The 144179-nt window shown below is 40.9% G+C and overlaps 1 protein-coding gene across 4 annotated transcripts; it reads left to right on the forward strand.

The window, feature by feature from the left end:
* Positions 1-6509: 6509 nt before the first annotated feature.
* CPXM2 (carboxypeptidase X, M14 family member 2) lies at positions 6510-112874 on the forward strand. Of its 4 annotated transcripts, none has more exons than XM_075131033.1 (15): positions 6908-7044; positions 16264-16365; positions 29814-29874; positions 38576-38685; positions 47111-47250; positions 70841-70925; positions 71585-71735; positions 80990-81078; positions 88555-88678; positions 90483-90679; positions 92404-92583; positions 94160-94457; positions 99304-99443; positions 100726-100825; positions 109756-112874. In XM_075131033.1, the coding sequence occupies exons 2-15, from the start codon at positions 16270-16272 to the stop codon at positions 110007-110009; spliced, it is 2025 nt and encodes a 674-aa protein (XP_074987134.1). In that variant the 5' UTR covers positions 6908-7044; positions 16264-16269; the 3' UTR covers positions 110010-112874. The 4 variants fall into 4 exon arrangements, with proteins under 4 accessions (XP_048714680.1, XP_074987134.1, XP_074987135.1 ...); XM_075131034.1 differs by lacking the exon at positions 6908-7044 and adding an exon at positions 9211-9328; XM_048858723.2 differs by lacking the exon at positions 29814-29874 and having other exon boundaries at positions 6510-7044.
* Positions 112875-144179: the final 31305 nt, after the last annotated feature.

Genomic DNA, 144179 nt, shown 5'->3' on the forward strand with positions numbered 1-144179 from the left:
GTGGCACCTTAGAGACTAACCAATTTATTTGAGCATGAGTTTTCGTGAGCTACAGCATCCGATGAAGTGAGCTGTAGCTCACGAAAGCTCATGCTCAAATAAATTGGTTAGTCTCTAAGGTGCCACAAGTACTCCTTTTCTTTTTGCAAAATAAGGCTGCTTTTTTTTTTCGATTACAAGATTATTTTTTTTAGTGAATTTAAAAAAAATACAAATAATTAGAAAGAAAAGTTATAAAGGTCACCCGGAGGTTTAAAATATAATTGATACCAAAAATAGGAGCATACAGTGTCTGATATAAACAAAAATTAAGGTCCAGAATCAGGAAAGCACTGAACATGTGCTTAGCTTTAAGCATAAGTATGTGCTTATGTACCTTCCTGAATAGGGAGATACTTTCCTGAATCAGGACCAAAGAAAACTGTTTGTCAGAACACTAGCTATGAAGAAGCAAAGCTATTCATTCTGTCTCTCTCAGCAACATATAGGATCCAGTTCTCCACAGAAGATGTAAATCAGGAGTAGTTCCACTGAGGACATCTGAGTTACACTGATGTAAAACTGGTGTTAGTGAAATCAGAAGCAGGCCCATAATCTCTAAACGTATACTTGTTACAAATATATCCCGGCACCTTTTCAACTGATTTTTGCATTTGACTTCAGTGGGTCCAGGATTTAAATACAGTCTAGCGTGATCTACATATCATTAAGAGGAATAATTCCATTCCAATAGTAAAGATAATGCTAGTTGTAGTTGGTTTAAGGAAATATTAATTTCTTATTAATTGCAATTATTTTAAATTGTCCTGGCATTTTATAAGTAAAACAGGTAGAAACTGTCTTAGGCTACATTCCATTCTTAATTACACTATTGTGAGTTCACTGATGTCACTAGAAACAGACTGGTTTTATGGAGCAAAATTTGGCTCAAGTTCTGCAAATTGTGTGGTCCTAGGACTCTGTTTTGAAACAAAACCTGCCTGTTAAACAAGTTGCAACCACCCTATACTGTTAGAGGGATACATTCTGCCCAGAGATGTGCATGCACAGCTCCATCTGACTGCAATGAGAACCATATGTGTATATTCAGAAGCAGAATTTGGTCTAAAGGGAGCTGACAACATGTCTGTATGCACACAGTTAGGGGGTGACAGCAATTTCTAAAAGGAATGGAATTACTAGGACTGCGCCTTTTGATTATTCTCTCCCCAGATGGGATATATGGAATAACAGGAAATATTTGAACTATGAGAAAAAGTAAATAAAAATACACAAGAGATATAGATGTTTGGGTAAATGAGCCTCTCCATGCAGATAAGATCCAGTGATTAATGTTAGTGGGAGATAGGCGTGTGCACATGAAAAGGAAAACAGTTGTTTGATACTATGAGGAAATGTGGATGGTGCCTGTACCATTTGGGAGTCTGCAATATCCCATTAATAGCTGAAACAGTGGGGCATAAGAAAAAAACTGAGGAATTTGGGGGAAAAAACACTGTCTGGGTCTGTCTTTTTCAAAGCCAGGTAAGCACAATTACCGGTGTACTATTAAGTTTGCCTAATTTGCATAGGCAAGTACTGTGATAGCCTGCTCAAATCAGATGTTTGCACTTACTAATGGACAGTTAAGTACATGAATATATATATATATATATATATATATATGTATATATACACCACTGTGAAGGTGTCAGGGTTCCCTCCCCACTCTGGAGTACAGATGTGGGAACCCGCATGAAAGCTCCCCTAAGCTTATTTCTACTAGCTTAGGTTAAAAATTTCCCCAAGGCACAAATCCTTTCCTTGTCCTTGGATGTATTGCTGCTATCACCAAGTGATTTAGACAAAGATTCAGGAAAAGGACCACTTGAAATTCCTATTTTCCCAAAATATCCCTCCAGGCCCTTTCACCCCCTGTCCTGTGGGAGCTTGAGAATAATATACCAGCCAATTGCCTTTAATAAATGTACAGACCAGACTCTTTATTTTTAGGACACTGAAAATCAATCAGGTTCTTAAAAGAAGAACTTTATTATAAAGAAAAAAGTAAAAGAAGCACCTCTGTAAAATCAGGATGGTAGGTAATTTTACAGGATGATAAAAAGATTTAAAACACAGAGGATTCCCCTCTAGCTCAACTTCAAAGTTACAAAAATGGGAATAAACCTCCCTCTTAGCACAGGGAAAATTCACAAGCTAAACCAAAAGATAATCTAATGCCTTTCCTTGCCTTTACTTACAATTTTTGTAATCTTAGATGCTCATTTCAGGTAGGTTTTTAGGAGATGTTTTTTCCTGCCTGGTCCATCTCTCGTCCAGAGAGAGAACAAATAAAGAGAGCACACACAAAACCTCCCCCCACAGATTTGAAAGTATCTTCTTTCCTTATTGGTCCTTTTGGTCAGGTGCCAACCAGGTTATTTGAGTTTCTTAACCCTTACAGGTAAAGGAGGGATTCTATGCTACTCTTAGCTGTATGTTTATGACAGAAGGGCACTGTGGTAAACCATAAGGTAGGTAGATATAGATGTGTATATGCAAATTGAGTATTTGTATACACAAACATGGTATTTGCAGGTACAAATTAGGTGCATACAATTGAACACATGCAATTACATGCACTCAGCTTTGAAATTCAGGTCCTCTTTCAAATTTACACATTGTAATACATATTTGGTGAATTAATAAATCAGTAAACTTATGTTGTAGTAAAATAGTTTTTAAATAAGAAAAGGGTGCTCCATGATGTGAGGGAGAAGCTAATGTACTGAAATGTACACCTTTCAAGCTGTTAAATGCTACTAATGTAAAATTCCAAAAATTCTATTATCCAGGTCTTTAATAGACCCTTGACTCCAAATATTGAGAAAATACTCCCATCTTGTTATGTCTGGAAGTGTAAATCCACTCCAGTTTTTACATACAGTAAAAGTATCTTTTTTTTTTTTTTTTTTTGGTCAATTGCAGTGATTAAATAATTGCAGTTCAAACTTATTTAGTTAGTGAAATAATGAGGTCCTTATTGCTGACACGGAAAAAACAATTAAATTTTTCCCTATTGTACAACAACTGAAAGTGTCCCTATTTCTGTTCTGTATTAGATTTATGGACACCTCTGAAACTTCTACAAGAAAGGTTAGGAAATTCATGGTGGTAAAATTATGCACATTTTCTGTGACTAAAGATCTGCACCAACTGATGTGTAGGCCCAAGGGAGTAGAGTAGTAGATACGCTAGAAATGGAAAACAAGGTAAGAACATCTGTGAAATCAGTCAGGAGTAAGAGGGATATCCAGATGTTGATCATCCTTTGGATACAAAAGGTGTTATTAAGAAGGATAATCAGGAATTACTATGTAAATAACCATTTTCAAACCCTCCAAGTACAGGGGTGTTAGCTCCCACAACCTGCCTTCTTATCATCATGGCTTTAGGGACAAACAGATTGGTTAAAAAAATACATCCTGTGACGAGCTGGTTAAATATTTTTGCCTCAAAACTTTTATGTGATGGACAATGCCTTTTCAGTGAAATGAAGCAATTTCAATTGCTTCCAATTTATATTTCACTTAAACACATGAAAACTCAAACCTGAAAAACTTTTGGGTTTTGGCAACTAAAAGCCACATTTTTTGGATGAAAACAATTGGTTTTCAGACTTTTTTTCCTCTGAAAACATACAAATTTTCAAATAGGATTATTATTTTCAAAATGAATGAAAACTATTTTTGTTTCATTTCTGTTGACTTTTTTTTTTTTTGTAAATAATTTCCTACCAGCTCTAACTCTGTGTGCAGCAGAAGTGAGGATCACAGCTGTTGTCAAGAAATTGCTGAGGGAGGAGAATAAGAAAACTACGGTGATGATTAAGTTTAAAGTAGTGGATAAAAAGTGTAAGGATCCACTTAAGTCTCAGTGGATAGATCTGGAAAGCAAACTTACAAACGTTTATGGGTGCTGAGATGTGAAGTTTTGCTTTAATCCACAACAACATTGTGCAGAAGACCTACAATTGAATTATGTTTGATATGAATAACCTTTCTCTCTCATATATAGTAGTAGAGAGTGCGTGTATGGAGAGTTTAAAGGTGAAAGGACCTGATGAAGGACTTGAAATCTGTGGAGGATATTTTGATATTTTTGCTTGATCTTCAGTTGCTTCTGTCCTGGAGCAATTCTTGTGTCCTACTCCTAAGTGAGGCTTAGAGAACCCCAAGCTTAATATGATTCCTTTTCCTCAGTGTGTACCAAGATTTGAGTGACCTGTCAAGGGTTACACACTTCCTGCATTGCATGGTACCCAGCTTCATGGGGGCCCCCTGAGAGCTGTGGTTTATGGGAGAACTGGGGACAAGGCCGGGCCAGGATGGGAAGGAGCAGAAGTGGGGCAGTGGAACTATAGATTTACTTTCCTTACTTAAGATTATCTCCAACAACTCTCCTTCTGCAAATCTTTCACTTTCTTGCCTTTGTGTTGCTATGTAAAACACCAGTGTAGAGAAAGTGCACAAAATTAAGAAAATGGGAAGGAAAGTACAGATCGCCATCAACACCTGTTTTTTATCCACCCCATGCAACCAAATAAAATGCCTTAGGACAAAAAGGAGATCATGCAGACACATTTTCCTTTGTCCACTGCTTCATATAAAACAATGTTAATTGTACTTTATAATCAAACCACAGAAACAGTAATTTTTCTTTGATCTAGGTGCATAGCACATAGTCTCTCTCTCAAGGAGGAGACATACATTTATACAGTGACTGGAAGGCAAATGCTTGTGGTCAATTTTACTTTTTGTCAAATAAATGGAGTTCAGGATCAACTGTGTATATGAGGACTGAAGTCACTGCAACTTGCAAGTGTAAGCCAGGGCCTGAATGAGCTCTCCCCTGCCATCAAGCGATGATCTGAGGGAAGAGACTTCAGGAGCAGTGTGTATATTTGCATAGAGTGGTGGTGTAGCTGTGTCAGACCCAGGATATTAGAGACAAGGTGGGTGAGGTAATACCTTTTACTGGAAGTTGGTGAGAGAGACAAGCTTTCAAGCTACACAGAACTCTTCCTCGGGACCTGTAGTGGGAAGAGCTGCTTTGCCAAAGTGTTCAATTTTGGCTGCTTTGGGTTAAAATTCACTATAGTATTGAATGCAGGGGTGATTAAATGTTGCTATCCTTATTGTGGACGTGAAGAGCAGCAGAACTGTACTGAGCATGTTCTGATTGAAGGCTCACTGTAAAATTAACCTCATTTGCTAAATGGGGGGGAGCGGTGCCAAATCCAAGGGAAAGTGAGGGGGATGGGAAGGTCTCTGTTTAATAAGTCCTAGACACCATTTGACCCTCCCCTCTCCAATGTTTAAATACAGAACTGATCAAACTCAGTTGAGAGTCCTTGGTTCTGTTCACTGATTCCTAGAGCTCAAACCACGGATGAGCCTTAGACCTGGCGTCAGGTGTGGGGACAGCGCTGCAGTGAAAGACAACGCAGAGGCTGCATTAGCAGCGAGGTTGCCTGCTACCCAGTGAAATCACTCAGAGCTGAGATCATTAAGAACTGGACTAAGTGGTGGAACCTCAGATCATGGCATTACAGAGGCGGCAGCAAGCAGTGACAGATATAACGGCGGGAGCAGCGGCAACCAGCAGCAGACATAGCAGAGAGTGGCTAACAGAGGCAGAGGAACAGCGAGCGGCAGCAGAATGGCGGTGGCGAGCGGTGGAAGACTAGCAAGTAGAGGCAGGGATTCCTGAGAGCAGCAGAGACATTGCTCTATGTTCCTCCCTTCCCCCTTTCAGGGTGGGAGGTGATCTGACGTGAATGCACCCTTGAGTTCCAGGACGTGGCTGACCTCGGACAACAGAGAGTGGGGTGCAGTGGAGGGAAAGGGGAGTGGCATGTTAAAGGGGCAATCGTCCATCAGACTTTCACACTGCAAGGTGGGAAACCGAGGCAAAAGCCACTGCCCCATATACTGTGGAGAGGGTGTTTGTTTATGGTTTACGTTCTTTTGAATAATTTGTTTCAGTATTTTCCCAAATTAATTCTGTGTTCCTTCTTCCTTTTAATAAAACTTTTCTTTTGTTATATGCAGACTCGGGGTGTGCGAGTGGGGAAGTATTGTTTCTTAGATGTGCCCAGGGATAGTGTTTAATTTTCCCAGATTACTGGGTAGGGGCTCGAACCAGGTCTGTTTCTCATTGTTAAGAGGAACCCCTAGATATTGAATCTGGCCCCCATTGCTGCCAACACCACCTTGCAGAAGCATTACACAAGCCAAGCCTTTGAGCTGAAAACTGTGTCTTGTAACCCTTGTTTTTGAAGGGAAAGAAAGAGAGGGAAACAGAAAGCAAGAAAGAAAGCAAGACAGAGGGTTCTGGAGAGTCACACCTGCCAAGTGCTGGCAAAGCAGAGCTCTCTCTCTCTCTCTCTCTCTCTCTCTCTCTTCCCCCTGTGTGTCTGTATATGTGTCTGGCTGGTGAGTCCTATGATCACATGCACCTCGGGCTCCTGCCTCCCTCCCTCCTCAGTCCTCTCTCTCTCACTGCACTACTTGCAACTTTTGCAAACAAGTCTAAGCAGAAGCACTTATCTCAGACTGGACTCTTTATCCCTCCACAAGTCCTGGAATTCACCAGTGACCAAGGCTTGCTGTTTTTCCTATCTGCTGAATAAGGATCTGGGACACATAGTGGAGCTTTTGTGCTGCTTTAAAAAAATGATTCCCCTTAGCAAGAAAGGCTCCTGTTCGTCTCAGCTCTGTCTTGCTCTCTGTGCCTTTGGGTTAGCACTGCTTGGGGATTTATCCCAGGCTTTGCCTGTGGAGGATCAGGATTATTACCTGCAGGAGATTATAAACAGGGATCATTATTATTCCTATCCAGGTCCCGATGAGGAATTTTCCCCTTTCACAGAGCAACCTGGACAGGAAGAAACAGCCCCCGTTGCAGAGGCAGAGGAGTCCCCAAGGTTCAGACCGGGCAAGAAAGAGTTAAAACAGAAGAAAGGCAACAAAAAAGAAAAATCCATTCTCGAGATTCCACCAGGTAACTTTCCACCTCTTCCTCCAAACTTTAAGAGCTCTGTTGAGTCTCAAACTGACTCTGACTTTTAACATAAATTAATACTCTAATACTGATAGTAATAATAATAAATGTGCTGGGGATGATGACATATACTAATTTCTAACACCAAGCTTTTCAGCTCTTTGGAAATCTCACATGCACTTTTACCCTTTCCCTCTCACCTGTCACATTAAGAGCTTTCAAAAACCCTGCATTTCATTAATCAAATGAGACTCCAGCTGGTGCATAAACTTCCCTTCTTATCATATTTCACATTTGGCTGCTTGCTGAAACTACATTTTTGCAATCAAATGAAGAGAGACTCACTCCATGGTAAGATCTGTTTTGTCTGTCTTATGATGATTTCTTATTGTACCCCTGGTCATTTTAACTCTAAATGTTCTTCACCTTTGAACAGGTGAATCACTGTCAGATTTCACTTTAAAGCCCTCCCATGGAAGAAATGTAAACAGGGATATTCCTTCAGAGAGATCAGTTACTAGGGGGATTAATTTTAATTATTAGGAGGTACTAATACATAATTTAATAAATAAATTAAAAGACAGCCATATCGTCCATCACTTCAGTTATTACATGTAATGTCTTTGGCTGAGAGAAGACAAGCTATTGGAAACCTACACATTACTGTCGTTCCCAAAACTCTGGTCAGTAAGCACAGTAGAGTGGTTTCTATTTTGACACAGTTACACTAAGGTGGCTCGGCAGTTTATTCTACAAGCATTCTCCGATTGCATTTGTCTTGTTTAATTTCTTTGGAGGAAATTTGAAATCGAAATTATTTCACGAAGTAAGCAACAGTCTTATAAAATTAAGGGCCAAAGCCCTCACTCAGGCAAAACTCCCATTGGCTTCAGTAGGAATTTTGTATCCTTAAGTACTATGGGATATGGCACAAAATTTCCAAATTAAAGACACCCACATCACAGCAAATTGGAGAAATAAGGTTTTCACAGTGGCATTAACTCTTCCCAATTGCATATAGGTGATATTAAATTAAGGGTTGCAGTTTGATTTTTACCAGTTTTACACGTAGTTACTTTCTGATCAAGAAAAAATTGAAAACAGCTTTTTATAAGTTATGCCCCAAATTTACCATTTCTGCAGTGTTGAAAATTGTTAGAGGGCCAGCAGATCTTAGCTGCAGGTACAGCCCAGGGCAGAGGACTCTAGTGGCATAGAGTCTGCCTGGGTGAGGGTAGCAGTGGTACAAGAAACTTATAACCTGGTGCTCCACTGGGGATCAGCAGCTAGACAGAAAGTTCAAAAGCAGATGGCACTGGCAGGGTATCTCTGGGATGTGCTGATTCAGCTTATCTGGTAGTGCATGCACTGTCTTTCCTCCCATTTTCTGTGGGGGGCGGGAGGCAGGAGAGTTCCCCCTGAGGTGCAGTGTCCCCTGTTTGTGTACAGGGTTCAGTTCACAGCTCTTTGGACTCCAGCAGGTATGTAAGAAGCCCCACATATGTACAGCCACATTATCCCCTTTGACCAAATGGGTGTCTAGAAACTTTGCATGCTTGCACTTGTAGAATTTACTGAAAAGTCTTCCCTTGGTGAAGTTTGGTGAGGAGGTGATAGGCAGCTCATAACACTAAATCAGTTGATTCTCCAAGAGCTAGCGCTCAGGTGATCTAGCAAGTCCTGAGCCATCTCCATGGAGGCTCTGTAGCTCCATACTGCCTCCAAGCTCCCTGCTGGCTTTCCCCCAACTTTCCTAGCAGCACAGCTGCAAACATACTCCAGAAAGCCCAGCATCACTCAGGAGCTCTGTGGCAAAGGCAGGGTTAGAATTTGATTCTCTTCTCTTCCTGCAATCTCCTTCCTCATTCACACACTTTCCAACTTCTGCAACAAATGAGGACGGAGTCCTACAGATAGCAACCCCCTTTACACCACACTGATTCATTCCCAGGACAGGTCCCTCCTGTGGGGTTAATAAGGTAGGGGTCCTGTGGAAAACAAATAGTATGTGATCATGCAATTAAAGACTCTCATAATGCATATTCACAAGGGGACTGAATTAATGGCTGTAACAGGGTGGCTTGTCCCTTTAAGGGCCAGAGGCCTGGGCCCCTCCAATCCCAGTTACTAAGGAGTCACATTTGAATGAAGATCAGCTGATAAAGAGTACAAGGAAGGGGGGCAGAGGGTCTGAGGAAGCTGAAGAAACTGCAGAGAAAGGAAGGAATGGCAGGGTCTGCCGGAGACAGGAGGCCTGGCAGTAGCCTTAGGAGCAGAGACTAAGGTCAGAAGGGTAACTGCTTAATGTTTTCATTTTTGTTTGTTTTAGAAAATAAATAAAGCCCTGCAGAAGGGCCTGCAAGAGTGATCTGTTGTGAGTTTAGTTGTGGAGCCCTGGAGAGGGGTGAGATTGATGAAAAGGGGTCTGCAGAGCGACCTCATGCCATAAGGGTGCATTTCCTAACTTTTGAGCACTTGGTGTCCCAACTTTAATGTTCTTTTAATATAGTTTTTCTTTGTAATTTCCTAGGTTTTTTAAAAAAGCAAACTGTAAAAACAGAAATTCCATGCTATGGCATTGCATTGACACCCACATGATTCATCAGGTGGGCTGGAGCCTTTAGATCTACCATACAGACTTCTGCCACTTGAACTAAGGGAGTAACTGGCAGCAGTATTAGGTGGTCATCTTCTATGTGGACCAGTACTAGAGGGGGATATGAGATACATTCCACACACATTTGTTGAGGAATGGTGAGAATTGGAAATGTTGGTGCCCTTGTCCCCTCCATGCTGTCCTTGTGCCATTCTTGTTCCTCCCTCCAGTTTCTCATCCTAGTGTCCACCCCCTCATCCCTGGCTCCTCCCAATACCCATCCCCTCACCTAGCCAATCTTAGTCTCCTCATTCCAGTTTCTCTCTCCTTGACCAGCCAGTCTCAGCTCCGTGACCAAGTCTCAGTCTCTCTGCCCCCACAAGCTCCCAGTCTCGGTATCCCCATGCTGGTCCCAGTTGTTCCCAATCTCCTCTCCTCCCAGGCCTCCTCTTCCAGTCTCCATCTCTCATTCTTACCTCCCTGGTTCCCAGTCTTCCACCTCCAGATTCCTTGTGCCAACCCTACCTGCTTCCTCCCATATCCACCTCCTGTTTCTTCTGCATTTCAGTCAGATGGCTTCCTCCTCCTCGCTACCTGGGCACTGAGAGCATGAGGGACAATTTCCTTGTCCTTGGTTTTGATGATTGGTGCCACGCAGCCTGAAGTAATTACAGGGAAAGTCCTGCTCAGCCCTTTCAGCCCTGGACTGGACCATGTTCAGTGCAGAGAAATTGAGCTGCCAACCTCTAAGAAGTCTCTGCTGTGCATGTGTGAATTGAAATTTTTCAAAGACTTCTAGCATAGCCATATTTGAGCATTTTTTTCAGGGTGACAGCAAAGGGCACATCCCCGACACCCGCGTGGCTCTCTGACAAATTTCAAGTCCCTGCTCCAAAGCGTGGAGGCTCTAGAACAGCTTAAATAAATTTGTCATAAGATTTTTTTATTTTTTTTTACGTGGGGAAAAAACACATTTTCCTCTTACTCATGCTCTGGAATGTCTGAAACATTTCAACTGAAACTACCCAAAATAATTCAGCCTAAGGCAGACACCCAACATGTTGAAGCTCAACCTGAACGCCTAAGGACTGGCAAAGTTATAAGCAACTGAAGAAAGGGATCTTATACTGGGAAGTATTGTAGAACCTTAACGATAGATGGCACTAGCTGCTCTGTCTGTAATCTACACAAAATAACTATCCAAGGCACTATAGCATGATCCAGCAATTATGTAGGTTAAATCTAAAACACCATCCAGTGCAGTGCTACATGGATTAGTACCATTAAAATAAATTAAAGCTGTTGGTTTTCAGCACCTCTGAAAACCAAGTCACTTACATAAGTGCCAAAATACAAATGTAGGTGCCTAGAATTGCACACCCAATTTTGAAAAATTGGCCTTATAAAGGTACAGATCATGCTGAGCTCATGATTGATTGGTGCTTAACTAATAATTATGAACCTAACTGTAAATAGGTGTGGAGGTGTGTGTAAGTATGTATATATTTATATATATGAACAAACACTTTTACATTGAATAGAGATTAAATCAATGGACATACAGTAAACAAAATGCTCCTTTTTTGTGAAGCTTAGTGGAAGCAGGGGCATGTTGGATTAATTATATGGTGTAGCAAACAATAGACTGGATCTTGGCTGGAATAAAGAAAGGCAGAGGAATGGGAACGTGTGATCTGCCCTGTGGCTGGGCAGCTGGTAGTGATCAGTGCTAACTTTGAATTAAAGTTGGACTAAAATCATAACTGTGTAAAGGCTACAGCAAATTGCATATGACATGTACTTGATTAATTTAAGCTAATTACTGTTGATGGCTTGAATGCAGCGGGTTTACATTGTGAAGTATTAATATAAGTACAAATTCATTTCCATTCAAGGCAACGGGCAAGTCTCCCATTGACTTTAGGTGGGCAAACCCAGGATTATGCTGTGGATTTATTTTTTATTAAAGCAGTATTTGCGAGCACTTGAGTTACATAACAATACATCAATCTCATCCTGCCCTTTGCCTCCCTTATGACTCTTATAAATTCAGCTGTACCATGTAATCCTTGGAAAGTAAAAGGTTGGATTGACAGATCCCATCACAAGTGGATTTGTATTTTCTAATCCATTCTTGCTTATTTATGACCTGATCCAAAGCCCACTGAAATCAGCTAGTCTCATCGGCTTCAGTGGATTCTATTCTATATCTGTTCTTACACCACATTCATGGCTGTAATATCTGAGCATCTTCCAGTAATGCATTAAGCAACATGACTACATAACTCTCATTTGTTCTTCTCTCGTCCTCTCCCCAGGGGTACAAATGTGTAGTGGAGTGTCTTGTTTTGGTAGTTTTTTAAATAAATATTCACATTGCTATGTGTGTGTTAGGGGAGGCAAGTCAAAAAAGCATGGCTTGCACTTGAATAGAAAGGTGATGCGGTTTGTGATGGTCTTTAGTTCCTGAGGGAATTTATTCCAAAGTCTCGGATCAGCCCCAAAGAGAGTGTTGACTCCTGCACAAACAAGCTTTACCTTTATTTACCTTCCTTTGTGCCAGAGGGGTGTAGTTGTTGATCACAGTCTTCAACTCAGAGTTTCATTTGGTTTTTTAGATATGTTCAAAGCACTCTATGGCCTGGGACAAGTATAAGGACTGAGACCTTGAACTTGATTTGAAATTCTATGGGAAATCAGTGTAGAGAGTAGAGAACAAGTCTGAAGTTCTTGCGGGTAGCCTGTGTTGCTGAGGAGATGCTCTGCAGAGTTCTGTATCAATTGGAGTTTCCTAGGTGCTGAAGGCTTCATGCCCAGGAATACTGCAGTGCTGTAGTCCAGCCAAGAAGTGAAGGCATGAATAACTGAGGTCAGGCCATCATCTGCCAGGACGGGGCAGTCTCCTAGCCAACACGAGACGATAGAAAGCATTACTCACAGATGTTGCTTTGTGAGAACTTAGCATCAGTGAGGAATCCAAGAGTATTCCTTGATCATGAACTGAATTGACCAAATGTGGATGAGTACCTTCAACCAAAGAAGAATGTGCTGTAGCTGCAAACTCCTCCAAATGCTTCCCTCTGCCCACCAGCATCACCACTGTCTTGCTTGTATTCAGATTCAGCCAGCTGTTGGGTGTGTTCCTTTGGAAAGGATTCAACACGTTTTAGCACATTACCTTGGATAACAGCTCTATATCCAAACTGATCTGAGGTGAGAAAAGGGCCTTTTAAAAAAAAATCAAGATTTCATTAATAGACTGGAGAGAGATAAGCATGAGATTGAATCTGCTTCTGGAATGCTGGTAGATGGATTATGATTTGCTCCAGTTTATTCATTATGTCAATGTACTACTTTTTCAAAGGAAATAAGAGAGGATTTGCATGCATGATGGATTGAATTTGAACAGTTTGGCAGCAATATCTAGTAGCCCAGATTAAAAATTCAACCTGATCTTTTTAGTTGTGATTGGTCAGATAAATCACATGCTATTGTTTCTGTTCTCTGATTGGATGAGTGTAATTCTAAGGTTTGGGAGGAGGACTTCAAGAAGCCATGTGAGCTTTGATTCTCTCAGCGAGAGGTAGCAATTTATGGTGAGGGAGCAAGATATAAGCAGCATTAGGTGATTTGTATAAAAAGCGAAGAACATAGGCGCTGACTCCATGGGTCTGCTAGGGTTGGAACACCCACATAAAAAAATTAGTGGGTGCTTAGCACCACTGGCAGCCAGCGCCCCCCTCCCAGTGCTTCCCGGCAGCCCCGCCAATCAACTCTTCCCGCTCCCTCCCCGTGCATCCTGCCCGCTGAGATCAGCTGTTCTGTGGCATGCAGCAGGTGCTGGGGGGGAGGGAAAGGAGCAGGGATGGGGCACGCTTGGAGGAGGGGATGGAACTGGGTGGGAAGAGGACGGGTGGGAGTGGAGCAGGGGCGGGAAGAGGTGGGGTGGGCATGAAGGCTTGGGGGAAGGGGGTGGGTGGGGGCAGGGCACCCCTGTGGCCCGGAGGAAGCTGGCACCTGTAGTGAAGAAGTCCTTTTTCTTTGTGGGATACACAGACAGGGGTGCCACAAGGAGGGCAGGGGCAGAGCGGGATGAAGCCCCCGCTTGCTGCCAACACATTCGGTAAAATTTTGTCCTCCAGCTGGGAATTCAGCTGCTGCTGCAGCCTCCGAGGCAGTGCAGTGCCAAGCTGGTAGGTGGTCTCCCCATGCCCCTGGAGAACAGTGGGGGAGGAGCTCAGGCTGCTACTGGTGCCAGCTGACTAGGGTGGTCCTGCCACTAGGTCTCTGTGCATTCTGCCTGGGGGGGGGGGGGCAGAGGGGATGCTGAGGACTCGGAGCTGGTTCTGGGGATGCTGGTTCTGCGGATTGGAGGGCGGTGGGGGGGAATGGCATTATCACTGCCAGACCCTTTTTTACTGTGCAGCCTGCCCAGGCCCCACTCAAGAGCCCAAGCTCTGCTGCTGTCGCCTAACAACATCTGAGGAGGCACGGCTTGGCGCCAGGCTGGCTCAGTCCCAGGCATCTGGCCAGATTGAAAGGCCCAGACTGGCCACCACAGGATGCTAGCGCAGCGTGGGGGCATGAATCAGAAAAACAACAACCCCAGCCAACAATTCAACTTTGTGCCTCAGGATCAGATCTGGTAAGGCCCATTCCCCCTGCCCCACCCTTGACCCACCCAATTCTAGCCCTTTATCTCTCCCCCAGGGGCATCTACCCCAATCTTCTCCATTTGCCAGGATCTCCTCCCCCCAAACCCTCCGATCCCACTCTGCCCCTCCCCCAAATACCCCCCCCCCCCCCCCGCCGAACTCCAGTTCCTGGTCCCCCACAGACTCTATGCCAGCCCCTGATTCTAGTCATCCCCAACCACCTTCACCCCAGTCACACACACACATATCTCATGGCTCCAATCCTGCAAACACAGCTGCGGGACCCACCCCTCTCTTTCTGTCTACTTAAATACATTCCACCACTTGCCGCTCACTTCCTGAAGGCTGATTGGACTGTTTGCTCCTTCTTGCTTGTGAAATGGACATAGCCAACTTCCTGGATACTGAGAAAATAACCAAAAATTGGATCGCAATGAAATCGTGGAAAATTTCCCTTGATTAACAATTTATCAGTCCAGACATTTAAAGTAAAAATGACTATATAATTTGTTGCTTCTTCATAGCCTGCAGAATTGCTGTTTTAGTTAGTTCACAAAGCTGATATCATTCAGTAAAATCTCAGGAAACGTTAGGTAAGTTTTTGAGACTTCACCCTCCCATCCACCTGGAACCCCAAGTGGTGCCTGACACATCGTCCTTGTGATAATTAGGCTACTGAAAGATTTGTCGTCTAGTGCAGAGTTTAAATTTGATTTTTCTCTCATCATATTCACACAGAGGAGCTGCTTGTGCATGTGCTGTCCTGTACTCAAAGGATGCATCAGATAGTTATCTGGCTCATTTTAATGTCCCATGCAAAGGCCCTGGTGAGCAGTGTCTCCCTGTTGTGTGAAGCTGCATCTATTGCCATATAATCTATATAATTCCTTGTATGAATATGTGAATGTGAGAGCTTAACATTCCACTTTCTGGACCTTCATGGAAAGTAGACATAAAAGGAGTCCATGCATGGCTGACATGAGTTCATTTTAAAATTCAGGTGGAGAGCTCTGTGGAGCATTTGGCCAGCTCAGATACACGTGGACAGAAAGAGAATTAATCACTGTAGTGGCACAAAGCCAGATGAGAAATAGAGCACTAAATTTGCCCCTTTACTCTCTCCATAGAACCACTCTTGGACAATCTGGAGTATTGCACTAATATCAAAAGCCTAACAGAGTGGGTGTATATTTAAAAACAATTAAGAGGGGATATGCCATAAAGAGTTGTACAGTGTTTTCAGGCTTCTTTTCTGTTGGGATGGGATTGTTGAATGTTCTCTGCAGATGGTCATAGTCAGCCTGTCTCCTGATTTACAAATTACCTCTATGCAAACCGAACCAAACATACTATTCATTCTCCTGGCAGGAATAAACTGCATGGAGATGAGAAGGGTTGTGCATGGAGGACACTGCAACAAATCAGAATATAGGTGCAGAACAGTGCTGCTTTTGTGCTCACCAGCTTTGGGAGCATTCTTGCCTTGGGTTAGAATATTGGTGGTGGTCTGTGAAGATGTTGGATCACTGCAGATTAAATATACTCACCCCTTTTAAGGTCTGATCCAACTCCATTAAAGTCCAGGGGAGTCTTTCTGTTCACTTCAGTAGGTGTTGGATGGGGCCCTTATATGTTTGATCAAATGATGAGGAGGATTGAGCAATAAACTGTCACTGGAGCATGTGTAGACATTAAAAAATGAATTCCATTTGTGCAAGAAAGAAATGCATATCTGGTTCCTTCATACTGCAGCAAAGAAAAGGACACTTCTGATTCCTTGCACCCATATTTCTATAGTTCTCATACCTGGGAAAAGAATAACAGGATATTCTAAACATCTGCTGCATTGGAAGGATTGGAATGCCATCCTACAGAAGCAAACTGTTTTATTCACTGTGTAGTTAGCCATTGTTAAATACACTTGACAGTGGACAAAAAGTAAAACTTGTTTTTCTTTTCATCCTACAGCTAAAAATGGCAACAAGAAAGGTGAGAAAAACAAGAAAGGGAATGAGAAGATGCCAGATGGTGGCTATGAAAGTCGAAGGGGCTATGAAGTCTTCAGAGAAAGTACGTGTAAAGTTTCTAAAGTACCTTTTGGAATTCTTGGTTTAGCTGCTACTTTCTCCAGTCACATTTAAATTAAATTACAAATTATATTGAAGATATTGCTGTGAAATGTCTAGATGCTGCGCTGGTTATGAAATGGCATGCTGAAATAAACTACGTTAGCACAGCATGTGCGAAAAGATGGAGACAAGGAACCACACCGTGTTAGTGTGGGATGAAGTGAGCTACAATGTAAGGTAAGGAGCCTAATTCTCATTTCCATTAAGGCCTCTTTTAACACCACTCCGGCAGTAAAAGGGCCCTTACAGTAGGTATTCCTCTTTGGAGTGATGTTTAATGGCACCTTAGTGTAAATGAGAATGAAGCCCAAGATATTTTTATAATTTATAAAAGAACAAGGTATATTTTCATTTAAAACTAAGAGTTTGATGCTTTAAGAATGGTGCTAGATTAAGAACTGTCTCTCCAGAACAGGAACAGTGAAATATTTCCCATTCTGCCATACCAATATGCCTTAAATCTGATCTGGAGGTCTCACCTCAACGTATGTAAGACTGGAACAGCCAAATGCTAATTGTGAGTGTGGTTTCTGTATTATGGATGTTTGTCCACTGTGACCTGAACTGATATTCCAGTTGATTTCATGAAAGCTACCAAACTCCAGCAGGCTGTCATGATTTGCAGTTATTACAGACCTCAGGTGGAATTGAATCAATGATCTAGCAGAAAAAGGCTTTATAATATCTTGAGAAATCCAGCCTTCCTTATATTTATGGGAATTTACAGCATGGGCATACTATGAACTTCTATTACTAGCATGGAGATTCAGATCAGCACTGGGAGTAACATGTATCTGATCTCTGCTCCCTCCTCCCAGAGTCCTAAGGTGGTGTTAAAAAGTTGCGGGGTTTTTTTTTCTTTCAGTTTTTAAAATATTTTCACATGTAGGTGTATGAACCTAAATTTCTCTCTCACTATGTCTATTCAGTCGCTTCTCATTCATGGAGATGGAAAATATTGCATTCCTAGTGAATAGTTGCTGATTAAATTAGGTTTCCAATATTTTGTTTGGCCCTGAAGAAAGGTCCTGGAGGGAGTCTCCAGGTCCTTTGCTCTTCAACCTCATTTCTTTTACCTCCTTGTATATGCTTCAGGAAACAAAACAATCTTCCTCCTTGAGTCCATTCCCCTTGATTTCTATGGAAGTTACGCTTGAGGGAGTGTTGGGCTAGGCCAAGTATCTCCTGCCTTTAACGCACTGATTTTTACTGTAAACCATCTGAGTGCATGACTCACTACAGTGTGCTGGGAAATGACACTCTTTGGAATGTGAACACTTGAAAACCAACTAGTTCATGCTTTTCCAGCAATTATATTTATGTTCACCTCTTCAGAGAGAGCCTATATTATGCTGACAGTTTTACAGCCTTGCTTTACTGTCAGTGTCTTCCTAAAACATCCGTCAATTAAGGGAAAAAGTTCAAAATATACTAAAAAATGTAGATGTGCCTTAACCACAAATGTCAGATCCGGATTGTGAACCTCTCTCCCCACACCCACTTTTGAATGGTGGATTGAGATTATCCCATAAAAGTGAGGGACGGCGTCTACAAAGCTCAAACCTGGATCCAGGATCAGATTCGAAACCTCCAAAAGATTTGACTCAGGCCTATCATTCTTTGTAAACTGTATTGTAAGCCTACCCTTATGGAAATCAAAATGGATTTACTGGGACACTGCAATTAACAACTCCAGCACGCAAATGGAGCTTGAATTCTCAGCCTTTTCTTTCTTTTCATAATTGATAGATGATGTAAAATGTTACCAGGGACAAATAGAATGATAGTTGACATCCACTCAGCAAGCTGACATGAGCACTGTGTTCTGAAGTACAGACTCAGCTTTGCTCGCCCTTGAAATTAAAAAAAAAAAAAAAAAAAAGCAAAACCCTTTTCTTGTGTTCTTTACATTTTTTTTATGCTCCAAGCCAAAGTTTCATTTAGAAGCTCTCTGTGCCAAAAATATAACATTACTTAAGCAAACTGTTCTGAATGTTGGAATATCCAGAAGAGACTCAGACAATTCATAGGTCAGTCATCCCAGCATAGTGAAGCTCAATCTTAAATTGCATTCCAGACAATCCCAGCGGTGCTCTACTGGTGCAGCAGCCTTTAATCTGCCGGAGCCAGTCACAGGAGGTTCACCCAAGTCTAGGGAATCATCTGGAGACATAAAGCCAAAGTAGCAGCTCTTATCCCACCCACGTTCCCTGGTGCTGGTTCCCTGGGGACGGTTTTGTTCAATATCTTCATAAATGATCTGGAGGATGGTGTGGATTGCACTCTCAGCAAATTTGCGGATGATACTAAACTGGGAGGAGTGGTAGATACGCTGGAGGGGAGGGATAGGATACAGAAGGACCTAGACAAATTGGAGGATTGGGCCAAAAGAAATCTGAGGAGGTTCAATAGGGATAAGTGCAGGGTCCTGCACTTAGGATGGAAGAATCCAATGCACCGCTACAGACTAGGGACCGAATGGCTAGGCAGCAGTTCTGCGGAAAAGGACCTAGGGGTGACAGTGGATGAGAAGCTGGATATGAGTCAGCAGTGTGCCCTTGTTGCCAAGAAGGCCAATGGCATTTTGGGATGTATAAGTAGGGGCATAGCGAGCAGATCGAGGGACGTGATCGTCCCCCTCTATTCGACATCGGTGAGGCCTCATCTGGAGTACTGTGTCCAGTTTTGGGCCCCACACTACAAGAAGGATGTGGATAAATTGGAGAGAGTCCAGCGAAGGGCAACAAAAATGATTAGGGGTCTAGAACACATGACTTATGAGGAGAGGCTGAGGGAGCTGGGATTGTTTAGCCTGCAGAAGAGAAGAATGAGGGGGGATTTGATAGCTGCTTTCAACTACCTGAAAGGGGGTTCCAAAGAGGATGGCTCTAGACTGTTCTCAATGGTAGCAGATGACAGAACGAGGAGTAATGGTCTCAAGTTGCAGTGGGGGAGGTTTAGATTGGATATTAGGAAAAACTTTTTCACTAAGAGGGTGGTGAAACACTGGAATGCATTACCTAGGGAGGTGGTAGAATCTCCTTCCTTAGAGGTTTTTAAGGTCAGGCTTGACAAAGCCCTGGCTGGGATGATTTAACTGGGAATTGGTCCTGCTTCAAGCAGGGGGTTGGACTAGATGACCTTCTGGGGTCCCTTCCAACCCTGATATTCTATGATTCTATGAAAACTTGCAGGCCAGGGTGAAGGGAGGCTACGGCAACTTTATACCACCATTGTGCTTTCCTGATCCCGGGAACTTTCCCTGAGTTCTTTGCTGCCCATTCACACAGGGAGAGCAGCACCAAATGGTCAGCTTTTCTGGCACTGCAATGTCATTCCTAGAAGTGGTGGCAATGAGAGAAATGGGCATTAAAATTTACCAAAGGAGACAGCAGCATCCCAGTATTGCAAGGGCAAAAATATCTTCCCTACCATATAGTACATGAGCTATGTTAATGGGAAGTTCATAATCACAAATATCAAAGCCTTGGTTTGTTTTAAGAGAGAGCTGGACAAATTTATGAATGCAATTAGATGATGGGGTTATTTGTGATGGTAGGGGCCAGGACTCAACAGACCTGGGGCTTCACTTATGTGCCAAAAAGCTCAGGATTTCAGCTGAACACCTGCAGTGGTCAGGAAGGAATTTCCCCCCAATGTATTCTGGGATTTTTTTGTCTCCTTCCTCTGAACACCAGGGGTGGTCACAGCTGGAGATGGACATTGGACGGGGTCGGGGTGCAGGGCTCTGAGGTGGCACTGAACATTCTCTTGGTTGCGTGGCCCCCATACTTAGTGTCTAACTGATCGCCATATGTGGGGTTGGGAAGGAATTTTCCCCTAGGTCAGAATGGCAGTGACTTTGACGGGTGGGGAAGGTTGCCTTCCTCTGCAGAGTGTGGATGCAGGTCACTTGCCAGGATTTTCTGTCTATATTGCACTTAATTATTTCCCTGCCAATGTGGGGGACCTTGGGCACAGGGCCACCTTGGTCCCTTCTAATCTCTGCCTATGGCTCATAACAGTCTAGTTTCCTGTGGACTGTAATACGTCGGGCTAATTTTGGTTGTTGGGTTTAGTGTGTGTGTGCTGGGTGGTGTTGGTGGCCTGTGATATACAGGAGGTCATACCAGAGGATCTGGTGGTCCCTTCTGGCCTTAAAGTCTGACTCTTTGTGCCCCTCCTTTCTCTTTTCTGCTTCTCTGAAAGTTACTAAAAATGGTGGTAACTCTTCATGTAAGCAAAACCAACAACGGAATATCAAGAATATTTGAGGGTAAGTTGACATATTCGTAAAATATGGGAATATTGTAGCACTGAAAGCTTCCAACATTCCCTGTTACTTATAAATTGCCGCAGCTATGTCAAGTTTGTTTCTGGTGTACTTATTCCCTAAAATGTGTTGTCTGTGGGATGTAACTAGTCAGGCAAGTCATAGGGCATATTTTTTGCTTCCTGACTGGAGGACTGAAACTTGAAAACAAAAAAAGGAGTCTACTGAATTGTGACTAATGCACTTTCCGTAGGAATTTTCTGCAAGATAATCTTTTGTACTGGAATTCATTCAACGTTCAGGACCTGAGACCCTTTCCACAAGTAAATTGGCACTTATGCGTCGGTGTTTGTGAACAACAAATAAAACCCCACAAAGTACAGCAGAGTAGTCTCAGTAAGCTTACTTACAGAAATACTCACAAATCCGCTCTAGGCATTTAGCAGTATTTTAGGATTATGCAGTTAAAAGGAAAAATGATGCTTAAATGTCCTTTGTGTCCACTTTCCAAGTCAGCCTAAGTAATGACCCTTTATATTGTCTGTGCACAGTTCTGCGAATGGATCTGAATTCTTTGGAATTGCCAAAAAAGCTGTAGCAGTCTTCCATGTAACTTTCTGAATGCTAGTCAAAAAGCAGTCATTTACTGGGGAAGAAGGAAGCTATGAGGCTCTTTCAAAGAGAACAACACAAACTTTTTCAAAGCACAGCAAAAATGTTAGCAGCAGAGTCCTCACTAAACTGAAGGGCAGTTTTGCGGTTATAACACCACCCAGCCCCTTAAAAATGCAGAGATAAAATAGCACAATATCCATCCTCCATGTGCTCATTGCTCACTTTTATTCCCTGATTCAGAGTCAGGTTTCTTCCCCCTCCACATCTGAGTTAGAGAGTATTTGTTCATGTTAGACAAGCCCTTGTAGTGTAGTACAGAATGGGCCAGATTAGGCCTTCAGGCAGCAATAAAAGAGCTAGAAGGACAGAACTAGGCATTTGGGGTGTAGAGAGTAGAAAGTGACAAGTGTTAGTCAGAGGGCCAGAGGCTGACAGCTCCAGTTTCTACCTGCATGGAGGGAGGAGGCTCTTGTCCTTGGAATGATGACACAGGCACAAGCTCAGTAACAGCATAATATGTGTTTATTGCTGGGAGAGGGGACAGAGGCAGCTCCCTTCCTCTGGCCAGTACTGCAGAACCCCCAAAACACCTTTGCTTTCCCATGGCCAGAAAGCCCCCCTTCATCTCCTGGGTCAGCGGTTCGTTTCCTCCTGGAGGAGTCACACCCTTTAGAGGCTGTGTGGGATAAAATGTGGAGCTCCATTAAGACCATGTAAATGGGCACTGCTGCCACTCTGCTGTGGCCTGCCTTAGTTTCCCCCTGGATGAGGTAGCAATAAAGTCCCAAGTAACAGCTTGGTCAAGAAGAAGCCAAACACTCCACTTCACAGCAGTATCTCTCTCTTTAATAAAGCCTTTTGAGAGGAGCACTTATACAACAGCCTAAATGCTTTTACCCCAGAGTAAAGATAAACCAACTCCCTTAACAAAAATCTGTCACAGGTAGGCTGGGCATCTGACTCTCCTTAGAGGACCAGCCCTGTGATAGGCTAAAGTCATTAGCAAGAAGATTTTGACCCTAATTAGGAGGCTGGAATAGAGATGGGAGAACCTCCCTGTTCAGACATTTGGATTGGATAAGTGCCTAAGCGTTGAAATGTTCATCTGAACCTTGTGTGAACTATTGGAACTTTTTAGGTCTGCAAAACTGAGCTGGGAGCTTCATAAGAACAGGCTTCCTTGCAGGATTTCCAGTGCTTTGTTCTGATAGAGGGTTGCCACATCTGAGATGCAGAAAAGCTGACCCCTGACCAGTCCCACACCACAGATGTGAAGGTGCCCCCCTACCAGGGCTGGCTCCAGCTTTTTTGCCACCCCAAGCTGCGAAGGAGGGGAATAAAAACAAAACAAGCCTGGTTGAGCTGCCGCCGAAGTGCCGCCCCTTTCTATTGGCTGCCCCAGGCACCTGCTTCCTTCGCTGGTGCTTGGAGCCAGCCCTGCCCCCTACCATCTTCTCCCACAACTACCTTCCTCACCCAGCTTTTTACCCCTCTTTGATAGTGAGCCTCAGGTCTGTCCCGGTCCCCAGTGCCAAGAGAAACCACGGCAGTTTCAGCAGGTTGAGGGCCCGACACACAAAGCAGGACCGCACTCCTAGCCATGTTATTTGCACAGTAGTTGTAAGATCCCTGCATGGCAACGTGTGCATGCAGCGTATAGGGAATGTTGGTTCCAGGTAGGAAAAAAGCCCAGCACACTAAATCTTTTCACCCACAGCGAGCAAGGCAGTACAAAAACTGGCCAGGCCAATTAAGAACCAACCAAGTGGCAACCCTATGATCAGCTTGGAACTGCTGAGAGCACTGCCTTTCTTGCAGTATTTTGGCATTTCTGTAACCAGAAAGCTCAGAGGCTTGTGAAAATGATGACTAATAATTTAAAATACATTAAGTGAACTTTTAAAACCATGAAACCTAGGTGTTAGGTTGAATTGGGAACAAAAATTCTTATTTAACCTGAATGGGCTCCCCCTTTTCTAGATTGAAGCCAGATAGCCAGGGGGAGGGGAAGTGGGTAATGGATGAAATAATTAAGCATGGGAGGGAGTTGAAATCGAAGTGCTATCTGTACAGTGAGCAGCTGTTTGAAACCCAAAGTACTTCAGAAAGATTGTCAAGGGCTGCCATGAGAAGCAAAACTAGTGAGATGTGGGAACAAGAAGGCCTGGATATAGTGTGCTGATAAGTTTACTTAGCTCTTAAAAAAAGCATGTCCTTTCCAGGGGTGGATTACGGCATAAATGAATGGTGTGAATGATCTGGGCTCCATACTCAGATGGCTTCATCAATGGTGTATTTTCCAGTGGAATTCCTATGCTGTTCATGGTTTTGATTTCTCCAGCAGTAATCCCCAGTCCCTGCCAGCAGACTAGTTTCCAAAAGAACCCCCTCCCACTTTCCTCCTCTCCAGAAATACTCTTCCAGAAATACTGCTGAGCCAAACTGGGGCCTTCATTTCTTGGTTTGGGCCATGTTTCATTTTAATTGATCTATGGCTTAGGTTTCCTCAAACTCTTAACATTCTAATTATTTCTTGCACTGTTACTTTTCCTCTTACTTCTAACTTCTTCAATTTTCTTTACATTTTTCTGGAATTAGATAAATTACAAGTCTGGAATTAGATAAATTGCAGTCATACGAATCTTCTCTGAATGCACTGTGTGGGTAATAGCTCTCCACATGAAGAGTGTGTGTTTTTATTCAGGCCTCTCATTATCCAATATGAAATAGTAATAGCAGATTTATTTTTAAAATCTGTACTTATTACAGTGTCAGACAAATCTAACCTTTATATTATTGAAACTTAGGGAAGAAGTTTTTATTTTTAAAAGCTATTTTAAGACGAGTTGGACTGATTTTAGGTATTTCCTGTAACCAGCTCTGTATATAGGTCAAGTATTTAAGCTAACCTGTCTTCTAGAGAGTTAGAAGTCATTGTCAGAGGACTGTCAGGCTCGGTGCAGGAGAGGAATAGAGGGGAACTAAGGCTTATGCATAATCATGGGCAGAACTTCATGTAAATAAACCATCTAACCGTGAATTTAAAGTTGGTCTCTCTTCCTCCTGCTGGCCAGAAGAAGTTACTGCTGATTCAGGAAGAGAGAAACTGGAAGGGCTGGTATATGCACCCTTCTTACTCGTTGTGACAAGGTGGAGGGCTGTATTCCCTGGCTGACTGTTTTATTTGTATTCTCTCAGCCCTGGGTCAGTTCTGTATTAGAGTTTGTCCCCCTGACCCCAGGTTCTTTCTGCTTCCTATGAGTGGGGAAAACTTTGATAGGCTTTATGGTTAGCAGCATGTTCTCAAGCAAGAATTTGTAAGTGGCAAGGAGTGGGAGGGATGGCTCAAAAGTGAAGTGTTAAAAGTTGCACTTGCAGTGTTGACTTGGCCATGTTGCACATACGAAATATTTTCTGTTCCTGTTTTCCTTTGTAAATGCAAACTTTAATATATGCCATAAAAATATCAGAGAGACAATGTGGTTGAGTGAAGCTGGAGATACCTGAACTCATCATTCTGGATATAAAAGAGATTTATAACCTTGCATGAACTTAAGACAGATCATTTCCTGTGTCTGCTCCATGCTTAATAGTTTAACGTTTTCTTTCTGCTGCAATGTGTTGTTTTAAACTGCTATCATTCTCTATCCGTCAACTGGTTCACCGTGTGGCCTGGTAATTCAGTACCTCCCCATGCTCCTCTGCCAATGTGCCTCAATCTTGACTGGAGGAGATACTGTTAGAGGTGATCGGACAGTTCAGGTTCCATATTCAGTCAGCCTTTGGATTCTGATTATCTTATGGGGCAATCAGTGCACCTTGTGATGCTTGTTTTTGTATTGTACTAAGCACTGAACTGAGACTATAGATTCATTTCATATTATCAGCCAGAGGCATCAGATGTGCACTAGCGAATTTCAGGTGCTACTAATCAATGTTAAATTAAAACAATGACCTATAGGCAAAAGACTCTGTATGCCATTACCGGTCAACAGAACCATCTAGTTTCCATTCAGGGTCAGATTTTTGTTTCTCACGTTTGTTCTGCCATATCCTAATTGGCAGAGACATTCTGGACATGTGACAAAAATGCCTCACATGAACCTATTTTGCTCTCTTCAAAGGTTTTCAAACCTCAGACTGCTGCTTCTAAGGATGGCAGTGCATCTGCTTCAGTATCCTCTCCAGCATATGTTTCATATGAAGAAGTTCAAATTGGCCATAGCCCAGACCCTAGATTGATTGAAATATGGGTGGTATGCAGATCTCTTTAAATAACATTGATCAGAAAATGGAGTCACTTTTTTGGTTCTGGCTCAGCTTTGCAGTCAAGTGTGACACATGTAGAAAATACTTCCTCACCAACAAGGGTGCCTGTATTGATGGTTATGAAGGTTAATGATTCTTTGTCACTAAATAGGATCCTATTTAAAATCAAAATCCTGGGCTGTATCCTTAAGCAGTGTAAATCACTGAAATCAATAGAGCTATGATAATTTACACCACTTACAGATCTGATCCATGTATATGTGGCCATGAGAGTTACTGTAGTCTCACGTATGCAGTGCCAATCAACTCTGCAGCCTGCGATGGAGGAGGGTAGGGTTTCTTCCCTGTGATTCCCCCATGGGGATACTCAGTGCTTAGCCTGGTGTTCAGGCTGTGCTCTTGATGGAAGAATCTAAGCAAAAACCCATAAAGCTGGCCACAGCTCTTTATAGATGTTAGGTATGTCACATTTAGTCAAGTGGGGAAGAAGCATTCTTTCAGTCAAAAATATGGGACTGTCAAATGAAATTCTCCTTACTGTGTCAGGCACAGGTGAAGACTAATGGGAGCAGTTTAAGAAAGGAAACTAAGGCTGTTTTTGGCAGCAGTCACACAGAGAAAGTTTGAATGAAGGGGAAATGATTCCATATTTCTAGTGATTGGGATGTTGGCTACCTAATTAAGAAACAGTTTACAGTTTTTGTGCTACGTCAATTTTCTGTGGCAGCACAGACTTTGTACTTAAGCCTTCATAATGATATCAGGATGGGCAGATTTGTTTGTTCTTTTATTTTTCACATAGTCTGATAAAGTATTGTTCTTTCAGTCAGGACCGCAATTTCTCAATAGAAGTATGTAATAAACCTTACTTGGTTGTTGATTGAATGATGGAAATTGTGTGCTATCTTGCACTGGAGCATGGCTACACTGGAAAGTTGTCCCACTTTAACTATACCAGTATAGTTAAAGCAATACAACCCTCCTAGTGTGGATGCAGTTGTATCCATATAAAGTTGCACTATATTGATATAACTATTCCCCTGTGAGAAGGGGAAGAAGTATACTGGTATAAAGTCACCCTTTTATGGGTAGAAGTGCATCCACACACCGATGCTTTTACTGGTATAACTATTTGGTAAAGTTATATCAGTAAAATATGTAAGCATAGATCAGGCTATAATCATTCAGTGGTTGTTGTTTGGGTTAGCTGTCGAAAGACTGAAAGTCTTCATTTAACTGTATCCTTGACAATATACTCCCTGGTCCTTTTCCATTTTCATCCTTTGTCTTTGGGCCCAGAGTAATATCTAATGTAGCAGTAATCTTCTTAGTTCATGTTCTTCTACTTAATTGCATGGGCAAGGTTGAGATGTCTTTTGTGTTGTAACTACTGTTTGTGGCCCCTCTGTGGAATCTTTTTGGCCCCGCAGTGTATTTCAAGGTTTTGATATTTTTAAGATACTTTAGACACAAGCATATTCAAGAAGTATGCTTTTTCCACTGGTAGTTTTTGTCAAACACCCAGCCCTTGTGAGAGTGGTTTGCCTCTGTTTTTTATTTGAAATGCTTGGCTAAGTATGTTTGTTTGAATTTGCAAGAGAAGACTTATTCTTGTTTTTGACTACTGTGTTTAGTTTGGCTGCTTTACTTGGAATCATGCATTCTGTTCATCCTTGTGCCTTAAACTAATAACGGATGAAAATGTTTTGAATTAATGGCTCACAAGTCAGCCTCACTTGCACTTAATTTTGAACTCATTATAATCATTATTACTTTAATGGTTTTAATCTCTAGCCGTTAAAGGGAAGAGATCTATTTCAGAGAGATACCAAATACACTGCAGTGTTCTTTTGTAGAAAATGGGGTGGGTTCCTCAGTCAATCTGGCTTGGGTATAAACGGGGATTATTTTTCTTTCCTCAATGGCACAGCACAACAGCAGTATCTCTGGGAGACATTTTGTCTCTGACAGGCACAGTTTGTTTCCAGGAGCCCTTTGGAAGCACAGCTACTACAATGTTTTTGTGGAAGGTTGCAGTGCGCATTCCCTCCCACAGAGGGCAAGCTCTAATGATAAGTGCAGATGGAGTTCAAGTCATGGACACTGTCCATGCCATGAGAAGACTAGCACCACTCTGGAGGTGTAGTTCTTGAGCATTCTGCATGCAACAGCTGCAATTAGGTCCATCCGTGCAGGCAAAAGTGAGGGAGGCTCCTTGTGCTCATTACCCTTGCGCCTTACCCAGGCACAATCCGACCCAAAGGCATTTTTGTGATTGTTGACTGGTGACAGTCTGCCGTATGGCACTTCCATACTGTCTATGCCATAAATGACATAACTTCTTAGGCAAGATGTCTGTCAGCAGCAGCGGGCTCAGAAATTCCAGTTTATAATGTAGGCAAGCCAAGGTGGATGAGGTAATATCTTTTATTGGACCAACATTGCTTCTTGCTTCCTGGGCAAATGCAAGAAACAAAGATATTACCTCACCCACCTTGGCTTTCTAATATCTTGGGACCAGCACAGTTACAACACCACTGCCTGCAACAGTTTATAAAGCTGTATGCTATCTGAAGATTATCTGAAGCTCCTGAGTCAGAAAACATAGAAAGGAAATCTTCTAAAACCAGGTTTTCTGGGAAAATCTGCTTTCAGCTCTGCAAGAAACACCGAAAGATCCCAGTGCTAAATGTTATTTTGGCATTTCCAGAACTGACTGCAACCTGCAAGTGCTAAGGTGCATAAACATGACAAATAGTCTATAAATAAGTGGACTTTTCTGAATCTAAAAAAATGTTCGGTTTCATTTCAGGTTTGCAATATGGAAGTGGGGTAGTACTTACTTTATTCTATACTTATCATTCGTTTTACTTCAACTAGGGAAGAAGAACCTTTTCAATAAATCATGTGCCCAATTCTGCCATCTGGCGCACAGCATTTAGCTTACAGAAAGGGTGCAAGTTACAGTCAGTCTTTTCAAAAAGAACATACATTGCCACAAAATAAATTCTGCATTGTTCTTCTGTCATAGCAAAAGATGGGGACATAATGCAATATGCACAGCTTGCTCAGATTTCATGACCTCTGTAGAAAAAGCAAGTGTAGTCAGAGTCCCGGATATGCTAGTGCAATACTGAATTTATAGGTCCAGATGAAAGATAGAGTAGGGGAATAAATATACTCTAAAAACACTAGTCCATCCTAGGAAAGCATCAATTGTACCCTAGCCTCCCATCAAAGCCATGCAACTTTCTAATGAAACACAGCAACCACTGTATGGGGTTTAAGAGATTGGGAATTTTCCACTTAAGAAAGAGGTAATGTTTATCCCAGTGCTATAACATCCACTTCCCCTTATGGTACTACTGTAGAAACCTAAAAAATACCCTGCAGGTATGTTGTAACCACAGGAAGCAGCTCTGGTGAGAGAGATTCCTTTTATGTTAAGCATAGAGGACCTGGTCCAAAGTTCAAAGAAGTCAACTAGAGTCTTTCCATGGGCTTTGGATCAGGCCTAGAGGTGGCATAAGACTGTGCTGTTTACAAAGTTAGGAGAACTATTCATGGTAAATAACTTATTCAATTAATGTGTTTCTTACCTAAAAAATGATCCGTGAATGGACTTTAATAAATCTCAATTATTGAACATTTTATAGGAACACATTTCAGACTATGGGCTGTTGGTGAATTGGTCACTTTAATTGCTAGCTGCTCATGATTCATAGTGTGCCATTGATCATTGTTTCATGTACCATGTGCTAGGTAATAACACAACAGGATTAATTGTTTCTAAAACTAAAATGGCACTGTATTACGACAACAATTTATAGAGATGCTGCAAGTGCAGCTAGCATTCAAGCTATGTGCAGACAGACTTCCTGGTGCCTCCTCCAAATTTTTGCCTCCTGTAACGTGTGCTCCATGCAGGTTGCTATAGTCACAGAGCAGCAGTTCAGGTAGACAGATTGTCATCTACAATGCAGGTAGCCCACTCAGGGGCTCCTTTCTCCTCAAACACCCTTACTTCTCTTTGAGGGGCACATAACATAGGTCATGATTTGGCCCTTAGAATCAATGTGCATAAAATTTTGCTGTCTGTTTTGCTTTATATAACTAATGTGCTGTTGCTGATCATGTCTATCAGACATGTCTATCAGATTTGGAATGGTGCCTGGATCAGAGATGGGCACTCTTAAGAGTATTTCCATTCAAATGTTTCTGCTATGTTGCAGGGACAGAAGGGACTTCAAAAGATGTGCTGGCACAAGGAGACATATATGATACATGGTAAAGGTATATCACACTGTCTTCTTTCACTATCTTCTTACTCCCCTCCCCCTGCTCTATCCTTACAATCTCTGTGCATTTGGTATTCAATCTGTCCATTCTCTGCTCTATGTTTTAACTCTTTCTTCACTGAATTGTTTCATTATGCTTCCTCTGTTTTGTTTTTTTCCCCTGACAGTCTCTCCTAAGCAAAAGCATGAATCGAATAATGACTCATATTAGGGTCAAACTCTGAACCCTTCAATATTTGATTGGGATCAAAATTAGGCAATACTACTCCCCTACCTAAATTCTCACTGATGGACATGTTAATGGAAACACAGCATAAGCCTATATTAAATCAAATATAGAAACAGGAACAGAGAACTTGTCCTTCTCATAAATGACTCTCTTTCGGATTGGGTCTGGTATAGATCAGATGTACCTGAACCAAAACCTTGCATCCAGGCTCCCCTGAATGTTGATAAAATTTGGATCTAGATCTTGGCCTAAGGTTGCAGTTGCGGCTCATCTCTTATCTATCATGGACACAGTGCCCAAACTCTGTAACATCAACTCCAGCATCAAACAGAGCTCCCCAAGTCTTGTATGCTCGGACAGATTTACTGATGTTTTAAATTGAATGATTACTCAGTTTTTTGGTGGGGGAATTGAACACTGCTTCTGATTGGTATCAGGAATTGGGCCCAGCAAGCAGAGCCAATCTGTGGGCAAACTCATTAGAGCAAGTGGCTACACCACCTGATTGAAGAGTCTGCAGACCAGCTCTGAAGTCCAGCCCAGCAGCTGTTCAGTGGCTGCTCAAAGTGTTTGCCCACAGCTGTGATGGTGCCTCTGCCTGCTTGGCCCCAGCCCTGCGTCACTCCAGGTAACCCATCCTGACTCTGTTCTCTGATTCCTGACTTTGGCTTTAGCATCTGGCCTTTGACTCCAGCTCTGACCCTTGGCTCTGATGCCTGACTTAAGCTCTGACACTTGGCCCTGATTCCTGACTCTGGCTCTGATCCTGGATTTCGATTCCTGACTACTGACTGCGGCTCCAGCACCTAGGTCTGACTTCTGCTCTAGCCACTAGACATGACTGCCCACATTGGGGTCATAAGAAGATAAGAGCGGCCATACTGGATCAGACCAAAGGTCCATCTAGCCCAGTATCCTGTCTTCAGACAATGCCAATGCCACGGGCCCCAGAGGGAATGAACAGAACAGGTAATCATCAAGTGATCCATCCCCTGTCGCCCATTCCCAGGTTCTGGCAAACGGAAGCTAGGGAAACCATTCCTGCCCATCCTGGCTAATAGCCAGGGATGGACCTTCTTCTCCATGAGCTTATCTAGTTCTTTTTTGAACTGATAAAGGGAATCTTGTTGAGAAAGTGAGCAGGCCCTAGCCACACCTATTTTTTGTAGGAGAGTTGGTGATTGGACCTGAAAGCAGAAGAGAATTATAGCGGGCATAAGAAACTGAGGAAGACGAGGAGAACCACGCATAGCTAAATCCATGAACTTGGATCCTCCAGTAAAGCAAGGGTAGCATACCAAGTAAATGAAGTGAGTCATAAACTTCTGTGAACATTTCACACTTATGTGAGCACATCCTCAAGACAGCAGAATTTAGCTATAACATGTCCCCCCCCCCCCACAAATGGTCCAAGACTATAAATATAACTGATTATTTAGACTAGATGGAGAATGTTGTTCCATTCCATCCAGCCCCAACAAAGGATGTCCATGGCAATATTTAATGACACAAAGCAATCAAAACATATTTTCAACTAAAATGCTCAGATAAAATCCTTTCAGGTGCACTGCATGTTTAGAATACTTTGCATGCCTGTGACATAATAGATTTTAAATGATGAGCTAAATTTCATATGAAGAGGCATAGAATATGGACAGAATTAGTTAGAGCTTTCCATACAAAATGTTCCATTACTGGAAGGTGAAAAGAAAAGGAGTACTTGTGGCACCTTAGAGACTAACCAATTTATTTGAGCATGAGCTTTCGTGAGCTACAGCTCAACTTCATCGGAATGCAGCCGATGAAGTGAGCTGTAGCTCACGAAAGCTCATGCTCAAATAAATTGATTAGTCTCTAAGGTGCCACAAGTACTCCTTTTCTTTTTGCGAATACAGACTAACATGGCTGCTACTCTGAATACTGGAAGGTGAGTTATTCAGCCACACATTTCATTGGGAAAACTCAAAAGATTAAAATTTATATTAACTTTGGCCAAAGCCCATAGTCCTTAGGTTGATTCCAGTAGGTTTATTTCGTCTGTATAAGTACAGCATAAGGATTGTGGGATTTGCCTCAAAATAATGCAAGTAAAATATTAAAGATTAAGGTCCTGATCCAGCAAAGCACTTATTAACCAGGTGTTAAACTTTCAGCATGTAAGTAGCCCTTTGCCTTCAAGTTAACGTAAAGTTAACCATGTGCTTTGCTTGATTAGGGCCTGAATCCTGCCTATGCTCCACATAGTGTTCAGGACAGGAAAAGGGGAATCTGAGATTCAAACTACAGAAACAGCAGTATGCTCAATGAGGTTGGCCAAAGGGAAGAGCAAGACTGTACTGTGCTAACAGATATGCCTATCATGTTTGCAGCTAGCAGGGGTGCAGGAAATGGGGAAGTGTGTGCCCAAATCTGGTAAGCATGTCTCCTGCCATCTATAGCAGGCACAAATCGGCAACGATTACAGTGGCACATTGCTGCTGGCAAAAGGAACAGCAGAGCTTCAAAATGGCCCCACATGCAATGGCAGGGTGTCTGTTACTGGATGCACCCTAAAGCCATCACCACTGTTCATACAGGGCAGGGCTTTGGCGATGAGGCCAAGATTTGACCCACATGTGTCTTGACATACAGTATTAAAAAAGTTAGCATTATAGGGCCTGATTTTCGGAGGGGCTGAATACCCACAACTGCTTCTGGAGTTGGGAGCTTTGACTGTTCAGCATCTCTGAAAATCAAGCCCATAGTGTTGATATTCACAGAAATTCCACTACTTTAACTACAATCAGTTCTAGCCAAACTGTAGTGAACTACTTGAGCTCAGCTTACTGAGGGCCTGATTCAACTCCTACTGAAATCAGTGGGAGTCTTTTCCGAGCCCCAACATCAAGCCCCAAATGTCTAGCTAGAGATGTCTCTGGAAAAATATACAGAGCCAAAGCCATTATTGGTATATGGATGATTCTATATCAAATAAATATCGGCAGTGTCTTGACCTCCTTTAGTCTTCCCCTGGACTGTGTGTCTATAACATAAACTCTAAATTAAATAAACATGTTGAAGTGTTGTGGGATTTTTATCTATTTAAAAATGACAACGCTCCTGGAGCTAAAACACATTTAGAATCATAAAAAATAAATAAGCAGTCAAAGTAAATTCTGCTTCCAAATGGCGAGGAGCCCGTCAGACTGCACAGGGAAAATATTTCTCCATTTACAGATGTGAATATCACTGTGTGGCTAAGAGTTAGACAAGCACAGATTTTTCTTGTGGGAATTCAATACGATCATAGATACATCTCTTTAAAATGATAAATATAAATAAATAAATAACAAGGAAACTTTTTCCCTAATAGAAGAACAGAATATACAACTAGAATTGATGGGAAATCTTTTAAAAATAAAATAGCCAATTTGGTGGCTTTGCCCCCAAAAGAGCAACAAAAGAGAACAGATTTCCAAACTGTGTCTATTAAATATAACAAAATATATGGCAATCTGTGCTTTTACCTGAAAAATTGACTCGGAAAAAAATAAAGAAATTAACAGTTGAGCTAGGCTAACTGACTTTTATTATTTCCATGTCCTCACAATAAATATTTGTCTATTGCTGAAATTGATCTGTAGTTCCAAGGATGTATATTTCCTAAATTTGATGAAGAATTGTGGACATTTGAGAACCAGGTTTAGCATAATTAGTTATAATTTCTTCAATGACTGGGAATGTAGGCTCATCCTGCCTACCAAATTATGAACCCATTATGTTTCTGAGCATTTGTTTCCAGATGTGATCCCATAGAAATCAGTGGGACTGCTTAAGTGAGCAACTGCTCACTTAATTGTGAGCCTTTGAGCGAGGCCTTGGTTCTCCACCAGTGTTGCCTACCTTTCAGCTCAGTGCACTCTAAACTGCAACAGAACTTGGGCTGATCAATACTTTGGTCTTGCAAGTACAGATTGCAGGACATAGTGTGTATTTGAAACCATCTTCAAAATCTCTGCCATACAGAAAAGTTGTGGCTAATGTCTTGGCTAATGATGCTGCTGCATCAGAAACGCTGGCTGGTCTTAGCTGAGATATACAACATCCACCAAAATAGTACTAGGCATTATCTGAAGGAGTGGACATTGTATCATGGCTTCTAAGAGGTACTGTACCTCTAAATAATATGTTTTCCAGCGGACAAGTTATCATCTCTAGTTAGAATAAACCAGGCTATATATTGATGGGTTTTACCTAGAACTTTTAAACATTTTCTGAAATTCTGAGGATCCTTCCACACCATTTAGGCCATGAGTCAGCAGGGTACTTAAGTGCATGCCTAATTTTAAGCAAGTGAGCAGTCCCATTGACTTCAGTGAGACAGTTCAAATACTTACAGGTAGGCACTTGCATAAGAAACTTGCTGAACTGACACCTCAGTCCCTAAACTATGTTTCTAATCCAAACCATTTTGAATTTGTTTTTGTTTTGTTTTGAAGAATTTGAAATCCCTGAATCAGAGTCATCTCCTCACCCATATGATTTTGGTTCTGGGTCGGATCTCAATGCAGGAAGGATCTGTTTTTCTGCCTGAAATAGCAAATATTTGACAAGATTTCTACCATTTGAGACAGAAATCTCACAAGAACAGCTCTTAAAATACAAATACTGTGAAAATCTAAATGCAGACTTTTATACTAACCAGGACCCAAAATTAATTAATCTGGATGCAAATACTCCTTCTAAATCTAGCACCTAATACCAATTGAAAATAATTCATAAAATTTTAGCATAAGACCTGTTTTTAGCCAGGCTACCAAAGCTTATGTTTATCATTATTTGCAATTTGTTCACTTCCTATTGTGAAAGTAAATTATGTTCTGCTCTCTTCCTCCATTGTCAAAGATCAGGGAATCAATTATCTCTGTAAAGCTTTATCAGTATCGTTGGATATTGCCAGATTTAGTTGGGGACTCATGTAGATAATGTGCAGGTTAAAAATGTCACTGAAAACCAAAGTTGAAATTTCTTGTTTTGCTATTTTGAAGCTTCCTTCTTCCGATTAAAGAAATGCCCAGATAATCAGATAATTTTCTGTTGAACCTGGCACGATACGAAGCTCTCTGAACAGTTACACAGTTTCTGCAGCTTACACAGGATTTTCTCCAAATTAACATGAACAGGACTAAAATGAATATTAAGATGATATTAAAACGTGCAGTGTTGAGAGGCACTGTAAGTTTGATCTCTTTGCTTGATATTATTTGTTGAAAAGAAATTAGATTGCCTCTGTTTACCTACAGTAGACTGATTAAAAAGAACAAGTCAATGGCAAGTAAGCACATAAGGTCAATAATGCAGTACTGGCAAGGAGCCAAATGTCAAACTCTGAACTATTTGTTAATTTTATACATGTTCTCAAAATGAATTAATAAATTAAAAACTCAAGGAAACAAAGCAGAAACCTAACCTAAAAGGAGACTCCTATAAAGGACTTTTAATATCTGTACCTGTAGTAGACTGGCAAATTTAGATGGGTTGCTGTGTCTTATATTCAGAACCTTGAAGATTATTAGACCAGGTCCTATTGGAAACTTTCCCGTTTCCACACCCCCACCCAACTAATAGATTGAAACCCTTTGTTTGGTAAAATCTGTAAGTGGTACAAACTTTTCTTACCATTTGTGTTGTCGATGGAATTGACATGTAAGTGAAACAACTGACTCTCTTAAAAAGTTAGAAATCCTTTATTATAGGCCCTCAACTTTAAAGCAAAATCAAAGATTGTCTTTTGTGAAAAACATCACGAATCCCATACACATTTGCTGCTCTGAACAACAGACTTGATGACACCAAGATCATCACTAATATTAGCAAGTTAATAGTTGGTAGCAGATAAACGTAAAGCCAGAGCCAAAAAACTTATTTGAAGAATGATGTTGTTCCATTCCCAGTTTGGCATAGCTGCCAGAGAAAGAGGTACTGTGAGTGGAGGAAATGAGATGTTTTTATTTAAGGTCAAAATTTTCAATCCAGAGCTGGGACAACATATTTTATTTTTCTTAAAGAGAGATTTTTTCAGGTGACTTCGAGTTTTGTTGACTGTGTGCATTAGCCTTTACCTATGGAGACTATAGTTGAAATTCTATCTTAAGTTTTGAATGAAAGTAACTGCTTTTCTCAGAATTCTTTGTAAGAGATTTTCCATGGCTCTTAGTGTGAAAGGCACTTTAAATGGGGCATATTATTAATTTATTAATATATATACCTTTTTATATTATGGTAGCATCTAGAAACCCTAATCATCACAAATGGGGACCCCTGTTGCTAGGTACTGTACAAACATAGAGGCAGATACTGTCTGTGCCCTGAAGATCTTAAAACTATAAATGCTACACTTTAGTATCACTGGTTTTATGAAGTTTCAAGCATTGCAAAGATAAAAGCCACATGCATTCACTTCTATCATCAACCTTAGTGTCTAATCCTGCTAGCACTTACATGCCTGCCTAACTTTAGGTACTTTTGTTCCCTGGGACTACATATGTGAATGTACTCAGGTGCAGAAGAGTTTGCAGGATTATGCCTTTAGATTGATTTCTAAATCTGTCCAGAGGGTTGAATTTGTAGGAGTGAGACAGGGAGTTCTTATTACCGGTTCTTCTCAGCCGTGTAACTTACTCCCAATAGAGGTCTTTCAGAACCCGAGGCTTATCTTGTTTAGGGAACAATATAAGATGAAACACTCATATATAACGAAATATAATTAAAACAAACAAAATTCCCTCTAAGCTACTCCTTCCTCTGGTTTTCCCAGTGCATCCTGTCTCTTCTCTGTTTCTGTTAATTAGATTGAAAGCTCTTCTGAGCAGGGTCTGTCTGCATTTTGTCTCATGTGCAGCACTGAGCCTATTGTTAGTGTTAAAAAAATACATTAATATTAAATGTTTATCATTCTAATGGTCCCACTCCTGTCTCCATTGTAGTCAGGAGTTTTGCCATTGACTTCAGCAAGACCAGAAACCAGCCCTATTGCTGATGAAGTGTCCAAACCTTTTTTCTAAGGGTGAGCAAATCAATACTTGCACAGTTTGTTCTGCAGCATAATCCCAGTTCCATTTTTCTAGGAGGAGTTTACATCATGGATGAGCTAAGGGAGAGAACAAGAAATCCTATGTCCTTTCTGTCAGTTTTTGTATAATGATTGGAGATGGGCCTGGATCAGATCCTCAAATCCAGACATCTGTGGATTTCAGAAGAGTGATTTCAATCTAGACCTGAACCTACACAAGAACAGCCATACTGGGTTAGACCAAAGGTCCATCTAGCCCAGTATCCTGTCTTCTGACTGTGGCCAATGACAGGTGCCCCAGAGAGAATGAACAGGCCAGGTAATCGTCAAGTGATCCAATTTCTGTCGCCCATTCCCAACTTTTGGCAAACAGAGGCTAGGGACACCATCCCTCCCCATCCTGATGTATCTACCCTCCATGAATTTTTCTATTTTTTTTTTGAACCCTGCATTGGTAATTCCTTGGTAGCTATGGCATATGTAAGGCTGTGTTCACAGCTCTAAATCAAAGCAGAAAGGGAGGATGGTCTAGTCATGGTTAGAATACTAGCATTGGGAGACCTGGATTCAGACTCCTATGTGAACTGTTTCTCTCTATGCATCCATTTCCCTTCCATGAAAAGTTGATAAGAGAACTTTCCTACCTCCAAAGGCTGATATAAGGATAAATACATTAGAGATTGTGAGGCGCGCAGATACTGTGGTAATGGAGGTCATACAAGTACCTTCGACTAGAACTTTTCTGATTTAAAAAAGTACAGTAGGATCTTTCTGATGTCTTATCTTCCAAAGTAAGATCTCAAGGCTGGATTTTGCTGCAGTACTGTACAGTACTGGCATCTGCTATTTTTGTTCAAAACTGTGCACCATTTGAAGCTTATAGAGGTGGCCTCTTGTTTCAAATTTGCCCTGTTTGTGCTTACTCATTGCTCCAGCAGAGCTCTGCAGTGTGGTCTCCCAGACCTCTCTGAGAGATGCTATTGTACAATGTGTGTGCATGTTTGAAGTCTCCAGAATGTGCTTTAATTGAAAACATAACTTGACACAGTAGTAAATGCCAAAAGAAAAAAATAAAAGGCCACTCTGCTGGCATTTTGTACCGACAAGCACTTGACAGGAAATACTGTGCATATCTGTGGCAAAGGAAAGGTATGGCAAAGAAAAAGAACTATTAAGGAAAACTTAAAGGTCCAGACCCTCAACTGATGAAAATCAACATCACTCCATTGATTTCAGTGGAGCAGCCAGAATCTCATTGGTTTCATTGTGCTATCCCGATTTACACCAGCTGAGGATCTGACCTATTTCGGTCTCTCTCACACACACATGTGCGCACACACATATACAAAAGGAGCTTTGGATAATATATATTTGTTTGTTTTCCTCATTTTTTAATAAAATTTTGTCGTTTTACAGGTTGCCCACCGCTTGGTTTAGAGACATTAAAAATTACTGATTTCCAGCTCCATGCTTCTACAGTAAAGCGATATGGCCTTGGGGCCCACAGAGGAAGGCTTAATATTCAGGTAAAATCAATTTTCTTTGTAAGTGGTAGAATGGCTTAGGGTTGTAGTGTTCTGCAGACAGTGCTAATGGATGGTTATAGGTTTTGACTACCTTGTCAGCTCACATTATTCAAATGAAGGGAAATATTGAATTACACTGGTGGATAGGGTTGGTGAAGAGTTCTGAAGTTGTGGGGTTTGTTCTGTGCTTTAAAAAGCTCTAAATTTTATGCTGCTTAGAATTCAAATCCTAATGAAATTCCATAAAGTAAAGATGATGAGGTGGAGCGGAGCAGGGAAAAGAATCTTCCCTAATGCGTTAACAGAGCACAAAGAAGAGACGGTAAGGATATATGAGAAGCAAAAACATTTTGTTTCATTATTTGCCTGTAAATAATGATCGTGGTGAATAGAAAAAAACATTTTAAAGCAGTGGTTCCTAAACTGGGGTTCACGAAATATTACAGGGGATTCTTTGGAAAAAATTCCCTAATTGCAGACAGAGCTGTCCCTAGGGACCCTGGGCAGCATGGGGCCAGCAGCCTGGAGCCCCTGGACTTCCAAGAGCTAAGCAGATCAAAGCAAGCATATCTATCACACTGAGGAGATTTAAACTTCAAGACACCTTAAAAGAAATGGGAAGGGAGGTGGATATTTTTTGCTGTTTTTAAAATTAAATAGGCAGCTAGTATTGTTTTTTAAATTGTTATGAAGAACAAGTTTCAGCTTTGTTGTAACGTGCATTGTTTGTCTGGACTGCTGAAGACCTGAATGTTTGTGTAGGAGGAACTCTTTGAGTTGGCTTCTTAAATATCTTCATGCTGTTTCACATCTGACACTCCTTGATGAAACATAGGAGCCTTGTCTTATAACAGGCTTATTCAAAGTGATACAAGCTTCGAAAGTGAGATCTTGGAAGAGTGTTGCCGTTTTCATAATGTAATAAAAATACTGTAATGATAAATAATAATTAATAATAAATAGTGTGTAAATAAGCATGTCATAAAAACAAATTTTATATTTCCAAGATCACTGCTTTTATAATTTATACTCAGGTAAAGGAGAAAATCCCTGGAAATATTCATTTTTAGGAGGGGGTTCACAAGACTTGACATTTTACTGAAAGGGGTTCACAGGTTGTTAAAGTTTGGGAACCACTGTTTTAAAGCAAAGTAATTTGTCACCAGGCAGCTTTTCCCAGGCAATGATACTTCTACCAAAAAATATAGCAATTTGGAAGCCACTTATATATGTTCTTGTGTCTCTTGTGTTGGCCACCTTCTCTTTATATGGTGTTATCGCTTTTATTCCAGCCTGTTTGATGTTTGTTTGATGCTTGTTGCTATATACTGCCTTACATTTTATATTGTAACCTGCTTGCACTGTCTTCCATATGTAATTGGGATCTCTGGCTACCCCGGTGCCACCATGAGCTATTTAGTTCCTTTAAATTAGAGAGTGAATTAATTGTGAAATGTCTGATTTTGGGGCATTGGCAGAGGATTGAGGGCAGTCACACAAACATCTTGACACTGAGACCAAAGGCAAGTATATTGTAGGCCTAATTCACCCCTGAGTTACTCTACTTGTATGCTGGTGTAAATCCATTGAAGTCAAAGGAATTAAACCGGCATAAAACTGGAGTTATGTGGTGTGAATCAGTTTCCATATATTTATTAACTGATTAAGCAAATCAAGGAACATATTTAAAGGAAATCTACTTACTCTAGCTGAGACGTTAGTGATAGAACAGAGCCATGGATCAGATGGCTTTGAGGAGAGTGGAATTTACCAACATTAATTTAGAAGTGACCTTTTCTTGCTGTGAAATTCTTTCCAAACTTGAGAATTCAGCTTGACACTTTCCTTTAGCCCAATAGAGTGGAATCCAGTTAATGAAGTAATTTGATTCAGGCTGCAGTTACTTCCAAGATGGTTCCTTCAGTCTCTTCCCTCCAATGCACTCACCAAAACCAGAATCAGTGTATTGTTCAAAGGGCAAACAGGATGGTGATGGATTTGTTTAAAGCTTGAAAGTTTACTTTAAGTATAAAAATAGGAGAGGGGTCCACTCTCAGGTTTATGACTAGATCAAAACCCTGTAACTGGAATGTGAACAGAAAAGGAGCTCCAGCCAACTATTCCTTTCAGAACATCCAAGTGACACTCAGGCTGAACAGTTTCCATAACGACATTTGGTTGTTTGTTCGGGCTTCTTGTCTCCAGTCTGCTAGGTTACAGGGTTTTGCTGGGCCACAGAACTCCTTTCTTTCTTGGGTCTTTCTCTCATTTTGATCAGTGTCCAACTCTTCCTCCTGCAAATGAGCTGCTGCCACTTGCTGTTTCCCAGCAGTTCTCCAGACACCACTGGCTGTGACTGTAATATCTGTACCAATTTTTAGATAGTGGCTCCATTTTTCTCCACAGTGAAGCTCAGGCTTCCACCTCTGAAGCATTTCAGCCTTTAGGTCAGGGGTGGCCAACCTGAGACTGAGAAGGAGCCAGATTTTACCAATGTACATTGCCAAAGAGCCACAGTAATACATCAGCAGCCCTCCATGAGCTCCCCACCCGCACCCAGCGCCTTCTGCTCACTGGTAGCCTCACCGATCAGTGCCTCCTGCTCCCTCCCCACACTTCCTGATTAGCTGTTTTGTGGCATGCAGGAGGCTTGGAGGGAGAGTGGGAGGAGCAAGAGCATAGCAGGCTCGGGGAGGGGCAGTAAGGGGTGGAGTGGGGGCAGGGCCTGTGGCAGAGCCAGGGGGTGACCAGTGAGCGCCCCCCGGCACATTGGAAAGTTGGCACCTGTAGCTCCAGCCCCGGAGTCACTGCCTATGCAAGAAGCCACATATTAACTTCTGAAGAGCCTTATGGGGCTCCGGAGCCACGGGTTGGCCACCCCTGCTTTAGGTGGTCGCCTGAGGGCTGCAGTGAACTCTCCAACAAAGAGTCCTTTAACCCCAAAGGCCAGTCTTCTTTATTTCAAAAATATTTTTTCAGTTGTGTTCTTCATTCTCTAGTTTCAGATCTTTGTTTAGAAAATTGATCTATTTTCCTACCGCACAAACAAATGCTTCAGCCTGTCATAACTCTATTTGATGCAATGTCTTATTCCACATATCTATTTCCATGTATTGTGTAAATTGCCATTTCCATGTAATGTGTAAATTCTGGCAAACATATTCTCTTCTGAACTTTCAAGTTTGTTTTGATTATTTTCTGGTGTAAATACTTTCATGATCCTATCACTCTGGGAGGCTTGTATATAAATAGCACAAGAGTACCTAATCTATGACAATGTTGAAACTTAGGAATTTATCTCTTTTCCTTTTCCTGTTTGAGTGCCACCTATTTCTCTTCTACAACTTTCTCTCTAATAGACAGCTCCAGTAATCTTCAAATTGTACACTTTCTACGACCAGATAACCAGTCAGTAATCCCTTAAACCAGCTCAAACATTTGGAGCACTTACTGTGATTGACAGTGCATGTAAAAGTGCATTCTGCAGTTTTTTTTTCTTTTTCAGATACTCCTAGTTTGCAGCCTGGCCTAAAACACCTAAGGTTCCAATATATTCAAGTTGATGATATCACTCTTCCCAGATTTCCTCTCAGTCACTTAATTTTTCATGTTCAACTTCAGTTCAGGATTACGATCTCTAAATTTTGGTGATATTGGGGAAATATATAAATGAGACTTTTATTTATAACCAAATTTGGGAAAAATGCTGTCTTTGACGTTTCAGTTTGACATTTAGATTAATTTACAAGTACTTTATGATTGAGAGTGGAGGTTAAAGTCAATTACACGTGAAGACCGGCTTTAAAGTTTGAGGCAGGAGTGCAACTATGTGCATTTGGTTGTTTGTACGGTATGCAGTTGTGTTATTTATTTAACACACTTCTTCTTAAATGTGATCAGAGAGTGAAACTCAACCTTGGGCAGAGGATCAGCATATTATCTATGCACTTCAGCCCCTTAAACCACTTAAACTCTGGCTAGAAGGTTTAAATGCGTTGAAGGTGGTGCATAGAACTTTGAATTTCACCCAGTATGCACCCAGTAGATTCCACTCTCTTTTAAGTATCAGAAGATGAGTTTGTGTGTAGTCTTGTTTCTTGTGTCACTGTTACAGGATAGAGCAAACACTGAAATCCACAATCATTTTTGACTATTACAACAAATACTTAAGTTACTTCATACTAAAGAAATGCTAGTGACATTTTGCAGTTATATTTAAGCAAATAGTAGTTATATTTTTGATGGTGTACTGCAATATTCACCATGATATTTCTTAATTTATTAGTTTTTATACTGCCACTCCTTTATGTTGGCAGTAACTACTCTAAAAGGAACATGAGCTGGTTGAAAGTACAACTCCTGAGCAATTTCAGATCTACAGGCTCCCTGTGGTGAAACAATTATTGCCTGAGAGGATCTTACTGTTGTCCTTATCCCATTAGGAATTATGTACAAGTTAAACATGGATAGATTGCTACAGGTGTAAATAGTTGCTTGCACTGCAGCTGACTTACTGGGTGTTGATTTCACAGAAGACTGAAATTTCTGCCACTATATTTTTAGTACATTTAGGGCTTAATATCTTCACCCCTGATACAAAAGTGGGCTCTTTGAATTGTGATAATATGGGACAATATTTATATTCTCTTGTATTTGGGAAGAGAACCATAATGATTATGAGTTGAGATCAGATGTGCTTTGGTGTCATATTAAAAAGATGGATGAACTTTCTATGAAACTTCAGCCTTACTTCTAAATTTACACTCATGTACCTTATGAACAATCATTTGCACCCACAATTTTGCTTGAATTTCAGCATCTAACAGCTGAATTTACAGGCACTTGATATGCAAGCAATGATATGCTGAATTCCTAGTTAGCTGTGCTCACAAATTATTTTTTATGAATCATTGCAGATGCAATTTTAGAGGACATTTCAAAAATATTAGCCCATAACATTCAATATATGGTATAAAATAATACTTAGCACTTATATAAAATGTTTGGATCGATAGAGCTCAAACTGCTGAACAGTGGTAAGCAAGCATTTCTATTCCAATTTTACAGCTGGGGAAATTGAGTCAGAAGTTAAATGACTTTTCTCTAAGAGCCCACAATGAGTCAATGGCACAATTGGAAGTAGAACCCATGACACCGGACTGTCTAAAATCCTATGAACTTGGCCACTGCCTCAAAAAATGTGCTGATATAGTTCAACAGAAGTGTTTTAATTAATGGGAGATACATATCTGCAGGCACAATTTGGTCCTGTGTTGAACTTTAATACCACGTTATATGAATAGATGTACAGAGTCCAAGACCAGAAGATACCATTGTGATCATGTGGTCTGACTTCTTGTACAACATATAGGCCATAGAACTTTCCCACAAATAATTGCTAGAACATATCTGGTAAAAAAGAAAAAATTACCCTCACCGTTAAAAATGTACTCCTCATTTCCAGTCTGAAATTGTCTAGATTCAACTTTCAGCCATTGGATTGAGACATTGAATAATACAATGTATCATACCAAAATCAGGGAACTAAAAAGTTAGTCACAACCTGCGCTGACATACACCTTGTGCTAACTCATTGACTTTACTAGGCTGCACAGCAGCAAAGAATTTGCTTTGGCATGTATTGTACAGTAATAAAGCCTGTCCTTGCTCCTACTGAAGTCATTGAGAGTGCTGCCATTTAATTCCATGTGCCAGCGCTGGGTTCATAAATAACAATATATTTGAGAGATAAGCCATAACCAAAACTCCATAAACACATTTCAGATCCAGATCTAGGCTTAGATCTGAGTTTGCAGCTTTGAAATCTACCTCTGTAGTGGCCTGCATCAGCACACCAACCCTGAACACCTGGAATTTTGGAAAAGTTTAAATTCCAAGTTCAAGAACATTTAGATTTGGGGATTTGGAACTGTCTGTAATAAAGATCCTAACCGACTTGGACCAGGATTCAGAATTTGAAATCTCTAAAATTAAAGTAGTTATTTAACATGCAAATTAAAAGACTAAAATCGCCTGATTTAATACTTTGGTTGATTTTTAGCCCATCTTCTCCCCTGCTTCCACTAATCCCTTCATCCTCCTAGTTATAAATTTACTGAATCCGTGCTTAAAAATGAACTCTTGAAAAATTACACTTTTGGCCATGCTTAAATCATAATTCTAATCCCTTAACTCCCTTAATTAAATACATGGAAGTTTAAATTGATGTAAATATTTTACATGGGAGTTTGTGTATGTGTATGCAGAGTACATTTCCCCATACTACACACATATATACACAGTACATTTCCCCATACTACACACATTATACACAGTACATTTCCCCATACTAATTTCTCCCTACTGTTACTCACACCTTCTTGTCAACTGTTTGGAATGGGCCACCCTCATTACCATTACAAAAGTGATTTTTCCTCCCTAGGTATCCTACTGTTAATTGAATTGTCTCGTTAGCACTGACCCCCCCACACACTTGGTAAGGCAACTCCCATCTTTTCATGTACTGTGTATACCTACCTGCTACTGTATTTTCCACTCCATGTATCTGATGAAGTGGGTTTTAGCCCACAAAAATTTATGCCCATATAAATTTGTTAGTTTCTAAGGTGACACAAGGACTCCTCATTGTTTATGTTTTATCCTGTTTATCTTTAATACATATTTATAAAGTCTCCCTGGCTAGCTCTTGGGAGTTATTTGGGAGATACCAAGCATTACAAACTGTTCGTGAGCCATTCTTGGAATTGCCATGACCGCAAAGAAGTCCACTTTATAACTTCTGTAAAACAGAGTAAGGAGGAGGTACAAAAGTGTTAAAAAGCCTGTGTGTAATGGCTATGAACAAAGCAAAGAGCCTCTGTCCTTTATAATAGTAATAACCACCTGGGTGCAGGGTATTCACAGGGGCTTACTACAGAGTGCCTCCACACATAATTACATTGCGGCTGGCCATAATTTCCCAGGAGATGGCCTGTGATCAGGTAGGTTTCAGAGGAGGAGCTGTGTTAGTACATAGCCCCTCTGCCATGTACCCTGGCCAAACTGGACAGTCTCTACGTAAAAGAATAAATGGACACAGATCAGACGTCAAGAATGATAACATTCAAAAACCAGTCGGAGAACACTTCAATCTTTCTAGTCACTCGGTTACAGACGTAAAAGTGGCAATTCTTCAACAAAAAAACTCCAAAAACAGACTCCAACGAGAGACTGCCGAATTGGAATTAATTTGGAAACTGGATATAATTAACTTAGGCTTGAATAAAGACTGGGAGTGGATGGGTGATTACACAAAGTAAAACTATTTCCCCATGTTTATTCCGCCCCCCCCGCCTCCCCCCCCACTGTTCCTCAGACGTTCTTGTCAACTGCTGGAAATGGCCCACCTTGATTATCACTACAAAAGGTTCCCCCCACCCCTTGCTGGTAATAGCTCACCTTACTTGATCGCTCTCGTTACAGTGTGTGTGGTAACACCCATTGTTTCATGTTCTCTGTGTAAATAAATCTCCCCACTGTATTTTCCACTGAATGCATCCGATGAAGTGAGCTGTCGCTCACGAAAGCTTATGCTCAAATAAATTTGTTAGTCTCTAAGGTGCCACAAGTCCTCCTTTTCTTTTTGTGATCAGGTAGTTATTGCTTAATTGCAATTTCTTCAGATTCAGTTGCATTCATCTGGATTTTTTATGGCCAGTTCTGAGTCATTCCTCCTTATTTGAAAAAGTTGGGAAACTGTATGTTTGTTATTTATTGGCAGAATACAGTAAGTGTGAGACATTTATGGTTAGTGGTTTACGTGCAGGATGAGGCATCAGGTATTCCTAAATTCTGATATAATCTCTGACCCTGACTAGTTGTGAGGCCTGGATGTCCCCAGTGATGGAGATGAATGTCCCTGCGAATCAGAAGTAGTGGAATGTGTTGATCCCATTTGCATGAACTATCTGTTCTCCAAAACTACTTTAGTAGGAGAAGGCAAGGGTTCCACAGCAGGGGAGTCTTTCCTCTAAATGAGTCAGTCTATCACAGAGACATTTGCACAGCTCAGAAGACTTCATGGGTAATTTGTGCTGGACAGAGACTTTCTGAGACTGCTGGCACAGAAAGGTAGGTTGGGTTGAAGCCCTGTTCAAAATCAGGCCAGTCAACCCTAAATTAAATTTGTATTTCAGGATCTTGGCTTTTTAAATGATTTTAGAATATTTTTCCACTTTGGCCATGATGTTTTCTTTCCCAATGTATATAGGTCCTGAGAAGGGGCACTCCATCAGAGTCTTAGAACATCTGTGTAACCAAAGGAAGGAATGGAATGAATGATGATTTCATGTTCTCTTATTTTTTCCATGAAAGGCTTTTGAGTTGTCAATGATGATTTATGAAGACAGCTTTGCCTTCTTTTCAGGCAGGTGTTAATGAAAATGATTTTTATGATGGTGCTTGGTGTGCAGGACGAAATGACCCATACCAGTGGATTGAACTAGATGCTCGAAGGCTAACAAAGTTCACTGGCATTATCACACAAGGAAGAAACTCTCTCTGGTTGTAAGTACATGCTTATTTTGCTGTCTATGATTCTAAAGTTTGGATCTAAATTTGTTCATTTTTTCTCAAGAAAGAAAGGGAAAAAGAAGAGATGATGGGACATGATAATAGTTAGAGCAAGCAATTAAACAGAAAAAAGATAAAATGCATGCTGTTTATACAGTATTGTGTACATGGAAAACTAATCTGAAGGTAGCAAATTACCACACCCTTAAACTACACATGTCAATAAAGCAGGACAACACACTTTGATAACCCTCATCATTACCACTTAAGTGATGAGTAAACCTGTGTACCCAAGTACGATTATCTAAACCAGTGTGCAATTTGCTGATATTAAGTTTCCTGTCTGTTTTCCAATATTTAATAATTATCCATTATATAGACATGCTTTTATGGTTTTCGGAAAAACGCAATACAATTTTAACAGGTTTCAGAGTAGCAGCCGTGTTAGTCTGTATTCGCAAAAAGAAAAGGAGTACTCGTGGCACCTTAGAGACTAACCAATTTATTTGAGCATAAGCTTTCGTGAGCTACAGCTCACTTCATCGGATGCATTCAGTGGTTTTTCCACGGAATGCATCCGATGAAGTGAGCAGTAGCTCATGAAAGCTTATGCTCAAATAAATTTGTTAATCTCTAAGGTGCCACAAGTACTCCTTTTCTTTTTGCGAATACATTTTAAATTGTCTAAAAGAGATGGTGTAAATCTTTGTCCAGATGAATGTACATCTGCTATGTCATGCAAGTTTATCTGAAAGCTGAACTAGTACAGGGTTCTCAGTATATATATTTTTCTTGGTTTTATTTGTTGCATCAGGAAGAAAATATTATGTTGTTGCTAGCTATCATTTATTCATCACAAATGCGTGTGGCACCACAGAGAGCAAGTGTGAGGGGCGGTACTAGCTCTGAAGGGCTTAGCTTCAGAATAGATGATTGACTAGGAGGGATGACTGACAAGTGGGATTTAAGGAGAGGAAGGATAACAGTGACTAATATTATGGGATTGCTTTGGCTAGTTCTGAACACATAGGTCTTGAATTTTCAAACACAGTCATGTAGGCACCAAAATAGGTGTCCAGATTTTGAGAACACTTCAGCATGTTACATGCAGTGCTCTCTTAATCTGACTGTAGATGTCACCATCTGAACTTCTGGATGCTGAACTCTCTTGTGAAAATCTGGCCCACAGTGATGTCAGGTTGTTAAGTTTTATTTTTAAATATTTTTATTCTTTCTAAATGACTGTACCCTTTAATGTGTGTCTACTTTCCTTCCTTCCTCCTTGTTTGTTCTAGCAAGTAAGAGTGGTAAAAAGGGAATAGGGAAATGGGGGTGCTAATGATGAGTTAATGGGGGAAAGAGAAGGTGGATAGAACGTGATAGAAAAGGGAGGATAAAAATAGAGATGGTGAGGGAGAAGTATATGATGGATGATGGGTAGGGGAGTGAGGTACATCAGCAGGGGAAGTGATAGAAGCAGATGTTAGAGTCAAAAGGAGAAAGTCTAGTACTGGGAACATTTGGCGATATCAGAAGGTGAAAGTTCTCTTTTCTGCTGCCTGCAATAATGGCTGTAGGACTTCAGGTGGTTTAATGGCCTTTTACAGTCTACCCTAGTAGCCGCTTCTGGCAGGGTGATGGGCCTCATCGTGGTTTGGATGGGCTGTGTGGCCTGTTGTCCCAGAGTGGCTGCTCACTGGTCTGATGTAGGTAGGTGGGAAGGGGATTTGTAGACTTGACTCTCTTCCCTGGTTCCTTGCTGCTGTTGACTGGGAGGGCAGCCAAAGTGGCTATTTATTGCCCAAAGGTCTATATAAGAAGATGCTGTTGTATCACCTGAGGTACTGTCCCATTTTTAATTTTAAAAAAAAAGACACAAGGAATATTCCTTATTCGAATGAGAACACATGTTGGCAAAGAGAGCCAGGGAATACCCATTTGCTGAGTTATGCTCTGTTAAAGGAAAAGATAGCCAAACTTGCTAGCCAGTGGGAGACTTGATTCAAACCTTGGAGAGTTTACCAGTGAGAAAAAAACCTCAAGGCACCAAATTATACTAGCTCCTTGCAATCAGACAGGTTATCACTGGGTCAAGGAACTGATCAGATCAAGTTTAGTTAGTGCTCTGTGCTGTTGGAAATAAAATTCAAATGCTGGACTCTTCCCCCACCCCGTTTACACAGGAATACAAGTCTGGAATCTCTCTAGAAATGCCATGTTTCGAGGGTGTGGGCTGTCATGTTACAGTAATAAAGAATTACAGAAGAAGTCACTTTCTCTTAACACTGAACATGGAACTTTATTACAACAAGAAAAAAAAATTAACTCCAAAGCTATTCTCTGTGCTTCACTGCAGAGCTTCTGCCTAGGTTAGAACCTGCTATAGATTTAAAGAAACAGTACACATATCCTAGGGTGACCAGACAACAAGTGTGAAAAATCAGGGGTTGGGGGTAATAGGCACCTATATAATATAAAGCCCCAAATATTGGGACTGTCCCTATAAAATCAGGACATCTGGTCACCCTAACTTTTCCTCAAAAGCAGAGGGCATGTGCAGAGGGCCATCTCCACCAGGGCCGGCTCCAGCGTTTTTGCTGCCCCAAGCGGCAAAAAAAAAACAACCTTGCAGCCGAATGGGGAGGTGGAATCCTGCCCACCGAACATGGAGGTGGAGTGATGGTGCTGCCGCCAAATTGCTGCTAGCGACTGAAGAAGAGTCACGTCCCCTCCGCGGAATTGCCGCCAAGCGCGAAACACTCTGTGACAGAGTGACTTCCAAATTCCCGCCACCACCGCGGGCGGATCGCCGCCCCAGAGCCCGACATCCTGCTGCCCCTTTACATTTGCCGCCCCAGGCACCTGCTTGGTTCGCTGGTGCCTAGAGCCGGCCCTGATCTCCACACCCCATGGTGTGTGGCAGCACAAAGGTCTTTGCCACTCACTGAAGAGCAGGAATATTGGTGGGGATGGGGGAGGATGGGAGCATGGCCAATGAGCCTATTTATAGCAAGCTCCAAAGCTTGTGTAATTAATGGAAGCAACTGCTTGTCCTTTATACCCAGTAGCGGCAGCTGAAGCCTGGATTCATTGGTGATCAAGTCCATACAAACAGTTCCTAGGGATAAAGCCCTTCTAGTTCGTTTATGGAAACAGTTTTGTTCATGGAAACAGGTTTTGGCCTAAAGGGCATATCATGGAGAGCATTCAAGTTCATTCTTCTCCAGGGGAAAAAAAAACAATGGATGAAGTGAAGAGCATGCTTGGACACTTACTGGGTGGAATATGAAAAGCATTGCCTTGTCCCATTTATTGCCTCATCACAATCCAATCCATTCTATTCCTATCAACATCAGCATTGTTATTTGAACCACAAAATGTCTGGGAATCGGATCACCATTCAATGTACCTCTCTTGTGAGTCCCATTCTGCTGCACGTTCCTTGTACGCAGTGACTCACCTGGAGGCCCTACTCCCTGTAATGCCTTGTCTGAAGTGACAGACCAGTGGCAGCAACAGGTGAGGCAAAACTGAAGAGAAACTTACAAAATCCAAATAACAAAAGAGAAGAAATGAAGGGATGGGAAGAACGGGAGGAAGAGAAAAATCAAAGGAAAGCAGGAGAGGAGGAATGAGCATGGAAGTAAAAGTGCAAGGAAGTAAAAATCAGAGAAATAGAACACTAAGGAACAACTCACTCTAAAAAGGGTGACAAAAGGTACAGAAAAGAGGGAAGGAGTGGAGAGAATGAGAAATACAGAAAGGAATGCCATGTGAGATTGGGATAAACTGAAGGTGGAATGGGGCAAAAGAAAAGGAGGAAAGGGAAATGAATGAAAGGACATATGGAGAGAAGCAAAGGACACAGATTAGATGGGGAGTGGGAGAAGAAAAGAGGCAACAGAGAGGAGAGGAGAACAGAGGCTGCCAGAAACTGGTATCAAAATCACCAGCTCTCAGCATGCCCCCTCCCTTGCCCCTAAAGTAATTGCCGTGAATTGCTCCACCTCGGTTATTCCCACGCAATCTGTTACCTTGTTCATGCCTCCCCTCCATCCCTGACTATGGGACTTGCTCATTCTTCCCAGCAGCAAGTGAACACTTGTTTCTGAGCAGAGAAAGGCAAAATTGGACCCCTAGAGGAGATTTCATCGATGTTGATGAGTCCTTTTCCTTCAGTGATTAAATAAACACATGGACTCAGTGAACAGAGTTGTTTAGATGCTGCAGGCATTGTTAGGTAGTCTGAAGCCATATGAAAATTGCCTGCTTTAATTCATCATCATCAACTCTAAAAACTACTGAGGTTTGTCAAAACTTTTGCAAAAGTTTGCCAACCTCTCAAGCAAAGCTGGGTCCAGTTGCAAGTGAAACTGGCTGGTTTCTGATTTTATCCTGAAGTGGTGTGAAACCCAAAAGTGTAACAAATGTGGGTTGAGATCTGTGCAAAGCACCAATATGGTAGTGGATACAATGCCAGCCCTTTCTGGGTTGTTGAGTATGACTATGTCCAAGGGAGTAATGAATTTGAGGAGCAGCTTCATTGTTTCAGCATGAATATCAGCTGATTAAGAGAGAGGCATTAACGAGGGCTCTTTGAAAAGCCATTTTGCCTGCCTTCTCAGACAAAAGAAAGTTGCCAGGGTGACGCAACCTTTTAGAAAGGGATGTGAAGTCCTCTCCTGAGAAATGGATGATATTAGCTATGGGCTTTATTTGGGATACAGGGGGGTTGTGGCTGAGTATTCTTAGAAGAGTGTGTAATGTGTAAAAAGTCATTGCTGCCAAGGTATCTTTCTGTTTTATGAACCACACATTTTACACAACTGTTCAACCCTATTCTGAGTGGGACACCATAAGCATTCTTTTGAAAATGTGCAGAATGTTTTTGAAGAAATTACATGAGGATATTTAAAACATGCACTTTTCTGGCAGAAGAGAGGTAAATGTGAATTGCTGCTAGTTTCCAAGTTACTATCTAAAAGCCTTAGGGAGGTCTGTCTCTCATTGCCCAAACAATCTGTGGGTAATTTAGCACATCTTTTGTACTAGGAATAGAAAAACATGTCTAAATAGAAGTGTGCAGTCCGAGGACTGCTTGAATCTGCTGGAGTTAATGGCAAAACTTCCGTTCTCTTCAGTGGGAGCAGGATTGAACCTGTGAACATCATTCCTTTTAAACATAAGGTATTGCCAAAATAATTCCTTTCATGTCATATTAAAGGCCTGCTGATTAAAAAAGGAAACAACATACTTCAAAAATTACCAGCTCAGAAAAGCTTTAAAGACTAATTTATTTTTCAGGTGCTTTTGTGCTGAGGTTTTGGTTTTTATTTTATTTTTTTAATCTGGCATTTTACTGTATTTTCAACTTGATGTGACTGGGTAGGGACTGTGAATTTTAGCTCTGTAATAATATATAGCCCCTTATACTGTATATACAGATTATGATGTATTTGAGGATCCTTTTTGCTTTGTTTTGCTAACCCCATGATGAGCTTGACAGGCTGGCAGTCAGAAAAAAGCTTCTTCTGGGTTGTAAACTGAACATATTTGAGGCCAGGCCATAGGGCCCCTATTCTGTCTGCTGATGTAGCCTCTTAACACCACTCTGCCAGTGTAAAGGAGCCATAAGGGAGGCATAGACAGTCTTCCATATCTGTCATAAATATAAAGGGAAGGGTAAACCCCTTTGAAATCCCTCCTGGCCAGGGGAAAGCTCCTCTCACCTGTAAAGGGTTAAGAAGCTAAAGGTAACCTCGCTGGCACCTGACCAAAATGACCAATGAGGAGACAAGATACTTTCAAAAGCTGGGAGGAGGGAGAGAAACAAAGGGTCAGTGGGTCTGTCTATATGCTGGTTTCTGCCGGGGATAGACCAGGAATGGAGTCTTAGAACTTTTAGTAAGTAATCTAGCTAGGTATGTGTTAGATTATGATTTCTTTAAATGGCTGAGAAAAGAATTGTGCTGAATAGAATCACTATTTCTGTCTGTGTATTTTTTTTGTAACTTAAGGTTTTGCCTAGAGGGGTTCTCTATGTTTTTGAATCTAATTACCCTGTAAGATATCTACCATCCTGATTTTACAGGGGGGATTTCTTTATTTCTATTTACTTCTATTTTTATTAAAAGTCTTCTTGTAAGAAAACTGAATGCTTTTTCATTGTTCTCAGATCCAAGGGTTTGGGTCTGTAGTCACCTAGGCAAATTGGTGAGGCTTTTTACTAAACCTTGTCCAGGAAGTGGGGTGCAAGGTTTTGGGAAGTATTTTGGGGGAAAGACGTTTCCAAACAGCTCTTCCCCAGTAACCAGTATTAGTTTGGTGGTGGTAGCGGCCAATCCAAGGACAACGGGTGGAATATTTTGTACCTTGGGGAAGTTTTGACCTAAGCTGGTAAAGATAAGCTTAGGAGGTTTTTCATGCAGGTCCCCACATCTGTACCCTAGAGTTCAGAGTGGGGGAGGAACCTTGACAATATCTTAGTGAGATTCTGCAGCTGGTGTAGGGATGGTGGAATGGCTCTATCGCCCCCGTGCCTTATCCCTGTCATAGCAGGGGGATTGATAATGTGTCAGAGGCAAGTGTTACCTCTTAGAAACTGGCTCAGTAACTGACTGTACGGTCACTGGTCTGGTATGAGTGGACCCAGTCACTGGGTCCCACATGTGTACAAGCCAACAGGATCAGGGTAGAGTCTAGTTACTGATTCTTGCTCTGAAATGCTTAGGCATACTCCCAGGCTCAGATCTCTCACCTGACCCCCTTCTGTGGGATATGGAATGCTACCTAGACTCTGAAACCAGTGTGTCAGACCTTCCAGGCCACCCAGTCACTTACAAATACCCCCTCAAAGTTCCATCTACACTCTCTGGGCTTCGCAGTGTAATCCTTTGAAGGACAATGTGGCAGGACAGCAAGTAAATAGGCTTACAGAAGGAACTGACTTTTCTCTTAAAGCAGGTGAGAGTTTAGAGATCTTTGAAAATTACATAGTTCTGAGATGCACCTTCCCCTAGACTGAGCTTACCTGTTTTTGTGAGTCTAGGGTTCATCAGCATTTCAGGCTGGACAGAGTCTCTCCTGCGCCTCCTCTCTCTCTTCCTTTGTGTGGTAGAGGCCAGCACAGAGCAGGAACCCACTCTTAAATATGGTCCCTATCTCCTTGCCATGGGCTCAGTCCCCAGTGCAAAAGCATAGTCCCTGTGTTCCTCCAAGACCAGAGACTGCTCCTTTCTAGCACTCCCTGAGGCACAAATCAGCCAAAATGGGGTGGGGAGGAAGTGGGACTATAACCCTGCCCCACTTTTACATTGGGCATTGGAGTTCACTGGCTGTGAGGAGAGCATACTGCAGTCCAGTAGCGGCTGTGACAATGTTTTCACTCCCCTGCTCACCCTGGAGCTCTGAGTAGGATTGTGCCTAACTGAAAAAGAATCCCTCATGAGCTGATGCGGCTCCCAGCCTCCTCCAATGGGAAGAGTGTCTAAAAGCTGCAACTATCCTCTTGAACTGGAAGATATAAACAAGAAAAAGTAAACACAGAACCCATTTTACCATTCCTACTGAGTAGCTTCTCTGACTGTAACCATGCTCGTCAACAGGGCCAGTAACAATGATAAATATTCAACAGAACTGACTTTGGGTCTGATTCTGCTCCCACTGAAATCAGTGGGTGCGTTGTCACTGGCTGCAGTGGTTCATGAGCAGGCTTATACTTATATACTGGTGCAAATGAAAACATCTGTGTTGGTTCAGTGCGTGTTTCAAGACCTGACATAATAATTTGTGATTTGGTGAATTGCTTACCAGTTATTTCCCACTTCTTGTAGTGTCTTCAATGATGAATCAAAGCAATGAATGAAAAACTGGCATCATTTTCAATATCTGGTCTATTGTCTTTGTGTCTGCTTCCCTGGTAACTCATAGCTCCATCTGCTATGGTAAAGTCATGGACAGTGATTTAAGGGGATCTTTGACACAGTTGTTTATAACTTCATGGTATTTTAAAACTAAATAAGGTCATTTAACACTTGTAGGGCCCGGTATTGTGCCATCTAAGTCAGTGGTAAAATTTCTGCTGGCTAAAATGGGAGCAGGATTGACCTTTAGGGATATTTTTAAAAATAACATTTGTACAATGGGATATGCTCTCCCCTCAGTGAGCATGAATAGCTTTCATTAGCAGTTTCAAAACATGTTTTTTCCCCCTGATTACAACTAGATTGTTTCACTTGTTTTTCACAGCACTAGAAAATGTTTTACCTAAAAATATATGTAATAGTTGAATATAAAAATCTGAAGTACAGCTGTAAACGTCATTGGCCCAAATGTCCCCTCTGCTACACCCATGTAACATCACTGACATCAATAGAATTCTTTGCACATGTATCTGAGGAAAGAATTCGTCCTGACAATTTAAAAAAAAATCATAATCTTTCTTTTCAGCAAAGAGGGTAGAGTTTGATAAAGAGTTTCAAACCAACATTCAAATTAGAATTAAAAGTTACTGCAGTAGAAAGTAACTGGCATACTTTTGTAACAAAGCTGGGTCTACCTAAGATGGCATGGCTATTGCCATCCTAGGTCATGGAATGTAGCCTATGCAGGAGCCCAAAGTACTGAAAGGATTCCTCAGAATGCTTTGGATCTGTCACTTACTCTGGCTTCCTATGGTGCTAAGAACAAGGGAAACATAAGACCTACCATACTAGGTCAAACCAATGGTACATCTAGCTCAGTATCCTGGCCTAACAGGGGCCAATACCAGAGCTTCAGGAGGAGTGTACAGAATAGGGCAGTTGGAATGATCAACCATGTCTTTCCTTCCCAGCTTCTTGCAGCCAGAGTTTTAGGGTTGCCGCAATCATAGGGTTGCATCCCTGACCATCTTGGCTAATAGCCATTGATGGAGCTATCCTCCATAAACTTATCTAGTTTTTCTTTGAACCCAGTTATACTTTTGACCCGTCATAACATCCCATGGTACTGAGTACAATAGGTTAATTGTTCTTTGTGTGAAAAAACTACTTCCTCTTATTTGGATTAAACCTGCTGCCTCTTAAATTCATTGGTTGACCCCAGGTTTTTGTGTTTGTGGGAGACGGTAAATAACACTTCACTTTTTCCAACAATGCTTGATTATATAGACCTCAATCATGTACCCCCTTAACTGTCTCTTTTCTAAGATGAATAGTCCTAATCTTTTTAGTTTCTTCTCATGTGGAAGTCATTCCATCCCCTTGATCATCTCTGTAGATCTTCTCTGAGTCTTTTGTAGTTCCACTATATCATTTTTGAGATGAGGTGACCAGAAGTGGACACAGTATTCAAAGTGTAGGCATGCCATGGATTTATATAGTAGCATTACGATATTTTCTGTCCCTTTTCTAATAGTTCCTAACATTCTGTTAGCCTTTTGACCTCCATTGCACACTGAGCTGAAGTGTTCAGAAAATATCCATGGTGACTCCACGATCTCTTTCTTGAGTAGTAACAGCTAATTTATAAAGTGAAGCAGTACTTTTTGATGTCTCTTTTCTTTTATGGGAAGTTGTGAAAAATATGATCTTTTTTAAATGTGTGCATGCAGCACTGAGAGCAGATGACCTACCTTTCAAAATAAGAGCTAACCTACTGTGGATTCAATAGTGCAGCACAGATTCAGAATATAATACTTAAAGATGAGTTATTTCCATTGTAAAGGTTGTTTTTCATGGGGGTTTGGTAATTCAGCCATTTTAAATTGTTGCACACTGAAATTTTCAGTCTGCTGGGGAATTTTGTTAATGGGATCATAACGATTTAATAATGTTGGTGAGTAATCAATAGTCGTCAATGCAATAAAAGTGTTTAGGGCTACATTGTGCCTCTAAGACACTGCCCATCGCAAGTACCATTGTACCATGCCGGGGGGGAAATAAAGAGACATTCTGCCTTGGAGGATCATAGTGACCCTCAGAGCTTCCCATTTGCATCATGAGTAAGAGTAATTTGTGATGTTCCCTTTAAAAAGATAGAGCACACACCCCTCATTCACCAGACAGCTCTGTGGTATGTACCATATGTCCACCTATTCCTCACTTCTCCTCATAGTCTTTTTAGCAAGCTGCACCCAGGGGATAGCAGGTCTACCAGCAGCCAGTGCAATTCCTTGAGCACAGATGTTGCAGTCTTTTTGTGAAAGGTGCAGGCTCCCTGCTCCCACTGCGCAGCCATGTCAGGCAGGGCCAGGACCTTGTCTTAATTACCAACCACGTTATCCTCCAGTACTTGGGATGTAAAGCACAGGGGGTATGTTTTACTTGATGATAATACCGAGTCTGTCAGTCTAACTGTATCAGCATCCAGATATGGTGCAGTGGTTACCATTCCACAATCAACGGTTACCCCAACTTACTGCATATCTCCAGGACACCACAGTTCTGCACTATACTTAAAAAAACAATAGCTACATTATAGCATAATGTTGGTTTCAATGTAGGATGAGCTGTTAGTGCTACAAATACTGGCTACATCACAAGAACAATAGATACATCTTATACAGGGACTGCAAACATGTTTCAATAAAACTTTAATAAATTCAATGGAAATGTCTCAATGTTTTATCCAAATACTATAGTAAAATCAGTAGCTCCTATGCACTGACATGCAAAGAGCTTTTATGATGTATCATACCATTACAAACTATTATTTATCCTGACTCCCACTCAGTGCCATGACTATGGAAACTGTGACAGCTTTCTTGAAGTTGATAAGCTCTCACTGCAAGAATTGTCCTAGCTATCATTGAAATCATGTTGTAGATCCTTCATGCCTAATAGAATTTCACTGGAAATGATTAAATTCAATGCATAGAAATAAACCTAATCAATAATCCAGTGTTGACATAATCACAGATTAATTATATATTTATGGCAGTGCATTCTATTCTTAATAAAGGATGTTTTGCATTAACTAGCACTGATATTGCATCTTCTATGATACTGTTTTAATGGAACCATATAATGGTTTGAATTGGTTTTATTTTTAAATGGAGGAACAAAGTCCAGATTTTTAAAGCTATTTAGGCATTTGTGCTCTTAGTGTTGTAACAAGTAACTGATTTAGGAGCGTAAACCTCATTTTCAAAAGGAATTTAGGCACTTAGGAAAATTGGTGAGCTTTAGGTGTCTAAATCCCTTTTGAAAGGTTTACGCTCCTAAATCAGTTAAGTGTTGCAATGCTGAGTGCAGCAGTGCCCAAGTACCTCTAAAGATCTGGACCAAAGACAGCAAGCCTTCCCCAGCTTAAATGTGGAATGCCCTTGATTTATTTATTTAACTTAAATTTTGTACCTATATTAATGTCACTTTCTGGTTCTTGTATCCTGGGAGGAGCTTTGACACACAACACAGCTTGGAGGCCATTTTAATGAATGCTTTAATCACTGTTCTTTTCAGGATACTTAGCTGGTGGTCTAGGGTAGGTGGTCCTGTCTACCTATTCTGAATTTTATTTATAGGGCATCCGGTTCCATTGATGGAGACAGCATCATATTGTGTTTGTAAATATTTTTTGTTATGGCTTTGTAACATACGTTGAGAATATTTTTCAGGGTGCTCACTGAATCACTAGCTGACAGTGGTCAGAGAAAAAGCAATTGTCAGTCCCAAGATGAGTGTTCTTGAACATTTAAGCTAGCATGCAGCATGTAGGTGGGGAGCATAGTTTGACATGGACAGAACTTTCTTTAGGCAGTGAGGCTGATAAGAGGTACTAGAACAGCAACAGGTAAAACACTTGCACAGGGTAGAGTTCTGTCAATGCTGACATATAGCCACAATAGAGAAGAGTAAGATGATGACCTCTGACTGAAATTTGTTTCAATTTTTTAATTAAAAGATGACATGGAAACATTTTGAAACAAGTATACATAAAACATCTACAAATACCACGAGGAAGGTCATTCCACTTCCTGGCCTGAGATCAGATAGCAATATGTAACCCTTCTGCCCATCAGAGTTGGCAGCACCAAGGGCCGGGTTCAGTATCTAGGGGTTCCGTTTCAATAACACAATGTGAAACCAGCTCGAGCCCCCACCCAGTGACCTGGGACAATTACATACCACCCCCCAGGCCACCTCTAAGAGGCAATACTTCTCCTCTCGCAAGCACAGAGTCTGAATATAGCAAAAGCCTTTTAATAAAGGAGGGAAACAATGTGGCATTATGTTGGGAAAACATCAAACAGGATCCATACCACAAACCATGAGCAAAAGACCCACCCCCAAGTAAGTTTGGCAGTGTCCTTTTCCCCTCCGGGTCTTAAGTCCAGCAATCCAACAGTCACCCCACCCACGGTTTCTGTCCTTGGTCAGTGCAGCCCCCAGAGTTCAGAAGTTCATCTGCAGAGTTTACCTCCCAGTCTGGGTGGAAGTGGGGGGAAGGTATGGAGGACATCTTACATGCTCTGCTGGTTGGGTTGACTTCTGATTACCAGGCCTCTCCATGGGGTTCTGCTGCAGTCTTCACCGCCAGCTGCGCCTCTCCACTATCCATGCTGCTAGCCATCCTGCTAGCCCTCCCCCTCTTAACACAGCTCTCAGTAAGTTCAGCTCTTTAGTGATTTCAGCTGTTAGTAAGGGGGAGGGGTCCTCAGTGCTAGCACACTCAGAACCACTAGCCCAAAGTAGGTCTAATGCTTAGACCTAGGAATCAGTGATTTCAGCTGTGCAGCACCTAACAAGATTCCTAACTGAGTCAAAATTAGCTCGGTTATTACACAGTGGAGGGGGGGGGTCAAAGTGGTGTTTTGGAACCAGACTACCAGGTACACATGCCTGTCCCCAGCTTCTCTCAATTTGCTGGGCTTTGGAATCCATGTCCCTTGCCTAGTGAGTGCTACTTAGTTGAGGGTGAGTCCCTTCATCATAAAATACCAAGTACAGTTCTACTGTCCTTGATTCACTTAACCAGGATAACAACACTTTATTACTCCTGCCCCAATAACAAAGAGACTGGGGATCCCACAGCAGCCAAAGTGACCATTTGGGCAAGCAGTCCATCATTCTAGGCAGGGTGGGTGTGCCCATGCAAATGAGATCAGTCCCTGAAGTCCTTTTCCACAGCTCACCACCAAATGTCAGGGTGGAGCTCATTCTGACTCTGCTTACATTACCATATCTGAGATAGAAGCCAAACTCGAACAGCTTAATGGGACTAAATCAGGCGACCCAGATAATCTTCATCCAAGAATATTAAAGGAATTGGCACATGAAATTGCAAGCCCATTAGCAAGAATTTTTAATGAATCTGTAAACTCAGGGGTTGTACCATATGACTGGAGAATTGCTAACATAGTTCCTGTTTTTAAGAAGGGTAAATAAAGCGATCGAGGTAACTACAGGCCTGTTAGTTTGACATCTGTAGTATGCAAGGTCTTGGAAAAAGTTTGAAGGAGAAAGTAGTTAAGGACATTGAGGTAAATGGGACAAAATACAACATGGCTTTACAAAAGGTAGATTGTGCCAAACCAACCTGATCTCCTTCTTTGAGAAAGTAACAGATTTTTTAGACAAAGGAAACACAGTGGATCTAATTTACCTAGATTTCAGTAAGGCGTTTGATACGGTGCCACATGGGGAATTATTAGTTAAATTGGAAAAGATGGGGATCAATATGAAAATTGAAAGGTGGATAAGGAATTGGTTAAAAGGGAGACTACAGCGGGTCCTACTGAAAGGTGAACTGTCAGGCTGGAGGGAGGTTACCCGTGGAGTTCCTCAGGGATCGGTTTTGGGACCAGTCTTATTTAATCTTTTTATTACTGACCTTGGCACAAAAAGTGGGAGTGTGCTAATAAAGTTTGCGGATGATACAAAGCTGGGAGGTATTGCCAATTTAGAGAGAGACCGGGATATCATACAGGAGGATCTGGATGACCTTGTAAACTGGAGTAATAGTAATAGGATGAAATTTAATAGTGAGAAGTGTAAGGTCATGCATTTAGGGATTAATAACAAGAATTTTAGTTATAAGCTGGGGACGCATCAATTAGAAGTAACGGAAGAGGAGAAGGACCTTGGAGCATTGGTTGACCAGAGGATGACTATGAGCTGCCAATGTGATATGGCCGTGAAAAAAGCTAATGTGGTCTTGGGATGCATCAGGTGAGGTATTTCCAGTAGAGATAAGGAGGTTTTAGTCCCGTTATACAAGGCACTGGTGAGACCTCACCTGGATCACTGTGTACAGTTCTGGTCTCCCATGTTTAAGAAGGATGAATTCAAATTGGAACAGATACAGAGAGGGGCTACTAGGATGATCCGAGGAATGGAAAACCTGTCTTATGAAAGGAGACTCAAGGAGCTTGGCTTGTTTAGCCTAACTAAAAGAAGGTTGAGGGGAGATATGATTGCTCTCTATAAATATATCAGAGGGATAAATACTAGAGAGGGAGAGGAATTATTTAAGCTCAGTACCAATGTGGATACAAGAACAAATGGATATAAACTGGCCATCGGGAAGTTTAGACTTGAAATTAGACGAAGGTTTCTAACCATCAGAGGAGTGAAGTTCTGGAACAGCCTTCCAAGGGAAGCAGTGGGGGCAAAAGACCTATCTGGCTTCAAGATTAGACTCGATAAGTTTGTGGAGGAGATGGTATGATGGGATAACATGATTTTGGCAATTAATTGATCTTTAACTATTCATGGTAAATAGGCCCAATGGCCTGTGATGGGATGCTAGATGGGGTGGGATCTGAGTTACTACAGAGAATTCTTTCCTGGGTATTTGGCTGGTGAATCTTGCCCATATGCTCAGGGTTCAGCTGATCGCCATATTTGGGGTCGGGAAGGAATTTTCCTCCAGGGCAGATTGGAAGAGGCTCTGAGGATTTTTTGCCTTCCTCTGTAGCATGGGGCACGGGTCACTTGCTGGAGGATTCTCTGCACCTTGAAGTCTTTAAACCATGATTTGCGGACTTCAATAGCTCAGCCATAGTTGAGAGGTTTATCGCAGGAGTGGGTGGGTGAAATTCTGTGGCCTGCGTTGTGCAGGAGGTCGGACTAGATGATCATGATGGTCCCTTCTGACCTTAATATCTATAAATCTACATCTATGCTGCTCTTACTATATATAACATTGATCATCAAGGCTTGATTTAAAAATGTGCACTCTACTCTCCATCAGTAGTTCTGACTTGCTGGAGCAAAAAGGATATTATGACATGTGATACCTGATGAACGAGACAGACACTTGTTACTGATACTTATATTCACAGACCAGACCAAAGTTTTCAAAGGCCAGCCTACACTTTGCATGTGCCAAATAGCTCGATCAAACTTGCACCTGCATCTTCTTGCTGCTAACACCTGCATGCATGTTAACGCCTGCACATGCACTTCAAATAACCGAACACCTGTGCACACAAATGTTTTCATTTGCATCCCTCCTCAATGGGTTTTTCAGGGGCATTTTCTAAAAATTGCCCCTCACCCTTCCACCCCAGGTCTGAGACCATTTGAAGTTCTGTATTTCATGTGGATACATGAGGAAGCCAAGAAAATTTACTCAACTGAGCACTTAGCAACCATACAAAATGCTAGACATAGGCAAGAGACACAATTAAGAGTAGCAAATGTCACCAAAAAAACCAACAACAAAGTTTAAAGTGAAGGTGAACCAAACTTTTGTATTTATTGTCCAGGAAGATTCACCAGGGGCAATGTGGTGAGGGACGTATTTCAGAACAAAGCAATTTCCAGGTGAACTTTTTTTGTGCAGATCAAGCTGTAAATGATAAATATTCTCAATTAGATTGTAAACTCTTAGAGCCAGTCACTGTCTCTTTGTTATAAACTTGTGCAGCACCTAGCAAAATGGGACACAAGGAAACTGCAGCTGATACCCAGCAAGCAAGGGCTACACATGCTGACTCAGCAGGATCAGCTCACTGGCAGAAGACTGCTGATTGGATACCTCTTAGTATAAAGCTTCCCGTTGCTGCCACAACCTTTGTCTGAGCAACTAGTTGCCAAGCCCGATGCTGACCAACCCCCAGAGACAAAGTCTCTGCTTCCTTGCCTGGTTCCCACTTCATACCTGTTACCACATTCTGCTCCCTTGCCCTAACTCTAGTTATTGACCTTCATCCTGCAGCATTTAAAGACAGAAACCAGGAGTCTGATTCAGCTCTTAGTGATCACTAGAGCTGAAATCAATGATAAGCTGGTCTGCGGGTTGAGCCTTACACCTGGTTAAGTGTTGCATGACTCTTACTCTAACTCCACTTTAACCCTTGGCATGGCTTCTAAATCTGACTCTGGCTGCCACCCTTGGTGTGACTCTTAACTGTAATCCCAGCTCTACTTTAGGCTATGACCGCTAGATCAGTGCTGTTTCTAGGCATTACTCATAATTAATTACAGCACTAACAAAGTGTCAGATATATTTGGGCATCAGAGAATTTGGGCAACTGGGTAAACACAGAAATAATGAAATTAAATCCCACTTAAGCCCTAAGTATGAAATTTTCAAAAGAATTCAGCACCCAGCACCAGATTTTCAGAAGAGCTCAGTACATTGGTGGAGATTAGGTTCTTTTTAAAACCTGGCCTTACGTGTCACCGTGACAGCTACTAGGTCCTGAGTTCTTTTGCAAATCTGATTCTTATTCGGATCCTACATGGGTACTGAGCTCTTTTAAAAATCTGGCCTCAATAGGGGGCAATGATCACTTGAAAATCTGGCCCTAAGCTCTTCTGAAAATCTAACTCTGTGAGTGCACAGGCTCTATGAAAAGTTGAATTTCACCCAAACTCAGTATAAAGCTTTTGGTCACAAAAGCTCAATTATTATTTTTTATTATTATTTTAAAAGTTAAACATTTTAAAATTTCAGTTATTAAAAAAATACCCCATTGCTTGATAAACTGCATGATTTAAACTCAATATATTTATTTTAATTAATTTTGCTTATGTATTGGCCCACATGTGGTTAGCCTAAGAGCTTTTGAATGTTGCCTATAGGGAGAAGCAGTTGGATAGTGGGCGTTTTAATATTAACACTTTTTATATTTAATTGCTTCTGACTACAAATTCCATTCTGACGCAGAAGTTCACTTAAATTCCAACATGCTGTTTTTGTCATCCATATCTATCTATCTATCTCTCTATATGTTCAGTGGTGTTGTAGCAGTGTTGGTCTCAGATTATTAGAGATATAAGGTAGGTGAGGTAATATCTTTTACTGGATCAACTTATGTTGGTGAGAGAGACAAGCTTCGAGCTTACACAGAGCTCCTCTTCAGGCCCGAGGAAGACCCACCGTGTCTCTCTCTCGATAAAATGGCATTAATAAGAAGGTGTTGGAAAATTTCAGCCTGGCCTAAAAATCTGTTTTGTCTTGCCACGTTTTTTTTTTGTTTCAGAGATCTTTGATTGAAAATGCATGCTGTAACAGAGGATGCAAACCTGTTCTTTTCCCATTTTTATTTTCCATTCATTTTTGGTGTTTGTAAAGCAGTTAGATTGGATTATGATGACAGCAAAAGAATAATCTGATCAGCTGGAGCCAATGTAGACAGCATTAAGTCTCCCTTTGTACTGTAGTATAATCTCCAACATCACCGCTATTTCAGTCCTGAGCCACTGCCAGTAATACTGAATTGTGTTAAACTGTGTGGTAGCTCAGTGAGGTGGACAAGCATCCACTAGGGATTGGGATGAGACCACGAGACTTTTTATTGTTGCTTAGTTAGCTCTTCATCGTTATAGAGATTTACATTACATTTTTATGCGCTTAAGCCCATGTTTAAATAAAAACCCCAAACAATTACAATTCTGGATCTATGTACTGGCGAGAAAGCAGGCAGATGACAATTTGCTTTCTGTCTCTGTGCCATTTCTGCACCTGGCATTGACTGTATTGGTGTAAACCAGGGTTGAAATGAGCTCTCTCCTGCCATCTGTTGATGAACTTGGGAGAAAGACTCCAGGAGTAGACCATATTTGCATAGACATACCTACTGGGCTTAGGAGATCAGCAGACAGACCTGCTTTACCAGAATGATCACATATAGCTGTTTTAAAATTCACTTAAGTCTTAGATGCAGGGGTAATATTATCCTTAGTGTATGACTATGTACAGCTGAACTGTACTAAGTAGGAACTTAATTGAGAGGAGATCACCCTAACTCGAAGCTCACTCAGTCAGCATGGAGTATTGATGCCAAAGCTCAGTGTAAGGGGATAGGGACAGGGGTTGGTTGGGCACTCTGTTTGTGGAGTCCTACATACCATTTGACCAGCATTTAAAGACAGAAACCAGGAGTCTGATCAGCTCTTAGTGATCACTCGAGCTGAAATCAATGATAAGCTGGTCTGGGGGTTGAGCCTTACACCTGGTGTGGGGATGATGTTGCGGGGAAAGGCAACACAGAGGATGCAGCAAATGGAGCAGCAGTGAGCTTCCCTGTTACCCACTGAGCTGGGCTAAGAGGTGGAACCTCAGAACATGGCATCTTAGCTAGGGGTGGCAACTGCAATGCTGGCAAGCAGCGACAGGTGGCAGCATCGTTCCACCACCCGTTCATGCCCAGGGGCGGGAGGGGGACCCACCTGAATGCACCCCTAGACACAGACAACAAACTGCAAGTGGGGCGGGACTTGAACTGGTTCTGTTGTGTAATGCTGAGAGGAACTCCTCGATATTGAACCTGGCCTTTGTTGCTGACAGCACCACCTGGTGTTACATTAGTTATGTTGGGTTGTGCTATGTCTATCAGAGAGAAGGGACGATGAAAAGGACGAGTAAGGAAGTAAGGGCCAGAAGATGAGAGAAAGGAAAGAAGGGGTGCGAGGCTGGGAAATTAGCGAGAGGAAGGAAAGGGAATGGAATTTATAATGTATTAGAAATAGGCACATTATAATGGAGTGGGGCATAGAGGGAGAGGATACCTTATTGTTCTTGTGGCATCAAAGTACTTTAAGATGTAGTCAGTAGGTTTATGGTGTGAATGATAGAATGTTTCCTATTTAAAGAAAGGAAGATGAGTCCAGTGGTCAGAGTGCTAGCCAGCACTATGGGAAACTTGGGTTTTGCTACCTGACTTGCCCCTGTGTGACCCAGGGCAAGTCAATTAGCCTCTCTGCCTCAATTTCCCATTGTAAAATGGGGATAATAGCACTTTCCTATGTCACAGAGAAGTTGGGAGGTGTTTAGATACAAGAGTAATGGGAGCACCAAAGTACCATAGATGGATAAATTGCATACCATATAGAAACATTAAATAACAACAACAATAAAGAGATCCACCATGCCCAGTACATTTCAATTGTGTTTTGATTTTTGTGTCTGGCTTCTGTGAGATAATAAAATCTTCACAACAAAGGCAGAACATTTTTGTCTTTTGTAGATACATTGTTATTACGGAGACAGAACAGTCTGGCAGAAACGACTTAAAAGAAGAAATGTTTTTCGTAGGAAACGTGAATCAAGCTGAATTCTAATAGACCCATCTTTCTTGTCATCTGTAGGTCTTTTTCCTTCATGCCTTTTGGTTTGTGGGAGGGTCATGCAAGCTGCATTTAAATCTATATCTATACTAGAGTATCGTGGACTAGACACAACAAAACAACATCTACGCCCTTTAATGGCAGACTGTCTACCAACAAGGTTTATACTGTCTGTCCTGTGCACAAAAAATAGCTTGATAGGGAATTCAGTATTTTCATGATGCTGTTATAGGGAATTTCCATGTATTTGGTTTTCATGTATTCACAAGGCAGATAGGTACTCTGATTTAGTATACTACAGGACTATTGTAGATCCAGATATTTGTAGAATTAATTCAACACAGCTTCTCAGCATGTTCTCTGTAAAAGAGCTATAGATGCCAAAAATACTGAAAAGTATTCCTATATTCCCTTTAATGGGAAAGTTCTGTTGTTAAATATTTATACATCTTTATAAAGAGCCTTGAGAAGTTTTGATATGAAGTGCTATTGAAATTGTTATTGTCTTCAAATCTCAATGCTAATGTCTAGTCTAGTGCATGCACTAAATCCTGAAGTAGTCGGTTCAGCAAGGTGAAACAGAGATGTTGCCCAGTGTTTCCTCTACAAAGAGACTCCAGCTGGTTGTGGCAGGATTTCTCAGAGAAAGTAGAGAACAATGCACTATGCATCTGCTCCTGCATTATTTAATTCAAAGGGAGTTTTGCAAACAGTGTCAATGGGAGCCAGATCAATCCACATTGTGGGGGAGAGGGGGTCACTTTCTTGCTCTGAGCAAGAGGAAAGATGTGCTTATTTGTTGCAGTTTATCAGATATCTCCTAACCCACAGACCACAGCTAAATGAGGGCCAGATGTGTGGGTTGCCACATTAGCCTGGCTTATCTTCTACCACCAATCCAGTGCAATGCTTTCAAGCTGCACATGTATCTGGGGGTAAGATCTAGCCACATTTGTATTTTAATTGACAGGCTTCATCTGAGAAGCATGTTACCTGTTATCACTCCCAAGAAGTTACAGGTTCAAGTCTGATCAGTGCCCATTTTCCTTTTGTAGAAATGTGGACACTTACAAGTGTGTGAAGTGAGAAAAATCAAAATGGAGATGGTAACATAAAAAACACTTCCTAAGTCAAGAATATAATTTTAGCCTCCACATGCTTTCTTGTGTCAGCAAAATGAGCTAGTTCCTTTAAAAGAAAATGTTAAGGACCAGAACATTTGCCACGATATCAAAAAAAGAGATGTTTAATACTGTCATAGGCTGGTGGTTTTTACATTCTACATCTGTGCTGCAGTATTATTATAACATTCTCAGTTATATGGAATTTCAGCGGTGATCTGGAATCTGGACATGAAGAAACTCAATGTTTGATTTATTTTTCCAATACATTTAAAATCAGTTTCTTAAGGAAACCAAGGAATAAGGACGGGATTGTGTAAATAAAATGAGAATGAAAAATAAAAATCAAATAAAAATATTCTGTGGTAGATTGCAGTAGGTGGCAGGAAAGGGAATGATGCCTTTGGATTTGCAATAAAACCTTGAAAATAAATCCTGACCTTTTGGTTATGGATCCTGTCCTTGACAAGTGGCCATGGAGAATAGCAAAAAATAAAAATAAATACCTGTGTGTGTGTGTGTGTGTACACATGTGCACATGTGTGTGTGTGAACACATTTCAAAGTATGGACTTTGCTCTTGAGCTTTTTTCACTTTTTGACAGTGAAATTTATTTTTCTTGTGTTTTGACAGGGGTTGTCTCCTAAATTCCTCATTTCCATCTCCGCTCGATGTAAATCTGCCTCTGTAAATCTGTAGAATTTATGATCACAGTGGCTTTCCTAGGGCAACCACCACATTATTTCACAAGATCAGGGAAGGAAAGATGCTCCTATAAGTGAACTGAATGTATACAGAGCTCTGAAGTTGCCAGTTATATTGTTTTGTAACATTTTACAGCCAGAAAGACTTGAGATGCCAGCATGGCACTTCTCAGAACTTATAACCTAGTAAATCCCCTGTCTCTAGAGATCCTATATTGAGATACAGAAAATTAATACAGTGTTCTGGGTAGGGCACCTAGATTTTAACAATTATTTAAAAAATACTGTGGTAGCATGTGTATTGTGGGTGCTTTTTCAGCTTTTAAGTACAAAGGCAAAAAGTCCAGTCTCTGATAATATTCAAGATTTTGCCGTTTAAACTCGTAGAAATGGTAAAGTTCAGATTTTTTAAAAGGCTGAATATTAATTCAAAATGCAAATCAATTAACTGGTCTGGAAAATGCTCATGGGAAACAGATTTACAAAGGTGTTTAAAGATGCACATAGGTACCTAATTTACAGAGATCTTTTAAAAAGTCCTGCTGAGAGCCTAATTCTTATTGATTTTCAATGGAAGCCAGGCACCTAACCTGCCTAAGCTCTTTTGAAAATCCCTCTAGGTACCTATATGCATCTGTAGGTGCGTAAGTATTTTTGTAAGTCTGGCCCTAAGTACTTAGTACCATCTACAATCTTATTTACTTTAATGAGAATACTCCTGCTAGTAAGATAACTCAGTAGCGGGTAAAGGCCCCACAAGTCATTATATTTTTGCTAGCAAGGGTTGGTTAAATCATTATTTGGGAGGTCACCTCATGATGGAAGAGGGAGGAAAACATCAGTCTCCAGTCTTGCAGAAGTTTGGTGAACATGGGATGAGATTGTTCAGAAGGCTAGAAATGTGGTGAAGCTCCCTCATGCTACCCTGCCTCCCTTACTGCCCACCAACAAACCATAGTACTTCCTAGAATTAGCTAGGGGCTAAATTATGACTTTAGCCCCAGGTAAAGGAGCTGCATGAGCTACATCATCCCAGACATAACCCCAGCCAGGCACTGTGACTCAGACATACGTCTCTGGGAGACGATTCCTTCCCTGATCCACATTGGCTCTTGAACCCAGGAAGGAGGCGCTGGGAAGGAAATAAGTGGCTGCTGCCCTTCAAAGGGTGTAGCTTGCTTCCTTCCTTCCTGACTGGCCCCTCTGGCCCATGAGTAGGGGGGTTGGAGCCAATACTTCACCCTTTCCCTACCCCCCTCTACTATCTCCACTCCACTCACAGTAGGGAGTACCAGAGAATAGGGGCTGTGCTTCATATCATATTGACCGCAGGATCTGGATAGGTCTGATTCACTTGAGTATAGAGGCGGTGGCTTCTTACTCCTCTGTAAACCCCTGATTAGCTGAGTAAGACAAGGGCCATAAGGTAAGAATGGGAGGTCCTGGCCTGTGGCTGGCTTTTAGAAGTAGAGAGAGTCTGGCTGCAGGTGATGAGGAGGGGAGGGCTCCTTAAAAGTTCAAGTCTATGGAGTTTGGACCATATTATTTCTGTTTTTTATTCATATTGCAGTAGTGCCCAAAATCCCCACTTGGCTAGGTCCCCATCCTGCTGTAAGATACTTTTTTGTGAACTGGAGAGTTTGGTTCCTTTCCATCTGCTATGAACCCAACTTCAGGGTTCAGTTCAAATGCCCCTTCTTAAAACACCAAACTTTTCAGGATTCATGCACCTCTAATTTTTGCACCTAGAAATGGAAACAGCCTATAATTAGAAGTAGGATGAGCCACTGAATGGAAATGCTGTTGCTTAAAATTCAGGGGATTTTACTCCTAGAGTCTTTATATACTTTTTCATCCTCACTGACAGTAATGATAGGAATTATAAATGTTTTGTGGCTGGGGTGGGCAACATTCATGGATAATGCAAATTCTCTGGAGTTGATGCATATGGTTTGGATTAACCATCAAATGTGCTAGAATGTGTTTAGACATTGGGGGAAGGAGAAGGCTGATCCTCTTCCTGGAAACCCAGAACATTATCTTGGTTGTGCTGTTCATTTCCATCTTCTTAGGTTTTTAAATCGTCTGCCAAAACCAGCTCTGCATTTCAGTTCACCAGCCAAATGCTGACATTACTTTGCCAATTGGGATTTCCATAATTAGCAGGTTTATGGAGTGTTGCTATATTAAACACACTTGCATCAATTTACAAAAAAAAATATACCACAACAAACAACAAAACCCTTTGCCTTCTGTCTAGGAGTGACTGGGTGACATCTTATAAAGTAATGGTGAGCAATGACAGTCACGCATGGATCACTGTCAAAAATGGATCTGGAGATATGGTGAGTACCACAGAACAGGAGAGCCACAAGGAATAGTGGGAAAGCATTACTTGGGGAAAAAAAGAATCATATTGACTTTTGATATGCCACGTAGTAATATATCTTCTTGAGAGGCTCTGTGAGGCTGAAAGGGGAATGATGTATGTATCCCCCTAGTCCTTCTCATTGTCTGAGTGCTCCTGCCCCAGCTCTGCCATCCCTGACCCACTCTGCACTGTAGATCAGCAGGGTATCAGATCTGCAGGGTACCATCTATTATTTTGAAGAACTGGCCCCCTCCCACTCTTTGCACACAGGACGGGATAGATCAGATACAGTGTCCGCTCCATGGGCCAGATCCTTAGCTGGTGTAAATCCATTGATGTAAGTTGAACTACACTGATTTACAGCAGATGAGGATGCCTGCAGAGTGCACATTATTTGAGAGAGGCTGTGGAGAAGATGGGGCTGTGACACTCCCCTTTTCCTCTGGCCCACTAATAATTGAGCTGAGAGCGTATTCTCCCTGAAAAGCGATTATCTCTGGGTTCCCCTCACCTACCTATCAGGGCACAATCTCATTCCACCTTTAAGTTGGATCTAGTTCCAGATGTTTTACCAAAGTTTTGGAGAGTCATGTGAACTGAACTTGACGTTTTTGTATGTTTGAATCTGAATAGATTTTTGAAGGAAACAGCGAGAAAGAGATCCCGGTACTCAATGAACTGCCAGTACCAATTGTTGCACGTTATATCCGTATAAACCCTCGGTCATGGTACGAAGAAGGGAGCATCTGTATGAGACTGGAAATCTTAGGCTGCCCCCTGCCAGGTAAGCACAGTTCTCCATTACAATTGGCAGGATTGTCCACAAACTTTGCCAAGACCACATTACTCAGCTCGGAAGGAGTCCTAAAGCCTATCCTGGCATTAATAGCTTTCTCTTGAATGGGCAATCAAAGTTGTGTAAAAGGTAACAGAAATACATTTTACCCAGCTACAGTGATAGTGTCAGTGTAATTCTATTCAATTGCAACAAAAAAATATTTATAACGGACTGTGACAAAGTTCCTCCTCTGCCTTGATGGGTCCTGTGCTTATTGGCGGAGTTGCTCGCCTCAGAGGTTCATGGCAGCCCTCAGTTTGGCCACTTTCATGGCTCAAATCTGCCGTTCACTCAGTTAGCCTCATCACTGGGCAGCATGGGGAAAAGGAAGAAGAACAATCCCCGCAGTCTCTGCTGATCCACCTAGTGGATCAGGCAACAGGCCAGAGACCTTCCCCTCTGGTGGAACCCACAATCCAGGTCAACTCCTCCAGTATCAAGTAGGGAGTTGCGGGGGATAGGGGGAACCCGGGCCCGCCCTCTACTCCAGGTTCCAGCCAAGGGCCCTGTGGATTGCAGCTGTCTACAGTGGCTCCTGTAACAGCTGCGTTACAGCTACAACTCCCTGGGCTACTTCCCCATGGCCTCCTCCCAACACCTTCTTTATTCTCACCACAGGACCTTCCTCCTGATGTCTGATAATGCTTGTACTTCTCAGTCTTCCAGTAGTATGCCTTCTCACTCTCAGCTTCTTGCGCCTCTTGCTCCCAGTTCCTCGCACATACCTCACAAACTAAGGTGAGCTCCTTTTAAAACCCAGGTGCCCTGATTAGCCTGCCTGTCTTAATTGATTCTAGCAGCTTCTTGATTGGCTGCAGGTGTTCTAATCAGCCTGTCTGCCTTAATTGTTTCCAGAAAGTTCCTGATTGTTCTGCAACCTTCCCTGTTATCTTATCCAGGGAAAAGGGAACTACTTAATCTGGGGCTAATATATCTGCCTTCTATCACTCTCCTGTAGCCATCTGGCCTGATCTTGTCACATGGACATTATTAATAAACCAAAATTACACATCTGATCTAATGAGGGATTTCTCTTATGTTCAAGCTGAGGTGCAGATTCATAAACCTTATTGAGTGCACATGTACCAGTGTTAATAGAATGATGCATTGAAAGGCTTACTTGTGAATTGCCTAGAGTCACAGATTTTAAGGCCAGAATGGACCACTGTGATCATCTAGTCTGACTTCCTGCATAAGATAGACTGAAGGACTTCCCTGAATAAATTCCTGCGTCAGGTCTGATAGCTATGCTTGGACTAGAGCATATCTTTTAGGGGGGAAAACCCAACCTGGATTTAAAATTTACCAACTCTTGGTAAATTTTAAATGTTGGCAAATGATTTCATTTTCCTTTAAGATTGTGGAAGTCACACATCCCGAAAGCCAACAAAAGATCTTTTAAATGTTAGATATTTCATTAATCATACTCATGCAAAAAATATCTAGTGCCTCACTAGGTACCACATACAAGGTGGAAACTAAGTCAAAGCCATTCCAGAAAAAGAATGTTCAAAATTTCACAATGCCTCAAGCTTACATCTCAGTTATGGGTTATCATAACGTAGCCTAGTATCAGGCTTATATACAGATACTTGTATGTGGGTGTATATATATATGTAGATCTGTTTGTTCCAGTCTTTTCTACAGGTTTCAACTCCTCATTTTAAATCTTTCATCTGCTTTTTTCTTTGAACTTAAATTCTGGTATTTTGGGGATAGTTCTTCCTTTTTTTTTATGGGGGGGGGGGCTATGAATAGTATTTTCAGAAATACTAGAAACATAAAGAGAACTGCCTTTCCAGAGCTTATCAATACTACTTTAACTGCTCCTGTTCTGAGACTTGCTGTCTCCACTTCCACTGTTGATGTAGGGTCATCCCACTGATCGAAAGTACAGCAGAAAGAACCCGGTGACTAGCAGAGAGTAATGAGCACCTCAGATTTCCATTTGAAGTATATTCCATGTGGCTTTGGTTAGCGTGTCTATAGGCACATTCTTTACAATACTGGATGTCAGACAGAAGTAAATGAGAAGCTCTTATTATTACCATGGAACCAGAAGCAACTGCACAGGAGGGACAAGCATAGTGTTGACCATGGGATAATGAGGAGGACACTGACACCATGCTGGAGAGCAACATGTGCTACAGGAAAGGTGGAAAGTTCTTACCACCGTTTATTTTGAATTCTGTAAAACTGCATTTGCTTTATTCAAGCCAAAGAAGAAAAGAGGCAAAATGTGGTTCTTTGGAAAGTAAATGTTTTTAGTAATATAATAACTATGTTATAAATACTGGAAAAACTACAATTGACAGGTCAAATTCTGCTCTCCCATCATGAGATAGTTCACAGTAACTCATTTGACTTCAGTGGGTTACAATAATTGATAATGATGTAACTGAGATCAGAATATGACCCATTGTAACCACAAGCTCACCTTCACTTGGGTTGAAGTGACCAAGTTCTGATTTCCTTTTCACCTTGGATTAGAATGGAAGCAGTTTCAGGTCCTTACTTATATCCATGTTTCTGCATGTTAGTTGTTCATGGGAGCCATTCTATGTAGTGGCTGTTTTTGTCTGTCTTTGGCATTAAGGCAGGCAGTATCATAGCCGGTGAAAAATACACATTAAATATCGAGGGTTGTTTATTTTTTGAATGTTTGAAAAGGCTTAGGATTTTGATGGGGATTTATACAGTAGGCAATTGGACTGGGTGGAACAACATCTGAACATCTGAACATTTTCAGAAACCCATGTGAATGCCATAACCACTAGGCTAAAGATTACAAGAGGTGTAACTCTGAACTGGTTTCACTGGAAGCAGCGGTAGGCCTCGGTGCATTTGAAAATCCTACCTTTAAATCCTTACCTAAGCACCTAATTATGTTTCCTGATTTCTAGAAGTGTTGAATATCCTCATGCCTCCCATTATATTCCATAAAAAAAGTTTATTCGTGCTTACGGCAATTGGGGGTTGAAATCAAGAAACTTATTTAGGTGCCTAAGGCCAAGAACTTGAATAATAAGAGCTTGAATTTTTCCTTTTAAGTACTTCTTTGAGTTCCTAATAAGTAACCTGATTTTCAAATGTGATGAGCACTAATTTACAGAGGAAGGATAATCACTGGAAGAAAGATTTTTACCTCTCGGGCTGTGGGGCCAATTTAGACAAAATAAGAACCAACACATATCTTCATTCAAAGCTCAAACCAAACATTCAGGAGATGCTAAAAAGTTTAGCTACCTTGAAAATATGTTTACCATTTTATGCATTTCCTGGAAATAGCCAGGACTGGAAACTACAGTATATAGCACTGGAAAACTCATGAGAAAATCTTTCCTTATAAGATCTGTAGTCTGATTTAAGACCAAAGTGGGGAATGATTATCTGAACTGAATCTTTTAAGATTGCTCTCATATTTATCATAAAAATATTCATGTAATACTCATAATATGCATTTTTGTGTATTGTGTATTTTTGTGTAGGATACTTTTGATCAGCCCCTCTTGCTAGAGGGAGGATTAAACTATCCATTATCCCTACTGAAAACTCTACAAACATATTACACACCCATGGAGGTGCTGGCTCAGCAGACATATCAAGTGATTTCCTGTTTTACTGAGGACAAGGCATGTTTATGTGTAGATGGAAAGATGCAAAAAGTCTTTCCTGCAGCAGGAGGATGGTACAACAGTCACTAGCAGAAGAGAAAGGTGATGAAGGCGGCACTGGTTATTTAATTTCCTCCCTGGTTTCCAAAAATGTTGCTACTTAGACAGATACAGACTGACGCATACAATCTTTTTGCAGTTGCCTCAGAGGGATAGATGTGCTTTTCCTTCCAGTCTTTTCTCAAAGGTAACATAAAGCAAAAAGGTTTCAGAGTGATAGTCGTGTTAGTCTATCAGCAAAAATAACGAAGAGTCCTTGTGGCACCTTAGAGACTAACAAATTTATTTGGGCATAAGCTTTTGTGGGCTAAAACCCACATCATCAGATGCATAGAGTGAAAAATACAGTAAGAAGAATATATATTATAGCACATGAAAAGATGGGAGTTGCCTTACCAAGTGGGGGTTAGTGCTAACGAACCAATTCAATTAAGGTGGAATTGGCCTATTCTCAACAGTTAGGGTTACCAGATAGCAACTGTGAAAAACCAGGACAGGCAATGTGGGGGGTAATTGGTGCCTATATAAGAAAAAGTCCCCAAAAACAGGACATCTGGTCACTCTATCAACAGCTGACAAGAAGTTGGTGAATGCCAAGGGAGGGAAAATTATTTTTGTAGTGCTAACGAGGCCAATGCAATCAAGGTGGCCCATTTCCAGCAGTTGACAAGAAGGCGTGAGTATCAGCAGAGGGAAAATTTCTTTTGTAGTGACCCATCCACTCCCAGTTTTTATTAAGGCCTAATTTGATGGTGTCCAGTTTGCAAATTAATTCCAGTTCTGCAGTTTCTCGTTGGAGTCTGTTTCTGAAGTTTTTTTGTTGAAGAATTGCCACATTTAAGTCTATTATTGAGTGTCCAGGAAGATTAAAGTGTTCTCCTACTGGTTTTTGAATGTTACAAATTCTTGATGTCTGATTTGTGTCCATTTATTCTTTTGCATAGAGACTGTCTGGTTTGGCCAATGTGCATGGCAGAGGGGCATTGCTGGCACATGATGGCATATATCACATTGGTAGATGTGCAGGTGAACGATCCCCTGATGGTGTGGCTGATGTGATTAGGTCCTATGATGGTGTCTCTTGAATAGATATGTGGACAGAGTTGGCAACGGGGTTTGTTGCAGGGATTGGTTCCTAGGTTAGTGGTTTTGTTGGGTGGTGTGTAGTTGCTGGTGAGTATTTGCTTCAGGTTTCAGGGGTTGTCTGTAAGCAAGGACTGGCCTGTCTCCCAGGGTCTGTGAGAGTGAGGGATTGTCCTTCAGGATAGGTTGCAGATCCTTGATGATGCGCTGGAGAGGTTTGAGTTGGGGGCTGTAGGTGACGGCTAGTGGCGTTCTGTGATTTTCTTTGTTGGGCCTGTCTTGTAGTAGGTGACTTCTGGGTACCCTTCTGGCTCTGTAATAAAGCAGAAAGAAGCTGGATATGATCAAAAATACCCAAATATTGGAGGAGACAAAAATTAAATTGAGGTTTTCGTCTATTTACTATGTCAGAGAATGATCACCCCAATAGATGATTCTTTAAATAGAATAAATTCATTGCATGATATAATTTTCAGAATTCTTGCAAGTTGATCCAAGAGGTAAAAATAACTTAAACTACCATAAGTACAAGTGTATAACCTGTTTGATGGCATGTTCTCTTTTGCAGTGGTTGCTTCATTCAGTAGCTTGAAACAGTCACAGAACATTTCTTGCTCGATTGTTTGTTTCTTAAGTCTACCAGTGGATTCACTATGTGCCATATTATAACTCAAACCCATACCCTACTGATGAGCAGTCATCTACACAAGCAGTTCCAATGACTTCAGTGGGATTACTTATGAGAGTAACTGCTCACTGTGGGGTCACAATCTGGCCCTTTGTATTTTAATTTTATCCTTGTGGAGCCAAAGCCTGAAGTTTTTACTTAGGCAAATTCAAATGAGCTTTTCTGGAAATTTTTGCCTACGTAAGGGCTGCATCAAAATAAGTCTAAATTCAATAGGACTTGGGTGTAGTCTATGTAGTATATCCCTATATATTCACCAAGGGAGATGTATATCAGCACAGACTAATATAATAGTTACCCTCAGAATGGTTCCTTCCACCTTTTCATTGTTACATAAAATATTGTTATGAGCAAGTACTCCCTATTCTTAGAATGGGGAAAGCTGCTAGAAACCGTAACATTTCTAGAATCAGAATAAACTTTAAACATGCTTATTATTAACAGTTAAAAGAAAACTTTTGAAAGAGGATGGCTGTGGAGTGGTGCCTCAATTCTTAGGGTGACTATACATCTCATTTTGGCTGGGACAGTCCCTTTTTAACCCCTGTCCCGGACGTCCTGACTTTTTGGCAAAACTAGGCATTTGTCCCGTTTGCTCTTGCCGGCTGATGACCAGTTGGCAAGAGCAAACAGGACAAATGCCCAATTCTGCCAAAAAGGTGGGGCATACTCCTCTAATGGGATATGGAGGAATGTTTGGGGGGGGGGGCGGGGAGGGAGAGCGGCAACGCTAGCCACACACAGCAGAGCTCGGGCGAGTGGCAACACCAGGCAGCTTGAGTCAGCCCCGTGCAGGGATTGCGGGGTGGGGGGCTTGGGACAGACCTGTATGGGGGCTCGAGTGAGCAGCTCGGGCCAGCCCCACATGGTGTCCAATTTTTACTTTGAGAAATATGGTCACCCTATTGATTCTTCTCTGGTGTATGCCGGTTTTACACCATTGTCATTCAATTGAATTAACTGGAGTTACTCCTGACTTATAGTGGTGGAAATGAGAGAAGAATCTGCACAATATATCTAAAGAGTGTGATTTCCCTGTTGATTTAAAGTGTCATGGTAACATTCAGAAATGTAATGAAATAGAACATGTGAAAAGAAACATGATTTATTCTAGTGGCTGTCTGTACATTTCTTCAAGATGTGTTTAATGTCCATTATATGTTTAATTCGCTGGAGAGAGGTCAAACTTGTGCATATTCATTGGGAACAGGGTGCACATCCCCAATCAGTAATTCTGAGATTTTCAAAGCTGTCTAAGGGATTTAGGCACTATCTTCCTTTAATTTTAATAGGAGGTATGTCTAAATCTTTTAGACTGCATTGAACATCTCAGCCAGAGCACTCTATAAAGGACAACTTTTCTAATAGGACAAACAAAAAGCAAACTGCAGAAGCTCTTTGGCACTATAGTGTGAGTACAGGTTTCAAACAGCAAACTCCATGAGAAGTTCAACTTTGTAGAAGTCACGATGAAGTTGAGACAATGCGATATTAGGATGAGTGCAAATTCTGTGAATTAAAAAAAGAGAATCCTTATCATTTGGTCATGTTAGTTTCTTTGAGAGTGATGATTTCACCCTCCCATCTTTGTGAGACTCTCTTCATACACAGCATTTTATATCAAACCCTAGAGAACACTAGAAACGTTAAAAAAGTATATTACTGGTCTCTGCTTATCATTATTATTATTTATACTATGGTAGCACCTAGGAACCCCATTCAAGGTTCAGGGCCCTATTGTGCTAAGTGTGATACAGACATGTAACAAAGAGACAGTCCTTGCCCCAGAGACCTACAGTCTTCATGACAGGATACAATAGGAGACAAATCTAACAAATAGGGTGGGGCAGAGTGGGAGGATGCCAGAGCTGAGCAGAAAGTTACAAGTATTTGTGTTATAAAAGTAGTTTAGATTTATGGAAACCCCGCAATGTTCTTGTGCTGAGAAGAAATTAGATATTGCGGAGATGATTTCTTTCTCTCTCTGTCTCATACACATACTTTTATAGAATTGGAGATGGAAAAGGTCATGTGTCCATCCCCCTGCCAGTGCAATTGATTTCTGTATTTTACCCAATCTAGTTTCACTTTGGGAGGGGTAGAGGTAGGAGGACATCAGAAACTATTCTTTCAAAGTACCTTTGCCAGCCAGTTTATAAATTAGCTGTGGTGCTGGCTTAAATGGAAGTTGACAGTGGAAAAAAATCAATACATTCTTTTGAATTCATCGTAATCATACAGACTTTCAGGGTGTCTTTTTCCTGTAGGGGGGGGGGGATTGTTTGAAATGATGCCAGGAATGAATACGTAATTGAAATGCTCCAGTGGTTTTAGCTGCATGGGGTCTTATTTTCTGTTTGCATGATGGTAAACAGTTGTTGCCAAGGTGGACTTAATGTACAGCAGATGAGAGTGGGTTTTTGGTTGGTTGGGTTTTTTTTTGGTGTTTTGTTTTTTGTCTTCTGCATTTTGCTCTATAATTTCCTAATCTATATTCCTGCTGCAACAGCAACATCAATGGTCAAAACAGACTGACAATAGAGTTAATGTTTGTGCACATTTTAGAAGTAGAGCCAGAGGTCCAATACTCCCTTTGTAGGAGTGTTTTCATTTTCAGGGATTTCAGTGGAAGTGGGAGGTCCCATTTATTGCCTCTTTTTGGTTTGGAAGCTTTACTGAAGCTTTCATAGTTATGTTCTAACAACAGCACCAGAGCAAATTCTTAAAGTATCTCAGCACTGCTGATGTAGACTAGAACATGAAAGTGCAGAACAGAATAAGAATGAAAAATAATCCCTGGTGTGGGTGAAAAACTCAGTTAACATTTCAGAAATGTCCAGAAATGGTGGTTCAGGTTCACTGCTTGGAATGAGCAAAAGCTGGAGTTGGGAGTGTTTCTGATTTTTTCCTAACTGGTTTGCTCATCCAACCATTTTCTTTAGCTGAATTGCCAGTGCACTCTCCTGGAAAGGCAAGAAAGCACAGGTTTTTGTTCCACCTCCATCTTCTCACTTGACACTAATTATTAATTGTCATCTTGTTGGTTTAATTAGATATGTGATGGCCTGCCTTCCTCTGAGAAATGTTTTCATGGAACACCTCACACAGAATAAATTATATCCACATGGTAAAGAAAACAGTCTGTTAATTTTAAATTAAAAAGCCCAAAAAATTATGCAGTGAGTTTAAGAAAATACTTAACTAGAAATAATTCTTACTACCAAAAGTGGGTCCATTATTTGTTCGGCCCAATATTTTGCAGGCAGTGCATAATCTCTGAAAATGCTCATCAATAACAACAAATAGCTACTGGTTCTCTACAGTAACTAATTATTCTAGTAGAAACATAGCATTTGCTGGGGCCGCTTTTCCCTCTGAAGTGGTGTTTCCATTCTTTCTTAAATCCATCAGACTGATGCCTTGATCATTTTCTAGTGTCTTTTGCCCTTTTACAAAGCATTAGAATGTGTTTTTTGATTTTCCTATTACAGTTTAGTTGTTAATGCAGCACAAATGTCTCAGTTACCGTAAGCTTGCTGCCTACTTGGTCCTGTTGGGTTTAATGAATTGATTTATACGGTAATTAGTAATATTTCAAAGCTGCTGTTTGTTTACTTCAGCTACTTAAAAGAGTCTTGATTAAACGTGAGTAGGAGAGTGGCATTCAGAGTAAAACGCTTTCTCTCCATGCTCGGCATCTTTCCCTTTGGGAACGGTTAATAAATATGTGCAATTTTTAAAATTTCTTTTCTCAGACCCAAATAATTATTATCACAGAAGAAATGAAATGACAACCACAGATGATCTTGATTTTAAACACCACAACTACAAAGAAATGAGACAGGTAGGCCACAGAGAATGCAATTTCAGTTCTGGCATGTGTATATGTGGGGTGGGTGTTGGCGTGGGTGTTGGGGTCCTTATTTTAGGTAGTTGAGCTCTGTCGGCCCCTAGATTTTGTAGAGTATACTAGGGGAAAGGTGAACTTATGGACAGTTGAGAACTGTGCGTTTTCCAAATCTATCCTAACTGCAGATAAGTCTTTTCCAAAAATGCCTCTGCCAAGTTATTCTGTGAGGGCTTACAAAGGAAATTCAATGTCCATCAACAGAACTTGATATTTTTCATTTATTACTTTTGGGCAGAATGTTGGGGTGTGTTATAAACCATTACAGGAAATAAATTCTAGACCTCAGAAAGCAAGTTTATTTTTTTATGGTAACCTACTTTAAAAGGCACATGGATTTTTCCTAACAATGCATGTTTTGGCCATATGGTAGATCCAGAGCTCTCTGAGGTCAGTAGGAGCCTTTTCATTGATTTCAATAGACAGTGGATCAGCCTGCTAATATTTCCATCCAGTGTCATGTTTATACATCTGTTATACAAATATATATTTAAGGACTTGTACTAATATTTTGGAGTTATTTAAGCTGAGCATTTTCCTCTCAAATGCCACAGGGAAAACATTAACAAAGAGTAATGAGTGGAAGTGCAAGAGAAGGATATTTACACTTTGTCACTAGGTGTGCATTGAAGGAGGTATTTTATGGAGAGATATACAAAATAAAATATTATAAATCTGGAAAGATTATTTACAAATCAGAGCTTTATCATGTTACAGTTTCAGCTGTGAACATACTGTCTTACCTGGATTTGTGCATTGGTGCGCTATACTCTAAAATTTTTGTAAGTTCACATCGGTATGAACACCGCATGCTAAAGAAGATTTGATTTTTCTTTCTATTGCTATAGTGACTTTATAACATCAAAATGGCTTTTGAAACTTTACATTTAACATTTATGTGACATTTGCAGCTTTAAAATTGGCATTTAATGTACAGGACTTTGAAATGTCAATGTGTTTTTAAACTTGTCTCTTGATGAAAAAAATCTATCTGGTCACAAAAACAAATGCTGTAATATATGGCTAAAAGTTTCAGTTTCTTTCTTTGTCAACCTTCCAGCCAATCCTAACAGGTTTCTCCACGGTGGTGGTGGCGGCATGTACCCATGCATGTTATTCCAACAGTCTGCTCTTGTGAATATCTGGAGTGCTGAACATTGCAATATGCTCATTCCTTGATAGCGCACCAAGAGTTCTTGAGTAACAGAATTGTGGCATGTTTTAATGTATTGTGCGATCATATGAATAAAACAGAGAGGCAGGGTCAGATTCCTTACTTTGCATACCAGTGCAAATCTACAGTAACTCAGCTGAAATCAAAGGAGTTATTTGGGATTAATACCGCTGTAGATGCAAATAAAAATTGACTCCGGGATGAGGGACATCACGATAGGTACCAGCAGGCTCATACCATGTAAATGACCATGAACCAAAAGAAAGCTAATACTGTCAGTCTAATTTTAGACTCACGATCCTTAATTATCTCCTTTAATTCAAGTGCGGGGTGTGGGGGGGGAAATCTAGATTTATATCACCCCAGATATAGGTCTGGGATGTGCTAAAAAATATTTCTTCCTGTCTTGCTCTTCAAATATAAAAATAATATGCTTGGACTTGAAGTATGTGAATCATTATCTGAGTGCTGAATCTTCAGTGTATTTATACTGCATGAGTCATCATTCATTTTTATTGAGCAATTGTGTTCTGAGTCACACGTTTAGTTCACTAGAGATTTCATGGCCTATATTTCTTGCACAAAGGTTAGACAAGTAGAAACTTAATTGGCATAATTAGTGTCAAGAACAATAAATGTAAATGCATTTTAGATACTAATTGCACAAAACAGGTTGGTCAGGTTTGAAATATCTTTGAAAAACAGCTTAAAAATAATTATTTCCCTAGTTCTTCTATAAGGAGAAAATCAAGATGCGATTAAACAATGGTAAGGGCTGTGAACTGGACAGCTGTGATCTGTGTCCTTTGCCGTGCTTTCTCAAGTTGTGTGCTTCTATGTAGTAGTAGCTCATTTTGTAGCACTCTTGTCATTGGGCAGATGGTTCAGGGTATGATTGGAGGAGATCTAATATCACTGCAACATATCTTTGGTGACACTAGAGAATTTAATCATTATCTTTGAGTCTTTAAACAGACAGCCTGGCACAACAGCTTTAAGAGACATGTAGGTTTCCCCATGTGTTCACTGTGCAATTTATTAATGACAGCTTTATTAACTACTTCACTTCTGACCATGTTAGAAGAGATAAATAACGAATGTGTTTTCCACTCTGGTTGTTTATCATAGACACTGGAGAGGGACTGGCAGAAAGTGCTTCATGGACCACATTTTGGGAACCACTATCCTAGGCTTCAATCCATAAGCTATTTACAAAAGGCAGGGAATTTTACCCCAAGTGCATTCAAAGCTCTCTGTGAAATCAGTGTGAACATTCTCCATGCATCTGAGAGCGGGGTTTAGCCTACAGTCTAAAAAGTATGTTCATGTTACATTCATGTTTGTACATGAGCATGTTAGAATGATTTGAAAAAGAATGCACTCCCCAGGATAATTTAGGGAATGGGCATTTGATCACACATGGATGCCTGCAAATAGGATCATTAAGGCAAAACTCTTCTGCTAAACCAAACCCCTAACTACACTCAAGGCAGATGAAACTTTTGGGAGTAGATACTTTTTATTTCCAGCAAATATTTTTCACAGCATTTTGTGCATTGTGAAGAGAGAGGGTCCTGAACCAAAACCAGGAATCCAAACATCCCTAAACTTCAGAAAAGTTCAGATCCCAAATCTGGGCCCTGTCTCTATAATGGACTAAAACAAATGCTCAGGGCCTCATTTTTGTCTGGAAAATATTACCTGATTTCAGTGGGAGTTACTTGTATCCTCTGGGAGAGAGAAGCAGGCCCCGAGCAGCCCTGAACTTTGAGAAAGTTGATCCAGTGTTTCAGCTCAGGCCCATCTTTAATTATGGAGGTGGTATGATGATGATATTGAAAATTCCTCTGAATTCAGCAGGACTGTGTATGTTACCAATAGAACAGCTCCACTGGAGGGTGAAATACAACCAGGTCTGGAGGCTCAGAGCAAGGTCCACCACACCCCCTTAGCCCCACCTTAGGGCTGTGTGGAAAGGGTCAGTCCTGCTGTTCCGAGAGTCTTGTAGCCCTCAGATACAACTGAGGTGGTTTCTGCATTAGCCCCCAAAAGTCCAGTGAATGAAGGGGCTCTGTACTTAGGCCTGGGAAGGAACGACAGGACTGGTCCCTCAGTGGATCCAGTGGTCCAAAACCCCTTCATAGAGTGCATGAAATGGCAGTGGTCACTATTCAAGTCCATAGGCCAGAAGAGCATTTTCAGCTGAGCTGTATTGCAGTCCTACTCCTTCCTCAAAGATTGGGTGGCCAGGTAGTTCTGGACTCAGAACAGATTCCCTTTGTGTGAGAAGGGGAGAATCACATCCTCAGAGCCCAGTCCAATGGGCAGAATTTATGCAGTTTTCCCAGTGTGTTAATAGAGTAAATAATTGCTGATTACAAACAAATAATAATTGTCAATTAGCAAAATTGCTCCTGGAAATGCTTTATAACCCTGCTGGTTGTTAATAACACTCAGACTGCATATTACCATAGATTGTCTTTGACAGTTTGTGCAGGCAGAAGGAAAAAGCTGTCTGAGCTTTCAGATGGCCTATTGTGCAATTTATATTGTAGATAGGAAAGAAAAAGGAGTATGAAAACATGTTCATTCATATCCCTTATTCAGTACCATTACCCCATCCGTGGAAGACCTTGCAGTGCCAAAGAGCCAATGGCAATTGTTAAGGAGAGAGAGTAACACAGAATACTTTGGTTGTGAGGATTATTTTGGAACACTGTTTATTCTTTATAAAATTCCACGGTGAGGGGCTGACTCAGTTTTAAGAGTAAAAAATTGTAAAAGTTACTCCACAATTAGCGTCATGTGCTCCACGTTTAAATATAGACTGAATTTTTATTCCCAGTTTATAAACTCCTTAACATTTGAGTTTATATGGAAACATGAACTATCTTCATTATACCTGCACTGCTGGGCTCTGTTAGAATACTAAGAGATAATGAAAAATGTAATGCATGATACACCTAGGCCCCAATTCAAAAATTAAGCATGTTGTTCATTAAAGTAATGGAAATATTCCCATTGATTTCAGTCCCCAGTTCAAAGGCCTGATCCCAAGGCATACTGAAGTTAGTAGAAATATTCCCATTGACTCCAATAGGTCTGGATCAGGCTTACGGTGCTCTCCTGAATAAGAATAAACTTAAGTTCTTAAGTGCTTTCCTGATTTGGAGCCCAAGATACTATAGTGATAGGCATGTTTGAGATGCTTCAGCTCTCTTCCCCTAGTCCTTCAAGGGGCTCTGCATTGCTCAGAGGCCTGTTCCCACATGGAAATGGAAAATGGTACAAGGCTCTGCCCATGTGGAGTTTTTTGCAGAATCAAAGCCTAAGTAAGAACTGATATGGATAGCTATGAGTCAAATACATTTTTTCATTTCATTATCTATAAATTAGAGAAAGGGAATTCCATCCTGCTATAATAGAGCTCCTTTCATGTTTCACAATGGCTATACATTTTACTCATTTGGCTTTGTATGGTAGATAATTCAAGATAAAAATGATTTGCTTTGTGCAGTAAATACATGTTTCTGGTCCAGTGTCCTTTTGACCATGAATTTTGAGACTACCATCAGAAGAACAGTCACTTAACCAAAATATTGGAAAGTTTTAAAAATTATTCTAATTTTAAATATGCATTTTTAGTTGGAATAACAAACATATTCAGGTGATATATTCTAAATGATTAGAACAGAGGATAATGAGTTATCAATATACAAAGTAAGACCAAATTAAAGAATAAATGAAAAAAATAGAGGAGTGGGAAAAGGAGGAGGATGGGGTAGGGGAGAGAAAAGTGATAGGGAGGTCATGATTAATCAAAAAATGGTTGAAGTTTTATTCCATTCATTATGGGTAAGGGAAGTTCCTTATAATTATTTTTCACTTTAATTATCAAAAAGTGACCCTTCAAATGTAAACTCATACTTAAACAGGAACTTGCATAATAGGGTCCCCAAAAACTGCTGACCGGATATCCTCAAACAAAGAAAAATTGATGTCTGTGCCAAGATAGGTAGGTGAGCCAATATTAGTGTTACTAATCAGCTTATTACACCTACAAGTTGTGCACACAGCTAGCCTATGGATTCACATGCTCTTATTACTGGTAACTCATCCTCCCTTCCTCCCCTGCTATCATTGTTTCATCCACCCTCTATATCTTTTAGATGATAAGCCCTTGGAGGCAGTGACAGTCTTGTGTTTTGCTAATTGTTTATACAGCACCTACAATGATGGGGTCCTGACCTAGCTGAGGCATTTAGAAGCTACTGTGATATCAAAACATTAACGGTGGTGGTGGTGGAGATGATGATGATGATAGTAATAAAGGAATTTGTCTTAAATTAAGATGGTGGGAGTGTCATTCTGCATTGCAATTTCCAGATGAGGATGGACTTTATATTGCTGAAGAAAGTTGTTCTTTTATTTGTAAAATTGGTCTGTATGTTTAGCGAACATACAAAAATATCACATCATTTAGTCTATTTGCAATGTGATTATATATAGAACTGCACTCTTTTGTGGGTGGAATTTTGGTGATGTTTTCACCAATGTGAATTGTGTTTTCCCCTTAGATTTGCTAAATTGGAGCTTGGGTATTGGACATATCTAATTATTGCGTTTCTAAAATCGTCAGCCCTGTTGTCATCCAGTATTGTTTCTAAATTAATGCTGTGCGAACAAAGTTATGTTATGCTACAATACTTGCTCAGTAGGGTATGTAAAATCTAGTAAAGAAATGATTGTCTAATTCTTATTCCCTCGGATTCCAATTTACAGTAAAATCTTTATTTCTTTAAATAATCCTTTCCAGTGAACAAAATCAATGCAACAAAATCAAGGCCCTTCTTATAATTCAAAACTGTTTTCTATTATTTCTTATTAGGACCTCGTGCTTTGAACTCGCACATTTGTTTCTTTTAATCCAACTGATACTTATCCGGGGGTACAAAAATTGAACTCAGTTGTCACTAATGGTCAAGCAGTATTTGGTGTATAACACTGACATACAGTTAATTTGCAACAAGACAGACATTACAGTACCTATCAGTTCAGCAGGTTTGAATGTCATGTACATTAACTGCATACTCACCTATAAATCTTTGAATTTACAGATGTGCATGAAAAAAACCACCACCAAGCCAGAGAAATATTACCCCATATAAAAACTATGTTAATCTCACAAGCCATGCACATATCTGATGCTACCTTGAGCCAGGCAATGTCACATGTAGTAGCATGTTGACTGGCCTTGCTACAGATACTTAACCCAAACCTCTGAAAAGTTTTAAGGTTCAATGACATATTGATGAAAGATGAGAAATTTCCCATTCTTTCCTGTATGTCTGCACACAGTGGGGACAGTTCAGGTTATGTAGCATGCTCTCCCCCTTTCAGATGAGGCTTATCTTGCTATTCTTTCCACATCGATATCAATTCATGCTGCGATCCTACCACAGATTTCATACTGTAATCTGAGCAGAGTTGGACTTGGTCTGTACTCAGCTGGAGACCTCCAGATAAAATCAAAATGCTTCAAAAATGTTTTAAAATGATTCAACAGGTGATGTTCTTCCCTCTTACATAACCAGAACCCCAGTATGAGATCAGGGGTACAATGCTTCTGGAGGTATCTTCTACTGGACTGAATATTTGACTAGGGGCCTGGAACCCCTACATTCCAGTCACAACTCACCACTAACTCACTGTGTCTCAGACCCCATTGTAAAAAAAGGAAGTAATTATTATATTTACCTATCTCACAGGAGTGTTGAGAGGATTATTTACGTAATTATTGTTAGGGCTCTGAAAATGTCAAGTGCTATATCCAGGAGTGCAAAGTATTATTATTTTTATTTATTTTTATTATGACTGTTCCTCCTCTCAGATCCTTAATTTAAATAATGTCAGATGTAAGAAGGATTTTGAACTTCACCCACACAGTCCTGTTCTAGCAGACTGTTATACTTGTTCTAGCTGAATGAAAGTTTGGTTCTGAGCCAGCAGACCTATAACAGTCTCCAAAATTGATTTTTCAACAATTTTGTTTTCAGCTTCAACTTTTCGTTTCAACATCTCAGAAAAAGTAAAATGAATATAGTATCTTTTCCCTACATCCAGTTTTGGATCATAGACTCATCTAAACCTTGAATGAATTATAATCAATATTGTGTGTATATATATATTTAGTACATATATATAAAATATACATAAGTGCATCATTTTTTCTTTGACAGTTGATGAAAGTTGTGAATGAAATGTGTCCGAATATCACGAGAATTTACAACATTGGAAAAAGCCACCAAGGTCTAAAGCTGTATGCTGTCGAGATCTCAGACAACCCGGGAGAACACGAAGTTGGTTAGGATTATATTCTGATTAAATCTATTTCAGGATGGTTTTATTTTATTTTTTAATTCCACACATCTGCAGCAATTATCACTGAAGAAACTTAGGTTCACTGCAGCAGTGATTTTGAACGTGTGTGGGAGGAACTTCAGCGTTATATTTCTAACAGGAGAAGAAAAGATTGAACATAAATAGAAGACATTATGGGAGTGGGATCCAATTAATTAATGCTAATGGGTTATTATCTTTACAAATTTTTTAAAAAAATATAGAGTGGATTTTAGTGCAGTGGAATGTGATTGGCTTACAGCCCTCAAGACTGAAGTTTCATGTTTATCTATAGAATATGTGTACCACAAGCACAGGTAGCTCAAATTTCCCTCCATTGCCCCACGAATGTTCTGGGCATAGTGTCTGGTGGTGAGACTGTAGTTCAATCTACATTCCGTCTCTCAATTGAGAATACCAACAAGGATGCTCATATGATGGTGGGATTGGTATGTAGAAGGGAGGAAGATTCAGCTAACACAAAGGCGTGTAGCAATGCGCATGATGGGGAACTGTCCATCACATGCTGTGTGCATTGCAGTGCTGCGCCTTAGGTGAAGAAACTGCACACTGCCATTTAGAGTCAAGGTTTAGCTGTGCCCATGTGGCGTGATCTAACTCTGTGATCTGGACTGAGACCACCAAGTCATGTCACATAAGCAACTGAAGGCTTTAACATTTTAATGAATATCAGCTATCACTGACCAGTCACTTTGGCTGAACTTAAACCAAGGCGAAGGGTTCCATAGCATAGTATAGAACTACTTACCCATTCAGTCCATTTAGCCTTCATGGATTGCATTCACAACCAGTGTCCCACAAATGCCCATGTAATAATTATGAGTATGTCTGTTTCCCCGGGCAGAATCTAACATTTAGATGGGAAATTACTACACACAAATGGTTGCAAACGCAAATATTTCAAGCATATTTGTGGAGGCCACTTGAAAAATCTAGTCAATGGTCTTCATATGCAGTATGTGCACTCCTTCTTAATGCATTAGGTGGCAGTTAGTTCCATATTTCCTAGTCTAGTGACATTCTGAAGGATATAATTATTCCAAACACTACCAGTGAGATGCAAATAAAACCTCCTTCTCCCATCATGTGCTGGTGAAGGAAGAATTTGGTCACTAGGTCTAATAGTCTACAGTACCTATTGTTTGTTAGTGGTATATATGGTTAAAGGGGAGTTGAATACATCCTGTAAGAACTATGCAGTAAAGGACAACAAATATTGTGGCATTTAATAAAACCTTGCCAAATAAGTATGAATCATTGTTTTAGATTAATGAATGAAAAAGAGTGCTTGAGGTCAGAGACATGTTCTACAGTCAGCAAGAGACTCTGTATTATGTATCTATCCTTTATTTATGGAGAGATTTGTCATGTTATCGTTTAAAATCATAGATCTTTTAAAATGGTGTTCTATATCAGTGTTTTCCTGTAATTGGAAAATATAAACTAATATAATTTAATTTTGTAGTATGTTTTTCAATGGAAAATGTATCCCAAATGCTTTACATGGTTGCTGTAGATATTATCAATACATAATTAAGTTATGGATAGGAGCAATGGGAAAGAGAAATTAAGTGGTATAGGTAAGTTAGAAAAGAGACATTTTTTTCAGCTGAGATGTGTTTATTTTGGGGGCTGATCCAATCCCTTATGAAGCCAGTGGAAAGACTCCCATTGACTCCAATAGGTGTTGGGTTGGATCTTTGGTTTGCTCCACTAACTACATTCCTGTCCTGTTTGTTTTCAACAGGTGAGCCAGAATTTCGCTACATTGCGGGGGCTCATGGGAACGAGGTGCTTGGACGTGAGCTAATGCTTTTGTTAATGCAATTTATGTGCCAGGAATATCTGGCTGGGAACCCACGCATTGCACGCCTTATTGAGGACACCAGAATTCATCTCCTTCCTTCAATCAACCCAGATGGATACGAGATGGCATATGAAGTGGTAATGTGACTGTCAACATTACTAGCAATTATCTTATTCATAGTAGATTGTTAAAATATGCTCCCATTATCATGATTTAAAAAAAAATGATGAAATTTGGATGTAATCCAAATAAACAAAGCCAATAAAGCAACACTCCAAAAGGAAAAGCAGAACCCACTGAGATACCTTATTCGTAAAAACTGGAGTGAACGGTCTTCCAGATGATCTCAGTTGCTGTGAGGGCACCTAAGGAAAGAGGCTGCCTGTAGGATAGCCAGGACACACACCATATAGGGTAGCGTAGTTCAATATGAGCATCTTCAATTGAATTTGGAAACCTAATGGTAGACAGTGCTGTTTATAGTTCGCATGTGTGATGTGTACCACCTGAGAAGCACAGCTAAGCAAACAAGCAGTTGCAATCTACACCAGCTGAAATTTCAGACTGCTCTGTAAGTGCAGCCCAGTGGAGAGTGCATTGCAATCCTTCAGTGTGGAAGGAACAAAGGCTTGGAGAATTGTGGATCCACATCCAAGTGGAAAAATTGCATGCCCCCTGATCAGGTACAGATGGAAAAAGCTATCAGGGTTACTCCGTAGATGCCAAGAATCCAAAAGGACCCAGAGTTTGTAAATCTCAGTCTCAACATATAAATGTTCCCCCTCCATAAAGGGAGTATCTGTCACCTCTACCATATCATCTGGAAATTTTCCTCCACGCAGACTCTTTGTCTTGTTCTAAATAACTGTTCTTTTTATATTTTTAATTTGAATGGATACTAGATGATTACAACTTTTCTTCTTCCGGTTCTGAACTTATATGACAAACATCACGGTCAAAACCCATGACAATTCATGAAAGCCAAAAATATGTTTATGAAATTTTGAGTAATTAAGATGAAATGATATGAGTGAAACTAGTAAAATGAAATTCTGTAATACTTAACTGGCACATCTATCTCAAGAATTTAATTTCATTCACCTTGGGGAGGAGTGTATAGCTAATAGTTAATAAATGACAATGATCTATTTTAATATAGCATCTTTCATTTCAAAGGATCCCAAAATGCTTTATACCCTTTACTGCCTCTATATAGACTTGTGGATAATTGTGTGTGTGTGTATCTTTAACACAGTGGGTCAGATCCTTGACCTCTGCTAAGGTTGCTTTGTGCTCTTGAAGTGACACAAAGAAATCTTAAACTGGCCATAAAAGAGCTACTGAAGATTTCCCCAAAATAGTCAACTTTATACCGCTTTCTCTAGCATGGAGGGAACATGTCAGGGACAGGATGGGCCTAGGATGGAACACACAGCCTCATTCAATCAGCTTCATCCAATCACCCTGTGCAGCTTCCAGCTGCTGTAATTTAGAGCGGTCCATAGTTCACTACAATTAGAATGCATTCGCCTGCCAGAGACGTACAGTCGCTTGGGATAAAATTCAACACGGATAGTAACACTCCATAGCACTACCAGCCAGAGATTGAAGAACAGAGTAGTTTATCCAGTTGGAACTTCAGCAGAAAGATTAGGCAGGCAGAATATAATTCCCAATGCTAGAATTAGACCACGATAGCAGGCACCCATACTCCTAGAAAATAGTTCATTAGGATCCTACATAGCTACAAACATTTAAGACCTTGAATTTATGTTTCTACGGAAAGATGCATGCAGCTGTTCAGTGTAACACAAGCTTGATTGGTGATAACACAGTGAACTATTTGAAAATTTTGTCACAGGGTTCGGAATTAGGAGGCTGGTCTTTAGGAAGATGGACTCAGGATGGCATTGACATCAACAATAATTTCCCTGATTTAAATACCATGCTTTGGGAAGCTGAAGATAGGAAGAAGTTTCAGAGAAAGGTCCCAAATCATCATATTCCAATTCCAGAATGGTACCGTTCTGAAAATACTACAGTAAGTACAAGTAGCTCCAGAGAGAAAGGGAGAGAGAAAAGAAGGTGGGGTGAACTAGGGATGAAACCTCATGAGATATTTGTATAAAAGCTTTTAAGAGCCTATTTGTTATTCAGAAACTTAAATCAGGAAGAGAGTTAGTACACATAGCAGTGCATATTAAAACTTAAATTCTCCCCCTTGAATTTCATTAACTTCATTTGTTTTAAATAGTGAGGATTATTGTAATTATATTAATTTTGTAAGGTATTTGTTTATATCTCTGGGCCTCTTTTTTAAAATTATTTTGGAGAGACTGAGTTTTCCATCATTTTAATGAGACATCTCCATCGGTTTGTGAGATCGCAGAGCTCTTTAGAAAGGACAACACTAGACATCAGGCAAATTTTCCCTAGGTTTCCTACTGAATTTTCCTTAAAATAAATAATATCTCTTAACAGATCAGACTCCATCTTATATGCAAAACCATCTCAGTGACCTGTGTTAATTGCACATATTGGATAATAATGCAAAGACATTAAGTCTTTTCTGCATGTCTTACTTTAACAGTGGCAAATATTTCGAATGGCTGAATATAGCCATCTTGAGATGAAATGAGGGGAAGGCACTTAACCCTTGTGAACTCTGTGTGATTTAGAAATATTTTCATACTTAAGCCTCTTTAGTTTGCAAATATTTTCATTTCCATTGACACGAATGGGAGCAAAGGCAGGGCCTTGGCTGCTGCTACAGAGTGCATGCACTCTCACTTCTGAACTGGCTGTTTACCAGTTTGGCACCCCAGCATAAGGTTGAGCAATATGAAGGCTGTATTTTATACTGGTTGCTAGCTGCCTCAATATATACAGCCAGTGGCCACAAGGATGCAGGGAAGCGCTGAATACATCCCCCTTTCCCTTTCTCATTCCCTTTCTGCTAGTTACAGGGAAGAGGGTGACACAGGAATTGCAAGGCTCTGTGCTAACAGAGGATCCCCTTGTATTCAGGTGATCCTCCCGTTGCCAGCTATGCTGGCTTAGCATTAAGTGACCAATGTGCCTCTGAAGATTGAGGTCATAGTTTCTAAGTGATAGGAGCTTTGCAGCTAAATCCTCATATATTGCTTTAGTTTTAATATCTCACAATAGAATATGAACAGAATTAAAGAAGGAACAAAATCAAAAGCTTGACTCTGAACTTTGAATTCCTGAGAGTTTGGGTTCAAATCCCTGGCTCTCATTCTACCTTCTATAGTTCAAATGGCCCTGTTTTCCAAATTCTGGTGCAGAAGCAGACAACTTTTCATGAAAAATAAGTGATTCTTCCAAGCATTTATCCTGAGATGGTAAATTTCACAAGAGAAGGGGAACTTTTCAAGATTTTCAGCATTTTGCTCCAAAATTGTATGAATACTACTCATGGGATTTCAGATCTATTGAATTTAAATGTGAACCCAAACCCTAGTTCTGATTTGGCTTCAGACCATATGTTAAACCTAATGCATAATTGAATACCATCTCTTTGGTCACTGTCCAAATAAGTGAGGACTACTGAATTTCACACCTCCCATTGAAGCTGTTGTTTCTTTTCCATCCAGGTGGCAGTTGAGACTCGAGCAGTGATAGCATGGATGGAAAAAATTCCATTTGTACTGGGTGGCAATTTACAAGGAGGAGAACTGGTTGTTGCATACCCATATGATATGGTTCGATCTACATGGAAAACTCAGGAGCACACACCTACCCCTGATGACCATGTATTTCGGTGGTTGGCATATTCATATGCCTCCACTCACCGACTAATGACAGATGCCAGAAGGAGAGTATGCCATACAGAGGATTTCCAGAAGGAAGATGGGACTGTTAATGGGGCCTCATGGCATACAGTTGCTGGAAGTAAGTGTCTGAAGTAACTTTGCCTAGGATTCATTGTAGAACAAGCCTGGTAAATGCTATAACACTGTAATTTTATGGTACTTGTCACACAATTCATGGCAAGTAAACACCTCCACTGAGAGAATAATAGACCTTAATGAAATCTGCCCTTTTGCGTTTCATAAGATGTCCATGGATTGACAGAGAGCTGTCAAAATTTCCTTGCAAATACCTCATTTACTGCTGATGTTTTCCAAAGGTGTGCATGTCATACCGTATTTATTAAACACATTTAAAAGTTGCCTGTCACAAGTCAGCCACATCAAGTGCCATACGGTCCATTCCAAAATTAAAATTGATCCAAAAGAACCAACCAGCCCAAGACCACTGACAGGAAGGAACCTGCCAACCTTAAGCATGTCACTCCACCAACAAAATGTACCATTGCCTTACAAAGGATGGAGGAAAAGAGGAGTAGCAAATGCCATAATCAAAGGAGTAGCCCCAAAATGATAAATAACAAGCAAGACCAAGAGCTCTAATAAAGAAAATGGCATGTAAAACCACGTACTTGTATCTATTTACAGTTGTTATTGTTGTCATATTTAATGTAAATAGATACCATTTTCTTTATTAGAGCTTTTGGTCTTGCTTGTTATTTAGCACCATCCTCACTGTATAAACAGTGCTACTTTTATTGGATCAGGCAAAGTTAATTGTGGCTGACACTGAAGCCAAGCTTATTGCACTTTAAAATATGTTTCACTATGTTAAAAACAACTGAACAAATTCAGGGGAAGAGATGGTGAACTGTCCACATTACAAAAACAGTTCCTGCAGATAAGGGTCCATGCATTATGCAAATTCTGAAAACTTGGAAAGTTGACTGCCTAATTATTGAATTTGACTTTAATTTTCTTAAATGCTGTATAAACCTGATTATGAATCGATACAACAAAGATAAGGCTGGCAGTATCACTAACAGCTGTAGCAGTAAGTAACTGGCTACAGCATAGATGCTGAGTAGTATATGATTTCTTAGTAACAATTTTATGTTGAATTTGGTTCATTGAATTTGTTTTGTTCCTATATGATGCTTCACATTATTTTTAATATTCTGTTTTCTGGTGTTATAATGAAGTCTCTGGGTTTGTTTTGTGGGGAGATTACTAGAATATTTTTTTCTATTTTTCTTCTTTCTTCTTATACCAAGAGCACTGGACTGGGATTCAGGAGACCTGGGTTCTATTCAAAGCTGTGTCACTTTCCTGCTGGGTGACTTTGGGCAAGTCATTGCCTCAGTTTCCCCATCTGTAAAATGGGAATAAGGATGTCCCCTTTGCAAAGTGGAGTTAGGTATTTAGGAATAAGCTGACAATGATTATTAGGAGACTAGTGAAAATGGTTTAAGTGAATCATAAACCAAAAAGTCTGAATTATTTTTAACAATTAATACCAAAAGGCTCATTAATCAGAGACATGACCTGAGTTGCTACATTCAGCTCCAAACCCAGAACAAAAGTGCCTCAGATTTGAGGGTGAGGAGTTGCCTGTCTGCTATGTCGACATTATTTCTACCTAGTCACAGATTTTCACATGGACTGTTCTCTCAATTATTCCTCTTTTAAGCCACACAGTTGCAATAGGTTTCAGAGTAACAGCCGTGTTAGTCTGTATTCACAAAAAGAAAAGGAGTACTTGTGGTACCTTAGAGACTAACCAATTTATTTGAGCATAAGCTTTCGTGAGCTACAGCTCACTTCATCGGATGCATTACTTATTCTTTCTTAAACAGCTGTTCATGTAAACTCTGTTCCCAAAGTGACATTCCTGAAAATAGCCCAGGGTCTGCTCTAACTTACTCTCATATCGTTCAATGGGCTTCTCCTCAGCCCAAAATAGCTGAATTCAAAGCTGTTCAGGACCCTCCCAGCCCCCAGCCATGCCCTTGATATGCCCCTACACTGGGTTTGTGAAGGAGCTGGTGTACATAAACCCTGCACTGAGAGAGTTGCCCAGAAGCTCTCTAGCCCCTTTATACCACCAAATGACCCTGGAGGTGTAGTAAGATGGCTGTAAACAGCTTCTGCAGATATCAAATGCCTCAGTATTTCTCGGGTATTTAACTACATTATTCCCTGTAGCATATCATGGGCTTCCATGTAAATGATCTCTTCAATCAGTCTAAAAATAACATCTAAGCAGTGGATAAGCCCCTTGTGCACTACGCAACATATAAATCTTATCTTTGATTTCCAATGCTGGATTTGGGCATTCAAACAATATATGGAGAGTTCCTCCTGGCAACACTGAGCCATTATTTGAAGGAGACGTGTGAAAACAGAGCAATTACTGTGTAACACAAAACATTTCACCATAGATTATCCAGGATGAAATACGATATGTGAAGAGAAAACGTTTGTGAGCATTTCTCAAATGGAAAGGAAACAGGCTTCTGCAGAGCAGCATATGCCAGCGTCTGAAATTTTAGTCTTTCCCCATCAACAAACATATAAAAATTTAACATCTGTGTTATATAATCCTCCTACTCTGCATCCAGAAGGCACTGAGGGCTCATTAAACACTTGACTGCTGCTGCATAATAATTGGATTGATTGGATCTTCTTCTTTTTTTAATTCTCTTCAATCAGATATACTTGGTGAATGTATTTCCTGCTAATCTTTGCCATTAGGAAAGAAATCAGTTTATGATCATTAATGAGCAATTTTCTTCTTAGCCTTAAATTTTTTTTTTATTATCAGTTTGTTTGGATAATGAGAAATTAATCTTCGTTCCTTCCTTCCCCCTGCATTCAGCCTGGTCATTCAATTGTGTTATCTGTGTTAGTTTGGAGAATGTTAGTAAATGAAATTCCCCAAAGGGAGATTCTTCTGGGAATCAGCAGAGAAATGGAAAAAATGGAAGTGGATTGGAGGTCTGCATCTACATACAGACTTCCCCAGTGCTCAGGGGAATCTGGGGGTTTAGCGTTTGGCCCATTATAGAGATTGGAGGTAGTTGTGAAGTATGGACACAGATTGGAGCTTCATCAAAGTTCAGGGATGGTTGGTTAGGACACATCGCGAATGAACATCTTTATTAGGAGACAACGATACTAATTCTGATCTTTTGCAGGACCCTATAGAGGAAACAAGAATGCAGTCCATAGTTCTCTCTCAGAGCCAGGCTCTATACATGGAATAGGTCACCCAGAACTTACAGGTGAAAGGACACCAAACATATCCTGTACGACCTTTACTCTTCTCTATTCCCTTATCAGTTATATATGACGAACTCATATGTACTACTTCTGTAGGAAAATATTTGTACTATCCACAATCCTGTTTATTGTTAATAACTGAAAACCAAAACCACGCTCACTCTACATATGGGCATTTAAGAATGGTATAAATGAGCTTATTGCCCCCACGCCAGTGCTCACTAGTATCAAACGACCATCCTTCTTTAGCACAGTGTAGCTACTGAATGGTCTACAAGAGTTTTCATAGCTCCAGGGAAAATACTCTGCTGCTGACCCCTCTGCGTTAAAACCTGCACTATTATCAGTAACTGTGTTTCTGTGGAAAATTACAGGAAAAAGGTGGCCTTTGAGATAGCTAAGTCCTTCCCCCATTTAGCGCTTTGATGGTGAGGACCATGAGAAGAATTCAGCTCTCAGTTTTACTGATGTAGATTAAGTCAGTGGAGTTACTCAGACTTCCAGTTTCAATGAAAGTAGAATTGGACCTTGAACTGTACTTGGGATTGGAATGGCAGCCTATGTAAAGTGTGAAGAATTGGTATTTTTTGCTCTTGGCAGTACCTTCCACTTAGCAGACAGGATGCTGCATGCTATACCATCTATAGTTTGTGATCCCATCTTGTGGGTTAGGCCAAGATATGTTGTGTTGCAATGATCCTCCCTGGAGAAGACAAAAGCTTGGAATACTGTAATTGGGGCATCAGAAGGGAAGAACATAGTGAAATCTGACATTTCTGGGAATTGCTACTATAGGGGCATCTAGGCTTAGTTTAAGAATCCATTTAAGAGCCCATAAAGTTTAGCACCTCCTGGACAACTGAAGAACATACACCTCAGTAAAAGGAGAGGTCATATTTTCTGCTATTTCCTCCAAGTGCTTCCTTCTTTTTCATCAGCATCACATCCATCTTATCTGTAATAAGCTTAACCCAACTATTTTTCATTTAGATCCCAAATTTTGTTAGACCCTGGGACAGCAAGAAGGTGATCCCACTTTCAGCACTAAAGGGGACTGAGATTCATGCTGTGTGTCATTAGTACATTGATGACAAAATAGTCCATACTTTCACACACGCTCACTCGGCAGTCTCACATATATGCTGAATAAGAGAAGTGATAGGACTGAACCCTGCAGAACACTGCGACCAAGACTCCCATAGTCTTCAAGGGGCTTTCAACAAGGCTTATACTGAGGATGAGTTACAGTAGCTACCTCCACCTCTATCTCGCTCTCTCTCTCTTTTCATCTTGGTTTATCATGCTCTGTGCTACTCAGTTCCTTGTTTTAAATGGGATAAAATGAAAATGGACCTTCGTGTCTATAGGAAAATTTTAAAAGTTTGCATCAAGTTTCGTGGAGCTATTATGGCTTTACTTCTTTAGAATTGCAATTTAGATTTTGTTTCTATTGGCACAATGTTATGAGAATCAATTTAATATATTCATGGCATTTTTAAAACAGCATTTTCCTGCCAGAACTGTCGTCTACTTTGTGCTATTCAGATATTCTGCTCTTTGATTAAAATAATCAGGTCTAGTGCCCAAAATAAACAAGAGCAGCATTTTATGGTTCTAAAGCTTTTCTTATTTTATTACGTCAACAGGTATAAATGACTTTAGTTACCTGCACACAAACTGCTTTGAGCTATCCATCTATGTGGGCTGTGACAAATATCCTCATGAGAGTGAGTTACCTGAAGAATGGGAAAACAACCGTGAATCCCTGATTGTTTTTATGGAACAGGTATGAAAGAGAATACCTTTCCCAATTAGAATTCACTTTGGAAGGGGCCTAAGTGAAAGTCTTAATTTGAAGTTACTGTAGCCTGCTGTGTTTTCTGGTAGGTAAGGTTCCAGTCCAATGGACCCATACAGTTTTCAGAGGTACTTACTATAACCTTGCTATTCCCCCAGGTTGTTCACAAATTACCTTCCACCTGATCCTGCAGAGACAGATGCTAAAGAGTTCAGAACTGTGCTGATTCCTATAGGAGCTCTCAGTGGGTTGCCCTCCACAGCTTTTCAAATCAGCCAATGGGATTCAGACACATATCTTCCATTAGCTTAATTATTTATCTTCCATTGGTTCTCATGCTGCTTTGGAAATCTCAACCACAGCGTTTACATTGCATTACGGGTAGAGTCCAGATTTGACCTTTAAAATCCAGAGTGCTCCCGCTAAAAAGAAACTGAGAAACTTTGTACAAATACCTATACAACTAGCCATCATTTAAAACACTAGAAAAATCTTAATATACTTTTTTATCCAAAGTTTTCCAGTCCTCCATACACCCCTGGTGATCTCACAGGGCTAATATGTTTTATTTCAGTTTAGTAAACCCCTATGTGGTAGCTAATTCTTTCACTAAAGGTTTCACTTATGATCTGTGTTTTGAATTATGAACATTTTTGGCATTTATCATAGAAACCTTACCCTTCAAAATTACTGGCAGAATTTTTTCAAACATCAGACTATTTTAGTTTAAGTGGACAAAATAATGAAGCATGTTAAAATTTTACCAGAGTGCAGTGCTTGATTAAAAACAATCGCATGAAAATCCCTTTGACTTGCTACTTTTAGTTGTTTTATCTGGCTCTCTCTTATGTTCATAACTGCAGAAGCTCTAAAAAAAAAGTGAAGTCAAAAGTGGCTGATGCCTAGAAAGTGAATTTTATGTTGATAGTGATATTTCAAAACTATATTATTTGCAAAGAAGATAAAAAAACGAACCGATCCTGTTAACATACATATATTTTATATGCGTTGAGAATGCATACCATTTTACCTACTGCAATATGCAGACATGGGGAGAAGGCTCAGATTCTACATTTGAGAAAAAAATGTTCTTTTTAAATTTGGGGCTAGATTAATTATATCTTTCATCCAAGATTTCTGGCGGAAGAGAACATAGTCATTATCAAGTTAATGATTTGCTTTCTCATGCAGATGTGACTGTTTGATGATTCTATCATATTTGGTTTTCACTGTTGTGTAATAGGTATCCATTTATTTGTTCCACTACTAGGTCCACCGGGGCATCAAAGGCATGGTAAGGGATTTATCTGGAAAGGGAATTCCAAATGCCATTATTTCAGTAGAGGGTGTTAACCACGACATTCGCACAGGTAAAAAAAATGCTGCATTCTGAACCATCTGAACCATCTGACCTTCTTGGTTAAGCTAGGATATGGTGTGTTGCAGTGAGGAGACAAAAGCTTGGAATGTTCTGATTGGGACATCAGAAGGGAAGAACATAGTGAAAGTTGACGTTTCTGGGAATTGCTACAATATGGGCATCTAGGCTTAGTTTAAGAGTCTATTTAGCTTTTAAGAGCCCATAAAAGTTTAGCATCTCCTGGACAACTGAAGATTAGGCTCGATACATTTATGGAGGAGATGGTATGATGGGAAAACATGATTTTGGCAATTAATTGATCTTTAACTATTCATGGTAAATAGGCCCAATGGCCTGTGATGGGATGCTAGATGGGGTGGGATCTGAGTTCCTGCTTATATCAAACGACCATCCCTCTAATTCTTTCCTGGGTATCTGGCTGGTGAATCTTGCCCATATGCTCAGGGTTTAGCTGATCGCCATATTTGGGGTCGGGAAGGAATCTTCCTCCAGGGAAGATTTGAAGAGGCCCTGGAGGTTTTTCACCTTCCTCTGTAGCATGGGGCATGGGTCACTTGCTGGAGGATTCTCTGCTCCTTGAAGTCTTTAAACCATGATTTGAGGACTTCAATAGCTCAGACATAGGTGAGAGGTTTTTCGCAGGAGTGGCTGGGTGAGATTCTGTGGCCTGCGTTGTGCAGGAGGTCAGACTAGATGATCCTAATGGTCCCTTCTGACCTTAATATCTATGAATCTATGACATACACCTCAGTAGAAGGTGAGGTCTATTTCCTGCTATTTCCTCCAAGTGCTTCCTTCTTTTCCATCAGCATCACATCCATGTACACAAATCAGTAGATTTATTGCAAACAAATATAGGGCTGCATTGTAACTTTACAGTTTTCCCCGAGGAAGGGACCGTACATAGCTCCAGTGCCCTAGGAGCACACCAGAGAATGAATTGTCACTCAATTCCCCTGGTCTGGAGGAGGCATAAGTAACTTCGCTCCTTTTCATGGAGTGGCTACTCTGACCAGAAGGTAGGGACGGGAGCCAGGGCTCCTCCCGCTTCTTGTCCTTCTCCTCCCCCTCCCTGCCTACTTGCTTGTAGTGGTTGGTATTGGGTAGGTAGCCCCTGCTCTCTCCAACACAGTTGAAATCACAGTCTCAACAAGAGAGGCCTTACTCCCATGTGTGGCCAAGTGAGGGCGGTGACTGTCTAGCCAAAATTAATTAGAGCACCATTAACAATAGCAAAGGGTGCTTCTGTGGTTATTAATCATTAAGGGAACATGAAAGATTTAGAGGTCTAGTTTGGATGAGCGTGAAAAGGTGAAGCAGCTGCTGTAGGAAGGGAGGAACCTCATGCTCTTCAGAGGTTTGCAGTTCCACTGTGCACGCTTGGTGGAATCTCGGAGCCCGGTGGAAGGGTTACTTCACGCAGGGTGAATTGCACTCATAGAGCATTGCTGATCCAGATTTCTATTAAAAAAAGAAAGTTAATAAATGTGTGCATTCAGTATTTTCACAGTATTAATTAAGCAAATGTGAGCCAGCGAATTCAGAATGTACCCAGGGCTATTCAGAGGGAGTTAGATCAAACATCTGGACTTTTCCAAAGTACTTTTGAACTAGTTTATTATTATTATTATTTATTTGTACTGCAGTCACGCCTAGGGCACCCAGTCATAGACAAGTGTCCCTTTGGGCTACGTGCTGTGCTAATACAGATGCAACAGGTGGTCTCTGCCTTGAGGAGCTCACAGTCTATGATGAGCGACAACAGATGAAGGAACACCAGGAAATGATACCACAGTAATGATTAGCATAATAGACTGTCACAGCACAGTAACTGCTTAATAGTTGTCAGGATTTTTGTAGGCATCACAACAGAAGACAGTTTTACTGAGGTATTTGAAAGAGGACAATGAGGTGGCTTTGCAGATGTTTATGGGGAGCTTTGCCCAAGAGTGAGGTACAGCATGAGAGATAGCATAGAAGTGTGTGTTTGAAAATTTAACAAGTGGGTGAGGAAGACTGGCATTATTGGCAGAGCAAAGGTGAGAGCTGATTTTTGATAGCATGTGAGAAGTGGTAGGTAGGGTGGGGCTAGCCTCTGAAGAACCTTGTAAGTGAAGGTGAGTAGTTTGATCTGGTAGGGAGTGGAGACTCAGTGATGAGATGGAAAAGGAGAGGTGATACGATCAAAGAAACAAGCCAGGAAAATGATCTGTGCAGCAGCATTTTGAATGGATTGAAGTGGGGGCAAGATTGCATTTATCAAGGCCAGGGAAGAGGATGTTGCAGTAGTCGAGAAGTCAGATGATGGTGACTAGATAAGAGTTTTAGCTGTGTGGCTGTAGAGGAAAGGCCAGATCTCAGAGATGCTATGCAGGAAGATACAGAAAAATGTTGATGTCTTTGATATGAGTATCTAGACAGAGTGCTGAAAAGAAGATAATATTCAGGTTACACCCCAGAGTGATAGGAAGGAAGATGGTCCTCAATCACTGAAAAAGGGAAAGGAGTCTGGTGTGAAAGTTAAGAGCTCTGTTTTGGACACACTGAGCTTAGTCTGATGGCTGGACATCCACAAAGAGACATAAAACAGGCTGAGATTTTAATTTGGACAGAAAGAGACAGGACCAGAGTAGAGAGGTAGATCTGTGAGTTGTTTGTGTTGAGATGACAGGGAATAGCATTAGCTCTGATGCTGAAAAATATAATTCTTGCAAAGAGCACCCCTAAACCAATACCGGTTCTATCAATCTCAGAAATACCATATGCAGAGGTGGTAATTTTGTAAACAAATGTAAGGATATGATGGCCATATACTCAAGGGTTGGTTTGGTATTAGAATGAGGGAAAGCAATTAGCAATGTGATATACTGGGTATTTCATTATCTACCCATCATTGAATTTAAGATCTGCTTGTACAGTTGTATGACATAATTAACCAATGGGGGGGCTATGGAATACCAGGAACTCCAGCAGTTTTAGGTAAGCAAGTTCTGAGTCTCAGATATCTACTATTTTAGGTTAGCTGACTCAATAATATCAGCAAATTTAGCTCAGTTATGATAAGTTTTATTTCAACTTTACTATGTCTCTGCTGTGAGAGAAAACATAGAATTGCAGATATTTAGTAAGGCAATTACATCTTCTTTATATATTTCAAAATGGGGCCACTGGAAAACAAAAGAGGGAATGAAAATAATCAGTTGTTTTTCCACTAACCTAGAAGGCTGTCATAAACTGTAGGTTATATTACTCTGGTAAATGTTTACTGGGAACTGAATAAATGCAATGGATGATTATTCCAATCCCTCAATATACTGGGTTACATTAGATACCACACTGGAGAATAGTGGATGATTTAGAGAAAATGCAAATCTGAGTGCATTTGGAGAAGAATCCCACATGAATGTATAAGAACAGAATTATGGAAGACCCCACAATCTGCTCTGTAAACACTCATGGACTTTGAGGAAGTTTAGGTGCAGGTCTGAATCAGAATTGTCTGGTTAAGGTTCACTGCTAACTATTAATAATAAAAAGAGAAAGTATAATTGTTATTCTTTTCCATAATCTGGGAAGTGTAAAAAATTGATACTCGTACTTATAGATGGAAACATGGAACTTCTATCTTGCCTTACATTAAATAAATAAAGGGGACAGGCTGTCATTAGTCTTTGAAACTAGAAATTTTATGGGATAGCCACTAAGCTAAAATGATATATAGATCTGCAGAGAAAAAAATAAATTATCTCTGTGGGATCTCATTCTTCTCTCTTTTATACCTGTTTAAACTGGGACTATTCCCATTGAAGCAACGGAGTTGCACTGCGTCAAAATTGGTTTAAACAAGAGGAGAATCTGGGCAACTTTCTTTACCTTTCTAAGTTTTGCTTTAAAATGGATTATAGCTATTAAGTTTTTAAAATACCTGCTATTTTCTGACATGTAAATGGAGTCAACTACCCTATTAAGCAGGTGAGAATTGTGTCTACAATAAGCTTTCTATTAACATACATTTGTTCCAGGACATTTCTCCTCTTCCTTCTCTAGTGCAGAAAGAACCTTCTGTTACTTTCACTTAGCGGTACAATGTATCTGATGGGAGTAGGAAGGGGTGACACTGTGCTGATAATATTAATAGGTTAATTGAAATTATTGATTTTGTGAGACCAGGAGCTTGAACACATTGTTCCCTTTTTTTCTTGCTGTACATACAGCTATTGATTGAGCAGAGGTGATGATATGGTTTTATGGTTACATGTGAACTGTGCTCTGTCAGATGACCCTGGGAAATAAGTTCATTAGTTGGATCAACAAACCCGTTTGGATACTTTTTACCTCCGCATTTTTCAAAGACCAGCTAGCAGAGGTCATTGGATATCTCTTATTGAGATATAAAATTAAACAGTTATTCTAAATATATTTTATTTATATTTAGGGCCTGATTCCAATGACCTTATTAATGTCAAGTAGCACCTTGCTCCTCTTGTTATTCCATTGGCTCCTTGAGGTGATGGGGTTCACACATCTCCATTACCCAGGGCTGTGCATTCTAGCCCTTAGCATTAGTCGCACAGTCCTGCGGAAAAGCTGAACCAACCCAAAAATAGCCTTGGGAGGCATAACGTGTCAGAGGCACCTTTCTGAGGTACTCTCTGCATCTCCTGTGTTCCCGGCCTTTACCAGCAGCAAAATGCAACACCACTTGTGCAAGCTCAGCTGTGTTGACTAGTCTATTGTGGGGGTGGGACGAGCTGAGACCCTGTCCATTCCCTGTTCTAGAACAGGGGAGGGAGTAAGTGAGTGCACTATGCCCACTTACCTCTGCATACCTAGATACAAGGTCTGCGTAGCTCATATAGAGGTGTAAGGATGGCAGGGGTATATTTTAAAGGATTGTGGACACCTCTCTTCTCATTCACGACCCCACACCCTCTCTCCTTAAACAATCAAAGAACATCCCTGTGGCAACTCCACCCATTGCTGTCATGAAAAATAACTTTAGGAAAGCATCTGATGGATTTTTAGCTGTCTATTAAAAACATTTAGCAGCAGGAAATAAGGAAGAAAAGTCAGCACTGCATGTCCAGCTACCTTTCAGCAGACCCCCCTAAAAGCTCCATGGGCGAGCTGTGTCCAGAGATTGCTGTTTTGAGAGCCTCTGGTGTATATAGGATCCTAGCCCATTACAGGGACTCAGTGTCAAGAACATAACCTACACTGCTATCAGTTCTGGAAGGGTTGGTGATTTCTTTGAAATTAAAATGGAAGTGGAATATTTCCCAAGTAAAAAGACCATTTTGCCTGTGGCAACCTGCCACACATGAAGCAAACAATTAGCGTTTTACTAATCTCAAAGCTTTTGGTTTATGGTGAGCCACATTTTCTGGTTTTGTTTCATATAGTTTCACACCCATCTTTTGAACACCAAATGTCAAAGTGAAACTTGGTCAAAATTGCAGTATTTCGTTCTGTCTGTCAGCATTTCTCGAGCACCTATTACCACAGTGCCTAGCTTTTGCATGGTTTTCAAAGCAAACCATAAATTAACTCAAGTTTGCCTGAAACTCTTGTAGAAAGCTTTATTTCAGAGAATCTGATAAGAATTTCAGAGTTTCTAACAACATCCAAAACAAAGATTTTGCATCTAACATTTCTCTCTAATTGTTCACCAGATTTTATTATTTTAGTGGGTTGACTAATAACAATACATTATCTTGAAGCACTGCTGGCTGCTGCCTAGTACTCAACTATTTATGGGTGTACACCATCATTCCTTGGGCAGGCAAATTAACTTCATAGTAGGGCCCTTTGTTGGTAATAAAGCATTCAGACAGATCCTCAGTTGATGTAAATTGGAATAATTCCACTGACTTAATGGAGCTACACCAGCTGAAGATCTGGCCCATTATAATTTATTCCTCCTAATTTTTATTTTATTATCTGTCACATTGTTAACAAGATCAAGGTGCCTTCTGGAGTCTATTTACATATATTCATTTGATATCTTTCGTAGTATGTGTTGTCATTTTAACTGAGTACACTATCTCTTTATGTTTACCAAAGTACCTCTTAATATTCTCTAAACCCCCCGTATTTTTGATCACATGTCTCTACCATCTGTACAGGAATTTTTGATGTAGTTCATTTAGCCCAGAGAATGAAATCTCTTCGTACCCTGAGATTAAATGATGGGTAACAGGAGCAAACTCTTGGAATGAACTCTACTTGTTTTTAAACAGAAAAGAGCTAAATAAGTAAATCCTGCCAGTAGTTTGTATTTAGCTCTATAATTATTTCCTGGTGGTGGTTGAATGTGTAGCTTCTTTTATAGTATTTCTCAAGCTATACTAAAATACATGACAAATGCTTGTCAGAAATGTGTGGATGCACCAAAGGCTAATTGTGTCGTTAGGCACAACCTTGTCCAAAGTGTGATGCATAAACTGCACCACCAATGCAATATCCTACAAGGCACTGTGGTCAAGAGACATCTCTCTGAGACAAAATTTCCTTTGTTTCCTCTTGCTCCAGAGAAGTAAGTAATTTGCTGCTGGCCTATACAGCACCAAAGTACCAGAGGCGGATTACAGTTATGTGGGGCCTTGGGCCAGAGCACATGGGGGATGCTCCCCACCCCGTCCCATTTTTCCAGGGCCCCCCAATTGGCCAGGGCCCCTGGCACGGGCTCCATTGACCCAGCATCTAATCCGCCACTGCAAAGTACGACACCCTTCTGGACCAGCATAGCGGTGCTGGCTAGCATAATGGGGCAGAGTCAGGCTACACTATTGCCCACCCACTTGGTCTGGGAGAAAATACGCCCATTTAGTCCTGTACACTTGGAACCAAAGTGGATTCTCAGGGCCAACCCCAAACCAGCTCTAAGTTCCTGTGGTGGACACTGCAGCAGTACAGGACAGGCACAGCAAAGCAGAGCTCCATGATAATCCCTCCCCACCTGACTCGCCCCCTACTCCCAAGAAGTGCACAGTAGCCAGATATCAGCAGAGAATATGGCCTATCTCCTCTTTTAAAAGACTCTCAAACTGGTTGGTAGAAAAATATGAGCCCTCTTTACTCTACGAGAAGTAACTTGACCAGGTGTGTCAGTTACGTCCTCTTTCACAATAACGCCAGGAGATGATTAGCACTGTTTTTTGGTTTTGTTCTTTTGCTGATTCCTGCTATGTCAAACCATGATGCCTAGCTTATCCAGCCCCAATATACAATTTTAGATCTTTACACAGATGCAAGATATAAAATATAAAGCCCAGCTCTAGCACAGTCTGTCTTCTTCTTCCCAGCATACAATCTTTTCATCTTGATTTTCTTTCATTTTAGCAACATTGTATTGTAAGTCACCCAGGGGCAGGGCCAATAATAGTAATGTCATTTCACATGAATATTACAATAACTCTTCCTGTGGGAGATGTCACATTTCTTTATATATAGTATTACATCCTAGGAAACCTTGAAAATGCACGGCTACAACTCAGGAGGCTTTACTAGGGTAAATTGTAAAACAAATACAATTTTACAGTAAGAAGCTAAGTTTCATTCCCTCTTTCAATCCATTATGAAACATACTTGCTGCTTAAAATAACATCACTAGAAGACCAAAGAATGTCCAAATTATTGGGTAAACATTAAGCCCTGGATATCTTCTGTAAGGAAAATCATTAAGGCCCTGATTCAATGAGGTACTGAAACATGTGCTTTGCTTTATCCACGCAAGTAGTTCAATGGATTACAATGGGATACTCATGTCTTTAAAGTTAGGAATGTGGTTAAGTACTATGCTGAAAATCATGGCCTAAGTTACATATGAAATTGCTTTCTGTCGACGAATTGATATTATAAAGCAAAAACATGATTGCTGTATGCTGAGGGCAACAGTGAAAGGGCCCCAAAGTGGCAAAGGTGGCATATCAAGGAATTATTGTGGGTGTATTTTAATTCAACAAAATATCAAACTGCTAAGATCAAACTTAATTTGGCTGATGGTGCTGGGAAACAGGTTATTTTTAACCCTTCTCTCAGCCCTGTGTATATCTCACCTGTCCAGAGAATTCTGTTTGGGAAATCAGTACTATTTTTTATGTACAGTTACAGAAAATTAGGATGGTAAATGAAAACTGTAATGGATTTTCATGGTGGCGTTTTGTTTTCATTGCCAGCTTCATTTATGTTTCCATGGTGAGGGCTACATAGTCACACATAGGAGCAGCCAGGCCTAGGCTACTTTTCCAAATTGCGACTTGACTTGGAATCAAGCACGTCTTTTTTTTTTCCCCCCCCATTTAAAGGTCATTAAAAAGGCTGCAAAGAAAGAGCAGTGTTTTGCTTAAAACATTCTGTTATTGAGAAGCAGGGCATTGTCAAGCAAATGCTACATATGCCATGGGTCAGATACCTGGGGCCTGTCCTGTTGCTTTGTGTTGCTCTGGTGGCCCAAGACAGCTAGCAGACTGGGCCACCTGCTTGGTGTAGGGGAATCTTTGGGTGAAATAGAGCCAGTGTAGCCAGCCCTATACAGCTCCTCTTATGGCCTCCCGTGTTGGGATGTGGCTGGGCACGGGACTTGGCCAGATCTCCACTACACTCCAGCAATTCTTGAGTGTGGATGAGCCCCCAAAGCTGTTTCAGCTTGTGCCAGGAGCCAAATTGCCACTCAGGTGATCCCAAACTTGGTGGAAAAGAAGGTTGTAAAGAATGAACACAGCCACCTTTGATGCCTGACTTCTTTCTGGGTCTGGTACCAACCACAGCCAAGGGGAGGTTAACTGGACATGAGGCTCAAGTCCTACATGTATAACTTCAGGCCACAGACCTAACATAGACCTTTATAGTGAATAAGTGTTGACATATCTGTCAAAAGAGCAATAGTCTGAAAATCTTCTTTTCTGATTTCTTTAACAGCGAGTGATGGGGATTACTGGCGTCTCCTGAACCCAGGAGAATATGTGGTCACTGCAAAAGCGGAGGGCTATACCTCTTCCACCAAGAACTGTGCAGTAGGTTATGACATGGGAGCCACTCAGTGTGACTTCACAATCAGCAAAACCAACCTCGCACGAATCAAAGAAATCATGGAGAAATTTGGAAAGCAGCCCATTAGTCTGTCAATCCGACGGCTCAGACAAAGGGCTAGGCAGAGACGCCAGCAAAGATAGACTACTTTCTCTGTTGTAACACATGGCGTTTACAAGCTCTGCTTAAATCAAAACCAATTATAGTAGTAAAAGATACATAGCCAACATTAACATGTTTTTGTCTATTCGAGGAGTTCTAATTAGTATATTTGTATTGAAGAATCTCTTGAGCTTCCAAAACCTTTTCTCCTCTGAGGTTTTAGGGATACAGTTTTTGTTCCCTGTATACAATCCAGCTAAATGCACATTGGGTGGGGGACCTATGCAGGGTAGTGGAATGGATTCCTCCTCTCTCTGCTGTGCCAGCATCACAGTGTCACTGTTTTTCAGGTGTTGCTATGCTGTGGGCACCGGATTTGCGCCTTATTGACTTTTAAGTAACAAAACTGCACAGGAAGGTAGGATGGATTTTCAAGAATAATCCACATCAATTTGGGGGAGAACAAACTAGAGAAATACAGGCCAGCTCCTCAGCTGGTGTAAATCAGTGCCAAAGTTGCTACATTGATTTACACTAGAGGAGGGCCTGGCCCTACATTTTTAGTTTCCTGTCAAAATTCTAAGAATAAACATAATATCCCTTGTATGCTTGGTAGCAAGAATGCAATGGGCACTTTCAAGTACAATTCTGCTAAAACCGTGATTATTGCTGTTAGAGCTTTGCCTTACTCAATACGTTCTTATGATTCCTGGAAAAAGATGATCACCAAAGTATCATTCGGAATTGAAGAAAATAAACTTCAAATAGAAAATCTTTGGTGAAAATACATGTCTGCTATATTTAATTTATTTCTTCTTGTCAACAACTTATCTTGTACATGAAGAAAAGAGAGATAAATGGTTGCAGAATCAATAATATACACTGAAAGCAATCATCAACCCTTGCATAATAACTAGTTTTAGTCCATCCTATGGAAGCTATTCCAGCACATACTTGTTCTGTAAATACCATTAAGCAACAATGTTGCCACAGCTGGGACCCAAGGAAATAGCAGGACTCTCATTAAATTCTGTATTATTGAGATGGTTGCATTATTTATTAAGAGCACGAGTCTCTCTCTTTAATATTAGAGAAGTATCCAGGGTCAAGCCTTCTTAAATTCCACTCCAAGGTGCATTTAAATTGGGTGGTAAAGTCCCTGGATATTTCAGTCTTCTGGTGCAAATCTTGGTGCACTTTCATTTAAATTTAAAAAAGCAAAGGCCTTCAATGAATTGAATATGAGGTTAGACTAGATGATCACAACGGTCCCTTCTGGCCTTACAATCTATGAATATGTAAAATGAATAATTTAGCCCCCATGTTATTTATTTTGATGTTAAATTTTATTTATTTCACCCTGTCCTCATCCTTTTAGTGTTCAATATGCCACAAATTTTTGTAGTGCCAACACCTAATTGCATCAGCAAAGTTGCCAAGGAAGACCTGGAGATTTTTGCAGCTGAGTAGGAGATTTGTGTGCCTGGAGAGACATGGGGAGGAATTTGGTCAGCAGTGCAATAATTAGTAATGTTGACATTTAAACTGACATGTTTAGGTTTCAGAGCCAGCACTCCTAGTTAAAATAAATGGGGCAGTTCACTCCACACCTATGTAATGTTTCAGGTTGTTGGCAGACTCAAAGCAACACTGAATGAGTTTATACTGGGTTCACCTTTAGAAGGTTATCTTCAAAACCATACAGATTAGAAAGGTACATCTTTAAAAGTAAAAGCCTAGTTCCGGAGCACAATTCTGCTGCAAGGCGTGGATTCCATGGCAAATTCTGAAACCGTGGAATGTCAGAATGTATGTGGCTTGAGGACCGTGGCATCTATTGTTTCCACTTTTTCTTCTCCAGTACTTACTCCTGGTATTGACTTTTGATACTGGATCTTCAACCAAAACATTTATTTCTTACAGGAGGCTTTCTATGTTACAAGATCAGGCGAATGGAAGGGAGTAGTACAGGAGATGAAAGTGTACTTACTTTTCTCAAAATACCCTCCGACCAGCCTCAGAGGTGAGGAGGTTTTGTCTGGGCCAGCAGGGGAAAGAAAATCCTTGGCCCTTTTAAGGATTGCCCCCTCTCATCCCTCTCTTCCCCATGGGCTAGAGGAGAGAAGCTAGGTTGGTGATTGGTTGGACAGAAGGTTGCAGCACAACCTTATTGGCTACCAAAGGATGCCATTCTGCACTGGGAAGAAAACTCCCTCTCCCTTCCCCTTGGGATTAGAATAGGACTGGGTTGTGGGGCCTTGCTGTGGGCATCATGCTAGTTACTTTTGGGTGCTGCGTAGGAATTTTTCCTTCACTGCCAGATTGGCCTGGGGCAGTGTGCGGGTTTCTCAACTTCCACTCAGCCGCCCAGGGACCCAATGGGTAGGTTAGGTTGTAAAATTCATTTTGTCACAATTTGGTAGGTGCCTAGTGTACATACTTGTTCAATATGGGGTCCGATGAAGTGAGCTGTAGCTCACGAAAGCTTACGCTCAAATAAATTTGTTAGTCTCTAAGGTGCCACAAGTACTCCTTTTCTTTTTGCGAATACAGACTAACACAGCTGCTACTCTAAAATATGGGGTCTGGTTCCCTGGTAAACCAGAACCGGAGGTGGATTAGGAGAAGACATCTCCTAAAAAAGGTGGAGAATGGAGTTGGAACTCCTAATGTCTGGTACAATGAGAAGACAACCCCTGTCCCTGCTCCCTTAACCCTCAGGTGAGGGGAGGCTGATGGGGTTCCAGCAACAGTGCTGGGAATGGTTTAAGAGGTGGGGGGGCTGTTAGCAGTCCTCCCCCAGGAGATAGAAATTATGGAAGGAGGGATAACTTGCACTGGATGGGTTATTTCTGGATAATTTGCAGATGTGTTTCTTAATAAAGCTGCAGCCTATTTAAACTATATTCCTGGTGTCTTGTCTTGTCTTCCTGTGCTGCCCAGAACAAATATACATCTGCAGATGGGTACATGCACAAGTACGGGAGCGCGAGTCACCAAAAACTGAAGTTGGAAAGCATAAGGCAGGACTTGTTACTCTGATGCCAATATGGACAAAATAGTTATGGAGATAACTAATAGTGCCTGTATCGGCGTGCCCATTCCGCTCTTGCAATCCAGCCCCTTGGCCCCGCTCCTCACAGACTCAGGGACACTCCAAGCTGGTGCAACTCCTGTGCTCTTTATTTGTGTCCGTTTCCCACCAACAGTTTCCTATGATATACAGGCTATTTACCATGGCTTGGCCTAACACAGGCCTGGTCAGGAACAGAGTAGCAGGCTCCTACCTCTCCCTGAGCTTCCTTTCCCTCCTGGTCTCCACCCTCCTTTTCACTCACTTCCTCACAGCCTAATAGCTCCTGCCTAATGAGGCTGGCAAGTACAGTCAGTGATTAGGCAAACCTAGGCTCTTTACCCAGCCCCAATCCATTCCCCCGATTGGGGTTGGAATGGCAGGAGCTGATTGAGGCTTCCCCAGCAGCACCCTGCCACACTCCCTTATTCGAATTAAGCTGTACCTTGCTCAGTGCACTGGGACTCAGGAGATCCATGTTCCAGTTCTTGCCAGTCACTTCATCTCACTGCCTGAATTTCCCTGTCTCTAAATGGTGATAGTGATATTTCCTTCCTTTACAAGTGCTTGGAGACCTGTGATTGAGAAGTGCTGAATAAGAACTAAATTTATTCTTCTTGTTGTTATTATTATTTAAAAATTCAATTATATCACCCCATGCTATTCTAAGTACCAAACACATTTTCAAATTTTAAAAGATAAATTAATTATAGATGTGCTGACCACAAAAAAAAAAAAAAAAAGCCCCACAACACATTGGCAAATTTTAATTTCTGACACAAACAGGCCTGTGTATTTGTGTTTGATAGGTTCAATGTCACGAATTTCTATTATCTTACCTTCACACACTGGTGTTCTTTGAGATGAGCTTTTTGACTAATGTGAGGCAGTTGCACATGAAGTGCCATCAATGCCACCAAAGTGTTTCCTCTGGAATTGGTGAACCACTGTCAGTTTGAGAATCTACATTACCAGAAAGGTGCAAAACTTATCACAGACATTCATGTCTGAGAACAAATATGCATCACATCCCTATTTATTGGAAGCCAGACTGTGCCTCCATTTGTTCCAATTAAGTAGTACTTTACTCTGTGAGAAGTCATGTCTCTTTCATTGAAAAATTTGTACTTAGTAAGTGTATGGAAGGTGGCAAAATCTGCTAAATAATAGTAGTTATAAATACAGATACTTAGGAGCAGAATGTGCACCCCTTTCTCAGTTATCTGTGAAATTCAGAATGCTTTCCAAAGGTGGGTAAACATTATTATTTCCATTTGACAGCTGTAGAATCCTAGACACAGGAAGTGACTTGCCCGTAGTTCATGCAATGTGCCAGTGGTAGAGCTGGGTAAAGAAACCAGATCTCCTGATCCACATCTGGGGGCCCCATCTGGTGGATTTTGCCATCTCCCAAAGGCTAGATAACAATATCCCTTCTCATATTCAGTAGTAGCACCTTACTCTGCAAGTATTCCATTTGTGCCCATGGGACTATTTGCAGAGTAAGGCACCCTGTAGGGCAGAAAATCCCCTACAGTGCAGGTGGAAGTTTAAAGCTCCAAGAGTAAAGTCCTGGGCCTATTAAAGGCCAAGGGAGTTTTGCCATTGAATTCAATGGCTCTAGGATTTCAGCCCAGGACTGTAACTACTTATGCATGCTATACAATAATACTGAACTATGATATCAACTCTTTGTTTCTGTAGTGACTAGGAGATATAATTATTGTTCAAGTTCAGAGACACATTTTGAAGTAGCAGGTGTTACTATCAGAACTAGAGATAGGCCCAAACCACAACCTTATGCTGATAAAATCAGACATCACCATCATGTTTTCCATTTAATCTACATCCTTATAATAGATATTCTCTCTCCTTGAACATTGCATTCTACTCTTTCTATCAAACCAACGAATGCTATCTGCACTGCATTAGAATGGACACAACCCTACAATTTTTTCTGTTGGTAGAAATAAAACTCCATAGTATGTATGATTCCTTTTTATTATTACATATCCTTTTCAACATTTACACAAATAAGAAGGACTTTGCTCAAGCTCTATTTGACATTTTTTAAAAAAACCCAGTCCATTCCAAATAATAGCAAATTCAGCTGCCTAAGCGAAGCAAAAGGTTAAAACAAGGAACACCAGCCTTCAGCCATCTCCTCTTTCTCCAAATCCTGGCAGGTATAAAATAAAATAGAAATGTGCCATCTTTCCCTTGGATTTCCATGTACTAATGTCAGTTACAAAAGCACTCACATCCATTCTTGCATTCTTAGCCTCCTTACGTATCAGAATCATTGTCACCCTAAGTGTATGTGCATATTTGTTTCACTTTACCTAATTCAATCCAAGTTAGTAACAATTCACATTTCTAAGTGCATTACTGTAATGGTCTTTGTTATATGAAATTGTACAGACAGATCTCAGCTTGTGTGGAGCAGCCTGGCTCATCTGAAGCCAACAGAGCTGTGTCTGTTTACACCAGTTGAGGAACTGGTCCTTCTATATCAATCTTTACAGAAGCAGAGTTGTTCATCCTTAGTCTGGTATCAATCAGTTCACAGCAGAAGGGTGAGATATCAGTATTTTAATATCTAATCTATTAGAAGGTTGGGCAGTGGGTATGTAAAATCAATTTTAAAATGAAGCCAAGGAATATAAATTATGTGCTCACTTATACTAATGGATTTCTCCATCTCTAAATAAAGTCAGTTCAAAGACTCCTATTGGCTTAAATGGGAGCTGCCTCAGACCCTAATAAAATATGGTGTTTCATAGTTCTTAGTTCTCAGAAAATTAAGTTAAAGATGCTGTGGAATCTTTATCCTAGGATCTTCCCAGTTTTGTGTGTTTAAGTCACAGCCATATCCGTATTCTAATGTACTTTCTCTATTTAATTTCCTTTTAAAAGGCCATTTAACTTGAAATGACATTGTTTTATTCCACTTTGACATTGTAACACGGTTTCTGAGCGGTGAAATTGTGCCTGAAGGCAGTGAAGCCATCACATTTAATGAAATCTTTTGCCTGTGCAGATGAGGCTCAGAAACGGTAAGCCAGTTTGCCCAGGCTGTTCATATAGTTTCTGTCCCCTAGGCACTGATAGGAGCTTTTCTCCTTCTTCCATAAAGTCTAGAGAGACTCAGTATTGGCTTGAGTATTGTCTGACATCACATTTCAACCCAATGCAATTGAAAATGGCCATATTTTTCACTCCTAAGTCTTTTAATGTACAGTATTTATACTTATAACTTTTATCCTTCTAATTTATATTTCATAAGCACTGAAGCAATGCATAAAGCCTAATGGAGAATGATGATGAAAATTAAACAGGGGAAAAAATCAGTGTTTTTTTAAGCTGCTATAAATGTTTTGGGGTAAAATTATCAAAGTATCTGATTCAGGAGCCTGAATCCCGTTTTCAAAAGGCACTCAGGCACTTAGGAGCCTAAGTCCTATTGCCTTTCCATCAGACTTAGGAACCCAAGGGCCAGATTTTTCAAGATGTTTAGGCACCAAAAAATGCAGATAGGCACCTAGTGAGCTTTTCAAAAATGCCTAGGCAGCTAACTCCCACTGAGAGCCCATGCAAAATGACCTTATGTGGACTATAAATTGATCATTAACAGAGCTCTTGTTCTTAAAAACTGCCCCTTCCTCTTAAAATTCCATTTCTTTTTCAAATGTGTGTTTTATTTTCCCAAGGAGTAATGCTGTTGTTCAGAGAAAGCAGTTGGATGACATTTGCCTCTTTTTTAACATGCTGTAATGTCAGGCACTGGGTATTTTAATAAGTTATTATTTTTTAATCTCACTGGCTTTACAGCAGCTGTTTTGTAAAACTCAATGTGCCAATTATGTCAACATCAAATTCATTCTTATCAACTCAATATTATCCTAGTATCAACAGAATACAGTATTTTAGTATTCAGTGCAAACCATCATTTAAGGATCTTACAAAAGTGAGTCAGCCTTATTGTTAGTGAGTATGAATATGAAAAATGGAATTAAATTTTCATACCCTAGATCTGAGAGAATTTCAATAGCTCAGTTAATGAGGATCAATGACAGTCATAATCTCACTTGAATAGACCATAGAGTTTTAAATTCAAGATCTGTTCCTTACCTGAGGAGATCTGGATCAGATCACATAGTTTTAGTTTTTATTACATATCATGTGTTTAAATAATTACATTCTTGTTTAGCAGGATGGGGAGACCTTTAACTCACTGGAGAATGAAAATAACATTTTGTTCATCCTTCAGGGACCTGATCCACCTCTCAGTGACGTCAGTGAAAGTTGTTCTACTGACTACAATGAAAGTTGGATCAGGCCCCAAAAACATTTTGTGCAGTGCAAGCAAAACCTGTAAATTGAAGATACTTCCAATATGATCAGTTGGATGGGAAAACTTGAATATTATTCTTGTGGACACTAATTTTAAGAACCCATCTATTTTTATCTGAAGCTGCTTATCATTTAGAAAGGATCATCAGCAATGCTAAATTCTGCCATTTCTGTGTGGCAACTATTTGATGCTCTTGGTTGTTCCAAAATTGAGTTGAAAGTTTCACAAGACTTTCTGAAAGCGTTCCTTCCTTTCCTCTTTCCTTTCAAGCTAGAACCAGGATGTGCAGATATACTCAAAAATGAAATAAATAAATAAAAGGCCAGAAAGCGAGAGAAGTTAGTCAATTTTTTTGGGGAACCTGAGAAAGGTTTTTTGTTTGTGTTTCTATGACCAGTTTGCTTCTTATTTTATTAAAATTACTTTTTCCATCCCTGGTATTTTACTATAAGAGATCCTTCCTCTCCCCACAGCTTCTCTGTGCAGATGGGCGTAAGCCAAACAGCAGTCGAATTGCTATGTTCCAGCAGTGCGGGGGGAGAAGAAAGGGAAAGGGAGAGAGGACATACAAAAGATAACCGATGGACTTTGAACCCACCACTAATGTTCAGCAGGAGATGAAGTTGCAGTTAAAGATGCAGGGTCAGACTAGATGATCAGAATGAGCCCTTAAAAATAAGAATCTATGTTTAATAGGCTTGAGGAAAACATTATGCTAATATTAGGTATACCTTTTCTTTCCCCTTTTCCATATCTCATCTTACCTCTCTACTGTGGCACAGACCACCATTTAGATTTTCAGGATTGTGATGTATATGTTGTCTGTGCATATTAACCAGAGTTAAACCTCTCAGAGATTGTGTCACTCTTCTACCAAACAAACATTTACTAAATGTATCCACTTGTATACATAACAGGTTATTTATAACCTTTGAAATAATTGTGAATATTGTCAATCAAAATTCTTGCTTACCAACTAGACTTTTGGGGAAGGGAGGGGTCTTCAGGTTTTAGTACTTTTTAAAATCACAAATTCAAATGCAAAATATATTATGTGTGCTCACATACGTACATCCTCCTAGGGCTCTTCCTTGGCTGGATTATCGTCACTGTCAGTGGAATGGTGTGTAGACCCTCTTTAGGACACCTTAAAGTTGGGAGACAAGTGATAATCCCAGAGTCTTCTTCAAACTCCTCTTGAGATTGCGCAACAACTGTTCACTTTTCATAGCCTACAGCAAATTCTAGTCCTCTTCTCCGATGCGGTGAAGGATCCTACACTCTAAATCCAACAAAACCAGCCAAGTCCCTGGAACATGGTCTCTACAGCAGACCCTTTCTGGTTCTCATGTTGTGCCAGTGCTGAATCCTGCAGTCTGGCTCCCACCCTTCCTATTTATAAACGCTTGAGTTCCCATTGTTTCCACTGTCCGAGAGCAACTCTGGGTGTGTTCCACCAGCAGCGTGGCTACAGTGGAAGTCACCTACATAGCTTTAAACAAGCAGTGAGCAAGCCTACGGACCAGCACACTTATTTTCTGGCTGATTCAAGCCCATCCTGCCTGGCTCTGGCAAGTCTGCAGGCACAGAGTCCCCCAGTACCAAAACAAGGAACTATGAGCCCTCCTCACTGTCTCTTCCCTTATCTACAGCACTATATGCTGCAATGCGGGCGTGTGGGTACCACATGCATCTTACACATCTATAAAAAACAGACGTGCAAGTGAATGTATAGCCATGCCAGAGCGGGAGACTTGGAAAGTGAAAACCCGGTCTCCCTACAGAGCAGGAACGGCATGTGCATTGTCAGTGTAAGCTTCACCATGCTGCCCCACCAATTTGCCTAAGTCACATTCTGGAGGGAAGGTTGAGGCTCTATGACGATTTAGTCCCTGGCTCTATTGTTTGTTCTGATGTAGAATTTGTACATTAAGATTGAGACTATGGACTCCTTTTAAATAGGGGACCAAACAACCTTCAGATGGCAATGTCTTCCAGTCACTATCAACTTTGGCCAGCTGTGAGCAGCTAACCTACAGGTAAAAGGCTCCATTTCTCCAAATAATTTGGTAGTAGTGATTTTTAGAACAATTTTGGTAAGAATCCTGAAAATTAGCTCAGTGAATTGGCAAATGCCATGAACTTTATCAAATCTGTCTTTCTAATGGAGAGACCACCATTTCAATGGGCATTATGTGGATTGTACCATGGACATCTGCATTAACTGTTCCCATGTCACACAAAATTTCAAGTGAGATCTATCATGAACCATGCATTAACCATGTACTATTGGCTCTTGATATAAGAAAATCCCATTGTGTAAAAAGAATTATGTTAAGATAACACTTAATGATAATCCCACATCTATATGTCTGTCTCATTCTCTGCTGTAGATAGACTTCAGACATATACGTGACTAATATAAGTCCCAAAATTCTCAACTTAATTTTCCTATCTATACAGCTAATTCAAATCCACAGCCACATCTCATAAAGTAGCCACACTAATGCCAAGAGAAATTTCATCATCTCAAGTCTGACATCCAAAAATGGAGGCATCTGAAGTCAGTGGCCACTTTTGATCATTTGACTGTAGTTGTAAAACCCACCTAGCTCTTAGTCTAATAGCAAATCTTTTTTGCTTTGTTGTTATGAAATGCTGAACTACTTTGCTTAGTGAAAAATTGCCTTGAGAAGTTATTTAGGCTACAGGCTTGACTTTGAAATTTTGCAGTAGGATTTCATTACACAATACTGGTTAATATCTTGTACCCTGCTAAACGTGTCCACAAGTAGTTTAATGAGTGCAAATCACTCTCCATTTCAACCTCAATAACCCCAGCACTATCAGCTTTAAGTGAAGTGCAGAACACACACAGTTTAGAGCAAATCCAGCATAATAAAGTCAGTTTCTGAGTAATGAAAAGCATTCTTACAAATTAAATGATGAATTCCTATTTTGGCTTCAAGAGCAATCTATCATTCCTTAAAGCAATGAGACATTCCAGAGAGTACATTTCACACGTCTATGTCTCAGGCGTATTATGAATCATTTGGCTATGGGATGATTTTCTATTAACATATTGCAAATCAAACTTAATAGGCACTTGGGAATGTACTGAATTTCAGCTGGCCCAATTGCTTGGTGGCTATTAGCTCTATAGCCTGGGATACCTAGTTAAAAGCAGGCTATCACATATTGAAGTAGCAGGTGCTGGGATTATTACTTCATTTACTTGATGCACTCCACTAGCTGCTGTTTGAGAAAAATATTATGGGCCAAATCCTCTGATATAAATATATATTGGTGATGTAAATCGGTGTGACCAGGTTAAAAGCTGGACCTCCCATTTTCTGAAAGGAAACTGTCAGCTTTCTCAGGTTCAGTGCTTGTGCTGTGAGGCAGATGAATGCAGGAAGACAAGAAATGCTTTGAAGGAGAAAAAAACTGAAGTATGTTAATGTGGATTCTAATCAAAAGCTTATACACACCATTTTGTGCTGCAGTGTCTCCAGAACACACTTGCTCATGAGTTTTCAAAGACTCTCTGCTTTTGACCCTTTTATCCAGTTAACAAGTATCACAAGAGCAGTATTTCTAGGGGCATTTCAGGTTTGTAGATTCTGAACCAAACCAGGAAGTGCCACAATGCGGCACCTCTTCCCAAATGTTAACTAAAACATTACAATTACCCCCCATCCACCCCCCAAAAAAGTTCTGTTTAATTTTGGAGAAAAGTTATGATATCCTCAGTCACTTAGCTATCCCACCAGTGTTGACGCAAGTGGGACTACTATCATGCTACAGTGCTTGACACCATGAGTAAGGATTGCACAGTCTATGGTTCGAGCTGGCTGCAAGATCCATGTGCTATCCAAACAATCTTGAACTTTTGTGTTTCTGGTCAGGTAGGAAAAGGTGTGGAAGTTTGTTGGAAATCCAAACACACCTATGGATCAGAATTTTGCAAACAATATCTTTTCAGTTGGCTGAACCAAACACCTACATTTGGACAACACCAATTGCAGGATGCTGGAAATCTATATTGATTTGCTGTCACTTGGGCCCATCTCAGATCATTGTGGTGACAGGGAGGGAAATTATGAGAAACAATTTAAAGTATTAAGAAAGAAAGGAAAAATATAAAGAGTCTCTTATGATCAAAATTGGTAGGTCCAATATGGCACCTAGGGCTCTATTCCTGACTCTGTCACTGGCCTGCTGTGTGGTGTCAAGTATCGGGGGTAGCCGTGTTAGTCTGCATCCACAAAAACAACGAGGAGTCTGGTGGCACCTTAAAGACTAACAGATTTATTTGAGCATAAGCTTCCGTGGGTAAAAACCCCACTTTTTCAGATCCATGGAGTGAAAATGATGGTGTAGGGTAGTGAGCACAGGACCTGGACCACCTGAATTCTAAATCCAACTCTACCAGTGATTTGATGTGGAGTCTTTGGGAAATTAGTCAATAACCATAAATGGGGGTGTTATTTATCTATCTAACTCACAGGGGTATTTTGAGGATTAGTTAGTTTTGCAACTAACTAATTGCAAAATTTTAAGCATTATATGAATGCAAAATATTAATAACATTTAGTACACTTTATGGAACAAAGAGGCTTTTTCTGCACTGGCTGTATTATATCCAGGAGATATAATAAATTCCCATATTCCACCTTCATGAATAGCCATCCTGCACTGAGCATAGTACAGTAGGTCCCTCTGAGAAGATGCTGGAAGTCGATGGACAAAAGATATCTCATTTATTATTGTAGCACTTAGGAGCTCCAGTTGTGGGCCAGGACCCCATTGGGCTAAGTGCTGTACAAACATGGAATAACAAGATGGTCCCTACCCCAAGGAGCTCCCAATTCTATATTCACTCACCACAATATAGATACGAGCAAGGTAGAGGACAGAAGTGTGACATAAACAAAAGCTAACTGAACAGAGTGACTAGGAATCACTTTTCCATTCAGAAAGGGGAATAGTATTAAAGGTGTGCCCTAGCCTATAGAGCCAAGAGCATGGGGAGATTCATGAAACATTTAGATGCTAGCTTGACTGGCCAAAAAACAAGGACTGAATGGCTTTACCCTTTTAAACTATTTCTTGTGTATTTCATTATACCAGACATCACTAATTTTGCTGCTGATGTGCATGATTGATTGATGGAGAGTTTAACCTACTGGCATAACTGTAGCTTGTTGGGTCTTGATTAATTGAGCTTTCCTCTGGGATAAATAATTAATGTTCTTTTAATGCTGTTCAGACAAGCATTAGTTTTGCTACAAAGAGTTGTTGACTCTGTTGGCACTGGAAGTACTGTAAGCTTCCTAATGGGTAAGATTCTGTCTCTCAGAGGCACAGCACAGAGCTTGCTGCCCAGAGGGAGGAGGAGCTATGCTGTGTTTAACACACCTTTCCTGGTCCTGGGCTGCTGTCTGCTTTATGGCAGCCTAACCCTGTGGGCCACAGTGCTGCCAGAATCTCTGCAGCACTATGCATTGCTACCCTCAGCCCCTGGCACACCTCCCACATTGCAGCTTGCAAGGGGGATTTTGGAAGGCAGCCTTTCTGCTGTCTTCTGTAGGTCCTGTGCTTGAGGAACCCTCTCCTGGAAGGATCCAAGGCTTTTAGAACTACTTTACACCGCTTCAGCTCTTTTAGCCAATATAAAGGAACTGCAGTGGGATGTGAGGATTCAACCAGGATTTTTAAGCAGGATGCAATATTCTTCCTTCATTTATAGGGAAAGTTTCTCTACCAGACTATATTTCTTAGATGAAACTTATCAAAGATGGTTGACCAAAGAGAACACATTTGAATACACCTCATGGATTCATATCTCAGAAGACTTAAAAATGCATTTACAAGTTACATTTCTTCAGAGCTAGAATGAATTCCTAATAAAAAATGACCAATAGTTATTACATTTTGGGGTTGTAAAGTAGCACAGTCAAATTTTTTTGGGGGGTGTGGGCAGGGATAATCCTGGCAACTCAAGTTACATCTTGGATCAGCTGTTGATTTGTGTCATTTTCTTTCCTTGGTGGAAATAAAGCCTTCCCCTAAAGGAGAGACGCCTACAAAGTGATATTTTAGCAATGTAAACCAAGGGATTCTGTCGCTGTTGGATTTGAGTATCAGGCAAACAAAACACAATCCTAGACTTCACATTGGGATTTAAAGTATTTTCCTGTCACTTGGCATCAGTAAAATGACCAACCTCCAGGTCAGGTCAAATGTTTCTTGATATTCTGGGACTAATTTAAAGAAGTGGAAGCCTATTTTCATGTGCAAAAATGCACAGTCAGTTGGGCACCTGCACTTGTGCATGCCATTGCCATAATTTCACCTGTAAAAAGCTAATAATGGGGTTACCTAGACATTGTGTACAGTGAATCAATGAATGCAAACAATCACAGCAAATGACTCCTCCGAAGCAACAGCTCTGTTAAAGAGAACTCATTCTTTATGAATGTTTCTTCCTACATGCAGTATAGAGAGGCAATCTGTAAAAGCACTAACAAAGGTGTAAATCAGAAGTAATTTCACTATCCTCAACTGAGTCTCAAAGCAGGGTCTCATTGTTAAGACAGCCGAATGCTGTTCTGGAGAACTGGTTTCTGTCCCTGCCGCAGTGCTCTTGTGTGCTGCCAGGCAAGTCACTTAAACTAAACTTTTCAGAGGGCATCACTAATTGTGCGTTCCTTGTTTTCTGGGTGCCCATCTTGAAACCCTGGGATCTGCTTTGCAGAAGTGCTGAGCACCCACAGCTACAACTGAAGTCAGTGGGAGCTGGGCTTTGAATATATTAAGTGCCACATAATGCTAAGCACTCTTTAAAAAAAACAGGTCCTAGGCATCTCAAATTAGGCAACAAAAATTAGTGGATATTTTTTACCTTAATCTCTCTGTGCCTCACTTCCATCTGTAAAATGGGGATAATAGCACCTCCTCAACTCCCATGGATGTTGTGAAAATAAATGTACTAATGTTTGTGAAGCACTCGGATACTGTAGTCACGAACTGCGTTTGAATAGCAGTTATTAAGGCTTGAGGTCACACAATGAACAAAATATTGGAGGAGAAAACAAAGTATTGAATTGTTGCTCACTAAGCGAGCACTGTCCAGTCAGTTTACAAAGCTTAAAATAGGTGCAGTAGGTAGCATTCTCCATAAAAGGTTTAAATGAGCTGCAGTTGAAAAAAAGAGGAACTTGACTCATTCCCTTTGAAACGGTGAGTGGTAGAAACATTCTGTACTTTCCTGTAGCCTAATAGAGAAGAATATGTAAGAAATGCGTAGGGTATGATTCTGATCTCACTCAGCAAAGAGTCTCACTTGTATAGCTCCATTGAGTTACTCCTAATTTACACTAGTGCAAATGAAATCAGAATTAAGTCCATGAAATGTGCTTCATGGGTAATTGCTCACTAGGGTATTTAGCCGTTTGTAGCAAAAAAACAAACAACCCAAACGAGAATATTTCTTCTATATCTGGATGAGGTGCAGACATCCTACATGCTCCTGTCAAGTTATGTTATCTCCTTGGGTTGCTGAAGTATATAAGAAATCAATGTTCACAAAAGCCCCAATGGATAGGAAAACATCTACAAAATTTGGAAAAGGGTACCAAAAACTATTCTACATCAGATGTGATGGAAGCAATATCATATTGACAAGTAGCATTCTGTAGTTGCTTTCAGCCAAGTCATAAAGCCCATGGTCTTATTTTGGTATTTTGAGAGCTAACCAAAAACAAATAGTAGAGATGCTCACACATGCATACGCCCATGTGCATACGCTCGTTCTCGCTCTCTCTCTCTCACACACACACACACACGCTGAAACCCAAGCATACTTGAAAAGCCTCAAACAAGGTTTAGATATACATATCTTTGTAGAATTATCTTGGAATTAAGCCACTGTATTTTTTTCTCAGAGTAAGCAGACCCAACCATTAAAGCAATCATTTGGTTGGTGCTGAAAGCTCTTGAAATGTCTGGAGAATGATGATAATGATCATTTTCTTGATGGAATTAGGTAGTTAACAGAATTTCTAGATGTGGGATTGCCAGATAGATAGTGTTGGTAAGTGAGCATGGTACCATAACAACAATTAGTCTAGGAACTGACCAAAATACAAACATCTCAGAAAGCCTCAAAACAACTTTCTGATTACATTTAGATGGATTTTTATAATTTTACTGATGATCTTTTAAAAAAAAATAATTCTGGCCTTCCGAATGCAATACATTTTAGATAAATTGCAGGTGCACTCTGAAAGATTTGGGCACCACTCCTTTCAAACATGGGGGCTCTCTGTAACAGTATTCTTTATTACATACAAAAAAACCCCACCTATATTTATAGAATATTGAGGTTGAAAGTTAAAGCACTCAAAATGTAACCAATGCCAGAATTATGTGCAACCTTATTTTAGCCCCCTTGTGCATATACATGATGACACAATCTTTAGTTATATGATCACATACTATTTTTAACAGGACCCCTGCTTCATTCATCAAATCAGTGCTTACTCAATATCTCTTTGTATCTCTTCATGACTGTTTCTATGGCTCTTTCACCATAGTATGTGAGTATTTGATAAACACTGCTGAATTTATCTTTAAAATATGCCTTGAAGATTAGGTGGTATTATTGTCCCCATTCTACAGCTGGGAACCGAGGCAAAGAGAGGTTAAGGCCAGAATTGTCAAGTGTCAACTAATTTTGGATGGTCAACTTGAGAGACACCTGGGATCTGATTATTCAGTGTCATCAGCATTTTTATAGCGTTATATGGTTAAAGCACAGCTTTATTCCTTTAGCTCCAGTGATGAGGATTAGTGCCCTGGCCGGGAAAGGCAAGGGTTCAAGGACTTCTGAAGGGTCTTTACAGTTGTATATGATTTTTTTTTCCTTTTCTTTAAATTCACTTCAAAGTGACCTGATTGGAGGGCTAAGTCACAGGAAGAGGCAGATCACCACAAGCCGGGAATGACCATTGACAGGAAATACCTGCTGGGGGGAGAATTGCTACACCGGACCCAGCCATAAGGAGCAGCCTAGTGGTGAGTCAACCCTTTCACACTTGTGCAATGTGAAAATCTCTTGAATAAAGATCTTATCCTTAAAACCACTGAAATCTGACAAGTACACTGTGAATTACACAGTTGTTGCACATTTTCATCTTCTGGCATACCTTTCATACACACTGGCAGGCATGACAGTAGAGAAGGTGTGAAGTCTGGTCACATGGAAAGGAGTATAGTTCACCCCCTTAAAATGCTATAGTTCATTACTCCATCTTGGACCAATGGCTTCCAGTGCTTTCCCGGAGCTGTGCCCTTACTATGGATTTTCTGCTACATGCATAATTTACCCTTATATTAAGATATTACTTATCAAGTGATGACTGCAAACACTGGGCAGAAAGGCATGGTAATAGCAATAAGATCATGAGATTCCTTTGGTAGTAGATGAATCTAAAAGCCCGGTTGTTTTGGGGTATATAGACTATATAAGGAATGGATACTAAAGGGTTAAAAGAAGGAGCAATCACCTCCTCAGCTGTAATTTATCAGCAGGCCACAACAGCATAGATAAAAGGCTGCAGAATAAATCCAGCCAGAATAGTATGGCTGCTGGTGAGACCTAGAGCTACAGTGCAGGGGTTCCATGTGGTCAGGCCAGAGGAAGGTGCTCAGAGAAACAAGTTCTCTGCCAGTAGGCATCAGATAAAATTCCAGGAAGGAGGTTCCTGTAAGGCCCTGAGGGTAGGAAGCCGTCCATGGAAACAGTAGAAGTTTGAAACAAACAAGTCTCCCGGGCTAGGACCAGATAAGAGGATGGGTTTGGGTCCCCTTCACACTCCTGCATGGATGGGGATAGAGACTACCAAGACCACTAAGTGGGGGTGGCAACAATAACAGGAATATTGGGCTTCACCTTTGTGTTCCTGCTTTAACCTACTTTATTACAGAGGGTGCCCTCTGTCATTTGAATCCATTTCTGTCCTCTTAAAAAAAGAAGGGAAGAACCTGTTAAGGGGAAAGCACAGGAAAAGCGGTTAGGAAAGGGACAGAGATGAATGCCCTAAATCCTGGGACTATTGATCGAAGGTTCACTAAAGGGCCTGGTAGAACTTTTGTTGGGACCAGAGCCCTTTCAGTCCCAAAAGGGAAGAGACACAAGTAATCCAGCCACAGGAGTTACAGATGAAGACTGGATATAGGTTCCATCCCTGAATGAGCTAAGGGAAACTGAGGCGAGGACCAGCACAGTTCTGTGGAAGGCTGCCAGTGGATGCTACAAGGCCAAGATCCCTCAGTTACATCCATTAACTAAGATTGTTCTTTGGATGGTCATGTTTTCTGAAAAATTGAATTCAGACAAGACTAGTGTGAGACGTATTTTTTTTAAGAAGTCAATTTTTGTTTCTTTAGAAAAGGACAACTCAGTGTCTCGGTTTATTGAGTGGGTTTAAGATAATACACTTGCTACACCTGAGGTCTCTGTAACAGAAACACACATTCTAAAATATTAATAAACCTGTTCTAGTCCTTTAAAAGATGTGGTGGGTTCTTTAATGTAGGGCATTGGAGCAGACAGACTCACTTTTCTTCATTAGAATGAAGTGAGGTCTCTTGTGCCCTGTGTGTGACGACTATTTGCTGTCTATTCCTTGCCATAGCAGCGGAAGATATTTTCAAATGACAAAAGTCCCCAAAGGACAGAGAGAGAGAGAGAGAGAGAAGGTAAGTTTTATTCTACAGCTTTAACTGCAGGTAGGCTGCACCTATTACCAACTTGTTAAAACTGCTGGACTTCGTTGTGCACAGGATATCTGGTGACTCACAAAACAACCCACATGTTCTGACCAACCGTGGCCCCATTTAAGCTCAATTTTACTGCAAATTAGATTTGAAAAAGGACGGTTCACTGCCATCCCACCTACATTTATATACGTTTGTAAGAAACTAGCCTAAACTAAAACCACTGAACACTCTTTGGTAAGGTTAGGTTTCAGATCTTCGTCGGAGTTTCAGCATTAGTCCTTTTGCTCTTACACATGCTGAACACCATGTTGGTGCATCTGTGAATTTTGGTGGGCACTCACAACCTGGATGCTAATATGAATTTTTCATCTCAGGCTCTGGGCACATCTGTACTATCCTCCTTTGTCTCTGATTCAAGATCCAGGATCACAGAATTTAAGATGCATACATACAAAAAAGGCAAAAAGTCTAGGAAAGCAGAGCATCTAGCCCAGACATGTTCAGTAAGACTTCACAACAGCAAAACTTAAATTAGATTGTTTTACGTGTAAACTTTAAACCCATTTGAAAAGCAGGTTTCTCTAGTCATAGCATAAATAATCTAGTCTCCCCTTTCCTTTTCTAAAATAACAGCACCTCTTCACATGGCTTCAGAATGTGAACTCTTCTTTGACATCATCTCCAGAGCATGAGCATACATTTGCTTTTCTTCAGTGTTAGGTGTGAAAGTTTTTGATTAACCTCTTTGCTTTCTCTGAGCCAACATGGGACTAGATTGTGACTTGGATTACATACTGGTAAGAGAGAGCAATTAAGAACCTCTTTTACACCTCTACTAAGGCTGCCCAGTGAATGAAATGCTGACCCTATTCAAGTCAATGGGAGTTCTGGATCTCATACCTCATGTTCAGGTGTATAGAAGTTAGCAGGGCTACCTGCCTGCTTATTCCTTTTCCAGAGCAAGAGGATGGGGGTAAATAGAAAGGGGAATGATATGAGCAAAGCAGTGGATCTGTTCTCCCACTTGCTGGCCAGAGTAGTTAAACCAATACTGCGTATAATTCCAGCAGTAAATTACCACTCCCCAGGGGATGGCTGGACTGGAAGGTGTTGTGTCAATGAGTGACAAGCCCTCCATGCAGATACTGGTGCAAAACAGTTTATGCTTACTTGGGCCCCATGCCAGAATTCATCTCTTAAAAAAAAAATCTCTCATGCCACATAAGTGGTTTAAAAAAAGAGATCCTGAAAAAAAGACCAAGAATAAAGAAGGAAGAGCCCTATAGAACCCAGCATGTCAAGATATGGAGTAAGTCAGTAGTGTGGCTGTTTGGGCATGTTGTATACACTTCATGTGTTTTCTTTTGAGAGACGGAAGCAACTGGGGACACATAGCCCTCAAGGAGCATCAACATTGTATCGCTGCCAATTGTTTGACATTAAAGAAACCCAAAACTCTACAAATGTAGACTTGTTAGAGTAACAATCAGAGCACAGTGTAGGAGTCTGTAGTATTCCTGGCTATTTGTCTTTTAATTTATTCCATTGAGACTAGGCTGCTTCCTAACACATGGCTGGGAATGTGAAACAATGGTTTTAAAACAACCCAAAACTACTGGAAAAATCCAACATGTGGAAAGCTCTTGTTTTGTGCGTCCAACCTGCTGTCTTGAAATATATTTTTGTATTGGCCTTGTTTCTATTGGAGGGCTATTCAGAAAGAGAGGAGGGCTTTGGGGAGGACATAAGAACTGTCCATGTACTAGAACCACATGAAACCCACTTCTTTTAAGACAAATTAGCCAAAGACAATTCCCCATCTCAACTCCTCTCACTCACAAAGACAGAGGTGGAAGACTTACCAGTGAAAAGAACAGGAGTACTTGTGGCACCTTAGAGACCAACCAATTTATTTGAGCATAAGCTTTCGTGAGCTACAGCTCGTGAGCTGTAGCTCACGAAAGCTTATGCTCAAATAAATTGGTTGGTCTCTAAGGTGCCACAAGTACTCCTTTTCTTTTTGCGAATACAGACTAACACGGCTGTTACTCTGAAACGAGACTTACCAGTGGTTAATAGTTCCTTATTCCTGATCTGCGAGTGTGATCGTGTTCCATATCTAAAGATTGTGAGTTTACAGAGCACAGTCCATCCCTTCTGGAATGTTTAAAAAGTTTCTAGCACATACTGGGTGCCACCTTAAATAAAATAAGTCAGTCACTTGGGCAATATTAACAGTGGTGCCAACTCTTGCAATTTCATTGTGCGCCCTACTATATTTGGTGTTTTTTCTTAGTGCCCAGCCCACAGAGACAAGTGATTACATGAGAATCTCAGCTTCTATTGTTTTTTTTTAAAAAAAACAGTATATCATAGTTGCTGAGGAAAGGCTAAAAACATGTCCCCTATAGGCTCAGAAGCCAGAACCAAATAAAAAGCACCTCAAAATATCTTTTAAAATCTCAGGATTTTTTTAAAACCAATGTCATGACTTTTGAGCACCTGACTCATGATGTTTGAACATTTGGGGCTGGCTATATCAATCACTATATATATATATATATATATATATATATATATATATATATATATATATATTTTAACAAAGATTTGACTATAGTTGTGTGTTTCTGGGTGGCGTGTGATTCTGATTAACAATGAAATAATAATCCAGATATGCTGCTGCACACCAGGGTAACATTTTGCTACCTCCCTATATGTGCTATAATTTATGTAACTAACATGAACTATGTGCAGATAGGCCCAAAGCCAAAAGCATTGCTCTGAACACCACCATGTTTTGGAGGAGCGAGGCTTTTTTGTGGTGTTTCCTGTGGTGTTGCTGCAAGCAGGAGTAAGGAGTACAGAGACGCACATGTGGTCACAACAAAAGCAGGTGTCATTAATAACATGGAAGTGGCACAGATAGCCAGCACTGCTTCTGGGTGCAGTAAGGCTTTGAGTGCTGTTATACTACACCAATTATTTGCTGTACTGGCAAACACTGGTCAGTGGCACATACAGAAGTACCTCTTGTCATTTTATAAATCCGAAGAAATCAACATTAACCCTCTTTAAGTGCCTACAGAATAAGTTCTGGAGCAGGACTGACTTTCTGGGTTGGGCTCACCTCTAGAAATGTTTCATTCTACTATTTTCATATGTAACCAATTTTTGAAGCGTCAGTATAAATTCATGAACATTTGTTCTTCTCCTTCTCTTCCCCAGCCACCTTCCTCCTTTAGAAAATTAATAGTTTCTAAATTTGTGCACTATAAAAGGAATATTGTGGAAGTCTGTTTAACTGGCTTGCTTGGAGTGAACATTCAACTACATAGGTCAAATCTTATTTTCCAAAATGCAGTTCCCGCTGGTGGGGTTGATGGTTTAGTTCCTCATTTAGATTCATAGATTCATAGATATTTAGGTCAGAAGGGACCATTATGATCATCTAGTCTGACCTGCACAACGCAGGCCACAGAATTTCACCCACCACTCCTGCAAAAAACCTCACACCTATATCTGTGCTATTGAAGTCCTCAAATCGTAGTTTAAAGACTTCAAGGAGCAGAGAATCCTCCAGCAAGTGACCCGTGCCCCATGCTACAGAGGAAGGCAAAAAAAAAATCGCTGAGCATTTGACCCTAAAATCCAGACAGGAAGTGATTTTATTTGTTGTCTTCAAAGGGAGGAAAGAATGTCACACCTTTTTTGGGTGCCATTCTGCTGCAGGTAAAGCTGGCAGGAGTGCTAATTAGAGGCTGTATCAGTTTAGCTGACCTGCTTTGGCATTGAAGTGTTTAGCAAAACTCACTCTGTCTCTGCACAAAGGAGGACTTACACTATTCCTCTTAGGAAGCTCACAGTTTCATGGCTCTGCATGTAGTAAACATTTGGACGTAAGGAGCATACAAAAATAAGACTCCTAATGAACTGAAAAAATGAAAAAGGGGTTTGCTTTTCCCTTTTGCAAACCAGCAGAATTATTTTTATATATTTCTGTTCCAGGGGGGTTTTCAGGCCCCCATTGTGCTAGGTAATGTATACAGACATAAAGACAGTCTCTGCCCCAAAGAATTTACGATCTGTAAAAAAGGAGGAGGGACATATTGGGGCTGGGGAGCTTCATGACATGCACCCCTGAAACTTCTGGTAAAACCTTTTTTATTTTTTGGAATAATAAACCAAGACTCCTGAAGAATGTGGGAGAGAGCAGCTTCAAGAAGGTAGCTAGAGTACAACTAACTCAGTGCAGGAAGCTGGCATATCTCAGTGGAGATGATGCAGGGGGATATTAGGTTTTTTTTAAAAAAACCCACTCAACTTTAAAGGAAGTTAAAATGGCCAAAATAAAAATAAACTACCACTCGCTATTTTAAGGAACTATTTGCAAATTCAGCGAGCGTTGACAGTACTAGCCTAGAGCTTACTCTGAACACAGCTACCTGTCTGCTACCACTAGGAGTATTTGTAGTTTTCAGATTTACTGGGATGTTGTTCCGTAAATTAACCCACAACTTACGTACTGCCAACCACACCATAAAATAGCTTTAACAATATACCTATTAACTAACCCTCTTTAGATCACTAAGCATGGCCTTAATTTAAAATCAGCATCTTATTTACAAGTTCTCCAGAAAGGACTAACCATTCCTAAGGTAGAAAGACACAGGACACTTGAAATGTCTCGTTTACCCACCATACTACTTGCCACAGGGCAAGATGAGCACAGTTCCTGCAACCTAGTCACATCCAATACATATACAGCAGCTGACTTGTGTTTCTCATCACATACATTTCTGCCCCCCATATCTAGGCAGTTATCACCCAGAGTATTGAAAGCAAGCAGTTAGACCACACACACAAATGGGGTCTAATTACCTGAGTCCAGGCTCCCCTGCCTTACATACTGCAGACAATTGAAATGGAAGAACATGAGTGAGAGAGTCGTGCTAGAAGTGGAGAATAACGTACAGATTCTATACTAAAAAAGAAACCACTGGTTTTACCTGTTTGATTTAGTGGGATTATTTTGTTCATATCCTTGATCTGTGCTGCTGCTACCTCGGCCCTTTGTGGAACAGTAATGACAGCCCTATTGGAATCTTCTTTTTCCCTACTGCTCCTTGCACCATGTCTTATTCTACTTTACTTTTCCCCACTCAGGGAAAAGTTTCAGGGAACAGAAACAATGCCCTGTTACTAATTATTAGTGTTCTTTACTCATATATTATAGTAATGATCAGATGCCCCAGTCAAGGTCAGGGCCTCCTCTGTGTTAGGTGCTGTACAAACACATGGAGACCAGGCCCCCACCTCAAAGCTTACGCATGCCAAATAGTAGATTCCAAAGTCCCATACTTGGATTATTACTCACTCCGAACAATATTTCTCAGGCAATCCGTAGGATGAAATATCTTCATACAAAATATTTCTGGAGCAACTTCTATAATGAACAAAAATGGTACCGTTATGGAGGACAACTTGCAAACAGAAAAAAGGCTAAATGCAACATATGAATTCTTCACAACAAATAATTTGAATAGCTGTGTGTGTGTAATGAAACTAGATTATTTTAATGTGAAAATTATGGCAGATACACAGTCACTTTAATAGGATGAGTAAGATCTGCAACCTCCAGGGGAAAGTGTTTGAATAATGTATGCACCTGCAGCCATTAAAAGAGGCAAAATAGGGAGAAATGGCAAGCACTGTCTCATCACCTTGTTTATGGATCATGACATCTGTCAATTGGAATTGAAACACAGGAAAAACAGAAAATATAGTGTAAGGCAGTCTGCAATCATGTAATTAAAAAGGCAACTGCAAAGGCATTATTGGCCAAGAAAAAAAGGCCTTCTACTCAACTCAGTGGCATCTATCTGTCTAGTTAGTTTATAATGTGATAATTTTTTAATACTGCGTCTAACCAATTCCAAAATTTCAGGGACTGTTCTTGGCTTTCATGGACAGAACGCATGTTGATTGTGGGGAAAATAGGAAAAACCAAAAGGGGAAGAAGGGAGGGACACACACTGAGTCCTTGGCATCTAATTAGTGCCCACACATCAGCTTCTCCCACCTCTGTAATTGCCTATAGGCCAAAGAAACCTGATGGCAGCTGTTAACACCTTCCAACATAACACCTCCCATCTCAGCTCTTCTCCTCCTCAATAAAGTTTTAAAATGCTGCCACCCTGAATTACTTTTTCCAGACAGGAAGAGGGGAGCCCCTGGGAGCAAGGGGGTGCACCTTGGGGCCTAGGAGCATGTGGGGGGTCAAGAGAATCCTGCTGCCACCTCAAGGTGCACCACCAGCAGAGCACAGAGAGTGGAAACCAAAATTAAAGACGGGCAAGGACCAGAAGTGTCACATTCCATACCTCCATGTTTTACCTCCGTGTTCAGTGTGGGGAAAGTTTTGGCCACTTTCACTCAAGATGACAAACCCACAATCTCAGAGCCAGGAGCTACACGCAGAAGAGAACTGAGCTTCTGAAGGTTCTCCCGGCAGCCTGGCTCAAAGTGTTATCCTCAAATAAATTTTTTTTCTTTCCTCTGCCCTGGGCTTACTTTCCTTAAAATCTCCCAAAGTTAGTGTTTTCTCCTGGCTCAGTGGAGTTCCCCTCGATCCCTGAAATGGTGCCTAAAAATCTGATCCGAGGCATAGACTTGTGAACCCATTATAGCAAATTGTGATGACAGATACCAAGGTCTCAGAATAGGGAGGCCTCCCAGAGCTTGTCTCATGCAGAGGAAAAGGACAGAAGAAGAATCTGACACCATGTAAGTGAGCTGTAGCTCATGAAAGCTTATGCTCAAATAAATTGGTTAGTCTCTAAGGTGCCACAAGTACTCCTTTTCTTCATGTAAACATTCTCACGCAGATGGCAGGTTTATAAGCTATAGGGAGTTTCAGGTACTTAGTAAATCACCACAGTGCAGTCAAGGTAAAATTAGACCACTCCCTTGTTCACAAGCAGCAGGGTTCTAGGTCCAGTCTCCTTTGGTCAGAAACTAGTCTCTTATCTTGGGCAGGGATGTATCTTAAATCCCTGGAAGCAGCCTTTGTACCAGGCATAAAAATGTAGGGGCTGACAACTTGAGAAAACAGGAAGTTCTCCTGGGAAAATGGTCCCATCACTATGTGTTTGATATTTGATGGTAGGTGGCAAAATACTGACATACACCTCCTTGTTTCAGGAAAGGAGTTTCTCCCTACAGCCTTCTACAGCTCACAAGCAACTAGCCTTTACATTTTCTATATTGGTGAAACAGATTTTTAAGGTACTTGTTCCCTCTTCTGTCAAAAGTGTGTCATGAAGCAAGGAAAAATGAGGCATAAATATCTGTAGACCAAGACCATCCTGGTTCACGCTTCCCCGAGCCCAGATGTGGCAAAAGCAAGGCCAGACAAACCTGTTAACAGCTCATATGTGGGCCCACCCTATGACAGCAGTAGCAACCGCAAAGACAAGTGGTTGGTGCTTCCTCTAAGAATGTGTTTGGGTGACACCTTTGCTTCAGCTGATGAAGCATTTGAATTTTAATGCCCTTATACACACAAAGTGCCCTGCTTTCTGGTTGTCTTAAATATTTATACAACAGTTTTCTGAGGAGATATTTAGTTTGCTGGAATTGCTATTAAGATCCTATCAGTTCTGGACTGGTGTAGAAACAGGAATTGTACAGGATAAGTGGATTTCTGCATCTCAGAACACCAAGCCAGAATGACTCCCCTAGTTATCCCGTACAGCAATCTGGGATTCAACAACAAAGTTCCCTTAACCAATGACATATTGGTGGCAGTTCTTATTAGATGTCAGTCTTATTTATGGTTTTTCCTCTAAACTAGGAGCCAGCTACAATGATGCCCTTACTCAAGCTGAGTAGTACCTTACACTGCACATTAAAATCAATAGGGCTACTCTCAGAATAAGGTTCTACTTTGTGTGAGAAATGGTGGGAAAATCTGATCTAAGTAGCATCTTGAATGGTTGCGACAATGCCACTGGAGAGAGAGGTGGTCACAAAATCCAGGTATGGACCTCAAGGGCTCACCAATCCCCTGCACGGTGATTGGTTGTGGGTGCCTGTTAAGATGAAAGAGAAGATGCTATCCATTGTGTACAGCAGAGTGCCCTAAGATTTTCAGGTAACAATTTTCTTTGTAACTTTTCTTAGGCAGAATGTCTACCTACTGGGTCCAGCAGAAATGTATACATCACTTTCTTTGTTTGGTAATTGTCTGAGTTCAGCCTCATTTGCATTTTCCTTTAGATTTAGATACCATCTGCTGCTCTGTTTTCTTTTGCCTACTGTCATAGTCACAAGCATGTAATTACCATACTCCTACTCATTTTTTTTCTTGTTCTCTTTCACTACAAGCTTAATTTCTGTGAGAGTTGCTGTCTTTAGCTTGCTTAAACCTGTAATTATTAGAAGACACTTAATGAGATCAGCAGCAATATTCCATGCTATGTGGATATTCTTGAAATGGAATAAACAAGGACAGATGACAAGCTAAAAGACCAAAAGCAATCTTCACATCAGACAAATGTAAGGAAAGGTCAATCTTCTAAAAAACAATATACAAGCAATTAGTACTTTGAGGTCCCCATATTAGGGGCTTTAGACAGGTTACTTGTCTTTGTTCCTTGCAATATGTAACTGCAAAATACTGTACCTCAATTTAAATGGCAAATACACACAAAGTTCAGTGTTGCTTTTTGCTCCTTTTCCCTGAGATCAAAAATTTGGATTGTGCCATGAGATGCGGAATGCTGTCACGTTTGTCATTAGTTTCTAATTTAAACTTACAGTTGTATTTTTAGTAGGTCACAAGAGACTTGCTGGATATCTCCAGGATACAAAATTGTGCAGTGACTAATATGACCTCACTGCTGCCTCTCATGGAGTATTGTGGCTCTGAATTGATGGTGTGATTCAGGAGTCTTTCCTGGCAAAGCACCTTGTGATAATGATTGCTGTCACTGTTAACATTATGAACACCATGCTTTTTACAATTAATATTTTGATCCTCAAAATATCCTGGCACTCCTATTACTCCTATCTGAGCACTTTGAGAGGATGGAAGCTGACATAGAAAGCTAGCATTAATGCACTGATTCACTAATAGCCGCAATTGATTGAATTGGGTTTAAACACACCAAAATGTCTACTTGCAGGCAGATTAAATAACAATTATGTCTGGATTGTGCGGCACAGGTTCCTATTCACTCAAACCCACCTTCTAACTAAGTAATAATGCACAACAGGGTGCTGCATATAATGTTATAGTTACTTTCCTATAAGGTAAGAATCTGAATGGCAAGTGGCTCGAGGATTATTTAATGGTTATGGTTACAATAGAATATCAGGGTTGGAAGGGACCTCAGGAGGTCATCTAGTCCAACCCCCTGCTCAAAGCAGGACCAATCCCCAGTTTTTGCCCCAGATCTCTAAATGCTCAGATATAGGTGGGGAAAATATCAGCCTAGGTGAGCATATACATGAGACCTCTTCTCTCTGTCACGACTGCAATCAGTGGAAGTCCTGGGGCTCAATCCACCTTCATTTAAAAGAGGGGGCTGATATGGAATGCTCTCTATGAGAGGCTTTTAGCTCTGGAACAAGCCCAACTTCACACTGGAACAAAATACCCTGGGTCTGTTGACCTTCAAGATATGTGGCATTGTGCATTTATTTGGGCATGCTTCTATAGGGGGATTTGATGGAGGTAAGAATGCACGAAGAAGAGGAGTTTTTTAGTTCATAGGAACTAGATTTCTGATGATGGGGGATTAAGCTGTTTAGTTTTTGTCTGTTCTTGGAACTTTTTATCAGGAGTCATAGTGCTTTGGATAGGACCCCCTTTGATTTCGTAGAAATGCAAAGAAATAAAAAAAACCCTCCAAATTGATATTGGTGGTGCCATATTTGTCCCTCCCAGAGCAGGGACTTGCATATAGTACTGTTGAAATTGTAGGCAGCTTTATTCTGAACACCAGGTAACAGAAATTGGCATGAGGCTCTAAACTGGGTTCCAACAAGAAGCTGGTGAAAGAAAAAAGGTTTTCGACGATCTGCATGCCAAACTCTTTAAATTATGGAGCACTTACTCGCCAAACTAATTATTCAGTCTCTGTTAAGTTTCCATGCAGAGCCTTCCAGGAATTGGTCTCCCTTTGCACGAGCCTCCATGACATGAAAGGCAATGTTTGATGTATTTAGAGTAATGCAAAGAGCAAGTTGTAATGGAGACCAGGACTAAAAAACCACCAGTAGATTCACTTGCACAGATGGTAGCAGCAGCTGCATGGTTTTTAGTCTTTTTCATTAGAAATCAGTGAAGGCCTTTGATTGGTGCTGATCCTATTGACTGAATTTCATTATTCCATCTTGAAATTTGAGGGCCTGGTTTGAATTTGGAGTGGAATACAAATTAAAGTTGAACATGAACAAAAACCCAATAAAAGGCAATACTAGGACTGGCCAGGGGAAGGTGGGGCTGGGGATGAGGGGCTTCGGGTACAAGAAGGGGCTCTGGGACTGAGGGGTTCAGAGGGAAGGAGGGGGAGATCAGGGCTGTGGCAGGGCATTGGGACATGGGGTGGGGGCAGCTCAGGCGTGCAGGCTCTAGGCAGCACTTACCGCAAGCAGCTCCAGGAAGCATGTCCCCCTCCAGCTCTGAGGCGCAGCCAGGCGGCTCTGCATGCTGCCCTGTCTGCAGGAGCCACCCCTGCAGCTCCCGTTGGCTGGGAACCACGGCCAACGGGAGCTGCAGGGGCAGTGCCTGTGGACTGGGCAGCCTGCAGAGTCACCTGGCCATGCCAACGCGTACTATGTAGGAGTCGGATGGGGTCATGCCGGCTGCTTCCTGGGAGCCGTGCGGAGCAGGGCAAACCCCCGACCTTGCTCCCCGTCGAGAACTGAGGGCCAGATTAAATGGTCTGACAAGTCGGATGTGGCCCACAGGCTGTAGTTTGCCCACCCCTGCTTTATGAACTCCAAACTTGGCCTTGTTTCCCAGATTGTGAAACTTCTGATAAAGCTGGGCCAAATTTGGACTGCATTTTGGGTTCCTTCCCTTCTCCCTAGGTTCTCCCTGACCCACTGCTATCTCCTTGGAATAAAAGGCCCAGTAGCTTTTTACCGCTCACCAGTGCTCATAACTGGCAAGTCTCCTTCCACCACCTGGCCTCTTCCTGAGACAACTGCCCATCAAATAATCTGTACGGAAGGTCTTCTGTCTGATGTGCTTACTCCAAAAGTATGGAACAGTGCAACCCCAAAGGGCTCCATAACAAGACTGGGAGCTTCCTACTACAGCATTGCATTCCGGTCTGTCCCATAGGGATGCAAAATTGTAATGTCAGTAGCCTCAACGGGGCCCACAGAAAACTTTCAGTTCCTACTGCTATGGAATTAGAAAGCAGGCAGGGCACCCATCCCTACAAGATCTTTCCTGTAGCCTTTAAGCAGAAAAGGTCTTTCCTTGTGTCATAAATATAAGTTTTTGGAAAGCGTAGGGGACAATTTCCTGGCGCAAGTGCTAGAGGAGCCAACTAGGGGGGGCGCTTTTCTTGACCTGCTGCTCACAAACCGGGTAGAATTAGTGGGGGAAGCAAAAGTGGATGGGAATCTGGGAGGCAGTGACCATGAGTTGGTTGAGTTCAGGATCCTGACGCAGGGAAGAAAGGTAAGCAGCAGGATACGAACCCTGGACTTCAGGAAAGCAGACTTCGACTCCCTCAGAGAACGGATGGCCAGGATCCCCTGGGGGACTAACTTGAAGGGGAAAGGAGTCCAGGAGAGCTGGCTGTATTTCAAGGAATCCCTGTTGAGGTTACAGGGACAAACCATCCCAATGAGTCGAAAGAATAGTAAATATGGCAAGCGACCAGCTTGGCTTAATGGTGAAATCCTAGCAGATCTTAAACATAAAAAAGAGGCTTACAAGAAGTGGAAGGTTGGACATATGACCAGGGAAGAGTATAAAAATATTGCTCGGGCATGTAGGAATGATATCAGGAGGGCCAAATCGCACCTAGAGCTGCAGCTAGCCAGAGATGTCAAGAGTAACAAGAAGGGTTTCTTCAGGTATGTTGGCAACAAGAAGAAAGCCAAGGAAAGTGTGGGCCCCTTACTGAATGAGGGAGGCAACCTAGTGACAGAGAATGTGGAAAAAGCTAATGTACTCAATGCTTTTTTTGCCTCTGTTTTCACGAACAAGGTCAGCTCCCAGACTGCTGCGCTGGGCATCGCAAAATGGGGAAGAGATGGCCAGCCCTCTGTGGAGATAGAGGTGGTTAGGGACTATTTAGAAAAGCTGGACGTGCACAAGTCCATGGGGCCGGACGAGTTGCATCCGAGAGTGCTGAAGGAATTGGCGGCTGTGATTGCAGAGCCATTGGCCATTATCTTTGAAAACTCGTGGCGAACGGCGGAAGTCCCGGATGACTGGAAAAAGGCTAATGTAGTGCCAATCTTTAAAAAAGGGAAGAAGGAGGATCCTGGGAACTACAGGCCAGTCAGCCTCACCTCAGTCCCTGGAAAAATCATGGAGCAGGTCCTCAAAGAATCAATCCTGAAGCACTTGCATGAGAGGAAAGTGATCAGGAACAGCCAGCATGGATTCACCAAGGGAAGGTCATGCCTGACTAATCTAATCGCCTTTTATGATGAGATTACTGGTTCTGTGGATGAAGGGAAAGCAGTGGATGTATTGTTTCTTGACTTTAGCAAAGCTTTTGACACGGTCTCCCACAGTATTCTTGTCAGCAAGTTAAGGAAGTATGGGCTGGATGAATGCACTATAAGGTGGGTAGAAAGCTGGCTAGATTGTCGGGCTCAACGGGTAGTTATCAATGGCTCCATGTCTAGTTGGCAGCCGGTATCAAGTGGAGTGCCCCAAGGGTCGGTCCTGGGGCCGGTTTTGTTCAATATCTTCATAAATGATCTGGAGGATGGTGTGGATTGCACTCTCAGCAAATTTGCGGATGATACTAAACTGGGAGGAGTGGTAGATACGCTGGAGGGGAGGGATAGGATACAGAAGGACCTAGACAAATTGGAGGATTGGGCCAAAAGAAATCTGATGAGGTTCAATAAGGATAAGTGCAGGGTCCTGCACTTAGGACGGAAGAACCCAATGCACAGCTACAGACTAGGGACCGAATGGCTAGGCAGCAGTTCTGCGGAAAAGGACCTAGGGGTGACAGTGGACGAGAAGCTGGATATGAGTCAGCAGTGTGCCCTTGTTGCCAAGAAGGCCAATGGCATTTTGGGATGTATAAGTAGGGGCATAGCGAGCAGATCGAGGGACGTGATCGTTCCCCTCTATTCGACATTGGTGAGGCCTCATCTGGAGTACTGTGTCCAGTTTTGGGCCCCACACTTCAAGAAGGATGTGGATAAATTGGAGAGAGTCCAGCGAAGGGCAACAAAAATGATTAGGGGTCTGGAACACATGACTTATGAGGAGAGGCTGAGGGAGATGGGATTGTTTAGCCTGCAGAAGAGAAGAATGAGGGGGGATTTGATAGCTGCTTTCAACTACCTGAAAGGGGGTTCCAAAGAGGATGGCTCTAGACTGTTCTCAATGGTAGCAGATGACAGAACGAGGAGTAATGGTCTCAAGCTGCAGTGGGGGAGGTTTAGATTGGATATTAGGAAAAACTTTTTCACTAAGAGGGTGGTGAAACACTGGAATGCGTTACCTAGGGAGGTGGTAGAATCTCCTTCCTTAGAGGTTTTTAAGGTCAGGCTTGACAAAGCCCTGGCTGGGATGATTTAACTGGGAATTGGTCCTGCTTCGAGCAGGGGGTTGGACTAGATGACCTTCTGGGGTCCCTTCCAACCCTTATATTCTATGATTCTATGATTCTATAAAGGGAAGGGTAAACCCCTTTGAAATCCCTCCTGGCCAGGGGAAAGCTCCTCTCACCTGTAAAGGGTTAAGAAGCTAAAGGTAACCTCGCTGGCACCTGACCAAAATGACCAATGAGGAGACAAGATACTTTCAAAAGCTGGGAGGAGGGAGAGAAACAAAGGGTCTTTGTATCTGTCTATATGCTGGTTTCTGCCAGGGACAGACCAGGAATGGAGTCTTAGAACTTTTAGTAAGTAATCTAGCTAGGTATGTGTTAGATTATGATTTCTTTAAATGGCTGAGAAAAGAATTGTGCTGAATAGAATAACTATTTCTGTCTGTGTATCTTTTTTGTAACTTAAGGTTTTGCCTAGAGGGGTTCTCTATGTTTTTGAATCTAATTACCCTGAAAGATATCTACCATCCTGATTTTACAGGGGGGATTTCTTTATTTCTATTTACTGCTATTTTTTATTAAAAGTCTTCTTGTAAAAAACTGAATGCTTTTTCATTGTTCTCAGATCCAAGGGTTTGGGTCTGTGGTCACCTATGCAAATTGGTGAGGCTTTTTATCCAACATTTCCCAGGAAAGGGGGGGTGCAAGTGTTGGGGGGATTGTTCATTGTTCTTAAGATCCAAGGGTCTGGGTCTGTAGTCACCTAGGCAAATTGGTGAGGCTTTTTACCAAACCTTGTCCAGGAAGTGGGGTGCAGGGTTTTGAGAAGTATTTTGGGGGGAAAGACGCGTCCAAACAGCTCTTCCCCAGTAACCAGTATTAGTTTGGTGGTGGTAGCGGCCAGTCCAAGGACAACGGGTGGAATATTTTGTACCTTGGGGAAGTTTTGACCTAAGCTGGTAAAGATAAGCTTAGGAGGTTTTTCATGCAGGTCCCCACATCTGTACCCTAGAGTTCAGAGTGGGGGAGGAACCTTGACACCTTGAAATCAGCTTTCCACTGTCCCAAAGAAAAGAAAGACAATATCGAGAAAGTGGCCCAACATTTTAGACATGAATCCTTAAGCTGTACTTGCAAATCCTGCATCAATTCAGGCAAAGGGATATTTCTGCATGCAAAATGGGTAATAGTTTGTTCAAAATGGGCTTTTAGGTATGCAGTTACCCATTTGCCACATGCAAATCTATGTTCTATGGTATACAATGAGTACATACATGCATCGTGTGGTAGTTTATCCTCCCCTATTTTGGCTTTGCCCTGACCCTGAAAAAGGGAGTTTACAATTAGTGCAACCAAAGATGGGCCCAGAATAAAACCTGGATCCAGTTCCACCCTGCCCCCTGCAAAAAATTTTGGATGCGGTTTGATATTCAAACATAGATCCAGATCTGAATTTTGCAGTATCTTCATAATGAGTCAATCCAAAATTTCAATCTGAATTGCTCTAAAATTAGTGGTCTTCAAAATCCAGATTAAAATGTGAAAATTACAGCTTGATCCCTCTTAGTTTCCAGTTGGAATCCATGCTAACTGACTTGGCCATCTCTGTCTCCTATAGACTTGGGACATAACTTTGACACTGTGGGCCTGATCCTATGAGGAATTGAGGGAAATCAGTATCTTGCAGGAAGTGCTCGGCAAGTTGTGGGATCAGGGCAAGTTCTGAGTATACTTAATGGCAAGTACAGAGTGGCGTTGCCAATCACTCAGCAATCACCAAGAGGAGAGGAAAGATGGGCTGTGGAAATGAGTCAGCCTTTTATGCTAAATGATTGCAAGATGGCAAAGATTAAAGTAGGAGCAAAATTGTTATGCAAAATGCTATCACATAATTATTGGACTACAGTGTGACATTAGGCCTGTATATTATGTAACAATACATCTGAAACTGCTTGGTTTATCAAGACTACTTTTAAAAGATAATTGCTGAGGACAAAATAATTTCTCCCTTAAGTAAGAGTTGATTGCTAACCTATTCTCAAAGACAATCCATATAACTGGAGACATGCCTCCCCCCACCCCCATGTGGCTTATTCCTACTCCAGGACAAAGAGCAGTACTGGTACTTTCGGTGTTAACTTGAATGTAAGCCATCTGTTTTCAATTATTGTACTGCCCAGGATAATCAAGAGTGACATAAAGTTACTGTTTTATTTATTGTACGGCT

This window comes from Caretta caretta, chromosome 7 (assembly GCF_965140235.1).
Source record: "Caretta caretta isolate rCarCar2 chromosome 7, rCarCar1.hap1, whole genome shotgun sequence".
NCBI classification, from domain to species: domain Eukaryota; kingdom Metazoa; phylum Chordata; order Testudines; family Cheloniidae; genus Caretta; species Caretta caretta.

Excerpts from the sequence above, each read along its gene's own strand:
- CPXM2 (XM_048858723.2), top strand. The coding sequence starts at position 6,717 with ATGATTCCCCTTAGCAAGAAAGGCTCCTGTTCGTCTCAGCTCTGTCTT. Across the intron at positions 92,584-94,159 it reads ACCGTTCTGAAAATACTACA|GTGGCAGTTGAGACTCGAGC; the intron begins GTAAGTACAAGT and ends TTTTCCATCCAG. Across the intron at positions 100,826-109,755 it reads TAACCACGACATTCGCACAG|CGAGTGATGGGGATTACTGG; the intron begins GTAAAAAAAATG and ends TTTCTTTAACAG.